Source organism: Talpa europaea, assembly GCF_964194135.1.
Source record: "Talpa europaea genome assembly, chromosome: 11".
NCBI lineage: Eukaryota > Metazoa > Chordata > Mammalia > Eulipotyphla > Talpidae > Talpa > Talpa europaea.
Window position 1 is genome coordinate 10,368,990 of NC_140078.1, and position 134,043 is coordinate 10,503,032.

General features: G+C 51.2%; 3 protein-coding genes across 3 annotated transcripts; 1 reads left to right on the forward strand and 2 right to left on the reverse strand.

The window, feature by feature from the left end:
- Positions 1 to 25,739: 25,739 nt before the first annotated feature.
- RIMS4 (regulating synaptic membrane exocytosis 4) lies at positions 25,740 to 76,379 on the forward strand (the record flags this gene model as incomplete). The annotated part of the gene is made up of 6 exons (XM_084248315.1): positions 25,740 to 25,836; positions 59,340 to 59,478; positions 73,114 to 73,226; positions 73,494 to 73,595; positions 74,200 to 74,339; positions 76,161 to 76,379. 6 exons carry the CDS (start codon positions 25,740 to 25,742, stop codon positions 76,377 to 76,379), a joined length of 810 nt encoding a protein of 269 aa, XP_084104441.1.
- Positions 76,380 to 81,361: 4,982 nt separating this feature from the next.
- Positions 81,362 to 85,328, reverse strand: KCNK15 (potassium two pore domain channel subfamily K member 15; the record flags this gene model as incomplete). Its single annotated transcript, XM_084246626.1, has 2 exons — positions 81,362 to 82,071; positions 85,046 to 85,328. 2 exons carry the CDS (start codon positions 85,326 to 85,328, stop codon positions 81,362 to 81,364), a joined length of 993 nt encoding a protein of 330 aa, XP_084102752.1.
- Positions 85,329 to 96,484: 11,156 nt separating this feature from the next.
- Positions 96,485 to 104,363, reverse strand: CCN5 (cellular communication network factor 5; the record flags this gene model as incomplete). The annotated part of the gene is made up of 4 exons (XM_084248318.1): positions 96,485 to 96,705; positions 98,125 to 98,379; positions 101,785 to 102,001; positions 104,310 to 104,363. The coding sequence occupies 4 exons, from the start codon at positions 104,361 to 104,363 to the stop codon at positions 96,485 to 96,487; spliced, it is 747 nt and encodes a 248-aa protein (XP_084104444.1).
- Between the last annotated feature and the right edge of the window lie 29,680 nt (positions 104,364 to 134,043).

A 134,043-nucleotide genomic window follows, 5' to 3' on the forward strand; every position in this document is an offset into this window, starting at 1 on the left:
GATTTGCCATCTTCTTTGGTGAGGCGTCTGGTACAGTCTTTGGATTGTCTGTTGTCTTATTGCTGAGTTGTAAGAGTTCTTTGCATATTTTGACTAATGGTGCTTCATCAGATGTTTCTTTTGCAAGCATATGAATTCTTTCTTTCCCAGGTCATGCTTTCAGTGTTATATCTAAGGAGTCGGCAACCATACCCAAGATTTTCTCCTGCTATCTTTTTACATGTTGGGGCATGTATAATTTAATCCAAGGCTCTTGACCCATCTGGCTAATTTCTGACAATGCCCTTGGTGTATTGTCCTCTTGTAGGCACGGCAAAGTTAACATTCTATAACCTTCTCTCCCTTATCTTGCTGAGAAGGCAATTTCAGGCCAGCATTTAAAGTCTCTGAGTACTTATATCTGCTAGATTACTTCCCCTTTCTTTACAAGTCGTCTTATCAAACTCAGGTGAGACTTACACAGCCATAACCAAGATTAGTTTGGTTCTACGGGCTTAGGAGCCAAAGTCTTCTCTCAGAGGTGGAATTACATTTACAAGGCTCATGGGACTGATGTGGAAAATTGGAATGTCAATGTCTTCATTGATAAAAGAAATATCATTGTGAAGCAGACTGGAATATTCTCATCAGCATGACCATCACATCCTTTTAAAACAGCAGATCTAAGTGGAAAGTCAAATTATATAAAGAAGGTGGCCTAGGAAGACTGGATCACTCAGTACTATTGATGGGAATTACATATCAAGCATTGTGCTGGTCGCTGGGCAGAGATTAGTGAGTAAGAGATAAGGTTCTATGCCCAAAGATCCTAAAGTGCAGGGAGAAGGTAGTCCCTGCACAGATAACGAGACTTCTGGGTTAAAAAAAAAATACTGTGCACCTTAGCTTCTGCTTCTTCTCTGAACTTACTAAATGAAGACACCGGGCACTAAGACTGAGTTCAGGAAACTATGTTCCACAGGCCACATCTAGCTTGCTGTCTGTTTATATAAAACCTGTCAATGAAGACTAGTTTTATATAGTCTCAATGATTGGGGGGAGGAATCAAAAGAAGATTAACATTGTATGGCCCATGAAAATGATCTGATTCTCCGATCTCAGTGTTCACGCTGCAGGTGTTCCAGAGTGTCTGAGGTTGCTTACATGCTATGGCAGAGCTGAGAAGATGCAAAGGAGGCCATGGCCTGCAAAGCCAAAATATTTACTATCTGGTCATTTACAGAAAAAATTTTCCAACCTCTGCTCTACAGCCGCCTTGTTCTATAGAACTTTCTACAGCTGTGGAAATGTCATGCATTGTCCAACTTAGTAGCAGGACACTAGTACCTCAGCTACTTGCAATGTTGCCAGTGCAACTAAGGAACTGAGAGTATATTTCATCTTGTTTCCATTCATTTCAATGTAAATGGCCACCAGTGGCGGAGGCTGCTGTATTGGATGGCATCGCTGTAGAGGATACCAGAAGGGACTCTGGATTGAGAAAAATCTCACATAGTGGAAGACAGGGAAGCAACCAGAAAGCTCAATGAATGAGAGGAAGGCATGAACAAAGAACTGGAAGGAACCACAGAGACAATGTATGAACAGACTATCAATATTCTATTGAGAGAAATTAGAAATGATAAAAATAAATCGAAATGCTGAAGCTGAAAACTATAATAACTGAAATGAAAAATCTGATGCCTAAGCCTCACCCCAGCCTAATTACATCAGAACCTCTAGGGCGTGGCTCCAATATCAGTGTTTTCCAAAGCTCTGTTGAGATTGAGAACCACTGTCCCAGAGATTCTGTTTTAGCATATCCAGGACTGTGAATGTCAATTATGGAGACATGTTAGCATCACCTGAAGAACTTTAAAAAAATAGTGGTGTCTAGACACCCCCAGATCAACTGAATGAGAATCTCTGAGGGGAGGCTATAGTTATTGGCATTTTGAACAAACTTCCTTTAGAATTCTGATGACCAACCAAGTCTAGAATCCCACCTGGCCCAAAGCCTTTTGTTCAGCTGAAACAGCACCAAGAGCCCAGTATCTAAAAACAGACACGTTTATAACATTTACTTATTTCAATATATTTTTAAGATTTATTTATTTATGCATACAAGAGCTGGGGTATAGGCCAGAGATCCAGGGGTTGAGAGGATTGACCAGAGACAGATTGGAGAGAAGGAAAAGTGGATCTGGATCTACTGAAATACACTGCTGAGGGGAGCAGCGGCAAGACAGGAGAGGTCTGCTGTGCCATGTGGGTCACCTCCCTCGCCAGGGATGAACTCGTGCTGCAATGGCTGTGTATTGTTTCATAGTGCAGATTCTTAATTCCCTTGCATCGCCAGGGAGGCTCCAACATTTACTTATTCCAACATCCATTCATGAAGCTATTTGGATTGGGATCATTCACTCATTCACTTACATTTACTTTTTTTTTTTTTAAAGATTTATCTATGCATACAAGAACTGGGGTACAGGCCAGAGGTGTAAGGAGTGAGAGGATTCACCAGAGACAGAGTGGGGAGCAGAACAGGAGGATCTACTGAAATACACTGCTGAGGGGAGCAGCGGGAGAGACAGGAGAGGTCTGCTGCACCATGTGGGTATCTCCCTGGCGGGGGATCGAACTGGTGCTTCAGTGGCTGCAGACAGCTTCATTGCTGTGTCCTAACCCCTTGCACCATGGGGAGGCCCCCATTCACTTATATTTAATAAAAACATTGAGGGCCTTGCTATGTGCCAGGCCCCAGAGTACAGCAGCCTCTATTCTCATGAAACATTCATTCTAGCACAAAAGTCATAAAGAAGAACTGATTTAATTATGTCAAGTAATAAGAAAATTAAAGTCAGATAGAGGACAGTGGTGTCTGAGAGCTGCTATTCTGGATAAAGCGGTCCTGGTGCCGCTGAGCAGCTGACACTCTGAAATGGCCTGAAGGAAGTTCGAGAGAGAGAGCCTGGTGCTGGGGGTGGCTATCTGGGGAAGGACTGTCCATGCACAACAGTATTTGAAATCTTGGCTGCAGGATGACACATCCGTCAGCTTCTTTCTTTCTGTTGTTTTGGCTGCATCTCTTAGCTGAGTCCTACTAATCTGGCTCCTCTACTTCCACCAGCTGCATGAATTTTGGACAAGTCACATTTTCCCCAAGAGTCATGACGTCATTATCTGTAAAACACACAGGCTAATCATAACCACACCTACCTCACTGTAGGGTTGCTGAGAAGGGGAAATGAAATAAGGAAGTACAGTGTAATGATTCAGCATGTGGGAGCTGGAGCCAGAGATTCTGCATTTGGTCAATGGCTTTGCCATTTTCTACCATACAACTGGGCAAATTGGGGGTGGGGGTTAATTTGAAGGTACTTTGCATCTAGCTTCTCTGATCCTTTGACTTATGTGGGATGACAAAAAATATAAAAAAGCAAGCAAGAGAAATGGAGCCATCCAAATCTGGGTAAAACCAAAACAGAATCTGGAGACTGTCCAGGCCTAGGTACGCCCAGGCACATGCCCACCCTCCTCAGGCCTGCCCGGAGCATCGAATAAAAGCCTTTTCTTTGTTCCTGCTCAAGTAGGGGCCAGGTTCTAGTTCTTTGTTTAACAGGGAGACACAGTGATGGTCCCCACAATGTCCACATCCTAATCTTGAACCTATGAATATGCTAGATTAAATGGCAAGAGGGAATTAAGGTTGATAATTATCTGACTTTAAGATAGGAAAACTAGCCTGAATTTCCAAGTGATTTGCTCAAGGTGACAGAGTTAGTTTTAGGCAGAGCCAGGAGTTAAAACCAGGACTCTTTGACTCCTTTTTTTATGAGCCCTTCTACTTTTCGTGCAGTTTGGAGGCCATCTTTAAAGACCCGTATTTGTTTCCGTGGGTCATAGCGAGGATGATGGAGGCTCCAAAACAGGCTTAACACTATCCTCCTGTCCTGTCAAATGCCCATTAAGGTTCTGGAAAATGTCCATCACTTGTGTTTCTGTAGGGTTTCTGAGAGCCTCTCACTCAGCCCCAAGAGGCTTCCCTCACAATGATTTCAGCTTCTGTAACAGATACTACTGAATAATATCTGTTCTCCCCTTATTATATTTAGTTTGAATAAAATGTGACCAGTTAAAAAACACCTTCCCACACAGCCTTGCATGTGGGGTGGTCTTCTGATCCAGTTCAGATCAATGAGATATAAGTGAAAATTTGGGTGGGGCTGCCTGAGTCTCTCTCATTATACAAGGGGTCAAGGGAACTAAGTAGGCACAAACTTTTTCCTCTTTGTCTTTGCTTTCATCTCTGCCTGGAATGTTGGTGGGATTTCTGGAAGTAGGGCAGCCATTTTGTAACTATGAGGTAAGAGCTACCTGCTAAGCATAGCAGAGTAGGAAGATAGAAGGAACTTCAGTCCTTATATTTCTTTGTGCCTCTAAACCTTCTTATATGAGAAAAAGAAAGCTTTAGTGGGTCAGATTTCCATTCCACACAACTCAATGCAACCTTAAGTTCTTCGAGAAAAGTCATGTCTGCTCAGTAGCCCTGACATGCGGCCTTAATAAGCACCTCTAGTGACTAAAAAATAGGCCTGGGGGGAGAAGGTATTGGCTGTGGTTGTGATTATGAACTTGCTGAGCCATCACCTGTTCTGTCCATGCTCTGAAGAAGAGTACCATTAATTACACTCTCCTGGGCCAGCCAGAGCACAGGAGGCTGCATCTGTGTGTTCTCAGGGAAGTTCAAATATAGCTCCAGCTCCTCCATGGCTTTTGCTGAGTATGCAGTATCTGCATGCCTGGCAATTCCAATGAAGAATGGGGAAACTTCTCCTGGGCCAGTAGGCCCTGAAGATGGAACTAGAAAGCAGGAGGTTGGCAAGGCATGGCTCAAGGGAACCAGAGCTCCTGCCCCCTGCCAGGTGGGCATTATACTGCTAGTTAGTAGATGATAAATTTTGTTTGAGGTCCCAACAGGCTCGAGGGTGAAGTGGCCATGTGTCAGTTTGGGTGGGGGTTGCATACAATGGAGTGGATTCTTTTCTTTTTTTAAAGATTCATTTATTTATGCATACAAGAACTGGGTATAGGCCAGAGGTGCGGGAGGTGAGAGGATTCACCAGCGACAAGAGTGGGGAACAGAAAGGCGGACTGATTGAAATATACTGCTGAGGGGGGCAGTGGGAGAGGAGAGGTCTGCTGCACCATGTGGGTAGCTTCCTGGCCAGATCCTGTGGCAAAGGCTGTGGATATCTTCATATTGCAGTGCTTATGTACCAGTGCTCCCTTGTACCACCAGGGAGGCCCCAACAGAATGGATTCTGTATAACAATAGGAGGTGGCTCACAGAATTATGGGCAAGGCTGAAAACCAGCTTGGACTCAAAGGGAACCTTAGTTCCAGGAAGTCCAGGCAACAGAAAGCAGCAATGGGGGGCAGAAGTGTGGGCCACGCACCTTCTCTGCAGTCGCACGGCGGGTGCTTCGACTAACAGTCTCTCCCGATGGCACTGGGAAGAGGGGTTTTCCTCAAGCAATCCAAGGGTTCTAGGTCTAGACCAGTGGCAAGAGGGAAATGGTGGTAAACGAAAACAAAGTGTAGTGTAGATGGAATCAGCTGAGGACATGGTTTTAAGAGGCTGCTCCCGCTAAAGTCTCCTTCTGTGCCCTTTACTCTCTGTCCTACGCCACATCAATTCTCTGCTTCCTCATCTGTGTGTGATGAGAATGAGACATATCTAAACCCACAAGAATAGAAGTTCTGGAGGGCAGGGGTTTTTGCCTTTTCCTTCCCACCGTCTGGACCATAGCTGACGCTCATTACAGAATTATTAAATGAATGAATGAATGAACTTTGCATTTCCCCAGAATTCTTCTTAGGCAGAAAGCTATTTTGTCAATGATATAGTGTGATAGGTGCTTGGAGTAGAAAGTGACCCCGCTTCATGACCTAACGTGGGGAGGGAGAAGGAAGAGGAAGAAGAGGCCAGGGCAGACTCTGAGAGAACCAGAAAGACGTAAGCTCTATGAACTTTCCTGGCAACTCCCCACCAGTGCACCCATCTGCTCATGTCACACTCTGCCTTGTCATTACAGGCTGGGAACTGTAACTGAAAAAACGTTTCCACGTTGAGGGCAGGATGGATCAGTGCAGCAATCCCAGGCTTTCCTGGCACTATGTTGGTGTGTTAAGCTCATCAAAGGTTTGACAGGTTAAGAAGCCTGCCACCACGCCTCTCCATTTCACAGGGAACTGCGATTTTTAGTGGCAACCAGAATGAATTACAGCCCTGGGAATGTACACATTGTTCCAAAAAAAAAAAAAAAAAAAAAAAACAAAACCAAACCAACAGCAGGACTTCACTGGTGAGTGCATTATGACTCTCACACATGTTTTCATTCACTGATCTTGGCAAAATGAAATTCTAAGTTGTTTCATTCCCCAGGGCCATTTTAGAAATACAAAATATCGAAGACAGAGACAAGCCTTGAAGAAATAGTACTTGGTCTCCTTGGTCCCTCCAAAAACAAGCACTTTTGCCAAATTTATCAACCACATCACCAGTACCACCAGCACCAGGCCCCCAATTAACCACCATCATTATTAGCACACTCACCACCTGTCGCCATTAACCACTACCACCATTATCAGCACCATTACCATGACTATTACCACCATGCCACCAATTAACCACCACGCCACCCATTACCATCACCACCACCATCAGCAACCTAACAAGCCCAATGTGGCAGCAGCAGCAGCAGAACCACCACCACTTTACATCTCCTCCTCCATCCTCTGCCCCGTCAATATTGCCATCAGCATCGTTACCACTGATAGTGATAGTAGAGTCCCGCCTGGATGACCTTTATTGCTGCTGTGAGAGTCTTTCCAGGCCACAGCTGCCCCTTCTCCTGAGAATTCCTCCTGGTCAACAGAACGTCTTTGCAGGAACTGCCTGGGAATCTACACCCTCCCGCTGAAGGCAGCCTGTGCCCACCAACTGTGTAACCTGGATACCTAGGTGTCTGGGCCTAGAGTCATTGATTTAACCTTTTGTTTACCAGCCCTACAAGAACAATGGGGACAGAAAAATTCTGTCATTGAGTCTTATCCTGTCTGTCCTGGGGTCCTTCCTGTCTCGCCAGGATGTCACTGGGCCAGCCACACAATTCCAAACTCTTGTTGGAATTCCAGCACAAAGTTGCCACATAAGGGGTGGAGATAGACTCCTACCTGGGGAGACTTATCCCCAGGCTACCAGTGGCTTATGAATTATATGGCCTGGTAAGAAAAAGGTGGCTCAGTCCAGCAGATACCTCATGGAATTAGAAATCATTACATTGTGGTCAGATGGCAAGGTGAGTTGGAATACGGATAATAATCATAACCATCATTATTGAGTGCTAAGCCACATTCGTGTTGTACTAAACACTTTGCATGCATTATTTGTATCATTCTTATAATGCCCCTTGCAGGAATATTATTATATCCATTTTATTAGACTGAACAAACTTGGGGAGATAGAAACTACATAGCTTGTTGGTGGAGGAACTGGGATCCCCAATTTTTCTGCCTCTAGAATCTGTATTTATTCACTCATGAAGCAGATCTGGGGGCCTAGAAAGGCAAAACCCCAGACAAGGTGACATTATGAGGGAGTTGACACTTGAGTAGGTGAAATGTGCTTGTGAGGATACTTTGGTTTCGAGTTGTGGAAACCAAACTTGAACTAGTTTCGGTGAAAAAGTGCTTCATTGACTCAAATCCATCCTTAGAAGGGGCAACACAAGCTGGTCTTGGAAGAAGAGTCTGGAATCCCAAATCAAACAGTTTCCTTTTCTTTCTCCTCTTCTCTTCTTTCCTTCTAGCTCTTTCTCCATCTCTCTCTGCATGTTGGCATTCTGCCAAGGAAGGGTTAGGGACCCTTGGCTCCATCTGGTTGCAGATGGTAGTTGTCCAGAACATCCACAGGGGGCCAGATCCCAGACCCAAAGGTGGTGCCAGCTGACTGCTCAATGAGGACACAGAGACATTATGAAGAATATGAAAAACCACTTGGATGGGGGAATCATCACAAAACTCATCCTCTTTCTTCACGATTGAAATTCCTGTCCTCACAGTTTGCTCACAGTTCTTCCTGCACAGCAGGTGGTGGGAAGTGGAAGAAACAGGGCAGGCTGATGTCATAAAGATCTAGATTCAAACCACAGCTCCCTGTGCCTGCCTAATACACTGCCTGAGAGATATTTGATGGTTAAAGACAATAGGGCTTTGGGCAAACCAGTTCACTCCTCTGAGCCTCAGTTTCCCCATCTATAAAATGGAGCTGATCTTCTTGGTTAGCTGGTAGAGTTGTGAAGATGAAATGAATGAGGTAAAGCACCTGGAACAGAGATGGCTGTCAGTTCAGCTCCCAGCCCACTTCCTTTCCAGCAACCATCCCCAGGCATGCCATTTCCAACTTGGTGAGGAGGCCTAGGAACAGTGGACTCCATGCTTTCCCTGGGCTATTAGGTAAAGGAAAATTTACTATTTTAAAGATATCTGGATGAGGCCATAATTCTTTGTTCTGCTACCAGTTATATAAATCCCAAAGTCATCTCCCTCTTTCCCTGCCATCCTGGCTAGCCTCCAGACGAATTAAACATTGATGCTGTAGCTATACTTATCTGCTCTTCACTCTTCCAGTCAAGCCTTGGACATCAATTCTGCCTTTCAAATAAAAAATTTAACCCTCATATTGGTGGAGTGCTTTAGTCTCTGAAGCACTTCCAGATTCACTCTTTTCACATACTGTATGTGAAATTAGAGAACAATGGAAAACTACAAAGAAGAAAGTAAAAAAGTCAAGTGATCAAGGTCAACATCACCAATGATAAATCATGTTGATAGCATGTGCCTCTGTTAAGATGTGATGAAAAGAACATATCACTTCTGTGTCTTCTTCCACACAAGCCTATAGCCTCAGTCTAACCATGGAAAACATCATACAAGCCAAAGTTGAGGATATTCTTCAAAATATCTGACCAATAATTTTTGAAACTATCAAGACTCGGAAAGACAGAAGTGACAGCTAAGTGCAATGTGGTCTCCTGGTTTGGAAACGAGTAGAAAAAGGACATCAGTGGAAATATTGGAAAATTCAAATAAAGCCTGTGGGGCCATTAATAGTATCACACCAATTAAGTTAACTTAATTCTGATAAATGTACAATACTTACGTAAGATGCTAACATTAGAAGAATTGGGTGAAGGCCAGCTGGGATTGTCCTTTCTGTACTATTTTTACAATTCCTCTGTAAACCTACACTCATTTCAAAATGAAGCTTAAAAACAAAAACAAAAGTCTGAAATTCACACAATTTAAGTGAAGTAAATGTCATGCCAAACAGCTTCCAATGAGGTTTATAGATAATTAACATTATAATATTCTTCTTAAATTTTCAAAGATATTTTAACAGAATTTTTCAAATGAAAGTAAAGATGTAATAATTTCTGAACTTTGGCTGTTTTTCCACCTAAAGAGATATTAATTGGGGCCTCCACTGGTGCCAAAGCGGTTGAGCGCTGGGCTGAGTAGCTGCCCGCAGCCTCTGCAGCGCCGGTTCGATTCCAGGCCACCAGCGAGGGTCCCACATGGCACGCAGACCTCTCCTGCCACCCGCTGCTCCCCTCAGCAGTGTATTTCGTCAGTCTGCCTGCTCTGCTCTCCACTCTGTCTCTGGTGAATTCTTTCACCCTCCTGCACTTCTGACTGTACCCAGCGCTTGTATAAATAAATAAATAAATCTTAAAAAAAAAGTTTGTTTCTAAAAAAAAAAAAAAAAAAAAAAAGAGATACTAGCTGCTCAAAGAACCCTCTGGAAAACATCAAGTGGTGGTAACCATTATCACTTTAAACCATCTATTTCAATTTTAAATGGCGGCTACCTGCAATGAAATATTGGCACTATTACACTTTTCCCACATTTCTTCTCCCCAAAATTCCTATTTTGTATTAGTTTCAACTTTATGATGTTTATATTGTTGGGTGAATGAGTTAAAGATTGCGTTCAGTCATCCCAGGAAATCTAAGCAGACAGTAGCTTAAATGAACAAGTAGTTAAGAGTTAGGAAGTTACTGTTTCTGGTTTAGTGTCTCAAATATCTCAGTTCTGGGTTGTCTGCAATTGCCCTGGGGTTTTCCTCACTATTGCAAAATAGCTACTGCAGCTCCAGCCATCATTTCTTGTTCCACTAAGGAAGAAGGAAAAAATGACCCCATCAAAAAAGGAAAGCATCCATATATTCCCAGTCTACAACTTACTGGCTATACCTCTATTGCAACAGAGGCTAGAAAATGTAGGTTTGTTTTTTTTTAAGTAGGTACATTTCATGGCCCCCTGTAAAACTGGTATTTCTCAGTAAGGAAGAATTACTAGTGCTCAATTATTTTTTCTTTCCTTATATTTAAGCATGTTTAATACTGACAATGAATCGTATATACCAAAGCATCTTTATCAATTTTAAGTTTTATCAGTCTTTATTTCCAGTCTTTATATTGGTCTACCTCTTGATGGGCAGGATTGCATTGTCATGGGTGAGCTGATATGGGGATCTCAGCACCCCACAAACCTGCCTTGCAGCTCCCTGATTTCTCCACTGCGCGGAATCAGACTCTAAATGCATAGAGTCAAGGTGGCCCAAACCAGCTTCCTGACTGAGGTGGAAGCTGTCCCTTTAAAAGAGAGAGGAGCTGGAGATGGCTCTCTGTCACCAGGAGAGGCTGCTGATTGAGAGCTTAGGTGCTCCCTGGAGGCCTGATGTCATCGCCAGTGAGCAACAAGGCATCTGACTGGCAGGGAAGGAACGATGAGTTGCTCTACAGCATCCACTCACTGTGGCACCAGCCCAGCCCAGCATGATTTTTGAAATTAATTAATTAATTAATTTTAAAAATTATTTTTATTATTTTATCTATTTTTAACAACATTTTTCATTTTTGCACAACGTATGCATTTTCATCTTGGTTATAGTCCCCATACAATTCCCACCATCCTTGTCTTGATCCTACTCCTTCCTACCCCCCCAGCCACTCCCCCCTCCAGTATGTCTCTGGTTTATAGCCCGAGGAATTTGTCTTAAGGCCCAGCCTCCTCCTGTCTCTATCTCTTGGCTTATTTATCAAGCAGGACTGGGACCTGGGCTTCTCTCTTCCATTCTGTCCTTGGAACCCTGGTGCCCTGCCTGCAAGGTCAGATGCAGGTGGGCATCCAGCCCTTGGAGATCCTTGAACAACCCTTCTCTTCCAGTCTGGACTATAAGCATGTTCTTATTCGCTTCTCCCTCCTTCCTGCAGTATGAACTCGGCATTATTTTTCCTAAGGGTAACACAGACGCACTGTTATAAAAAGAGAAGGAAATACAGAAAAGTATAAAGAATAAAAGGAAAATTATATCTAGTAACAATCACTGCTGACACTTTTGTTCTTTTTCCTCCAAGTCTTTTTCTAAGCACTTATGCATTTTTTTCTTTTTAGTAAGCTATAACTTATGTAAAAGATTTTAACTATACAACTGAATTAATTTTTAGATATGAATTTACATATGAATACTAACAGGACCACAACCCAGATTAAGATATAGAATTGACAACACCCACCACCCTCCAGTCTTTATTACCAGTCTACCCTATTTTTGAAATTTGTAAAAATGGCATAGATGCATTTTAAAATGGGACCTAACTTTTATATCATGTTTTTAATTTAATGTAGTATTAATCTTTCCCTGTCTCATTTTGCAGAACTTTTTTTTAATGACTGTACTGGATCATATTATTATATATGATTTGTTTAATTATATTTCCATTCTTGCACCTTTATTTCTGAATTTTTATAATTTTCTTTTAAAAAAAGTTTATTTTTATTTGTGCGTACAAGAACTGGGGTGTAGGCCAGAGGTGCGGGGGGTGGGGGTGAGAGGACCTACCAGAGACAGAGTGGGGAGCAGAACAGACGGATCTACTGAAATACACTGCTGAGGGGGGGCAGTGAGCAAGACAGAAGGAGTCTGCTGCGCCGTGTGGGTTGCTCCCTGGCCGGCCAGGGATCGAACTCATGCTGCAGAGGCTGGCGATAGCTCATTAGCACTGACCTTAACGCGTGCCATCAGGGAGGCCCTGAATTTTTATAATTTTCAACAGTACATCATTTTATAATTTTCAACAGTACATCATTTTTATGCACAGTTTTCCAGAGGATAGGACAACAAGGGGTTTACCCAGAGTGGGGATTTTGGAGTTAAAGAGATTAATCAGGATGTGTACCTCAGCCTGTCACGAGCTGATGGAATTTGTGTGACGGATATCAACTGAGCCTCAGTTTCCTTCCCTGGAAATGGCCATGTTCATACTCACCTGCTTGTATGTTGCTGTAGGATAAACGAGTTAAGTGTATAGTGCTCAGCATATTGCCTGGCACAGACGTAGTACCCAGTAAATGCTAAGCTGCTATTATTCATCTTAGTTCACTTCTAATTATTTCTTTAGGAAAAATTCCTAGAAGTAGAATTGCTGGATCAAAAAGAGTGCTTGTCTTTAGGTTTTTGAATACAGTCTGCCAAATTGCCCTCCAGATAAGCAGTGCCAATTCACAGAGCTACCAGCTGTGCAAGAGAGCGCCCTTTAACCACTCTTTCTCAGTAACGAATATCATCGGAGAGAGAGAAAGCAAGAAGGAAAAAGAAAAAAGAAAGCTTACCAATAAGATGGGGGAAAAATCCCTTCTTGTTTCGATTTCTAGGAAAGGTTGAACATTTCCCCTTTTATATGGCCATTTGTTTGCTTCATTTGAAATTTTTCCTGTTCAGGTCTCTTGCCATTTCTTGTTCTGTTGGGACATGAGTTGGTGTTTCAATAATTGGACCATTAATTTGGTTCAAGAAGTTCCATCCAGTCTGGGTGGGTGACCATTCCTCTAAGAGGATTTTGACCTTGGCCCCTGTTCCCAGGTTCCCACCTGGTTTTCTGGTTTCTCTAAGCTTGGGCTTCTGCTTCATTCTTGCCAGGACTGCCTGCTGATGACCATCCCTCCCCCCCATACTTTCCTAGCCTGCAGTGTGTAGATACCCAGAGCAATTAATAATTCAGTGTCTTTTTCCCCCTTCAAATACATGTTTGCACAACATTTGTTTAGAAGACAGCCAAGGTGATACATGAAGGAAGAACTGGGAGGAAAGACTCCTTGTGGCAACAAGCAATTCAGCTCTGGCCCCAAACTTGCATAGCAGACTGACTGAGGCAAAAACCCTACCATTAAGGGGCCTCCCTGGTGGTTCAGGGGTTAAAGTCTCAGCACTATCAAGCTATCGCCAGCCACTGCAGCATAAGTTGTCCCCTGGCCAGGGAGCTGACCCACATGGTGCAGTAGACCTCTCCTGACTTGCCTGCTGCTCTCTTCAGCAGTGTATTTCAGTGAATCCACCTGTTCTGTTCCCCACTCTGTCTCTGGTGAATCCTCTCACCCCCCACACCTCTGACCTACACCCCAGTTCTTATAAGTACACATAAAAATAAATCTTTTTTTTTTAAAGTCCTACAGTTAAGCAGACCCACTGTTCTTAGAGGGCAGTTTAACAAACCAAATTATACCCATCCTCCTCAATTACCCCAAGCAGTTTTTAAAGTACTACCTTCAAAGAGGTGTAATAGCATCCCTTGAGGGGAATTCAAGTCTACAGAATTCTCTCCATCTCATTTCATCTCTAACATTGTTTTGGATGTTTAGTATTTCCTATATATTTGCAGTCTTGACAATTGCCCATCTGACAATTGCTTTACTCATTCATTTGGGTCCTTGTAGGGACCTGAGTTTCTGAGATCTTTGGGGTCAGCCATTGTCAAAAAGGACATCTATGAGACAGGGTTATGAAAGGAAGTGTATAGAAAATCTGGTAGCCCACCCATTAAATTGTAGAATAATTTAAAAAAGAAGAAAAAGAGAAGGCAAGAAACTGACATATCTAGAAGTTGATTTAGTCAAGCATATCAGAGAAAAACTGCTAAAGGAGATTTTTTCCTCCCTCTCACTCTTTGAGGAACTCAGGCAGTGAATGAACATATGAAGAGAAATTAAATTATTGGTAACCAGAGAAAGAAATAAAACAACATTCAAATACCATGCTACATTCACCAGTCTGGCAAAAAAATAATATCAAGTGTTGGCTAGGCTGTAAGGAAATGGACATCTAGCGAGTCATTTCAAAATATTTAGTGAACCCTAATATATTTTAATCCATTTTTGTTTGAACTGTGGGCTATGGCCCGTTAATATGTCATAAATCAGTTTAGTCAGTTGGGATCCACATTTCAAAAAGGAAGTTGAATTAAATAGAATAAAACACATCAGAATGCTTTATTCACTGTAAGAATAAGTATTATTTGTGTGCATGGAGGGGACAGCTCATGCTGTAAAATGTATTTATTTTCATAGGTCATGGTCAAAAACATTTGAAAGACACTGCTAGCCCTTCCCACCTGCGATCTCATCCGGCATAGATACTCACCACAGCTTTGTTTTTAACAGGCAACCAGTCACATCAGTTTTCAAATGAACTTTAAAAATGAAGACAAATTAAACGGGAGTTAAAATGAATACATTAGGGTTACATAAATCAACACAGATAATTCTCCGAAAAGTACTGCCTGAATAACAATGGGCAAAGAGTCAAGTACACAGCAAGATGGTACTGACGTGGGGTTTCTAAAGTGCCCATCCAAAGCAATATAATATCTGGTTTGTGGACACACACACATGTAAATAAAGGCTTGGAGGGTGGATTGTCTCAGCACACATTTGGCACTTTGGAGTGGGTGTCTGGTGGTGGTGGGGTGTGGGAGTTGTGAAATCATGGAGTTGTGATGGCGAACACAAAAAGAATAGCGAGAGAATAGCTAGTTTTAGAGAATGTGGAATAATGTCATATGCTGCTGGAGAAAGTGAGGGGTGGTACTGCATTGCTGGGGAGTTTCCTCAATACTTGCTAAAGCCTGAAATGCAGGCATCCCTTTGACCCAGCAGTTCCTATTCAAGAGATGTCATCATAATATGGTCAACAATTGAATTGCAAGAGGTTTTTACATGAGAGCAAATAATAACAACAACAAAAAAAGTCATCAACAACAAAACAAAACAAAAATCCAGTAGGGATGAGTTAAGTAATGTGGAATGATATTAAATAATTAAAACTAGTGACCTAGAGGCACATTTATTGCTGTGGGAAAATGTTGATGATAAAAACCAAAGTGGAAAAAAACAAAACACAGCACATGAAACAGCATGACACCATTAAAAATGCACTAATATATGGTCAAAGGAAAAAAAAAGAAAGAAAACATCAGATTTAAAAGTGACCATCACTTATTTAAGGTGATTTTTAATTTTTCCTTTGTGCTTATTTTCATTTTCCCCTGAAACTTCTTAAAATGTGCAAAAAATATTTTGGTAATAAAATTCACATCTTTTGTTTTGAAAATTGAGCAGACTGTCTAGATGATTTATCAAATGGAAGGAACTAGGCTGAGATGAGAGAGCCTGGCGCAAAACTACCAGGAAGGGACAGTAGGACATGGTCAAGAAGGTCAGAAGCAAAGGATGAGAAGAAAGGCTTATAGATCAGAGGGCCCTGGGGTGGTGATTTATAGGCTCTCTGTAGTTTGGGGGCTTGGCAGGAGGGTACAGTTCCAGGTGTGGAGTCTTGTCCTGGCCTTAGCTGCATGCAGCCAGGAAGAGATAGAGCATGGTTCTCTAACGGTCAAATGTAAAAGCCTCAAGTCATCAAACTGTCAGAACATGGAGAAACAGAGGGATGTATTAGTTAAGTATTGCTGAGCATGTAATTACCACAATCAATGGTTTAAACACACGCACATTTATTATCTCACAGTTTCTGTGGGGCAGGAGTTTGCACACAGCTCAGCTGGGCCCTCTGCCTCAGGGTCTCTCACAGGCTGCACGCAAGGTTTGGCTGGGGCTGTGGTCTCATCTGAAGGCTCAACAGAGGTGGAACCTGCTTCTGAGCTCACATAGTTGTTGGCAACATTCAGTTTCCCAAGGGTATTTGAATAGAGGATCTTAATTCCTACCTGCCCTTTGGCCTCCCAAACACAACCACTTGCCCCCTCATAGTCTGCCCCTTTTTTCCTGAATCAGAAATAAAGACACCTGCTATTAAAATATATACTTGGAGTTAGCCTGGAGAAGCTGTGTCCAGAGTCACCTGGTTTTTCAAGAAACAAAACAAGAAGGGGGTTTTATTGAAGGAATAGAGAGGAATGTTTGAGAAAGTCACGGGCAGAAAATATTGTCAAGTGAGTGAACCCAATGGAATGCTTTTGGTGACCAAAAATTCAAAACAAAAACACCAAAGTAAAATGTGTCAAACAGTAATGAGACATATAGGCTAACAATTACACGAAGACTACCAAGCCTACCAAGTAGGCAGCTCCAAGATTGGTAGTATGGTGGCTCAATGACATCATTAAGGATCTGGGTTCTTTCTCTTACTTCCTCTGCCATCCAGTGTTTCAGCTTTGTCTTAATTTACCTTTCCTCCTGGCTGCAATGAGTTCATGTCCAAGCAATGGGAAACACAAGGTTTTTCTCTGTGTCTATGTCTCAAGAGTGGGAAAACCCCTCCAAATAACTGCCCCCCTCTCTCCATTCCTCCCCCATTAACTGACATCACGCTGGTCAGAATTGAGTTATATGCAAAAAGCAAACACTAGCAAGAGGAATGGTTGTGCAGTGGACAGTGAATTACTCAAATGAAAACAGAAGGAAGGGGCTGGAGGGTGGGTTTGGATAGGCAGCCCACTGTGTAGATTTCAGAGGACCTCATAAGAAATGGAGCTGAGAAGCGGGTGCCAGGCTGCCCTCTCGCTATTTCCGCAGCTTCATTTTCTCTGTTCATCTGTACAGAGTGCTTTTCACTCTCCTGCTTTTCTGGGAAGTCTGGTTTTCTTCACCCCATTTGGCCTGTGACCCAGTCAAGGCTCCTTCAACCTCAACTCAGTTTCTCCTCCCAGTTTAAGCACAGATAAATACTCAGAAGCGCATATACTGGCAAGCTAACTCTATAACTGACAACCCTGAAATCTCAACAGCTTAACACAGTAAGAGTTATTTATTGTTTATGTCACAATTCAATTCAGGTCTGTATGTGTGTTTGTGTGTGAGCTCTGCTCTATGTCACTCACTCTAAATCACTCAGTCATCCAGTCACCTTCTATTTCATTGTCTCTACCCACCTCTAGATCTTGGAGACTTCAGCTGGGGGATGGGGAATGTTCCAGGCTTTTAAAGGACCAACCCAAAAGTGAGTGGTATGCACCCCTTCCTTCTATATTCTGTGGTCCAGATCTTGGTCATAAAATTATAGAAATTTTTAGAAATTCTGTGAATCTTTTGAATTCTGAGAAGTCTAGTTACTCTATAAAGTTGATAACTAAAACTGAGAAAGTAAAAAAAAGAGGAGGCAGTCTTGGGAGATCTGGGGGAAGAGGTGCTTTTTGATTTTTCCATGAAATCTTATATACTGGTGGAGGGCATGGTATTTCAGAAGGGTGATTTTAGTAAGTGTGAATATGTAACATGCATATACCCCTTCATCTTACTTTGCCATTTCTAGAAATAAATTCTGAGGAGTTAATATTGTCCAATGAGATATATATGTGGATGTTCTTTGCAGAATTGTTTATAATATTCTAAATTAGATACAGTGTCACTGTCAACAACAAAAGAATGATTCCATTTTAGGGACCTGGAAGCATCCCCAATGATGAACTATGAAGCATATTTCTCATTCTAAAATATGGCCATGTAATAATGAATATTTTACAAAAGGTGACCTTGTTTATTTAAAAGTGAAGGAATTTTTCTGCATGATGAGAGATATAGAAAGAAGTTCATAAAAATGTTAGTTTTCTAAGTCCACAAACATAGCCATTTGGTCCCCTGGTTAATAACAGGCCACAGTGGGAAAAGGATGGTCTTTTCAATCAACGGTGTTAGATCAACTGGATATTTAGGTGGAAAAAATAAATCTTGATCCTTTACCTGGCACCATACACTGAAACAATTTAATATACATTATAAAATGTAAATATGAAACCTGAGATTCAAGGAGCAATACCAGTTCACATTGAACAGAATAGCTAACACTTACAAAGACTAAACACAATTTTTTGTGAGGATATGAAGCAATTGGAATGCTCAGATATTGCTGATGAGAGTATAAACGGGTATAAATACTTTAGAAACTGTCTCAAAGTAACCATTAAAATAAGCATGCTCCTCCCCTGGTGGCGCAGCAGTTAAATGCTGGGGTGTGAGGCTGCCCGCAGCCTCTGCAGCACCAGTTCGATCCCTGGCCACCGGTGAGAGTCTCACACACACACACACACACACACACACACACACAATAAATAAATAAAATAAGCATGCAAAGCCTCCCTGGTGGTGCAAGGGGTTAAGTCTCAGCACTGTGAAGCTATCACCAGTCACTGCAGCATGAGTTCAATTCCTGGCCAGGGAGCTGACCCATGGGGTACAGCAGACCTCTCCTGTCTCGCCCGCTGCTCTCCTCAGCAGGTATTTCAGTAGATCTGCCTATTCTGCTCCCCACTCTGTCTCTGGTGAATCTTCTCACACCCCCATGCTCCCCGCATCTCTGGCCTACACCCCAGCTCTTGTATGCATAAATAAATAAAATAAATCTTTTAAAATATAAATAAGCATACAACTCTAGCACAACTCAGTCATTTGATTGCAGGCATATATTGAAGGGAAATGTGTTTACGTTCACCAAAAAAATACGAAAATGTTTATAATAGTTGTTCATATAATAGTTCATTTATGATAGTCATTAACTGGAAACAACCCACATATCCATTAAATTATAGAATGGATAAGTAAGTTGTGGTATATTCTCATTGTGGGCTGCTGCCCAACAAAGAGTGAATTAGAATTATGTGCCACCATATGGATGACTCACACACATAATTAGGAGAAAAAAATGAGAAACAACATGGGATAATATATGATCCCATTATCATGAATTTAAAGGACCCAGGAAAGGAATCTATAGTGACAGAAGTCAGACTAGGTCACCTCTAGGTGGGAGCATTGACTGAGAAGGTGGCATCTGTGTTGCTACAAATATTCTATATCCTGATCTGGGTGGTGTTTCCACGGGTATACTCATAAGTTAATAATTTCAGGGCGTTTGTTTGATTTTCATTAATGGTATGGACTGAATTGTATCTTCCTGAAATTCATATGTTGATGCCTTAATTTCCAATGTGATTGTGCTTGAAGATAGGGCTTTTAGGAGCTATTTAAGGTTAAATGAGTCCATGAGAGTGGGGTCCTAATTCAAAGAAATTGGTGGCCTTATAAGAAGAAAGAGCATTTTCTCTCTGTCTCTGTCTGTCTCTCTCTACATACCCTGGCACCAGGGAAAGACCACGGGCTCACCAGCAGGAAGGTGGCTGTCTCCAAGCCATGAAGAGAACTCACATGAGGAACCAGTTCAGCCAGCACCTTCAGCTTAAACTTGCCAGCCTCCAGAACTGTAAGAAATAAATTTCAGTTATATAAGTCAACATTTTGAACTCTGTTATAGCTGTCCAACTGACTAGTACATTCTGTATTGCTTGAATTTTCTTCAGTAAGTATGTCAAAATTTTATACTAATTAAAAAAAACTACTTTTAAGTTGGAAATGCGCCTCAACTTTAATCCTCTGTAAACTGCTTCCTCTGGGTTGGGCTGGGAACGCTCTCAACCAAGCTTTGTAGCAAAACAAGTGTGACTTCAGGGCTTACTCACTGTTCTTTGTTTTGGAGCAGACCTCAGTTTCCCAAGGAGTAGTCGTAAAAGCCCCACTGTCTCCAGCCTAAGTGAATGGGCACCAATAAACTAGAAATGGACAAGCAATAGGAAAATATCAGTGAAGGAAAAAGCTATTCCTTTGAAAAGATTAGCAACTGATCAAGTGCAAAAAGAGAGAAGCCCCAAATTATTACTATCAGGAATGAAAAGGGGGAAACAATTAAAGAACACATAGAAATTTAAAGAATGATAAAGGAATACTATTAACAATTTTATGCAACAGATTTAGCTACTTAGATGAAATCGACAAATTCCTTAAAAAACAAGTTATCAAAACAGATGCAAAAAGAAATAGAAAATCTAAATAGCCCTATGTTTATTATTGATAAATGCACTGCTGGGCACATGGATGGGAAAACAGTCTGGAAACTTGCTATTGGGGATGGGTGGGGAGTAAAGCACGCAGTGGAGACAATTACACATGGAGGTGGAGTCAGAGTTTATTCTGTAGCATAATTTGTCACCCCCCAAAATTATTTGGCACCAAAAAATATTCTTTACATATACCCTTTCAGCATCTTTTTTTTTTTCCACATCAAAGTTTCAAATTTATTAATCTTCTCATGAGACCGGACAGTGGAGCATGCTCTGCTCTGAGGGTGCTCCCCAGGGGCTCTGTTTTCAGTCTCTCATCTGTTGGTTATGAGGAACAACTCCATGTTCCTGGAGTCACAGCTAGTGTGTGATCCTGGTCCAGGTGACACATTTCCATTTTAGTCATTCGCTCATCAATGACAGCGAACCCCTTTTAAGGTGAACAAAATGTACTGAAATTATTTTATTCAAATAATGCCCCTTTGCATAAGCACCCATGAAATAACACTTTCAAAGAATTTTGGAACAATTGATTTTTCTGATTCCAGACAACTCAAGAGAAATGAAGGCTTGTACAATTCCATAAGGAGATGGCAGGTGCTAGTTTTGAAGACACCAGAAAGCTGGGGCATCTGGGGGTAGGAGTGAGCAGTCAGGGGGTAGCGGTCACAACAGGATCATCAAAATATGGTCGAGCCACCTGGGATCTAAGAGGAGAGCTGGAATCAGCCACACATTCTAGCAGGGGAAAGCTGTGCAAGATACGGTGGCAGGCCCATCATAATGTGGTAAAGACAAAAAGCCAATTATCATTCTGATTATAGCACAGTCCTTAGGCATTTTCTCTGGCTGCAGTGGCCCAGAGAAAGAACTTCAAATAGAACATAAAAGGACATATTAAGATACAGAGAACGGCACTAGTATTATTTTTAAACCAAAAGGAACATTAGACATCCATCCATACTCTCGTTTCATAAACGAGTAAAAGGGACCCAGAAAAGATAGGCAAGTTATCCATACAAGCCCAGAATCTTATCTGCAAAGGTAGATCAAGAATATTCTTCTCTGATTATTCAGTTGGGTTCTGTTGTTGCTCACTGAAACAAACAAACAAACAAAAAACAAAACAAGAAACCAAAATAGTACATCTTGGGGCTCCCTGGTGGTGAAACAGGTTAAGTGTCAGCACTATGAAGCTATCACCAGCCACTGCAGCACTAGTTCAATCCCCGCCAGGGAGCTACTCACATGGCGCAGCAGACCTCTCCTGTCTCGCCCGCTGCTCCCCTCAGCAGTGGATTTCAGTAGATCCGCCTGGTTTGCTCCCCACTCTGTCTCTGGTGAATCCTCTCACCCCCCACAACTCTGGCCTACACCCCAGCTCTTGTATGCATAAATAAATAAAATAAATCTTTAAAGAAAACAAATTAATATATGCTCATGGTAAAAAAAAAATCACATTATGGAGAAGGGCGTAAAGCTAAAGACATAGACACTCAGCTGGTAGTTTTCTATCTCATTCCCTAGACATCAATCACTTTCTATATATCACTCCTGAAATTTGTGTGGACACAGATGGGCTCCGACTGTTTCCTTCAGAATTTGCTTTTTTATCTTATTTTCTGCCTGGAATACCAGTGCATATGGATCTGTTTAGTTTTCGAATGACTATAGAATTCTCCTGTATGGACATTCTATTGTTTATATCACAGGCATTTAGCTTGTTTTCAATCTCTTGCTATTATAAGCAAGGCTGCAACAAGTATTTATATATATATTCTATATGTGCATATGTGCAAGTTTATCCGTAGGGCAGATTCATAGAATGTTGAGCTAACTGCTGAGTTAAATTGTGAATTGTTAAGTTAAATGATTTGCAGGTTTAAATATTTTGATAGATACTAACAAATTAATCTCCAAAGAGTTTCCATCAATTAATATATACTCCCACCAACAATGTGTGACTGTGTTTATTTCCCCCCTCCCTCTCCCTACAATTTATTGTCAAGCAATTTCTTCTTTGTTAGACTAATGGGTAGAAAATGATGGCTCACGTTTGTTTTAATTGACATTCTCTTAGATGTGAGAGATGCTGAACAATGTCTTGCTATTCATATGTCATGTGTTTTTCTCCCTCTGTGAACTGTCTGTCCATGTCCTTGCTCCATTTCCCATTAGCACCATGGACTCTTTACATATGGAGGGTTTTTTTTTTTAATGTATTAAGGGAGCCACCTCTTTTTAGCTTTTCAACAGCTTAAAATATTTTTCTATCTCAATAGGGTTCATTAGCTCTCATCCATCCCAACTTTCCCCAATTTCACATTTCCTGGTAATTTTTCTTTTTCTTTTTCTTTTTTAAAAGATTTATTTTACTTATTTATGCATACAAGAGCTGGGGTGTAGGCCAGAGGTGGGGGGTGGTGAGAGGACTCACCAGAGACAGAGTGGGGAGCAGAACAGGCAGACTGAGTGAAATGACAGGAGAGGTCTGCTGTGCCATGTGGGTCACCTCCCTGGTTGGGGGTGAGGGGTTAGGGGTGTGGGGGGCTAGCCAGGGAGCTGACCCATATGGTGCAGCAGACCTCTCCTGCCTAGCCCACTGCTCCCCTCAGCAGTGTATTTCAGTAAATCTGCCTGTTCTGCTCTCCAATCTGTCTCTGGTGAATCCTCTCACCTCCCATACCTCTGGCCTGCACCCCAGCACTTGTATGCATAAATAAATAAATATCTTTTTAACTTTTTTTTTTTTAATTTATAAAAGCACTGTGTAGTCAGAAGCACGGGAGGGTGAGAGAATTCACCAGAGCCAGAGCGGGGAGTAGAACAGGCAGACTGAGGAAGAACATTGCTGAGGGGAGCAGCGGGCGCTGCAGGAGAGGTCTGTGCACCATGTGGGACCCTCGCCTGTGGCCGGGGATCAAACTGGTGCTGCAGAGGCTGCTGGCAGCTTCGCAGCCCAGCGCTCAACCACTGCACCACCGGGGAGGCCCAGACAGGTGTTCTTTAAAAGCAGGGTATTGTCCGTTAGTAAAGCAGCAGGGAAGGCACATGCATAGGATGAGACGTGTCTGACACCCTGATGCTGACCTGGTAGGTGCAGAGGCCACGGTCAAAGACCAGAGTGCCGGCTCTAGCAGCTGTGAACAAGCGCACTCAAGGGCCTTGGGCCGACAGCACCACCAACCTGAATGAGGCTGGAAGCAGCTTCTTCTCCAGATAAGGCCCAGGCTGACCCTACGCAAAGGGCCCCTCTGCAACAGTGTGCTCTCCATGGAAAGGGGAGCTTCCAGGCTCACTGCCCCACCTAATGAAGGGAGGAGCTGGTTGTTGGGGAAGGGGCTTGGAGAGAAGACTTGGACAAGAGAGGAGTCTTGGAGGAGGCATGTGGAGCAGAAAGGTGTGAAGAAGTGCTTGCTTTTCAGCTTGGACTTGCACCAGGGACTAGGGGGACATGTGGGTGAGAGACCCATGGGTAGGCTGGCAATGGCCGCCTTTATCTTGACTTGTACTTGGCTTTGCTTCTTTCCTTCCAGACTGGCCTGGTCCCTTCTGCCCCTTACCCATGGCTTCCCACCAGAAGGTGCCTTAGACTTGTGGCAAGTTTTTGGGCCTCAATGACCCTGCTTTGGGTCAACCCCGTTTGGCTGGACCCTTACCCATGAGGGGATGGGTAACTTTAGGTGTTTCACTAAGCTGTTATGCTTTCTTCTCTTCTCTCTCCATGCACACTAATCCTATTAAAGTTCTTTTTTTTTTTTTAAAGGTTTATTTATTTATACAAGAACTGGGGTACAGGTCAGAGGCACGGGAGCGTGAGAAAGTTCACCAGAGAGAGCGGGGAGCAGAACCAGCATAAGGACCGAAGACACTGCTGAGGGGAGCAGCCGGCGAGGCAGCAGAGGTCTAGCACGCCATGTGGGTTTCTCCCTGGCCAGCCAGGGATCGAACTCATGCTACAGAGGCTGCAGACCGCTTCACAGCGCAGCGCTCAACCTACTGCGCCACCGGGGAAGCCCTATTAAAGTTATTTTTTATTAAAGGTCTTACACACTAGGCTTTGGCTTAATGCAGTGGATGGTGGAATTCATTTAGAGCATGCGGCTTGGGGGTACTGGGGTGCCCCTCTGTCTACCCACGAACACCTTGAGCCTGCTCAGGCTTCTCACCTGCAGAACTGCAAACTAGGAAATGGGTGTTGTTTCGCAGCGATAGTAGTGAATGCACGGGTCATCTTGCTTGGTCCTCACAACCATGTCAGATGGAGCGTTCCCATGGTTGTACAGATGAGGAGACAGGTCAGCCAGGCGAGGGGCTTTGCCCAAGGCCCGCAGAGAGATAGTGTCTCAGGGGCACTGAAGCTCTGGGCTCTTGGCATCTCACGCGGTTGTTTCATAAAGAGGGGCTGGGGAGCTGGGAGCTCATTCTGAGGGGACGTCTCGGGTCTGGTGTTGGGTGGACGCTGGGGACCGGAGTCCTGGCTTCCAGGGGCCACTGTGCTGACGGTGGGGGTCTGCGAGTGTGAGCCTCTGGGGGTGTGTGGGAGTGTCTGAGTGTGTGACTCAGGGTTGGTGTAGGGGTCTGAGGGCATCTGTCACCAGGAGTGACCGGTCGGTGCCGCCGCGCCTGGGGTGAGCACTTGTGTGTGAGTCTGAACTTGTCTTAGATCTGCGTGGGATCTGAGGGGCCTCTGCGCGGGTCTCCGAGTGGCCACGGGTGACCTCGTGTGTCACCGGCTGCTTCTGCAGGTCTTTGGCTGTGGTCGTTTCTGGGTGTATCCACCTGGGTGGGTCCCTGGGTGTGGCCCGAGGGGGTAGGTGGGCGCATCTACCTGTGTGAGTTTCTGGCGTCTGAGGGTGTGCGTGGAGCGGTTCCACAAGTGTCTCCAGGTGTGCGCCTGGGTGAGCCCGGGGGGGGGGGTGTGTGTGTGTAAACGCATCCGAGGGTCTCGGGGTGGGAGGCTGAGCGCGGAGGGGCGGCGCCTCTCGCTCCGGGGGTGACTGTGTCCCCGGGGGAGGCCTGTCCGTCGGCGGCCGGCGAGCCCGAGGGCCGGGCGCGGGGCTGGACACGGCGGGCGGGGCCCGGGGCGCGCTCTCCCTCGGGGCGCGCTCCCCGGCGGGGCTGGGGGCGGCGAGGCGGGGCGCCGCCCGCGCCCTCCCGGCCCCCACGCCCCTGCGCGCGTCGCCCCCTCCCCGGGCCGCGCCGATTGGCTGCGGCGGCGGCTCCGAGCCCGCCCTGCGCGGCCGGCGGGGGGCGCCGCGGGCCAGAGCGCGCTGCGCCGCCACAGCCGCCGCCGACGCCGCCGCCGCCGGGAGCCCCGCGCGCCGCCCGCTCCCGGCCCGCCGCCCGCCGCCGGCCCCGCCGCCCGCCCGCCCCGCCGCGGAGCCCCGGCCCGGCCCCGGGCCGCCGCCACCACGCCGCGCGCCGTACTCCGCGTCAAGAATGGGGCGGCCAAGCTGCCCAAGCCGCCCGCCGCCGCCGCCGCGGCCGAGGCGCCCGGCGCGGGCGCGGGCATGGAGCGCTCGCAGAGCCGCCTCAGCCTGTCCGCCTCCTTCGAGGCGCTCGCCATCTACTTCCCGTGCATGAACTCCTTCGACGACGAGGACGCGGGTAAGCGCGCGGCCCGCCCCCCGGCCCCGCGCGGCGGCTCGGGCGCCCGAGGGGAGGCCCCCGCGCCCGACCCGGTGCGCCCCAGAGGCGGCCACTCGCCTCCCCGCCCCCAACCCGCTCGGGGATGCGCCCCAGGGTCGCCATCCCCCTCCGCGGGCCCCCTAGGTCCCAGAGATGCCCTGTCTCCTCGCCTCCTGCCGCCCCCTGGGGACCCCTGGATCCTCTGCATTCACCCCTTTCCCGCAGGTGGGCCCTTGGGGCGCCAGGACCCGGCTCTCGCTACTCACCTGCGCCTCCTAGGTGCCCCCTGGCTTGTCCCTGGATCCGATCTCCCCCCTCCCCCCAGTCTCCCCTGTATGCCCTCTCGGCCAAGGCGAAGCTCTGGCCTCCGCACCCCTGGAGCTCCGGCGCGCCCCCCGCCATTGGAGGTGGCGCGCAGACCTTACCTCTCCATCTTTGTCTTGGCTGCATCCAGACCCCCCGCCCTGCGCCCAAGGCCGTGGACGCCCCCATTTGTGTCCCCTCCCCTCCCCCGAGGAGACGTGGGGGCTCGGACTCTCGGTGCTTCTCCGGCTGGGTGGACCCAGCGTGACGGCCTTTCCTTCGCGCTTGCTGGGGCGGGAGGGAGGCGTGGGGCGGCGGCTCCTCTACACCCGCGCGCCCTCCCGGTGTGCCCCTGCCCGCGGGTGCTCTTGTCCCTGGAGTCACCCTTCTGGGTGGGCCTGACCCTGGCGGCCGTCCCCGCTACCTGCCGGCAGCGCAGCCAGGGCCTGGGGGTGGGGAGATGTAGGAAACCTGCTCTCTGGGGCCCTGGGACAAGGCAGAGGGAACATGAGGGCCCCCATCTAGATCTGGGGTGAGGAGGACCATCCATCAACAGGTGGGGTAGCTGGCGGGCTTGGGTGAGAGTTCCCCAGGATGTGCCCTTGTGGAGTCATAGTCGGGGTTCAGTCCTCTCTACTTCTCATCAGCTGTGACCTTGGGCAAGTTATAAGTTGGGTATCCTGACCCCGATTTCCTCTTCTGTAAAATGGGATGCAATGCCTTAGACACGAGGGTCTATATGGTGTGAGGATTGAGTTAACTGCGTTTTATAAGCTGAAAATCTGGGAGTATTTGGATTCAATGAGGGGACAGAGAAGGGGGCGAATGTCGTGGCATGTCGGGGCACAAAATGGTTTCATGGACACTTTTGACATCCTGATGAAGAAGACATGGACTGTATCTTATGCACCCCCCCACAACATTTTGTCTTCAAGTTTTAGGCAGTTCATGGACCCTGGTTTTAAACTCTCCGCCTGCAGGGACCCCTGTCTGGTCAACCAGTGAGCTGGTAAACCATGACAGAGCAGCCGGTGGTGGGTGCTCAGAATTCCTGCTGGAGCAGGAGGCTGGTGGGGAAAAGGAAGGAAGTCTGTCCAGAAGAACTGGTTGATGTATACGTGGGGGGATGCGAGGCAGACCTGTGGCTGACTTGGACCCGGGAGGGGGCATGGAGGGTGAGGATGGTTGCTGTAGAGCCAGCCATTTTACAGAAAAAATAATGGAGACCCAGAGGCTTCATTGCCCCCTTGGTGGAGCTAAGGGAGCTCGTACTGTTACTCTGGTCAAGGCACAGAGAGGTGGAGTGGGGGCAGCTGTCTCACAAAGTGGCCTATGCTGGGGGCCCCACCAGCTTAGGTGAGCCGACTGCCCCACCTCCCTTCACTGGTGGTCAGGGTCTCTCCTGAAGTTCAACAGGCCCCTGGGGGCTCAAGGGCCAGGTTGGCAGGGGCATGGTTTGTGGCCCACCAGTGGCAGTGAGGTGTTTCTCCAAAGTCAGACTCCGTCATGGGGACACTGCCTTGGTTATTGATGCAGGTGTTGCAGGCTGCTCGCTCTGGTTTCCTTAAGCCAGAGTAGATAACTTCATGCAATATTAGGGATTTTTCTAAATAAAGGTCCACCGGAGGATTTTTTTCCCCAGTGGGATTCTTCATATTCTTGTTTTCCATTTGGCTGAGACCTAGAAATTATCTTGTCCAACCCCTTGTTGCCCCCAAAGTGTGTGTGTGTCTTAGTGTGAATGTAAGTGTGTGAGAGGCTGAGCTCAGTGTGTGTGTGTGTGTGTGTGTGTAACCCAAGGTCACCCAGTGAGGCAGGCACAGTCTAGACTAAAGCCAGGTTTCCTGTTCTCTTTCCAGCAAAGCCGTAGCCCTGTCTTTGAAAGAGGATTCTTTTCAAAAGCCAAAGCTCGCTGTATAGAAAATGGTTCCCAAGTGAGGGGCCCCAGGGAGCCGTTGGCAGCCCTGAGTTTGGTTTGGGTATCTTGCCCTCCCTGTCGGCTCCTCTTGAGGGGTGCATTGAGTTTGGGTGGGGGAGGGAGAAAGTCAAGTTCATTTCCGGAAGACTGATGAGTGTCTGATGAAAATCGGAAGCAGGGAACGTTGTCTTGGTGCTTAATTTCTCTTGTTCTTCTCAAAGTCACTAATTTTCTCCTAAAAAAAACCTTTTGGATTTATTCTTTTAGAACAGCACCGCATTGAACTAATTCCTAAAAGCAGTGTGAATAATCTTTCAGATACTGGACAGAGAGTGGTGGGTAGGAGGGCTGGCTGAACTGGCTCCATGTCCCTTTTCTCCTGCTCCTTATGCCTGCTGTTCCCTGGTAGCTCCTGGGTATAACCCTCTTGGGTCTCTGGCTCGCCTGCTTTGTTGCTGTCTTGACTCCTGTTGAGTGCATCTTCTTCATTACCCTGACCCAGCCAGAAGCATCTTCAGGGCTTCCATGCTACCCTTCAGCTGGTTTCCTGAGAAACGGTGTGAGGAGGAGACTATTTCATTAGCCTTAACTGGGCCAGGGCTCTTTCCTGCCTTGGGCTTGGGAGCCTTGGACATTTTGTGGGCAGAAAAGCTCCCCTTCCCTCCATCCCTATCCAAACATTGGGGGGGGCTCAGCCTGCTGGCCAGCACAGATTCCTAGAATCTTTCTCAAGGAGTATCTTCCTTCCTGCACACTGAACTCATTTCTTGTATTGCTTGTGACAGCTTCACAAAGATGCTGGCACTTGGGGGCATTTTTGTGTCCCTGTCTTCCTGGCCTAGCCTTGCTGGGTTTGCAGTTGGGGCGGGGGGGTGGGGGGTGGGATGAGGTGGGATGAGGTAGGGACAAGTTAGATCCTCCCTCATCTCAGGTTTTCTCATGGATCTGCATAAGAAAGCAACGGCGTGGACCCCATAGGATCAACATTTGAAAAATGATTACCTTTTGCCAGACATCCTCCTAAGCAGTTTAAGTATATCATCTGTATCCTTTCCTCACAACAGTTCTGTGAAATTAACACCCCATTTTCAGATGAGAAAACTGAGGCACCAAGAGAGTACAATGTTCAAGGTCACTCAGCTGAGAGGTGAGGGAGTTAGGATTTGAAGTTCAGCAATCTGACGCAAGCACCTCTGCTTTTAATTGTATCGTATGTGCTTTGTAAAGGGTTTAGTAGAGTACCTGGCCCCAGGTAGACTCTCAGTACCTGTTAATTTATTACCAAGCAGGATGTGTTTTTGAGCATAACTGTAACAGAGATCTTTGGGCTCGGGGAGAGGAAAGCTTGATACTCAAAACGTTGGCTTTTATAATTTTTATAAGCTAATTTTAGTGCATTGTTCTAGCTATTAAGGCAGAGTTGGCCCCTCCTTGTTGCAAGTGGTTTAAGGGTGGGATTTGGGGGGCTTGCATGCTGAATGAGAGGGTGGGGAGCCTTTCAGTTCTCCGTCTCCCTGCTTTTCCTTAATAGCTCATTTGCATTACTTTACAGTCCTAGCCCTGCCACTCTGCATTGGGGCACAGCTGGGAGTAGGGGTGTCTCCAGCTTCTAGCAAATGCCAAAGGGGGTTGTTACATCAGAGTCTGGAACTGAGAATGGTGTTCCTGAGTCTGACCAAGTGGTTTCGGCGTCCAGTTCTCCCCCGCCCAGGAGAGGGGCGGAGAAGCTGGAGCAGCCAGCTCCGATTTGCCCAAAGGATGCTTCGATCCAGTGCAGGGAGGAAGTTGCCATGGCAACACCGGCTGGCTACCCGGCCCTCTTCTAGCAGTTCGGGCCACATCTCTGGGTTGCAAAGTCCTTCTCCGCACCTTCTCTTCCGCTCCAGCCAAATCTGGGGGTGGGATGGCACGGTGGCTGGGCTCCACAAACCAGTACAAAGCCCACTTCCCTTGTTTTTGGATAGAAGGGAATGGGAGGGGGTTGTCTGAGTTTCCTCTCCTAGGTTGCAGGGTGGAGATACCCATATCCTGCCAGCAGATCCCGGCAGGGGGAATCAGAACTCCAATTCCGTCACCACCCCCAGGCACCTGGAATGACCGCACTGGAATTCTTCCCTCGTAACCCCATTTTACTCCATTTGGCTGAGTTTTCTTTCCCAGACAGACGCTAACTCTTGTCCTTGAGATATGACCTGAGCCTTTTCTGGGAAACAAAATGTCCTACTGTCCCACCCGTTCCCCCTGTGATGGTGGGAACAGGGTGCTTCAGCCCTGGGGGTGCGGGTGGGCGGTCTGGGACTGGGTGGAAAAGGAGGATGATGAGAGGGGAGGCCTTAAAATATCCTTTGGGATTGGGGCCTCTTGAGGACGTGAGGTTGAGGTTTTGACTGTCATCCCCAGTGCAGGCCACTTCCTGTCATTCTCCCCCCTCCCCAGTTTACCACCAAGTGGGTGAGCTTGTGGACCCAAACTACTTCATGTTAATCAAATTACCCTGTGAGAAGTCTTTCAGAAAAATTAGGTGTATGAGGATCCGCCCCTCCCCGCTACACAGAGGACTGGCCTCCGGATCTGCTCTGATATTCTTAGAGCTTTTCCCTTCAGTTCCCTTCCCTGCATGCACCCCTCTTTCCTGTCCCCAAGCTGCCAGACTCATACCTCTGATTTCCTTGGTGTTCATAGCTGCCAGAGGCCCACCTGGTGCTGTTCGGGGTGAAGAGGAAGCAGGGGTCCATCTACCTTGTTTCCCCTTGAGGATGATGCTCTGCCGCCCCGCCCCAAGTTCCTCACTCCCACCCCAGGCCCAGAGGCAATGGTAGTTCTTGCTGAAGGCTGTGTGAGGGTGGGCGGTGTGGCGCAGGGGGTGGGGGAGAGCGAGAGCCCAGGAGAAGCTCCCTCAGCAGCTGACCTTCTCTCCTGTCTTCAGGTCTGTTTTTGACTTTGCTCCTCTGGCATCTTTTCATGATGGCCTTAATAACCCTTGCTCCGGCATTTCTTTTAGGAATGGTTGGAGAGATGCCACTTTTGGAGAATGTGCTCTGATAGGTGCAAACGTCTCCCCCACCCTCATCTTTCCAGGGCTACATTTCAATTCCACTGTTTTGCTGTCAGAGCTCCAAGTCTGGCTCCCGCCCCCTAGAATGACCACACTGGAATTCCCTCAGGGACCCACCCAGTGTACCCCCCGGGGCTTGGATTTGACTCCACTTTGGCTCAGGGACCTCAGGCAAGTCCTATATCCTTCCTGGGCCTCAGTTTCCTTATCTAGAAAAAGGGGTTAATTATCCTTGCCTGAGTATCTCTCGGGATTATAAAAATCAATGACGGAGAGGCTTGCTGAGTTGTGCTCAGTGCTTTCCATGATGTCCTGAGTCCCACAGCAACCAGAAGGGCTACTGCTACTGCAGATGAGGAAAAGCCAGGCAGCTTGGAGCAGTTTAATGGTTTCATGATGTTCTTGGATTGCATGGTGGTCATTCAAGCCCAGGTATTCTTGACTTTTGAGGCCACCTTCTGCTCTGGGCAGAAAAATATATCCCAGTGGGAAAGTCTGCCCAAGCCCCAGGGGCTGCACTTGTGCTATCAAAACTGGGGCGCGAGGACCAGTTCAGATTCTGATGTACCCCTCCAGGTTTCGCCACCCTGCTTCGGTCTGGCCTGGCCAGCTCAAGTGCCTTCCCGGCCATCAGTTCCTGGATGATCCCTATCACGGGGCTGCCTGACCTCCTTGAAGAATCCAGTTGTCTGCCCTGGCCCTGGGGGCCGAGCCATCACCTGCCTCTCCAGACTGATGTAGGCCAGCGCTGGATTATATTTAACGCTGCGCTATTTCCACTTGACAGCTCCAGAGTGCCAACCCCCCTCCCCTTTTCTCCTTCCTCCCCCCTCCCCTTCTGATTCACTCAGAAACTGACGAAGCTGATGTCAGCGCCTTATTCTTAGCCCCCGTAATTGTAACTGCATTTAGCAGTGCGCACTTCATTAACAGTTTCTGCAACGGGGGAGTGAGATGACTGCGTGGCTGGGCAGGGACGCTGGTGGAGGTGGGGAGGGGCAGCTGCTGCAGGCGCCCTGACCAGCTGTCTCTTCTGGACAGAGCAACTGGATGAGATCCTGGCCTGGCTTTTCAAAACTGAATGTCTTGGAAGGACCCTTGGGGAACAGATAGTCCATTCTCTTCATGAGGCTAGGAGGGAAACTGAGGCCAAGAGAGGCAAAGTGGCTTGCAAAGAGTCACAGATCAAGGATCAGGACTCTGGTCTCTAACTCTAGGTTTCTTCTTTGACATTCTTCAGTTGACATTTAATTAGCTGCTTAGTGCCAAGCAGTGATCCAGGTGCTGGGGATATATTGGAGAACTAGGTAGACACATGTCTGTTCTCATGGAGTTATGTTCTGGGGTGGGAGAGATAGACAGGAAACATGCAAGCAATTAATAATTTCAGATTGTGTTAGTAGGATAAAGGTAGGACTGGTTGATGAGAAAGGAGATAACCTTAAGTAAGGTAGTCAGGGAAGGCTCCCTGAGTTGGTGACATTCTAGCTGAGATCTAAGCGATAAAGATCTAGCAGTGGAATGATGAGGGGGTAGAGTGATGTTGGTAGGGGGAGCAGCTGGTGAATTGGGGTTCCTGGCCTGACTTTAGGCGTTTAGGGGACTAGTGTGGTTAGAGAGAGCGGGTGAGGAGAGGCTAGGTCAAAGAAGCAGACAAGGGGCAGATCATCCTGGGCATGTACACTGTGATAAGGAGTACCAGGTGGGGAAATTGAGGTCCAGAGTGGGAAGAGAAAATGCCTCCAGCTGGGTAGAGTCAGACAGAAGCTAAGAACTTATGTCTCCCAAGTACCTTGTCTTCATTCCTGACTGTGCCTTGAAACGCATTACATGGCTTCCTTTCACCCTGTAGCTGGAAGGTTCTGTGGAGTCAGATTCTTCTGCCCACCCTTCGTGCCCAGCTTCCTCCTTGAATCTCCTCTGACCCAGCTTTTTGGCATCCCAGGCTGGTACAGGGACAGCTGTCGTTATGAGGCAGGAAGAACATGGCTTCGGAATCGGACACACCTGAATTTCCACCCTGCCTGTGCCACTTCTAAGTTGTGTGACCTTGGGCCATTGGCTTCAACTCTGGGGCTCAGTTTCCTCATTGGCAAAATGAGGCATAATCATAGTAAGTTCTTTCAAGGGTTATTGTGGGGAATGCATGACATCGTGTACAAGATGCACCCCACCCAAAACCAGGCATGTGGGCTTAGGTTTCCTCAGTTGTGAGGACTAATGAGATAGTGTATTTATGCAGGGCACATAGTAGGCCCTCAGTTAGTGGCAGCCACTGCAATTGGCATGTTGCTGCTGTGGGTTTTAGTGAGTAACTCATCTAGGGGCCTGTTAAAACCCAGATTGCTGGCCACCCCCTCTCCCTGAGAGTGTCTCATTCACCCTGGAGCAGGGCTGGAGCTCTCATTTCTAATGAGTTCCCAGGTGATGAACACTGATGCTGCTGACCCACGGGCTCTGCCTTGAGAACCACTGGCTTCGAGAAAAAAGCTGGAGAGCAATGAAGGCCGCTTCTGAATTTGGGCTGGCTCCTGGCTGCCTGTGTCTTAGAGCCTTCAACATTGGGTGCTACATACAGTATCTGGGTACAGTCTTCAGGGGCCCCTGTTTCCATTACCAGAAGTTGGTCTCTGTCTGATGAGCCTTAGCTGCTGCCTTGCTTGGCACCGGTTGTATGCACAGGACCCCGTCAGTCCTTCTGGAAGCTCTCTATGTGGATAAGTGAGTCAGGTCATCCAGTCCTTTTGTGCGCTATTGGGCTCAGACAGCTCTGGGGATATGAGGGGTTTGGGTCTAGCACCTTTTCCAGAGAGAAAGGAACACCACCCATTTATTGCACTGGGAGAGGCAGGGCCTTGTGCTAGAGCCGGGGGGGTTCATTTGAGGACAAGTCTCTGCTGGGAATAAGGACATCAAAGGAATCATTGTTTTAAAGGGGCAAAATGCCATGAAAGGCTCCCAAATGAGGTGACCCGGCCAGTTTATTTAGAATCTCCCAAGAGAGGGGTCGCTGGTCGTTCTCTAGGGAAGATTGAGCTCTAGCTCAAATTGGAGACAGAACTGATGATGTTCTGTCTCACCCAGCCCATGATTTAGAGTCTAAAGGTGACGCTGGTTCCAAATAGTCTCTAGGTGGGATTTGTCCTCAATTGAAATATTCTCCAGAAGGGGTCTGGCGTAGCTTGGAAGCCAGAAACCTGGACTTGAGTCTCTGCCAACTATGGGCTGTGTCTCTTGACTCTGATAGGTGACTGTCCTGGGCCTCAACCTGGACCTTTGCAGAATGGAGCAAATTAACTTCTACCTGTGAGGCTCAGAGACAGCGAGATGGTGTGTAACACACAGCAGGCACAGAAGCGAAGCTGCTGCTTCCCTGCAGATTTGCCGCTGGCAGAGGGCGGAGGAGGTTGGGAGTGCATTGCCTGCTGCTGGGACTTCCGGCTCTGGTTTGGGCAGCTGGTTTTCCTATGTGCCCAGGGGAGCCTGGGAGGCTCGCTGCATTATAAGAGGGATGCCAGCGGCTGCTGAATCTCAGCATCTCCAGCAGCGACTTCCTTGGTCTTTCTAGACCTCAGAATCCCCATCTGCAGAACGAGGGCCGAGTGGGCTTGTTTGAGAAACAACCAGGGTGTCCCAGAAAAGAGAGGACATTTATCCAGACCCCATCTGCTCCTTTGGGTGTCTCCTGTACTCTGCTGTATCCCCTCATGTTTCCCCCCAAGAGTTCCCTCCTGCCTGAGTTTCTCTCTAACTGATCCTTGGCTGATTTGTCCTTGAATAATATTTAGGAGTATTATTTGGCTTAGGTATTAGATGGGGGTGGTACAACTTTTTCAAAGCACAAAAAATATCTAATGCCTGGTGTCCCAGCCACTCCCCTGTCTCCTAACACTCCTGGCCCCTCTCAGGGCAGGTGGCACTGGTCCCAGCTCCCAGAAACCTGATGCTGCTGTGACTGGTGATAACATGTTAAAGTAGCCGAAAGTCACCAGGGACACCTGGGGAGACACCCTCCCACCTCACTGCCAGCCCCTCTCCCACAAAAACCACCATCACGGTCTTCTAGGCAACAGTTTTTTCTTTATTTCCCAGTTATCAGATTCTTTTTAAGCACTGAAAGTGGTGCCCAGCCCGTGCCTCGCATGCGAGGTTGTGAGAGCAGCAAGAGCACAGGGGTGGTGACTACAGGACTCTGGCTGGGGTTTGCTCCCTGGCTTTGTTGCTTTATTAGCTGTGTGACCTTGAGCAAGTTACTTAACCACTCTGAGCCTCAGTTTCCTCAACTGTAAAATGGGCTGTTAATAGTCCCTCCCTGCCTTGTAGGTGCCCTGAGGATGAAATGCGTGAATTTTGGTAAAGTGCTTTGTAGAGAGCCCCCACACGGTGTAGGTGAGTGTATCTGTCACTGTTTTAGAGTCTTTCAGCTGAAAGTCTCTTGCTGGTCACTTATTTTTGTTGAGGTCCAGAGAGGGATTGCCATTTGTCCAAAGCTTCTCAGCAAGTCTGTGGCAAGGCCAGGAGAGGAACTGAGTTTTCTGGCTGCCGTCCCTGGGCCTTTTCCTCTTCCACGAAGTGACCCAAGTCAGCACCTGTGCCCTATCAGCGCCTGAGACTTCCAGTGTCACCCTGTGTTTCCAGCATGCTCCGTCCCTGGGGATTGCCGCCTGGAGTCGCCCTGGGAGTAGGTGGGTGGATGTGTCACTAATTGGGGCCTGTAATGGAAATTAATTAGTTCCTCAGCAAATGTCTTGCAAAACATCTCTCATCTGCTCATCAGCCTTGGCTCAACTCCGGGACTAAAGCAGAGATTTGGGGGCCCAGCCAGGCAGGCCCAGGCCTCACTGCCTCCATCTGGCTCTAGGGAGCTGCCACTTCTGCCCAGCTTCTGTGGGATGTGCTGTCCCCAGAGAGGGACCCCAAACCAGGAAGGTTGACCTTGAGGGGAATCAGGTGGGTGCATCTCTCCAGGGGGAAATGAACGTGTGGAGGAGCATCTGAGACTCCCAAGCCTGCAAGTTGAAAAGCGTATAGGAAATGGGAAACTCTCCCCTCCTCTTCCCATCTTAACGCAGAGTCCAGGTAAGGCCTGTGAGCAAGTGACACAGTAGCAGATTGAGAGGGAAAAGCAGCAGCCAAAGGTGGGCATTCCGCTGCGGCCCGCCCAGCACTCTCTGGAGAGGGCAGTGTTGCTGGGGCCTCGGGGGCTGCTGGAGCTGGGAAATAGCAACCGGCGATGTGCAAATGATGGGTGAGGCTGTGTTCTAATAAAGCTTAATTGAAAAAGAGGCCACAAGCTGGATGTTGTAGCTCAAGGTCTGTAGCTTGCCGGTGCCCCAAGTAGAACAGTGCCCTGAGTTATCTCACGCTGGGGCGTCATTGGTCGAGGGCCACAGGGCTGGGACCTGGAGTCTCATCTGCTGCCACTGGAGGTAGCCCTCCGGTTAGTGGTCACTGAAGTGGTGACGATGAGGGATGTGGGGCAGGGGGCAGCATGGCTCAGGTCTGCCCAGGGATGTGGCTGTTTGGAGAGTGTCCTGAAGACAGGGTAGCCGGTGAAAGGGGCAGATGACTGAACTTCATATTCTAGCCTTTCCAACCATTTGTTACTTCCAGGCAGAAATTGGCTCTTCGAGTCTCCTTCATGTTTTCGGCCTCTGTGCCTCTGCTGGGCGATCCTCTCCCCTGGGATGCCCTCCCCTCCTCCCCTCCCCCTCGGGCCAGTGCCACCTCCAGGAAGCATGCCACCTCCTCCAGGAAGCACGCCACCTCTCTTCAGATCTGGGACAGCTGATCATACCTCCAGGCGGCCCCATGGTGCTTTGCTCTCCTCTCTAACACAGTCTGGCCTCTGTCCCTTTTCTGTGGCCACACTGTGCGCCCCTCCTGGTCGGGAATTATGTGATTCCTATGCATGCCGCCCTTTGGGAAGGTGAAACTGAATCTGAAACTCCTCCCTCCCTCCGTCCCATTCCTGTCCTTTCTTCCTCCAGTAACTACTGGAGTAACTCAGTAACTCACCATCAGACCCGTTCTTGGTGCTGGGGGCCCAGGAAAACTCAGCCTTTGCCCTCATGGAGCTTACAGTCTGGTCATGGTGGTGGGGTCGGCCATTCCTTCACCCAAGGCACAGCTAATACTCTGACCACTGCTGTGAAGTGTGGGGTGCCAGGAAAGGCTGTAGTGGGGAGAACTCACCTGTCTGGATGGGGCAGGGGCAATTAAATTGAGACCAGAGGGTTGAGTGGAGTTGGTCATGGGAAGGCGGGGAGGGGAGTGAGACGGACACCTTAATGCTGAGAGCATGGACTTGGGAGTTAATTATGAGAGTGGGGGGGGGGTTGAGTTCTCTGTGTGGCTGTGTCCCCACCCCGCCTCTTTCTTAATCCCCACTCACAGACACACACACACACACACACACACACACTCACTCACTCACCCGTGCACATGGATAGAATATGACCCACAATTGCATTTACAAGCCAGGATGATGGGTAGTTTTGCTTTCTAGTGTGTGGGGTCTTTTGTATTTTCCAATTTTTTTTTTTAAGATTTATTTATTTATACAAGCACTGTCAGAGGTGCGGGAGGGTGAGAGAATTCACCAGAGCCAGAGCAGGGAGCAGAGCAGGCAGAAGGACCGAAGTACACTGCTGAGGGGAGCAGCGGGCGGCAGGAGAGGTCTGCGCGCCATGTGGGACCCTCCTCCGGTGGCCGGGGAGCAGCCGGGGATCGAACCAGCGCTGCAGAGGCTGCAGGCAGCTTCGCAAGCCAGCGCTCAACTGCTGCGCCACCGGGGAGGCCCCTATTTTCCAAATTTTCTACAATAACTGCGTCAAGGTAAAAATTGAGGACTTCAGAGTCTGGAGACCACATTTGCCTGCTTGATTTAATCGCTCAGCACTTTTCTGCTTCTCACTTTGTAAAGTGCAATGATGATAATTGACAAGTGGCGCCCGCACATTCTGATGCTTCACTTCCATTCACCCACTGAAGCCCCCCAAGTACCCTGGGAGGTGGATAGTCTCCCTATTCCTGTTTGGCAATTGAGGAAACTGATGCAGGGAGGCTTAGCACAATGTCCAAGGTGGCACAGCTAGCCAGGATACGTGGTAGGATTTATGTCCAGCTTTCTGACCTTAGAGTCTGAGCTTCACCACTTGGCCCTACAGTCTGCCTGACAGAGTGAGGATGGGAATTCCCAAGAGGGCACCAGTCAGCCCTTAGCGTAGTGTGTGGCACACAGTCAGTGCTCTGTCAACATTGCTCTTTCATCACTAGCAGCGATGTAAAGGCCCTGTGGTGGGGAAGCGACATGGTGTTTTAAAAGTCCAAGGAGGGCCTTCCTGTGACACAGGAGTTAAAGTCTCAGCGCTATCAAGCTGTCACCAGCCACTGCAGCATGAGTTCAGTCCCCCGCCAGCCAGGAGCTGACCCACATGGTGCAGCAGACCTCTCCTGTCTCGCCCGCTGCTCCCTTCAGCAGTGGATTTCAGTAGATCTGCCTGCTCTGATCCCCACTCTGTCTCTGGTGAATCTTCTCACCCCCCACACCTCTGGCCTATACCCCAGTTCTTGTATGCATAAAGAAATGAAAATAAATCTTTCAAAAAAGGGAGAAGAAAGTTCAGGGAAAGAAGAAGTGGGTCACATTGGGTCTTTAAAGTCAAGAATCTTGGACTTGAGCTTATGCTCAAGTTGGGTTTGTAGTAGGACAGTGACAGATGCAGACGTGGCAGTTGCAAAGACCCTCTGGCTACAGCTGCAGAGAGTGGGGCCCAGTAACCCAGGGGTGGCTCCCTGGGTTCACCATAAGAGAGTTCTTATGGTGACTCTCTCCAAATGTGGGGGGCTGTTCCAACACTGACTCCTCGGACCACTGCGCTGATGCTTTTCTGGTGTTGGGGCTGCTGCGTGGGCCAGGGCACACGGAAGTCAGGAGTCTGTCACCAGGCTGGTCTGGTGATGCTGGGAGGCTGGGAAGTGGCGGTTCGAAGGCAGGAATAAATTACTCTCCTGGAGACGAGGCCGAGCCAATTCCTGCCGTGTTACATTATTAAATTTGTAATCTTCATTCTAATACTCTCCAGCAGTGAATAAGAACCAAATTTAAAATGCCGGCTTTACATTTCTGGAATGAAGCTCTTTGTTAAGAACTCTTGAAACCCATAATTTCTCTCCAGAGGTGAATGTCTACATCTTAAAAAAAATTAAATAAAATAATAAAGGGAAACCACTCTTAGTTAAAGGTGGGGTGGGAGGGCTGCCTTTGACCTCACCCTTGACCAGGACCTGCAGTGGCGTCTGCATGTGTCTCCAGCGCCAGAAAGGGCTCCGAGTAGGGCAGACACTCCGGGCTGCCCGGAAAATCAAAACCCCAAAATCTGGGTGTCACCGGGGAAGAAAGGTGAGCAGTGCCTTATGTTCTCTTCAGCCCCATGGCTGGCAAACCTGTTGATTTGTTCAAGGGTTTGGTAAATGTTGGGCCACAGCCCCCCAGAGACTGGGCCGTGGCAGGGCAGCTTTCGCATACGTGTGGTGCGTGGTGGGCCCAACTGGTGCTTCACCTGGGAAGAAGGGACCTGAGCTGGGGTCACAGCATTACTGGTGCTCCTCATGGGGTGAGGAATCTGTGAAGGGGACCCCTCTTTGCCCGCCAGGCTCTGAGTAGGTGGGTCTTGAATCCCCTGGCCCAGCGCCCCGAGTCAGCTTAGGGTCTCTGCAGACCCTTGCCCCAGGACCTCCCTAGCTGGGCTCTGTCCATCCTGGTGCCCTGATAGGTGGCTCCGAAGTGGCTGTTGGTGGGGGTGTGAGCTCAACACAGAGTGTACCCCTTGATGTGCAGAGGGGGGCACGCAGGGAGGGGTGGCTGTCCCTGAGACCGATCTGTATTTGGCTTTGGAACTGTGAGGATTCTAAATTTGAACTTGTCCTGGCCCTCAAGGTCATTATGAAGGCGTATTTGTCAGAGTGGAAGGAGAGAACATATTTTATTTAATAGCCTAATTTATAACTTTTACATATTTAGACTAAGTATTAGGGCCCCTATGATCCTCTCGCCCCAGGCCCCACAAGATGGGGGAGGGGGGCTTTGCATATCCTTTGAACTGAGAGTGAGAGCACATCCTGGGCCCTGGTGGGCACCCCACCCTCTCTGTGCCATGCAGAGAAACGCTCCTCTCCCCCTCTCTCTCCCTGTGGTTGAACTAGAAATTTCTCTTAGAGGAGGGTCAAGTAGGAAGAGGCTCCCCCTTCTGCCCTGCTAAGAGTGGATGGCCTCCAAGTGAAAGCGGGCCGTGTTGCTGCCCTGTGCCCACCCTCAATGGGGCAACCTGCCCAGTAGTTCACCAGCCTGAACCCAAGAGGAGCCACAGGCAAGACTGGGGGAGACAGCGCTGGCACTCTGGGCCCCAAGATGCACGTGGAGTCATTGTCCAGCTTATAGGGATCCTTATTGTGATAGCTGAGGCTTGTTCTGTGGCTCACATGGGCCAGGTACTCTGAGCACTTTACCAGGATCCTGTTGAAACATCAGCAAAGGAAGTGGGTACAGTGGTCTTACCCATTGTATAGATGAGGAAACTGAGGCTCAGAGAAGCTAGACTTGTCTCCAACCCAGCACCCTTCTGTGGGTCTGTTGGCCACCACCCCACAGGGCCTTTCATTTAAAAGCTTTCGTTGTACAGTGAAATATCCAATGTGCTGGGCTCCAAAGGCCTGGAGCCAGACTGGGTTTTGCCCTCAGCCAAGGATGAAAGATAAGCGGAGCAGATAACTGGGTGACCCCACTGAGCAGAGGGTGCAGAGTCCAGTCTTGAAGGGTGGGAAGCTGTTTACCTGTCTGGACAAGGGGGAAGGTGCCCCAGGTCACTCGGGGACCCTGCGTGGTCAAGGAAGGAGCTTGCTGTGGTTTATTTATGCCTCGTAAGGGAGGTGCATTAGGAAATGAGTGCCGGGAAGAGGTGAGGCCAGGGAACGGGGGGTGAGTTGGCAGAGGCCTGAGTATCCCATCCAGGACTCCCAGGACCCAGCCCTTCTTGAAACCCAGTCCCCTTGTCCCTGTCGAGACCTTAGGACACACCCCTCGACCCCAACCCTATCAAGTCAGGTCGAGAGCGGCAGAAAGGGTCATCAGGTGCATTTTTAGCCAGGGGTCCTCCTGCACCGGAGTTGAGAGCTGCCATTTATTTTTTTTTAAAAATTTAAAACAATATGGTGCTCTCACAAGTTACAAACTCTTGTGCAGTTGTGCGGGTGGCGCTGCCGATCACGGGCTGTGTTCCCAAAGCCGCGTCAGCACGTCCCGTTTGTCCTCTTGTACGGCCCACAGAGCGAGCCCCTGTGGAAGGGCCAGCCGCGCTCCCCATTTCACAGATGCAGAAATGGGGGAGGTTTCCTCAAGTTCACACAACAGCAAGTGGCAGAGCGGTTCCTTGTCACCCCCCCGCCCCCCCCCACCGTCTGCTCTGTACACCCATGGTGGGGGTTTGGGGATCCCCCAGCAGAGAAAGCTCACGGAAAGAAAAGTAAAAGGACACCAATTCTGTCATCCAGGAGTAGAATGTTTAACCCATTGGGGATGATTGCTCACTACTGTGTGTGTGTGTATGTGTGTGTGCGCGTGCGTGCACGTGTTTAAACCAAGACAGCGATACTGTTTTGTGAACTGAAGCCACTATTTAAAAATCACCTTAAAAGGCCCTTCACAGGCTGGGCTCCACAGGGATGCTGGTCTCTAAGGTCAGGTCTGGAAGCGGCTGAGATGTGTCCGTGGACTGCAGGCTGGATGAACGGCCACGATTCATTTCATCCTTGCTCTTTGCTCCTGTTCCTGCAAAAATATAAATAAATAGATTTAAAAACGGACAGACCTACCCAGGATTTCATTCTGTGCCTGGCCCCGCATTTAAATGCAAGAAGCAGAAGGCTTGTGAACTATAAATAGCCCAGGCTGCTTCTGAACAGTGGCATGGAGGATTTGTAGGTTCGGTTTCCTCCCAACCTGGTGACCTGGATTACTTCCTTCCTGCAGCGGCTGCCCTCCTCGCCGCCGCCTCTGCCCAGCCTCCTCTGGGCACAGCAAGTCCCTCTCTCTGATGCTCAGCACTGACAATGGACCTGGCCCTGGTGCTGGGCACACAGCCTTGCGTGAGCCACCAGCCTGTCATCGCGTGGGCTATGGTGGACCGGGGAGACATAGCATGGATGTGAATTTTCCACAAGTGAAAATTTTGTGAGTGGAAGCCCCAAGGGGGGGCCCCTAGCTCTGGAGCTCAGGAAAGACTTCTTGGAGGTGGGGATGCTGGAGTTAGAAAAGGAGAAGGAATCTGTGAGGCCAGGGTGTGATGCTGGGCGAGCTTTTGTTATGATGAAGCCGCTTCTGTGCTTCTGGAAGGCCTGTCCTGGGTTTGTTTGAGATTCCCAGGGCATTGAGACCTGGTGGCCCTGAGCAAGGAGGGCGCTCAGCACTTCATGGGTCCAGTGATTCTCAGCCTCTCCTGCTCTTGCTGGATCATGAGCTCCAATGCAGACAACTCAATTGGAAACCTCAGGTGGAACCTGCGCATCTATTTCTCCCCAAGCTCCCCAGGCGACTCCGATGTTCAGCGCCATGCACAGCGCTGACCCAGTCTCTCATTGGGGGCCAGCCGAGTCCCCAGCCTCCCAGCGGAGGGAGTGACTCAGGTTGGTCCCTTCCATCCAGAGCTCGACTGCACCCTGTGCCCAGAGTCACCTTCATCTTTAATCCTCACGCAGTGATGAGACTGAAAATCAGCCTCATGCAGCCCTCTGCTGTCTGCAGCATGCTTACCTGAGAGGCAAGAACTGCATAGACTTTAATTCAGACTTGCGTTTGAACCACCACCCCTTCTTGTGTCCTGTCCCTGTTAGCTGTACCCTAAACGACTTACACTCCCAGTGTCCTCACGAAGGTGACAACAGTATGTCTCAGGACACCAAAAGGGCTGTGTCCATGTGCGATATGGGCAGACTTCAGGAAAAAGTCACTCATTGGTCATTCTCCGCCTCCTCATTATTACATTATCACTATTATTAGTAGTAAACATACATGTTTACTCTGTAAAACATCTACATGGGAAATTCAACACTCAAAAGGTTTTTGGTGCGTGCTTAAGGTATGCCCAGCTCTTCTGTAGGGAACAGGGCACGCTGTGAAACAGTTCCCATTATCAGTATTATCTGAGCCTTCTGGAGCTACTGGGGTCGCTAGTAAGTCACCTTTTACTAGAAGGTGATGAAGTTCAGAGGGTTTGGGATTTGCTCAAGTCCGCTCAGTTGATTGCAGATGGCAAGGGAATTTAATCTGTGTCTTCCACTAATGTTCTTTTCTCCAGTGGACTTTTGCAATATTCTGAATGTGAAGGAGACAAGGAAGGAAGGTGGGGGTTGTCAAGGGCAAGGGCGAGACCTTCACGCTCAAGGTTAAAGGGCTCCCCAGCTCGGACCCCTACGCTTTTCTCTGTGCGGGGCGGCTGAGGGATAGCGCCATGCTCCTTCCCGCCCTCCCTCCATGATACTCCACCAGAGAAATCTGGTTCCGGTGACTTTGGGTGTCTTGCAGGTGTCTCGGGGAACCCTGTGTGACCGGCTACTCAGCCGCCCTTCCAGCGTAGCTTTGCAGCCTCAGCGTGGTCTGGTCTTCAGATGTGCTCTGGCAGCTTGACAGGTTCAAATGAGATACCGTAGATGTACAGAGTCACTCCCAGGAGGTTCTGACAAATTGTAGAAGTAGTTTCAGCTAACGGAGGATCCCTGTTTCCTTCCTGTCTCTGGACCATTCCTTTTGCTACAAATGTTTATAAAGTGCTTACTTTCAGAACTGGGGCTCATAACCTTGAACTTCTTGCATTTGTATCGTTGTGCATCTGGGTTTTTTTTTTTGTTTGTTTGTTTTTTTGAGAAAACCTGAATTTTCTTTTATGGAGAAAAACAGCTTTCAAAGGATTTTAATTTTTTTAAGATTTATTTTTATTTTATTTATGCATACAAGAGCTGGGGTTTAGACCAGAGATGTGGGAGGTTGAGAGGGTTCACCAGAGACAGAGTGGGGAACAGAACAGGTGGATCTACTGAAATACACTGCTGAGGGGAGCAGCAGGTGAGACAGGAGACGTCAGCTGCGCCATGTGGGTAGCTCCCTGGCTGGGCATCAAACTTAGGCTGAAGTGGCTGGTGATAGCTTAACAGGGCTGAGCCTTTAACCTCTGCGCCACCAAGAAGGCCCTCAAAGGACCTTTAAAGGAGAACAAAAGGCTTAAGTCACTCTGGGAGGGAAAGAAACCAGCTCTCGTGGGCACGTGCTATAGGCTGGTGTGATCAGCCTGGCAGCAGCCCCATATGGCTAGCGTGCCTGGCCCAACCCTGCCACCTCCAAGCTGCATCAACCTGGTTGAACTCCAGCTCCCCCTCTATACACTGGGGGTCACTTAGGACCTATCTCATGGGATGTGGGGATTAAAGAAATGAATCCATGCTGATTGGGTGGCAGTGCACTTGACAGTGGTCAGCGCCCAGTGAATGCTGGCCGATTGGTCATCATCATCATCATCACCATCTTTGTCCTCATTACCGCTGTCCCCACCACTGTGAGCCACATTCCACCAGGGTATGTGTCTCACAATGTCTGTCCTTCCTTCTCTGCCGCCTCATCTCATACTCGTCTTCCTGCCCATCCTGCTCCAGCCGTCTGGCTTTATTTGCTGAACAGACCTAAGTCTGACTCGGGGCCGGTGTGTTTATGTTGGGGTATGTTGAATTGCACTGGAGAGACTGGGCTTTAGCTGAGAGGAAGATATGTCCCCGGCCACATGGTCTGGACCCTCACCTTCAAACAACAGAAGGGAGGTCTCTGTGCAATTTCCAGGTCCCCTTTGGGGGGTGCTCTCTTCAGGACCTGGTGTCCCCAGCTGCCCTTAGACCACCTTGGGGTTTCCCACGCTGCTGAGCATTCCCTTCCTCTCAGGATCGCTTTCATGGCCATCGGGGTCCCTAGGCTGAGGTGACACTATGGAGCTCAGCAGGGGAATAATCTCTGGGGGAGCGCTCGCCCCACACGTCCCGTGCTGGTCTTCCTTCAGGTCTCTGCCCATGGATCACGGTGAGTTTCCCTGACTGTTCTGTTTAAAATAATGCCCACCCCTCCACTCAGCATCTTCTGGCATCCTCTGTCTCTGCATGTTTGTATGGTGCAGAACGTTCTTGTCTTTCCTGGCCTGGTGCTTCGGGAGAGCAGTTGGGGCAGTTGGTGGCTCTTACTTTGTTTTGCCCTGTGCTGAAAACAGAAGTTGACAGGTGGAAGGTGCTCACAGAACACCAGGTGGATGAATGAGTGAATGATTCTCATTTAGTCTGAGATCAGCTCCTGTGGGATCCTCAAACTCCAGGAGCTGTGTCCTACATAATATTACCTATCAAGCAACAAGTATTCCCTGAACCCACCTCTGTGCCAGGTTAGGGCTGAGTTCCTGGGATGGACGCTGGGACTCACAGGCCTGGGGTGACCACAGTGTGACTAACTACAGACAGCCCTGCCCTCCTACTGGTGGTCTGTCTCCCATCTGGACTGGAAAGGCTGGGCGGCCAGCACTCAGTCTGCCCTGCCTGGGATGTGTCTTCAGCACTGGCACCAGGCCTGGCACGGGCTGGTGCACGAATGGCAGATACAGGACGTCAGTGACAGGGACGGCAGTGGGCCAGTGCCTGTCCCATGGAGGGCAGAGCTGGGGAGAGCTCACACGCAGTCCTGTTCCTGGGCAGCCTGCCTTGACTCTCACCTGGGCAGTAAAGGGGGCTTGAGAGCCACGGAGGGGGTGGCTTCCTCTTCCTCACGGGACCGGGTAGCCTGCCGCAGCCCTTCTATATTCTAGCTTCTGCCTGAGTCTCTGTCCTTGGAGCTAAAAATAGCCAAGGATTGGTGCACAAGGACATGCTGTCCTCTGCCATGGAGCGGGGATTCTGCTGCCTCCTCTCATGGGGGGCTGCGGCGGCAGGGCTGAGACACCAGCAGCATAAAGGATGATCCCTCCTGCCCCCTTGAGGACATGCACGGCTCTGTGTCCCAGTCTGGGGCTGACGCTAAATGAACTGCGGAGTGTTACAGATGGAAGGTCTGGGTCTCCGAAGTAGGTCCACGCCTATCAGGGGGCTCGTCCTCCAGGCCTCGGGGCTCGTCCTCCAGGCCTCGGACCTCGGCAGACACCACCCATCAATCACAGCACCCTTTCCTGGGACCATGGCCGGCCGGCCGGCCGCACAAATCAATCATGACACCCTTTCCTGCCAAGTTCAGGCACCGTCTAAGAATCCTTAACATTTTATTTTAGGCAACAGTTTCTAGAGTTGGCGAGAGAGAGAGAGAGAGAGAGAGAGAGAGAGAGAGAGAGAGAGAGCTAGAGAGCGAGAGAGAACGAGAACATCCATTTATCATTATAATCTAGTCCGGTCTCCTCGTAGTGGGGAAACTGAAGACCAGAGAGGGACAGAAATTTGTCAGATGTCACACAGGAAGTCCATAATGGAGTGGGCACTGGCCCCAGAAATCCTAACTCTGAGGCTTTTTATTCCCCCTGTACTCCGCATTGCATCCTCTTTTCCCCTGAGAACTAAAATTTATCCAAAAGAAAGATTTTTAGCCCGCAGACTGCAACCATCAAAAACATACGCGATATGGGTGTGTGTGTGTGTGTGTGTGTGTGTGTGTGTGTGTATGATGGCAGGTACTTTTCCTTTTTTTAAAAGATTTATTTATTTATTTATACAAGCACTGGGTACAGTCAGAAGCGCGGGAGGGTGAGAGAATTCACCAGAGCCAGAGCCGGGAGCAGAACAGGCAGACGGACGAAATACACTGCTGAGGGGAGCAGCAGGCACGGCAGGAGAGGTCTGTGCGCCATGTGGGACCCTTGCCCGGCGGCCGGGGATCGAACCGGCGCTGCAGAGGCTGCGGGCAGCTTCACAGCCCAGTGCTCAACCGCTGCGCCACCGGGGAGGCCCGGCAGCTACTTTTCTAAGGAAAGAAGGGCACAGCTTCACGGGCTTCTCCAGAAGCTCCTTGAACAGTGGTGAAAGGTGAAGAAATCAGAAGAGAGTGAGCAGAATGGGTGAAAATCTTGCCGCTCCAAGTGTGAGCTCCAGACCCACAGCACTGACCTCACCTTGGAGTTGTTAGAAATGAATTAGAATCTGCATTTGAACAAGATCCCTGGGTGATTCGTTTGGGCATTAAAGATTGTGCATGGAGCAAACTTTGGTCTCCCCCAAGTATATGGAAGACACCTGAGAGCCCGGCCTCTTTGCAGGTCTATCAGACAGACGGGGTTCATGCCTTCCTTTGAGGGAGAGGTAAGAAACTGAGGCTCCTTAGCCAACATGGGATCCAGCATCACTGCACCCCTGCTCAGGCCAGTTCAAGTGAGGTGTTATTTAAACTGTTTGAAGATAAAAGGTAGAATTCCTTTCCAAGGAATATGAGACCCCCCAGCATGCATTAAGCAGGTGTGTGGAGTTTCTTGCCTGGAAAACCAGGTTAGCTGCCCTCCTGCAGAGTGCGAGGAGAAGGTCTGTGTATCTGAAGCAGCTGTGGGCTAGGATGAACTGGATGGTGGGGTGTGGGGTCAGGCAACAGGGGATGTGCTGCTCAGACCAGCTTGACCAGTAGCTTCTGGTACCTAGAACAGCACAACTAAGGTGAGTTTGCACAGGTGAGTGCTAGTGCCAGGTGGTTCCCGCTGTCCAGACTGGCCTTAATCTGATCCCAGCTAGTTGCTCTGGATCTGGTAGGCCCTGAAGGAAGCTGACCATGTGTGGCTTGAGGGAGGTGGCAGTGGGGAGCCTGAGGCCCTGACAGAAGGCTTCCCTGGTAGGGCTGGGAGTAAGGAATCCCATCCTCTGTCTCCCATGTGCCCACTGCATGTGCCGTTGTGGAGATGCAAGTATACATGTGTGCTTTGAAGATGGCACACTGCAGTCCAGACTACACATACCAGACCTCGTCTGGCCTTTGCAGCAAGCTTTGCATGTTGGCCTCTTGCTCAGCTGGCGACCTACTGCTCCTGGCAGGTCCAGTGCTGAGTGGAAGCATAACCCTTCCTTCACTCCTACCCAGCTGGCCCCTTAGCCCTCTGGAGTGTTAAGGAACCCCATTGTAGAAAGGGGTTAAGAGCCCGGCCTGCACGATATGCTCGAGATATGCATATAGATGCCTATCTGCCTAGAGGGAGACATGCTTCATGGAGATATAAAGACTTGCCGTACAATCCACCTATTAAAGCTTCCAGTTTGGGGGTTTTAGTATAGTCAATCATGCGGTCATTACCACAGTCATTTGTAGAACATCTTCATCACCCCAAAAAGAAGCCCTGTACCCATAAGCAGTTGCTTTCCAGTCCCCCCTCCTTCTAGCCCATGGCAGTGTGCTTTCTTTATCAAGGAATTTGCCTGTTCTGGACATTTCCCATAAAAAGAATCATAGAGGGCCTTCCTGGTGGTGCAAGGGGTTAAGCACAGCACTATGAAGCTGTTCACAGCCGCTGCAGCACGAGTTCAATCCCCCGGCCAGCCAGGGAACTACCCACATGGTGCAGCAGACCTCTCCTGTCTTGCCCGCTGCTCCCCTCAGCAGTGTATTTCAGTCAATCCACCTGTTCTGCTCCCCACTCTGTCTCTGGTGAATCCTCTCACCTTCCGCGCCTCTGGCCTGTGCCCCAGTTCTTGTATGCTTAAATAAATCTTTAAAAAAAAAAAAAGAATCATGGAGTATGTGGTCTTTGTGACTGGCCTCTTTCATTTTGCATGTTTCCAAAGTTCATTTGTGTGGTCGCATTGATTGTGCTTAATTCCCTTTGCTGACTGAATAACAGCTTAATAGACTCATCAATATTAATGTATTAATTATATAACAATACAGTAATATATAGCAGCTGAAGAATTATACCAGTATGATTAATGATAGATGACAATTACTAATTAGACATCAGTCATCTATAATGTTATATCATACATATTATCATTATCATAATACCAACCAGTCTAGGGATGTGCTACCTTTTATTTATTGCTTCGTCAGTTAGTTGGTGAACATTTAGGTTTTTCCCACTTTTAACTACTTGGGTAATGCTGCTGTGAACATCTGTGTTCAGCTCCTGGAGTGGACAGGGAGGATCAGTTCAGCCTCCTGCCCATGCACCCCCTGCTTGCAGTGGGACCTGGGGACAAGCTGCTTTGGTTCACAGAGCTTCCGTTTCCTGAGAGTTCCTGGGAATTGGGAACTCCGCAGTCTGTCTCCGAGTATTGTTGATTACAGCAACTGTAATTTACTGAGTGCCTTTATCTTACCATGACAGGCACTGTACATGTCGTGCCAGTGAGTTCAGCCCCACGAGGGGCTGAGAGGATTTATTTCACACTAATGTGAACCTGAGCTACAGCGGGCAAACATGCTGCCTTCTCAGAACAAATTATATACAGCTCGATGTGGGAGCAGATCATTCAGTGGCTAATGAGTCCTAACGCGTGTGTCCGTGCCAGAGCTCTCCCCTCTACCGTCGGTCTTTTTGCATTATTAGGAGGCAGACTTCTTTTCTCTTCTTCACTGAAAAAGTTTGAAATATGCATGGAGAACAGTGCTTGGGAGAAGGGGCATCACTCGTGTCTCCCTTTTGCCATGACCACAGTCTGTCCCACGTAGGGTTGGCACCTTCGTCCTGGGTTGCAGAAGAATTCTTGGTATAGAGCCACAGCTGGTTCACAGGGGATGTTCAAGATGATCAAGAACATCTTTGTTCTGTAAACCACTCAGTTCTGGGAATCACTCGTTACTATAGCATAACCTAGTCTGAGTTGACCGATACATTTAATCCATATGGCATCATGTGAGGTGGGAACTGAGCTTTCTTCAGTTTGCTCAGAAAGTGGCAGAGGGAGGTTTCAAGTCCCAAACCCATTTATTCTAACTTCAGAGTCTGCGCTCTTCAGAAGACGGAAGTACGTGGGCTGTGTTTGGTAATGATGAGTAATCCAGTGTGGATGAAACACCTGGCATGTGCATGATGTCACACTTGTAGTACAGGTTTGGGGCAGATCCTGGAAGCCTTGAGTGCTCTGTAGATTGTGAAGCATCCTAGTGCCAGATGGAACCATAGACTTGCTCACCACCCAACTCCTCCCAGAGCTTGCTCCGCCTGTTCCCAGTGCTGGTGGCAATGGCTTTCTGGGGAAGGACAGCCACTTATGGGGACTATAAATGACTACCCAGCTGCCCCTGGTTTAAAAAGTCTTCCCATGCTACTTGGAATAAAGTGAATGAGTAACTTTTCCCTAACCATCCCTACTAAGTATAGGATCCCCACTCATGGCCCCCCACCATACATTCACTCTGCATTCAGAACTCTTTATCCTCAGTTTACATTTTGGTTCCACTTTTTTGCCTTCTCCCTTCATATTTTCCACTTGTTAACACCATCTTCACATGTAAACTCCCAGAAGGTAACTCTTACATCTACAATAAAACCTCATTATGATTTTATTTGCAATCAAATGTAATTCAGCACTGAAATAATTCTACTCACAACCTAGACTCTGCCTCTACTTCCAGTGCTGTATTAATTATTCTTCTCAGCTCCCGTAATACTGTGTAGCTCTGCTCTTGAACTATGCTATGCTGTAATTATAACACCTTGAGTTAAAATTGCCCCCTTCCATGTCTGTCTCCAGCTAAACTGAGTTTCAGGTCTGGGTTTAATTCATCTGTGTAGGAGTCTCCAACACAGCCCCTGGCACTGAATAGGCCTTAATAGGAGTTTGTTGAAAGAATGATAATGACTTATTTATTCATCTCTCCCTCCCCTGCAATTACTCTGGGCTCCTTAAGGACAGGTACTATGTCTTATTCAAATCCTCAAGCCAAGAAAAGCATGGTCTAGGTAATGAGCTCAGTAAATCTATATGTATTGAGAATAATATTTCCTTCCGGGGCAGAGCCCTTTAAAATCATAAAGCACAGTCATATACATTACCCGATTGATCTTCAGCTTCTCTGGGTCTTGTGTTCTCATATCCTTATTATGTGTGTTTATCTCCCTTGTTCCCACTCATTTAATTTCTTTGTATTCATGAATGCTTCCTCTTCCCCTTCAAATAAATCCACTTGGAAAAAGGGCTGAGGAATCTGGACATCACCCCCTCCCCATTTGCCCCCAGCACCCCACCATAGTGTAAAATAGCCTAAAAGGGCATTTGCACTCTAGTCTGCACTGAAACAAGATCATATTCACACTTAAGAGCTTTGACATCTTGGGCAGGTTCATTCATCTCCCTGAGTCAGATTTCTGAAAATGGAGATGAGAGCGGTTGTGAAGAGTAAATGAAATAATGTGTGTTGAGCACCTATCATAAGCTCTGGTAGAGCTCAGTAAGAGAGAGTTCCTGGCTCTTATTGAGATCAACACAGAGAGGGTGGAATTTGTGGCATCAGCAAACCAGAGGGAAGGAATTGTGATGTAAAAACAAACCCTGGTGGTGTTACCTTGTTTTGAGACTTCCCCTTCCTCAGTGCCTGGTCAGTACCATGGACAGGTCACACTGCTGCTAGCAGGGATTAAGTCCATGGCTACTGGATTTTAGCGAGCTATGCAGGATCAGCTGAACAGTTAGACCAACTGGCATCAATTGGCACCAGCACTCACCAAAGTATGCCCACCTTAGTTGAGCTGTTTTCAGCACCAGGAGCCACTGGTAAAGCTGGTCTCCAGCAGCATATCCTCTGTCACTTCTGCTCAGTTCAGCCAAATCTCTGGCCAGTTCTTCTAGGTCTGGTAGACTGAAGGAAGCTGACTATATGTAGATTGAGAAGGTGGTAGTGGGTAACCTGAGTCACAGATAGAAGGTTTGCTCTGTTGGGGTTGGGAAGAAAGGAATTCCAGCCTCTGTCCCCCTGTGCCCACTGTGTGTTTTCACCCATGTGCCTTTGTGGGGATACAAGTGCTCATGCATGCTTCAGTGATGGTGTGCCTGTGGTCCAGACGGCACACTCCAGCCTTTGTCTGGCATTTGCAACAAGCTTCACATGCTTGCTTCTTGCTCAGCTGCAACCTGTGTGTCAGCTTAGTCCTTGATTTTCAGATGAGTTTTAAGACCTGGGCAAGGGAGGCCTGTGAAACTGAAGTCACTGGAAATAGCTCGGTCAGGGAGAGGCTGACTATGGAGAAAGAGGAGGTAGCAGTCTCTGGAATATTTATCTCAGAGAGACAAGAAGGGGAAAACTGGAGCTTCAGAGGCCTTGGTGCTTCTCTCATTCTTGTTTAAAATAACCCACCAACCACTGACCCAGAGCTCTTATGTGTAGGAACTTCACAGGCTTTGATTTGGTATGGTCCTGGAGTGGGCCACACACAGATAGGATTACACGCTGGACAGTAATGTGGTTAGGAATTTTAGGGCCTGGGGGTCTAATGCAAGTCCTGTAACCTCTCTCCACTTTAGATTCCTCATCTAGAAAACAAAGCTCTGAAAAGACCCATCTTCAATAAAATGTGAAAGTGGAGAATGGTGTACTCTCTCTTCCTCTCCCTCACCACATTCCTGGGGTCTCTAATGGCGAAGAATATAAGATCTGTTTTCACATAGACCTCTGAAACCTAGCTCTGTTTTATCTGGCTTAATCTTGGACAAGTTGCTAAACTGCTCTGAGCCTGTTTTCTTTTTGTAAAGTTAGGATACCTTGAATCTCCGAGTTCTGCTTAAATTATGTATGTAAAATATTTATGTATTAGTGTCTGGTTAGAATAAATGCTAATGATAGTGTATGTACTCAAATCATTTATCATTATCATTTTATTATCCTGCTCCTTTGGTAGATTTGCTGTTTGGGAGAAGGTACATTGAATGCATCTGTATTCTGGTATAAACAACTGAGTTAGATGTACTTATTTCTTTGCTGGGGCATTTGCGCTTTTCCTAGAGACATATCCTAAAAAAGAAAAATAATTAAGCATACTGTTAACAGGACTGGGCAGTCGGGTGCTGTCCTAGGTTCTGAAGAAAAGTGCGTGAGGAATGAGTTTACACTGTAGACACAGACATCAGCTCTGTTGACCAAGGACTGTGCTTCAAGATGCAGTGGAAGAGATACCACAGTAGAAGTGATGATAAAAGTGTCCCTAGGGCTCAGAACGTCTGATCAGAAAAGGGATGACATTTGAATTCTATGGTAGAGCAAAGTGAGTTTGGTTTAGTAGTTCATTAAAAGCATGGTTGTTTCAGTCAGAAATTCTAGCTCTTTCACTAGTAGTTGTGTGCATCCTTAGGAAAGAAAGTTAACTTTCTTGATCTTTGTTTTTTTTTTTTTCCCTCTCTAAAGAGGGGTATAAGTGGTTTATTGTGAAAATTACCTGAAACAATGCATGTGTAAAACACATTGTTGGTGTAACATCTGGCATGATAGTAGCAAAATGCTTTTACTAGTCACCTTTATTGAGTTTTACTCAATAAAGTGCCACACCCACCTACATGCCCTGAGGATCAGATGTTGTTATATTGTTACATTACCTTATTAAATTTAATCCTTTGTTATTTAAAGCTAAGGTTTGGAGGATGGTTGGAATTTGCATAGGGAACATGAAGAAGAGAGGAAAGTAAAAGAAAGAAAACCAGTATGAGGAAGTTACTGAGGATATGCATGAGCAGTAAGAGCTGGGTTGGGGTGCGGAGACCACCAGGGAGACCAGTGGCAGATGGTGGGTAATCAAATAACGGAGAGTCTTGAGTACATGGGTGCGAAGGTTGAATCTAATTCAGTAGGCAACCAGGAGCCATTCTAAAGTTTTAAATGGAATCATGACATGACTGAAGTTGTGATTTATTTATGAATTTGTGTCTTACCTTTGTTTACACTATGGAATTACCACATTTGACTACAAAAAGATCACAAGACATAGAAGCATACCAAAGAGAAATAAATCTTCCCAGTGTCCTGGTTGGATTCTAAATTGGTGCAAGTACTTTGGAAACTCATTTGTCAGTATCTGCTGAAGCTGAACAAATGCCTGCTCTATGGCCCAGCAGTTCCATACCTGGGTGTATCTCTGAGAAACGTGGGTACAGATGTTCACCAGAATTCATGTGCTAAAGTAATTATAGTGGCAGGCCTCCCTGGTGGCACAGTGGTTGAGCACTGGGTTGCAAAGCTGCCCGCAGCCTCTGCAGCGCCGGTTCGATCCCTGGCTTCTCTCCTACTCCCGGAGGAGGGTCCCGCATGGTGCGCAGACCTCTCCTGCCGCCCGCTGCTCCCCTCAGCAGTGTACTTCGGTCCTTCTGCCTGCTCTGCTCCCTGCTCTGGCTCTGGTGAATTCTCTCGCCCTCCCGCGCTTCTGACTGTACCCAGTGCGTGTATAAATACATAAATAAATCTTAAAAAGAAAAAAAAAGAAAAAAAATGTCGCCCTTTAAAAAAAAATAAATAAAGTAATTATAGTGGCATTACTTCTGGTATCCCCAAACTGGAAAAAAAATGCCCATCAACAATGTGATGGTTAAACAAAATGTGGTATATTTCATGCAATGAAATGCTATGTAGCTATGATAACAACCAATCTACAATCAGCGTGGATTGCTCCCATACAATCAACATACTATTGAATAGAAAAGGTCAGCCTCCTTAGAAAGACCATGTTCTTTATTATAATTCAAAAAACAGGTGAAATCTGGTGTTAGAGATCAGGATAGTGGTAACCCTTGGGGAATTAAGACATAGGCTGGAAGATTGGACACAAGTGGGCTTTGGGGATCCTGGTGATGCTGTTTCTTCATCTAAGTGCTGGTTCCAAAGGTGTGCTTCATTTTTGAAAATTCATCAAACTATTCACTTAAGGTTTGTGCACTTTTCTATACGCATCTTAAAGTTAGATGACCATCGACACACCTCCTCTAACAGTCTCTCTGCAGTCTATTCTCCATTAACAGCTTGGTTCATATCCTCCCAGATTTTTCTGTGCCTATGCATAAATACAAAGAACACGCACACACACATAATTTTTACAAAAGTAGTAATATGTTTTACGTGCTTTCCTTCAATATGCCAACAGTATGTTGGAGTGACCTTTGCATGTCCCTCCACATGGAGATCGGGATGATTCTTTCTAACAGTTGCACAGTATTTATTGTGGGATGTGTCTTTTAGTAAACTGGTCCCCTGTTGATAGACAGTTAATTCCAGCATTTCACTGGTGTAAATGCTACTGTGGGAAACCTCTCCATGCATATCTTTGTGTACTTTTGTGATGGTAGAATGAATTAGTAAGAGCAGAATATTTTGATCTGAAGTGGTAATTTAAGACAGTTAATCTGTTAATGACTTGTTGGGTGGCTAGGTTGGAAGCAGAGAGACCAGTTAGAAGGCAGTTAAAATAGCCTAGGCTCGAGGCAATTAGGGTGAATGACTGTGAAATTGGACAAGGGAGAAATGTAAGCGGTATTAAGAGCAAAGACTATACTACCTGGCATCTGGTAAGGGTGGGGAAGTCAGAGAGATGCTGGGAGACTCTGCTTCTGGGTGGCTGGGAAGGTTGGGAACACACACCAGGAGTCCGTGCTGGATGTGAGTGGCCAGGTCACATTCTAGAACCCTGCTTATCCAGATGGCAGTGTCCAGAGTACAGTTGGAAGTATTGCTCTGGACAGAGCTAGGGGCTACAAATTGGGGCGTGGGATTCATTTCTGTAGGATCATCCTGAGCTTGTAGGGCAGAAATGAAGGCAGCACAGGGGAGGCTCTAGAGAGAGGTGAGGGCCCGGTGCATGGGAATGGGAGCACTAGTCTGCAAGATAGAAGGGGACCCACTAAAATTTGCCATCAAAAAGGCCCAAGAGGGATCTGAGTGACTATAGTTCAAAGGATGAAGTACTCAGTAGCCAACACTAGTCTTCCTCCACCGGCCCCCTAGAGGGGGTTATCATTACACCTCGTACTTGATCTTTAGAGCACTTAGCACCCCTGTGATCAGTCAGTATGGGCATCTTTTACTGCCTGTCTCCTGCTCTGAACTGAGCACCACGGAGGCAGGGCCACACCTCTCTTGCTTTCGCTCCCACCCCAGCCTCAGGGATGGTGTTTGGCACTCAGTGGTGTTGGTACCCCAAGTTGCTTCTGCCTCCTGGCAGGACTGCAGCTGTCTGCAGACCCACATGTACCCAGCAAGTTGGGGAAGGAGGGGCTTAGGACCCCGCAGAAGAACATTCAAGCTGCTCAGTTGCAGTTTTGGGTGCAGCAAGTGTGAGTGGGTAGCCAAAAATGGCTCATCCGAGCTCCATTTATATGTGTATCACAGAGGCCAGCCACAGTTGGTTCCCCAAGTTTCCAGGACTCAGATGCTAAGCCCGCCCAGTAGAGTGTTGTGATGACCTTGGATGATGCAGGCTCTTGTTTGCTCCCCTTGGCCCTCCCTTGGACAGCACAGCCTCCTGCACGCGTTATGCAACAGTTTCTCATCACCATGTTGCGTTTAGGGAGCAGCGTTTCTGGGGCGGTGCTGGAACCCACCTGTGCAAAAGTTTTGAATTTTCACTTCTTAGGGTGCCAGTCAGGGTAAGTGTCTTAGGTCAGGCTTCTCTAAAGCAGACCTTGAGATGAGGTTCATGTGCAGGTCTCCTGTGAAGGAAATGCCCCCCACCCCCGAGGAGACTGGGGGTGCTAGAAGCAAGCAGGGATGTGCTGTTGTTCTGGTCCCACTGGGCTCCATCTCAACTCCCGCCATGGGTCACTGGGGCCTGGGTTACACTTCAGAGTTGTTCTGCTCTGAGGCAGAGAACTGGGGGCTCATGCTCTTGTTCCACTTAACCTTCGATTAAGAGGGTCAAGGCCATAAATTCCCAGCACCCCTGCCTTTGTGTGGGGCCAGAGTGAGCTCTGTAGCCCAAGGGAAGATCTGACAGCAATGTTGACAGGCAGTGGCTTTCGGGAGCCAGTGTGGAGGGTCCTTGAGGAAGCTGGAAGCAGGGAACTGGGGGGGTTGGATGGGACGTCATCCATGTCCTCTAGCATAGTGTGTGCCCCGATGAGAAGGACGCAGGGGCTGAAATCCCTCTCTGTCTCCCATCAGTAGGATTTTTTTATCAGTGGAGACCAGCATGTAAAGACTGTTTAACATCCCCATGAGGTCATCCAGCAAATGTTTGTTGAATGAAGGTGAGCGCGGCACTGGAGGGCTGAGATAAGGCCCCTGTGCCCTGTCCCAACATTCATCGGAGATGGTCTGGTGGCCATGAGGGTGGCGCGCTGCAGTGGAGGCCGATGACATGGTGGGAGACGCCGTTAGTTGGTTGAAGGGGGTGGTGGAAGAGGTGAAGCCTCAAGCAGGCTTGCAGGAGGTGTGGAGAGAGCTGGAAGATGGAGAGGTGACAGTCAAGACCCAAAGAGCACAGGTGATGGGAGGACCCCAGGAGTGTGGGAGGAGGCGGGGTGGGTAAGCCACGGGACGGATCAGCCTTTGCCAGGAGGAGGGTCAAAGGGGCAGGTGGGGAGGCCTGAAGGTGGGGAAATTAGGAAATGAGAAAGAGCAAGTCAAAAAGAACACATCTTTCTAGCCAAATGGGGAGAAGAGCATCTATTGGGGTGAGTGGGGCTATGGAGTGGGGCGTGGGAAAGCCCTGGGACAGTCACTTTAGGGACTGTGACTGAGTCGGCAAGAGATGACCAAAGGGGGCGTTACGGGTTGGTTGGAACCACCATGGTTCCCACGTTGGGGACTTGAGGTGGGAACGGTGTCATGTCAGGGGAAATGCAAGACAGCTGGGGTGGGCAGTGCTGGGGAGTGTGGCGAGGTCTTTCTCTGCAGCGACAACGGCCGCTTTGTTTAGCACCCCCCGTGTGCCGGGCACCGAGGTAAACGCCATCTGGCCCTCTCCATAGCGCCACGGGGAAGATGCTGCTCGGCTTGCCCAGGCCTCGCCAGTAAAGGCTGCAGAGCTGGTCCTGGGCCTGGGCCATTGAGTGCAGGGCCTGGCGCACAAGTGTGGTCAGCAGGATGTCGTGAGGTCCGGGTGGGAAGGGCTGTGGGGCCGTGGCCTGGCAGCCGGGAGCAAAGCTCACGCCTCAGCCTCACCTTAGCCTGTGGGCTGTGTTCTCGCTCATGCCCGGGGCCGCCTCTTCCACGAGAAATGTGTCAGACCCTGGTGGGTGGCAATGTGGCTGGAGTGGGATCCAGGCCAGGGCTCAGTGGACGGGTGAAGAGCCCAGGTGTCCTGATGTTAACATGTTACTCTTCCATTTTGCTACTGGGGAAGTGGAGGCACAGGGAGGTTGAGCAATTTGCCCACAACCTCACAGACTGGGGAAGAGAGCCAAGGTTTGAACTTGGACACCGGTTTCAGAGCCACTGGTCCATATCAGCTGTCCTTAATCAGGGGTGACTTTTGTCCCCCAGGGGGTATTTGGCAATACCTGGACACATTTATTAGGGCCACCGCTGGACTGGAGGATGCTTCTAGTACCTGGTGAGCCAAGGCCAGGGACGGGGGAGACTCCCACGGAGCACAGGATCAGCACCTGCCACCAAAGTGCTATTTTTTTTTTTTTTAAGATTTATTTATTTATGCATACTGGGTACAGGCCAGAGGTGCGGAGGGTGAGAGGCCCACCAGAGACAGAGTAGGGAACAGAACAGGCAGACTGACCGAAATACACTGCTGAGGGGAGCAGCAGGCAAGACAGGAGAGGTCTGCTGTGCCATGTGGGTTGCTCCCTGGCTGGCCCGGAATCAAACTCATGCTGCAGAGGCTGCGGACAGCTGCGTAGTGCTGTGCTTAACCTCTTGTGCCACCAGGGAGGCCCCAAAGCACTATTTCTTGTGCTGCAATGGAGAAACCCTGGTCTGAATCCATGTAAAGCACTTGACAGTATGGCACATAGTAGGTGCTCACTAAATAGTAGCTGAGGAGGAGGAGTAAAGTCCTGGAGAAGGTGCAGGGGAGAAGTGAGCTCAAGGGGAGGGAAAAGAGTGTCAGTTATGAGAACTTGTGTGTGTGTTGGGTGAGCATGAAGGCAGGTGAGGCCGTGGGGAGGAAGAGGAGGTTGATGGGCTGGGGGTGGGGCCAGAACCGGGCAGCCACCAACCACTGAAACGCTAACCAGATGCTGCCTTTCTGCTCTCTCCCACCCTGTGTCTCTCTCCCCATCTCCCTTGGCCTTTCTGCCCGGAAGGGGACAGCCGGAGACTGAAGGGGGCCATCCAGAGGAGCACTGAGACGGGCCTGGCGGTGGAGATGCCCAGCCGGACGCTGCGCCAGGCCAGCCACGAGTCCATCGAGGACAGCATGAACAGCTACGGCTCGGAGGGCAAGTGAGTGCTAAAGAGCCGTGCCTCGGTGGGCATTGGCTCAGGGCTCCTGGGTTGTTCCCAGCCTCGGAAAAGGGAGGTAACAAGCAAGGACACCCCGAGGGAGAGCTAGCAGCACCCAGACTGGGACCCAGCTGCTAGATTCAAATGGTGGCTCTGCCACTCACCGGCTCTGTGATCTGGAACAAGTGGCCCTTCTGTGACTCCATTTTCTTCCCTGTAAAATGGGGTGCTAAGAGTTCATCATAGTTAATCAATTGGCTAATACTCAGAGACCTTAGGACAGGCTTGGCACGTAAGTTCTGTGTTGGTAAGTGAAGAAGGGGGTCAAGAGGGATTTTATCATGATCATTGTGCTTCCCTCTTCAGTTCCTTAAATCCCCGCTGGCTTTCGAATACATGCAGGACTGTTGTTGGGCAGGGAGTTTTGCTTACATTCAGGCATAACGTGTCAGCCCCTGCTGGCTGGAGTGCCTCTCCCCCCACCCAGCAGCCTCACGGGAGCTTGTTACTAATGCAGATCACAGGGTCCCGTCCAGGCCGCTGAGCCAGCACATCCAGGAGTGGAGACCGGGAACACCATTGTTATTTTATCTTTTTTTTTAAAGATTTATTTATTTATTTATACAATACATAAATTGTATAAATTTATACAAATTTATATTTGTATAAATATACAGTCAGAAGCGTGGGAGGGTGAGCGGATTCACCAGAGCGGGGAACAGGCAGACTGATGAAGTACACTGCTGAGGGGAGCAGTGGGCGCAGCCGGAGAGGTCTGCGCGCCATGTGGGACCCTCGCTGGCGGCCGGGGATCGAACCAGCGCTGTAGAGGCTGCGGGCAGCTTCACAGCCCAGTGCTCAACCACTGCGCCCCAGGGGAGGCCCTGTTATTTTATCTTTAAGTTCACTTTTTATTGAAAACATTTTTTTTAACTGGAGCCACATAGGAGTTTCAGGTGTGTGTCACTTAAATGTATACTCCAGCAAGCTCCCCACTGAAAGTCCAGTTCTGACTGTCACACAACTGACCCCTTGTGCCCAGCTGACCCACTCCATCCCTCTGTACCATTTTAAATTTAGTCTTACAGTCTGAAAGTTTGTCTTTGTTTCACTTTGGAACTCATTTTTAAGACTCCCTGGGAGGGAGACCCCTTGGAGACTTTTGGGAAAGCTTTGGGTCTGCCTTCCCCGGAAAATACCCGCCCTGACATGCACACACTCATGTTCACCTGCACAGTCGTACAAGTACCTCCCGTAACTAGGGGTTCCCAGATTCCCCTAAAAGCCAGGGATCCCTGGCAAGGGACTTTGGTCCAAAGAGACCTGCTGATTGTGCGGATGACCAGGGACCTCAGAGGCAGGGAGCTTGCCCTGGTCACACAGCTTATAGCAGGTCGGGGGCCCAGGAGTCCTCCTCCCAGCCAGGGAGGGCCGAGAACCAGGACCCTCGTCCCGCACCGGAGGAGACGGAGGCCTGGGAAGATAATGAGTGTGGGGCTGTCCAGTAGGGCAGGCACGAGGCCCTTTCCATGTAAATTCATTCAGATGAAGGAAAATCGGGGAATTCTGTCCCCTGTCTCGCCAGCCGTATTTCAGATGCTCAGGGGCCCCCACACTGGACAGTGCAGAGACGTTTTCCCCTTGGCAGAAAGTCAGTGCGGTCAAGTGGCTGCTCCGCCCGGGGCTGGCTCTGGCCCAGCACGGTGGGCCTGGCTGGAGCTTGGCTGCCCCATCTGCTCCCCTCTGGTTTCTGGTCCTGCCTCACAGCTGGGGGCTTCTGCCAGCTGAAGCCTTCCCACCCCCATCCCCTCCTAAACTGGGCATCTCCGGCCTCTGTGAATGGCCGCGCCTTGGCAGATGCTGCTGTTCCACCCACCTCCCAGGGAGACTTTCCGGAGGGCGAGAAGAGGGGGAGGACAGGCGGAAGGGAGAGGAGGAGGAAGGAGGGAACAAATGTTTTCTTTAACCTGCGAAACTTGGCAGCAGAACGTGGAGGCAGATAGTCTAAGTATCTGGGTGGCAGTGGGGCCCTGCTAAATTTTAGGGGTTCAGGAGGCTTGGGTCCTAGTCCTGGCTCTGCCACTGACCCCTGGGGGACCTTGGGCATGTCCTTGGCCTCTCTAAGCTTTGGGGAATTCGGGAAATAGCTCATCGGGGGGCTCATGGGCAGGTGGCAGGACCAGGTCGCTTACCCAGAGGGGGGCTGGTGCAGTGAGCAGCAGGGATCAACCCATTTTACAGAAGAGGAGCGGGAGGCCCAGGGAGGCTGCAGGGAGTAGCAGGGAGGGAGTTGGAGAGAGAAGTGAGGTGATGCCTGCCTGTGACAGGGGCTTGGGAGGGCGCCCTGTGCTCATTGGCTGTAATTTGTTGTCAGGGACCAGGGAGCCTAATTGTATCACAAGGAGCCTCCAAACCAGGGCTCCAGAGTCAGATAACCTGGTTCACGCGCAGCATTTCTGCTTTTTTTGTTGTTGTTGTTGTGGGACCCTCGCCAGCGGCCAGCGAATAAACTGGCACCACAGAGGCTGCGGGCAGCCTCGCAGCCCAGCGCTCAACCGCTGCACCACCAGGGGAAGCCCAGCATTTCTGCTTTTTAATAGCTGTGTGGCTTTGGAAAAGTTACTTTATTTCTCTGGGCCCAGTTACTTGATCTGCAGAAAGGGGGCACTAATAGCATAGACTTTTTTTTTTTTTTTTTTTATAGAGGCATGCTTTATTTATTTGTTTGCTGGTTTGTTTGTTTTGTTTATACATGCACTGGGTACAGTCAGAAGCGCGGGAGGGTGAGAGAACCCACCAGAGCCAGAGCAGGGAGCAGAGCAGGCAGAAGGACTGAAGTACACTGCTGAGGGGAGCAGCGGGCGGCAGGAGAGGTCTGCACGCCATGTGGGACCCTCCTCCGGTGGCCGGGGAGCAGCTGGAGATCGAACCGGCGCCGCAGAGGCCGCGCGCAGTTTCGCAGCCCAGCGCTCAACCGCTGCGCCACCGGGGAGGCCCTAATAGCATAGACTGTTAATAGAGTTGTTGTGAAGAGTCAATGTGTTTATACATGTAAAGGCAGTTAGATTAGGGACAGGCACACAGCAAGCCTGTGATTATTAGCTATTTTTATTGTTATTGGCTCAGGTGTTTTGCTACTGGCAGCCAAGTGCATCCTCCTGGCATAGTCAGCTCTCTGCCCCTCCCCAGTACAGTCACGTCTACTACGAAGTGGTCAGCCCTGAGGAAGCTTCGGTTGAAGCCTGGCTGTGGTAATTGTGATGATTTAAAGGTTTGGGGTGGGTGTCTTGGGCCTTGAGGAAGGATCAGGTGGGTAGAAGAGTGCCTGTCCTTTGGAGGCGAGAATCTTGCCCCCTGCCTCTAAGAGGGCCTGAGTCCTGGTGGATCCCAGCCAGGTGCTGCCCAACACCTGGGTGAGGAAGGAAAGTTAAAGGTGGGGATGTTGAGCTGTGCTTGATTTCTTCCTTGCTCTGGTGGTATTTTGGGCACTGGTGAGACCCAGATGTTGGGCTCTGACACAGGAGGGGGTGTGACCTCCTTCCCCCTGGGCTCCTGCCAGCCCAGCTGAGGCTCACGGGGAGCCAGTGTGCTCAAGTGGCCTCTGAGAGCCTATGGCCCTGATGTTGCAGGGCCTCGTTGTCCGCACGTGGGTCACCGCAGGTATCTCCACAAGTGCATGGCCGCTCCCTTGTGGACTTTTGACTTCAGCATGTTTGATCAAGCCCCACAATGAGCTGCACACCTTGGAGCCCCTGCCTTCTGCCGGCCAGTGTGTGGAGCTGACACACCCAGGCACAGAGAACTTCGGGGACCAGGGCTTGGGGCCAGGATCAATGCAGATCCCTGGGCTCCAGGTTACAAACAGCAGCTCACAATGACCTCAGCCCTTGCAGTTCAAAGTGTGGTGCCCAGTCCAGCACCATCACATCCCTTAGGAGCTTGTCAGAAATGCAGACTCTGACGCTCTCCCCAGACCCCTTGAATCCAGATCTTCAGGTGGTTCAGTCAAGGTCAAGGAGCCCTGGTATTGGTACTAATTTTCTGGAACTAACACAACACTAGCCACGGGAGATGACACTGTGCTAAGTGCTTTTACAGATATTGACTCATTTAATTCTCACAACAACCAGTGACCGTGGAACTGTTCGTAGCCCCGTCTTACAGATGAGGAAATGGGAGAGGCTGAGCAGTTTGCCAAGGTCACACAGCCAGTAATTGACTTCGAATGCCAGGATTCAATCTGGGTATTTGGAGTCTGCCTTAACCATTATGCGCGTCCCCTCATAGAATGGCTGCATCGATGAGGATTTTGGGAGGTGAATGCTTCCAGGGTGGTTTGGTGGCTCATTGGTACCCTTAAGGACCCCAAGCGTCTCCATCTGTCCCCTGCAGGCCTCTGCATGTTGGACCAATCCTGGTTTGTCCCCTGGGACTGGACAAGAGTTTTCGTTCCTTGAAAGCTTCTCTGTTCAAAAATTGGGGTTCTGTGTACTAAGGATGGAAGGTTGAGCAGCTGTGGGTTTGGAAACTAATCAAGCTCTCACCCACCCAGAGCAGGTTCCAGCTCCCCCAAAGGGTAGGGATTCAGACCCCCAGAGAGAAGACTTCAAGAACAGTACCTCTCCTGGTCCTGAGGTATTCCTGAGGACCCTGTGCTTTAATTTGGGCTCCCAGAACCAGATCTGAGATAGGGGATGCAGTAAAAGTAGTTCACTTGGAAGGTAATTCCAGAGAACCGTGAGGATCATGTGAGGGAGACGGTCGAGGGGGGTGTCCCATAACATGTGCTTAAGTTGCCACTTTGGGCAACTGGAGCTAAGTCCTGATGAGGACTCTGGGAGCCAGGAGGAAACCCTCTTGATGATCATCTCCGCGGAGGCCAGGGAGCCGAGGGACTTACACTCTGACTCTTATAAGCTACAGGTTGATGGCCGTTCCCTGTGAACCCTCCTGCCCATCCTGTGGCACAGTGGGTTCTGGAGGCCAGAGAAATACCTCAGGGGCCAGGAAACAGAGGACTGTAGGCACTGGCAGAAGCCGGGGCTGACGTGGTACGCATCAGGAAATCTGGGGGACAGCAGAGCCTGCTACGCTGGCTGAGTGTACAACTCCAGAGCAGAAACCTGGGGTTCTGCCAGATGTCTCTCTCCTCTCTCCATACCCAATTCATAACTGGAATGTACCATTTCATTCCTAATTGTCTTTGACTCTAACCACTTCTCTCCAGCCCCACCCTCCGGGGGAGGCCACTGATGCTAAGATACTCACGAGTCTCCGTTTTGGCCTGAGTTCCATAGTCCAGCACTCAGCACTTAGTCCTCTGCCTGCCACTCTGTCTCCACCACGCACCCCCTCCTGAGACCACCTGAACCTCCCCCATGCCTACCTTACCCCCTCTACCTGCTTTCCCTCCTATTCTGCTCCCTCTTCACCCTCTGATTCATGCCTCCTCCAGATCTCAGCTAAGAACTGGCACATAAGCTTTATCTCATGTGCCAACTCCGGTTAATTGATAGTGACTCCCTGGAGAAGGATTCTGAAGCCCAGTCCAGGTTTGGCAGGAGCGTCCGAGGTTGGTTAGCAACGTCTGCCCTGGGTGTGGGCCGGGGAAGTGGAAGGCCGGGCGGGCTTATCTCCAGCTGCATCAGCTGCGTCTACAGCCTGGTCCTTCCCCCACCGCAGCACCCATCACTCTGTGTCATTGTCACGTGTGTGTCTGTCCCGCTAGACACTGAGTTTGGTGTCTGTCCAGCACAGGGCCTGGCCCGCAAGTGATGCTCTGCAGATTTTTGTGACTAACGAGCAGGCGTGTACGAGCAGAAATGCACACCCCACTCCCTCCACACACACCCCCACCCCGTCTCCTTATCACACAGAATCCAGACCTGCATCCTGCAAGCTGGAAGCTCTCCAAGATGCCTCCCATGTTGCTCCCACTCCTTCCCTCTGCCCCTTGTCCTCAGGTGTCTGGGTCACCATGCCCGGGAAGGCGGCACGAAGGCCGGGTCCCTGCACCTGCGTGGTGCATTCCTGCTGTTGTCCGGGAGGCTCGGCGGGTAGCCAGGATCCGCTTTCCTGTCCCACCCCTGCTGTTTAGCAGTCACTGGCCTGAAGGCCAACCAGGAGCAGGTGTGGCCACGCGCCGGGACACAGATTTGTTGTGCTCCATTTATAAGCACTAGTCTTTGTCAAGCATTTGCGCCACATTCTGTTCTAAGACATTTATCTCATTTGCATGGTGGCGTGTCATGGAGGCTTAGCCTGTTGTCACTGATCCCTGCTTTACTGAAAAGGAGCCAGACCTTGAGAACAAGAGTGCGTCTCCGTAATTGTGGGCGGCGGGCTCAGGATCAGACCCAGATTGGCGTGGACGCCGAATCCCAGTGCTCTGCCCTGGGCTGGGCCAGTGTCCCCCCTGGGTCCAGAGGGCAAGTCCAGCCTGGTCTCTCAGGTGGTAAGAAGATGGGCTCCAGAACCAGAGAGATGCTCGCGGCCCAACTCCAGCTCTGCTCTGCCAGGACCGTGATCTTGGGCAGGTTACTTAACATTCCTGTGCCTGGCTTTCTCTCCTGGGAGATGGATATTCATAATCCTTTCATAACCGCTTCCACAGCCTCATCAGGGAGGATTAAGCGAGTTAGTACTGATGACTTAGTTTATGATAAATAAAAAGGAAATCAAGTCCCATGCTGGTTTCAGGCCCACGAGCCACACTCACGGGTGAGGGCGGGGAAGGTCTGGAAATGTTCTGCACAGTGCGGCCGGAGTCAGGTCGGGTGTGAGGTCGGCTCTGCCGCTCTGCTTGCTCTGAAGACACAAAATGTACACACATAGCAATCGATACACAACACAAATCCCTGGAATGGGCTTCCTCAGCGGCTGCATGTTGGGGACCACCCTGTCCACATCCATTGTCATGCCGTGACCTCCGTCCGCTTTCACGCCTCCTTCACCTCACGCGACCTCACACAGAGCCCCAAAGCCTGCCCGTGTCCACAGGCAAACCTCCAGCCACGCCAGGTGAGGTGCCGCCTTCACTGCAGCGCCACGGCTCTCGTACCCACTTCCCATGCATAAGCCTGTGCCACATTTTTACTGTATTTCTGTCTTTTTTATTCTTTTAATGTGACACCAACATAGTTTGGGGCTATTGTGCTCCTAACCCATTTTCTGCATAAGCCTGTGATTTTTAGTGCAATGTTTTGCCCTGAACTGTAATTTTTAGGCCTGTATGTTTTGCATTACATGGGACTGCCTGTAGTGTGGGCTCCGCAAGTCTGTGGGAAGATGGGTGGACAGTGGCTTGGGGCAGGCGGTAAAGGAGTGAGCAGAGGCGGCGAGCAACAGAAACCTCCTGGAACGGCATCACCTGTAATCACCGCGGGGCCTGTGCTGCCTTTTAATTTCTGATGCAGTTGAGACAGGTGATCCATCTGGGAAAGAAAATAGTCAGGCCCCTCCCCCCCCCCCCCCAATAACCCAATTACCTCTGTAACTATCGAGAACACAGAAAATCCAGGGGCCAAACTGAGCTCAAAGATTAATAATAAAAGATAAATGGGTTTTAGCTCCACAAACAAAACTAACAAGGTTTGAAATGCAGGAAATCTCATTTCACCATTAATGCAAAATAAAAGTGCAGTGGAACCTGGGTTGTAATCCTGTTTCAGGCTTCTGCCCACATGGCATATGTCCCTAAGAGGAACCAGCTCCTGCAGCTGGTGACCGGTGACCTGGGGTGGTCTCGGGCATCCAGATGCTGCACTTCTAACAGGCCTGGAGTTAAAAATGCCATGAACATGCTGCGAAGGAGAAGAGCCTCTTCCAGCTGGTAGCAGGGACCAGCATCACACCTTTTATTCGTTCAGCAGCTGTTGCATGCAGGGCTCTGTGCTAAGCACCTAGCCTGCATGACCTCACTGACACCCCAACAACTCAGCGGGGCAATTGTCATTCATTCCCTCCTCCTACATAAGGAAACTGCAGCTCAGAGAGGTTACAAAAGTTACACCAGGTTGCACAGCACTGGGATCCAAGGTCTGTATTGTGCCCAAGTCCAGCTTTTTTTTTTTTTTTTACTTTATTTTTATTTATTTTTTTTATTTTAAGGAATAGTTTTTATTTATTTTTTATTTATTTATATAAGCACTGGGTACAGTCAGAAGCGCGGGAGGGTAAGAGAATTCACCAGAGGGGAGAGTAGAACAGGCAGACTGACAAAGTGCACTGCTGAGGGGAGCAGTGGGTGGCAGGAGAGGTCTGCGCGCCATGTGGGACCCTTGCCCGGTGGCTGGGGATCAAACTGGCACTGCAGAGGCTGCGGGCAGCTTTGCAACCCAGCGCTCAACCACTACGCCACCGGGGAGGCCCCCAAGTCTAGCTTTAACCACTGTAATTTATTTTCCCAACTTGGGACCAGCTGAAGGGCTTGCCAGTGACTATCTAGTGAGCTCCTACTGCATACAAGGCACAGTTGTAGTAGCAAGTATATGGTACTTAATTCAGTGAGCTCTTGCCTACCTCTTTGCAAGTGGATCCTTGAGCAGAGATTTTTGGAATATGTAAAGCTGGTGCAGCGTAGACACCCGCCTTTGGAGTGACTGCACACTGTCCATGAGGCAGCTGTGGTCTCCTTTGCAGCTAAGATTCAAGTGCAGACACCTGCAGCTTGACACGCAGCAAGTGGTCGGCCAAGTCTAACTCTGACTCCTCGACCTTCCCCCTGCTCCAGGAAGACGCCAAGGCGGAGTGGGGTCTGTGACACAGGTGACCCTTGGTCCAGCAGGGACTTGCACCACTTCAATACCTCCAGCCTGCTGGAGGATGTGCTAACTGTTCAGGGTTTCTGGGGCATCAGCCTGGTTCCTCGGCAGCCAGCGAGGCACCCTGGAATGGGAAATCAGGCAGCCGCCCAGATATTATAAACAATTACTACTAATTACCAGGCCTGCCAGTTCCCCATTGTCTGCTCACAATCCCACCAGGAACTGAGGAGCAGACAATGATGGTGTTGGAGGAAACTTTCAATTTCAGGCTGCAGAAGGCCTGGCTGTGCCTGGGAGGCTGGGCCCCTTCTGTGCCTTGGAACCCATGAGGCACCAACATTTCTATGGCTTTTGGAGCCCAAACCCTCCTTTACAGAACAGAGCCTGGCCCCACCCCCGAGATGCAGGGGTGAGGTAGAAGAGAGATGGGGGCCACATCACAAGCCCTGAGGGAGTGTGGGGCTGAGCCATATACTGTAATTAAAGGTCTTTGGGTTTGCAGGATGAGTGGGTGCACACTTCTCTCCCCTGATATTTAGTCTATTTTTTTGCCTACTTTCTCTGAAACGGTGGTGCACAATTGTGGAGATACTAGAGTTGTAAGCCCAACTGTTTGGGTTCAAATACGCCTCTGTCTCTGTCTTGCTTTGGGGTGATCTTGAGGGCAGCTGGAGCCCATGCTCCTCTGGGCCGTGGAGTTGACACATGGAGCCCCAGAGACTCCCAGGTTCACTCCGAGAGACACCAGGCAACACTTCTGCACAGATTGTGCCCGTTTCTCAGCTCCACCTGATGAGAGGGATGGGCACAGTCCCCCCCTGCTTCTAGACTCCCCAGATGTGCCTGGGGTTTCCTGCCACCCCACAGCTCAACCAGCCCAGCCTGGAGCCCAGACTTTCTTGGGTGGTCCCCCATCTCTGCACTGTCCCCTCCTCGCCTGATTTCTGCTCTCCCGGGGTGTTTGCTAATTTAGAGGCAGCGTAGCCTGGTTTCCCAGCTAGCCTGCTGAGCCTGCATTACCTAGATTTTAAACCCAAGGTCCAGATTCTGATGGTTTTGTCTGGGTCATCCTTTCTCCACGGCAGCGGACCTAGGACACCCTGGCTGCTGCCTGGGTAGGGGACAGCGCAGCAGAGGGGCATAGGAGGGCATAGGAAATCGTAAAAATGAAAAGACCTCAGGCACAAATGTGACATTATTCTCCTGCCACCGACTGCCAGTGGTCTAAGTGGGAAGGATGCTGGGTCATCTCGTGTGGCTGAGAGAAGGACCAAGCAGCCAGGATGGGGAGCTGGGGGAGCCTGGGAAGCCCCAAACTGGGGAACTGGGGGCTCTTTGTGAGGGCAGGCTGTTTTTACCGCTCTATGTGAACTCCAGAAAGTCCATGTGACTTTCTGAATCTGGGATTCTTTTTCTGTCTCCCATAGAGTCTTTGGTTGACGGCGCTTGGGTCAGATGTCTGCTCTGGGTCTGACATCCTGGCCGGGGCGCTGGATCATGTGTTTAAGTAAAGCCAGTCGCTGTGACCAGCCTCTTGAACCTGGGACTTAACATTTATTTCTTGCTCCTGTAGATGCCAGTGGGGGAGGAGGGGCCTTTCTGGTTTCATTTCTGGTCACTGAGCCCCAGCTTTCTGTGGCTGCACCATCCCGGACTCTCAGGAACCTCCGATGGCAGCTGTAATGGGGGAAGAGAGACGAGCACATGTGGGAGGGTTTTTTTTTTTTTTGTTTCAATTGTGATAAAACACTCAACAAAATTTACCATCTTACCCTTGTCTGAGCATACAGCCCGTAACATGAAGTCAAGCCGTGCCCCAGGGAATGCGGCCCTACCGCCATCCAGCTGCAGAACTCACTTCACCTTACAGGTCTTTAGCTCTGTATCCATTGAACAAAAGTCCCCGTCCCCCATTCTGTGCTTTCTGTCTAGGGATTTGACTCCTCTAGGTCTCTCATTTAAGCGGAATCATACAGTGCCCGTCCTTCCTGTCACAGACTTACTTCCTTTAGCATAATGTCTCCAAGGTTCAGGCACGTGGTCACAGGTGTTGGAGTGACTTCCCTTTTTAAGGTGGAATAATATTTCATTGTGCATGTAGACCACACCTGGCTTACCTGTTCATCCAGCGGTGGACACTTGGGTCACTTCCACCTTTTGTCTGCTGCAAATAATGCTTCTAGGAATACAAATAGCATTTTCAATTTTGGTTTTGGTACATACCCAGAAATGGAATTGCTGGATCATATGGTAATTCTATTTTTAATTTTTTGAGGACCTGCCATATTGCTTTACACAGCGGCTGTGCCATTTTACATTCCCACCAGCCGCGCATAAGGGTTCCAGTTTCTCTATTTTGATTTAGTTTTTGATAGTAGCCACTTTAATGGGTGGGAGGATTTTAGAGGGCAGGCTGGGAGGCGGCCCCCATCACTTCAGCTCACACCCGTGGCCACGTTTAGTTGCCGGGCTGGGGAATGAATTGAGCTCCGAGCCCGCGAGGAAGAAGTGAACACAGTGTCACCACGCTCGCTGCACATCAGCCTTGCAGGAGCTGGTGCCTCGCAGGCGCGAGGGAAGTGATCGTGTGCTGGGGCCACCAGCTACCGTGTCTTCATGAGCAGACCTCCGAGCAAGTCCTGCCTGTCACATCTTCTCACTGTGTGACATTCTGCAAGTGGCTTTCCCCTGCTGAATGTCAGCTGAACAAAACCACGCTTGTTCTATAGAACCACTGCAGGGGCCACCCTCGAATGTCCGGTTCCCATCATGTCACTTGAGACCCTTACAATCAGCCTGGCCTTGATTTCTCACCTCCTCACGTGCGCCTCCTTTCCTTCCCTTCTCCTTTGTCTATTGGACCCTGTGATTCCTCTGGTGCCCAGCAAGCTTGCCCATCCTGGGCAATGTGGCCAGCAGTGACCGTTCTTCTGGTGGCCACTGGGCACTGACAGGAGGAGGTTAGCTCGGTGGGGCCTGGCGGGGCCCCCTGCGGCTGTTTCTCTGGGAGAGTTGCATTTGCCTGGCTACATGGTGAGGCCTTTGTGCGCAGTGTCTGCTTTTGTCTCGTCTGCAGTGTGCGGGAGTACGTATGAGCTCAGCGTCCTCCCAGGCAGCCTCAAGCAGGGCCTGCGTCCTCTCACCTGTGGAAAAGGGAGTGCAGAGAATGGGGGGAGACCCTTCTTGAACTCTTGAACTGTTTGCTGAGCAAGTGGATGATGGATGCGTTGCCAGCTGAGATTTTGTGAATTGAACACTAGGTATACCAACAGGGAGAAAGATAGGCTCCGGCCCCAGGGAGCAGGTCTAGACTGTGGAGTTGAAGCAGGAAGAACCACCATGATGAACTTGGGGAAAGACAGAATAGCAGGTGTCTTGGAAGAAGGGGGTGCTCCTCCTGCTTCTTCAAGACTGAGGGTCCCTTCCCTGATAGCGGAGCTCTGGGCAGGGGTGAGTGGGGTGTGGGGCTCTCAGTGCAGGGAACAAAGCCTGCAGTGCCCTGAAGCCCCACGCAGCTTCCTCCTTCTGCTCACAGACCTCCCTGGCTGCCACTGTGAATGCTGGTACACTGTGCTTGGTGAGGTTAGCAGCTGTTCTCAGGATATGGCCAGGTGGAAAGTTACATGGGATTGGCGTTAGAAGTACTGACCTCAAACACTGTTGCAGCCCTGTGAACTCTGTGGCTTTAGGGCAGGCTAAACCTGTTTCCTCACCTGAATGATAATAAAGCCAAAGTCCTGCGGTTGGGGTGAGGAGCAGATGAGAAAATGGGTTTCGAGTGTTTTACTCCTAAAGATATTGGAAGCATATCTGACATTTAATGGTCATGACAGACTAGGACATGGGAATGTTATTATTCCCATTTCAGAGAGGGGAAAAGAAAAGCTAACTAAAGTTGGTGTAAGCAAAATAACAATATGAATTGATAATAGTATAATAATTTGTTTTATTGTTTTTATTGACTTATGTAACAAAAAATGAAGTGACTGCTTCAGGCAAAGCTTGATCCAGGAGCTCATGTAGTGCCACCAGGTGGATGGCTTCATTCATGAGCTCAGATGGTAGCAAGATAGCTCCCAGAGGCTCCATCTTATATCTCAGTTTCAAGTCCAGTGGGAAGAACAAGCTTCTCTCTCCTCACAATTCAAACAAAGATCCTAGCCAGATTTTTGTGGGCTGAATTGGATCACACACTCACTGAGCCTGTCACTGGCCAAGGGGAAGGAAGGTGCTAATTGGCTGGGCTGAGCTCACACCCGCCTCTGGAGCCGGCTCTGCTCTCCTCCATGGAAATCCGTGCTTTGCTGAGGAGGCTCCCCAGAGGGGATTTGAGGTGTCCTTATCAAAGGAAGGGGAGTACACATTGGGTAGTGCAGTAGCAGCAGCAGCAAATTCACACCTTCAAGGCTGAGCCACTAATCCTGTGTACCCTAAATGGTCAGATGCAAAGGAGTGGGCAGCTGGGGATAGAATAGGGTACAATTGTGTGGTTTTAATTAGCTCCCAGACCACACTTTGAATAGTATCATGGCACTCGACCATAGGAGCCAAGCCCTGTGAAGCCTCATCTCCTGCAATGCCATAGCCACCCAAAGAGATGGTATCACCATGTCCATGATCCTTAGTCTTGGCAGGAAGAGGTAAGGCATATGATACAGGACACAAAGCTAAACCCTAGAATTGTGGAGTCTGTGCTGAAATTTTAGGACTAGGAAGAAGAAAGGAGGGAAGAGACAGGACCTGTGTTGGCCTCAGGCTGGGGAATGGATGAGGATGCCCTGAAATGAGGGTATCTGAAACTGGCCACCCAGGTGGTCCATCCTGGGGCAGCCTGGAACATCTGTGTTTGTCTCATCTTGTCCTCTTGCAGCCTCAACTACGGTGGCGTTTGCCTGGCATCGGACGCACAGTTCAGCGACTTTCTGGGCAGCATGGGGCCAGCGCAGTTTGTGGGCCGCCAGACCCTGGCCACCACGCCGATGGGTGAGTGCTCTGATGGGTCCCAAATGGAGGGCCCCACCAGCAGCCCTGCATCTCTCCCTCCTTCCCCTCTGCCTTGGCTCCATTTGCTGAGCACCCAGCTGGGGGCCTCATCTGCTAAGCCCCCAGCAGAGTGGGGTGCGGAGTTGGTTCTAGTCTTTGGAGTGGGGGCAGAAGAAGAGGGGACACAGATTGCAGCCCTGAGCAGAGAGGAGGAGCTGAGTCCCTGATTGAGCCTCTGAGCCACAGCCCGCTCTCATCTTCCTGCAGGGGACGTGGAGATCGGCCTGCAGGAGCGGAATGGACAGCTGGAAGTGGACATCATCCAGGCACGAGGACTGACAGCCAAGCCAGGCTCTAAGTCACTGCCAGGTGGGAGGCTCCCTGCCCTCTGCCAGGTGGGGGTGAGGTGGGGGAAGTCTTGAGGACTGTCCAGGTCTGGAAGAGAGAAAATTGGACCCAACTTGTGGGAGCCCTCTGTCCCAATCCAAGGTGCTCATGTGCAATTGGTGGCTTAGGGTTTGTTCTGTGGACCGTTGGGATTATCCATTGACTTAATTGGTCTCCCCTATTGTACTGAGCTCCTGGAAGGCAGGGACCATTTTTCCTTTAGGGTTATACCCCAGTGCCTGGTAGGGTGTCCGGCACACAGCAGGTGTTCAGCAAACACTTGTAGAGTGAATGTGTCATCGATGAATGTATAAGCCAGGGAATGGGGTGGGTAAGTCAGAGCTGAGAGAGAAACAGGCAAGTACATAGTAAGCAGAGGAAGGAGGAGGCAGGCCGGACCCAAGGGGGTAGAGTGGGCCTCACTGAACCCTGGCTGCACCCCACCATCCATATCCATTCCTGTTCCTCCCCAGATCCCTTGGGGGCACTCTGATCCCCAACAGTGGGTCAGCAGCTGCCTTCCTCTGCACCCTTTGCCCCATATGAGGGCTCGAATGAGACCTTACTTGCTGGCCTCTGTCCCCAGCGGCCTACATCAAGGCCTACCTGCTGGAGAATGGCGTCTGCATTGCCAAGAAGAAGACCAAAGTGGCTCGCAAGTCGCTGGACCCACTGTATAACCAGGTGCTGCTGTTTCCTGAGAGTCCCCAGGGAAAAGTCTTGCAGGTGAGGGGCAATGGGAGTGTGTGTGCGTGCCGTTCCAAGAGAGCAGAGGAGCACCTGTGGGAGGGGGAGGCCTCTGGGGGGCAAAGAGCACAGTAGCTGGTGAGCTCCACAACTAGCTGTGATGTTACCACTTCCTTTCTGGGCTCAGCTTCTTCAGATAGTGCCTCCGATGACACTGCACTCTGAGTAGGTACATCTTACTTGATGTGGCACCTGCTTCAGTTGTGGACCCCCCTGGGGCATTGGGTGATGGTGTACATGTCTGTCTTACTGTGTGTGCATCCCTCTGAAAAAGTTGAGAAACACTCTCTACTGGCTTTCAAGTACAATCCAAAAACAAATCAGGAGGCCATCTGGGGCCACATCTGGCCACTGGACAAAGGTGTGTATGTTCTGTCCTGAGCATCTTAGGAGAAGCCCCCACGCCCATTGTGTCTGGGAGGTCGAGTGTGTGGCAAGAAATCTGAAATGGGACCTTGACCTTGCCCGAGTCTGAGTGAGGTGCACAGCGGCAGCTGTATCAGTTTGCTGGGATTCCATTACAAAGTGCCACGGACGGCTTCAATCCCAGGACTGCATGTCTCACGCCTCTGGAGACCTGTGCAGGTTCAAGGTGCCAGGGGTTTGGCTCCTCCCAAAGCCCCCCCTGCAGCAGCTGCCCCATTGCCACATCCTCACGTGGCCGGTGGTGTGTGCTCACCCAGGTCCCCCTTCGTGTCCAGATCCTTCTTATAACACCAGTCAGCTTAGATGGAGGCCCACCCTAAGGGTGTCCCTTTCACATAACCCCCTCTTTCAAAGCTGTTTCTAAATACAGCCCTATTCTGAGGCACTAGGACTCAGGTCTTCAACTTGAATTTTGGGGGACGCAGTGTAGCCATCACACCAGTGGAAACACATCTGTTCATGCACCAGGCTGGGTTCTGATCAGCTGTCCAGGGAGCACTGAAGGTGACCAGCTGGATGCCCAGGTTTCTCTGAGCTTCAGTAAAACCATCTAGGAAATCAAATCTCTTTTTTTTGGTAGGGTTGTGGGAGACTGACTCTCAGGCTAGGCTAGCCTTTAAGTAGTCCCCAACGTGCAGTGAACAGTGGGCCAGCTCCTGGTCCCATCTTGCCCTGGGTGCTGGACGATAGATATGGAGCTTTTATTTCCGTTATCTGCTTTGATCCTCACCTACATGTTTACAAACAAGAAACAAGACTGGAACTTAAAGGACTTGCCCACAGCTGTCCAGCAAGACTGGATTTGAACTCACAGATGCCTTAATTGCAAAGGTTGTGTGTTAAGTCACAGGGCTCTGCTGAATGGCTGGGCCAGCCCAGCTTTAGAGGCGGGGGCAGAGTTGGAAGTGGAGGCACGGGAGAGTAAATGAGGTCCTGCAGCCATGGAGACCACCCAGCTGGCATCTCCAAGAGAGAGATGATGTTGACCAGGAAATGGGCCTGGCACTGCCAGGATAGGGCTGTTGGGGGAAGGAAAGAAGCTCGCACTCACATGCTCCCAGCCAATTTTTTACATGTTTCATGCAAAAGGGGTTTCTGAGGCTCTGGAAGCTGAGGGCCCATGAGGGAGGCAGCCAGGGGCTCATGATATGGCTTAGGTTAAAGATGGGGCAAGACCAGAGGCAGGAAGTTGGCATCCTGGGTGAGTGATGATGGTGGCGCTGGTGTCAGGAAAATATGGCCCGATTGGAGCCATTTTAAGGTGGTAGAAGCCACAGGACGCGGAGGTGAATTGGGTGTGGGGGTGGCTCCAGGTTTTGGTTCTGCCCTGTGAGTAGCCCTGGCAGAATCAGAACCACTCTCTCTTGCCCGCAGGTGATCGTGTGGGGGAACTACGGACGGATGGAGCGCAAGCAGTTCATGGGAGTGGCCCGCGTGCTGCTGGAGGAGCTGGACTTGACCACCCTGGCCGTGGGCTGGTACAAGCTCTTCCCCACCTCCTCCATGGTGGACCCAGCCACGGGCCCCCTGCTCCGGCAGGCATCCCAGTTGTCCCTCGAGAGCACCGTGGGGCCCTGTGGTGAGCGATCTTAGTGCCAGGGATGGGGAGGGGCTTCCCCAGATGGCCTGGAGACCACCCAGCCCCGACCTGGGACCCCAGGCCCAGGGGCATGTTGAACAGAGGAGGATGGGGTTCTCCCCCACCGCGGGGAAGCAGAACGGGGAGACCTGCCCCCCTTGGGCCCCTCCTCACCCCTTCTTTGCCTCCTACCCCCTGAGACCTTCCCTCTCCCAACGGGATTGGCTGCACTTTTGACTTGGCCGGTTCTTGACTGGTGGATGTGGCTGCGATCGGAGAAAGGAAAGACTGAGGTGGCAGAGCAAACCATTCTCCCGTCCCGGACACCGTCCGACCTCGCCCCCTTTTTGCCTCCTCGGAAGCTCGCTGCCAGGAGCCAAGTCCAGAACCCAGCGGCCATCTCCATGGTGCCAATTACCAGCAAGTGTCTTTCCTGTGGCACCGGGTTCAGGCAGCTACTCCTGCCCCAAAGCCAAGGGGGCAGCTCTGCAAGGATCCGGAGCCAGCTCCGGGGGGGCCCAGAGCCCCCCACTTGAAGAGGAGCTCAGGCCTCCCTCCGCCTCCCGTGGAAGGAGTTTTGCCGCAGCCTGTCTGAGTCCATCTGTCCGTCCCCTCTGCCCGCCCCTCTTCCAGTGGCTCTAGGAATTGGGGTCCAGCAGGGACCAAAGGAAAGGAGGAGGTGCCCCGGGTCTGGTGCAGACCCTCAGGGTGTCTTGCTCCATGGGACAACTAGTTTGGAAACACCTGGTGGACTGCAAAGAACTCTGTCTTCTGTGTTTTGGTGGAGGCGCTGCAGGACCCTGATTTTCCAGAGCCCCAAGCTCAGAGAGCCACCATCTCTGCATTTTGGGGTGTGGGTTGGAGAGGGAGTCTGAGGAAAGCTGGGAGTGGAACTGGTGGTGCCAAGGTGAGGGTTTCCCAAATAGGAGAATCCCTCCTTATTGCATGAGGCCAAAGGTCATCTCATCTACACCCCCCTGGCTCCAGGCTAGGGGCCTGGGGAAGCAGCAGAGCTCCCCAATTTTAGTCTTTTTAAAGAAACCATCCTGTACTAAGGGCAGCGCTTCACTGCCCTGGCCTCAATGACCTTGGCTCCAGGACAGATGATGGTAGGAAAGAGGAGGTCTGAGTGTAAGAAGCAGGAGGCTCCTTCTCAAGCCGGCCCGGGTAGCTGCCTGCCCGGCCCAGCCCTCCCTGGGGCCTACGGAAGCCCTTTGCATGCTGGGGAGGATGCAGGCCGGCCCCTCTTTATAGAAGCACATTTCTGCCACTTCCCTGGGAGGCACCCAGCAGCCCACCACCCTCCTTAGCCAGTCCCTGCTGTGTAGGGCGTAGTCCAGGTTAGCGGGGTAGTTAGTGTTCCAAACCCTGGGGTCTGTTCTTAGCTCACACGTAGTCCCTACAGAGTCCCAGGCGGGGCGCAGAGGAGACACTAGTACATTCCAGAGGGGAGTCTCCTTGCTGGCCTGGACCTGGAGCCTCTCAGCAGCCCCTCCTCCGCCCCTTCTTCCCCTCCCCCGTAGGGTTGTAGCTGGAGCTGCCCATTATACTCAAATGTTCTGATTTATTATCCTGGGTACTGATTTTACTCCTGAAGCTCTCCTGAGGATCGTGGGCCTTGGTGGAGGGGCCCGGGCTTCACTGGGGGGAGGTGGGGTGTTGTCTCTCTAGGCTATTGAGCAGGTGATCCATTTGGAACTCCTTCCCTCCCGTCCACGGCCGCCTGCCCGTTTAAGTCCTGGGTATCCTTTCAAGCTCTGCTTGGGTCCTGTCACCTCCATGAGCTCCTCACACTGCCCCGGGCAGGGGAGACGCGAGGCCCCTTTTATCCGGGAGGTCTGCAGAGCATCCCGAGATGGTGGGTGGGATCCCAGAGCTGGGGCAGGAGGGGCAGGGCCTGAGCGGCCCAGAACCCGCCCCTCCTCCGTTTGTTGTTTTTCCAGTGTGATTTCTCTGCTGTTCGTTTATTACTCACCATTTGACTATTTTGAGCCAGGAGAGCGCCTCCTCTCTCCAGTCATCACTGCTCTGGCTGTTCAGGGTAGCTTTTCAAAGACGGGGCAGAGCCTGGCTGTCCCAAGCAGAGGAAGAAGGGGGCTCGGCGCCCCCCCACCTGAGCCGACCCTCTGTGTCTGCGCTGGCTTTATAAAACGAGGAGAGAGCGCTCCAAAGCAATAACACCCTGGGGGTGGCAGCGAGCCCCCTCATGACTTACTTGTTCGTTCTGTGAAATCTCAGCTCACCTCCTGGAGGGGTGGGGTGAGGTGGGGGCTGGAGCCCTAGTTTCTTTGTCTCATCGTGTGAGCACGTGCCCCACGCAGGGGGCTCTGGCTGTGTGGCGTGGGCGCCGCGGTCTGTCCTCACCAAGGACGGGGCTGGGGCGGGGGCTGTTCCCATCATTTCCTTTGGGAACCCTTCAAGCCCCGCTCGTCCCACTGCCGGCTGCTCCTTTACCAGCTCATGTCCCCGCCTTGGGAGAGGAGCAGAGAAGGTGGAGTTGGGGGGTCACAGTAGGAGGGAACAATGGGGTTTCTAGGGGGCAAGCCTTTTTTTCAATTTCTGGGTCAAAGGGCACCGCAGGAGGGAGTTATCGCCACCTTCTTTCTCCAGAATCTGCTTTGCCTTCTAAAATGGAAGCACCTTTGAGACCATTAGTGAAGGCCATTTCCATTTTATGGACCAGGAGACCGAGGCCACCTCTGGGGTCACCTGTGAATTCCATGACACCCCTCAGCCTGGCCTCTCCCACCCTTGGCTGAGCTGGAGTCAGAACAGGATGAGATGAGGCCACCATTTCCCTTCTCTCCCGGGAGCTTCCCGGTGGCCTGGAGGCAAATTGTGGCCCATCTGAGAGGTGAGGAAACGGAGGTCCAGAAATGGAAAATGACTTGCCCAAGACCCCACAGCAAATGGGGGGACCGAACCAAGGGCTTCATTGTGGTTTGGCTCCTTCCCGGGACAGAGACCGTGGCTCCAGGCCACAGCTACCACGAGGAGTATTTGTGGCCCTTAACCCCTGACCCACCCGGCGCTGTTTGGGTTCCATCTGGGTGGACCAGTACCTTTTCTAGTCCCAGGCTTGGGGGAGAGGGTTGCCACAGAGACAGCCATCTTAGGGACCTGGCCCTACTGGCTAAGGGCGGGTGGGATTTGGGCCAGGCGTCACAGTCTGGGTGGGAACTCCCACCAGGCCATAGCCCCTCCAGGACCAACTTGAGGCAGTTAAGAAGCACCGAGGGCTGTGTGGGAGTGGGGTGTGGCTGTGGAACCCTCAGCTTAAGGAGATCTTCACCAAACCTTCAAATGATATAATCACACCTGATCTTCTTGTAGTGCTTTCCAAGTTTTCGCTTTCAAAGTGCTTTTACGTGGGTGTACCCTCCCAAGAACCCTGGGCAGGAGCTGGGGGTGGGGGGGCCTGTGGCATCAGCCCCATTTTAAAGTGGGTGAAACTGAGGTCCTGGGCGAGACGACATCTGCTAAGTTCCCACTGGGAGGTGAGGGCTGAGATTAGAACTCTGTTCTCCAACAGTCTGGAGCTCTTTCTTCTTGAGGAGGTGAAGCTGGTAGTTCCCCAGTGGTCCAGGCTGATTCAGAACCATGGCACCCCTCAGTGTTCACGAGCAGCACTGCACCCACTCTCTTTGGCGCCCAGCTGTTGCGTCTGGCAAGGCCACCTGCATTTATTTATTGAGCAGCAGCGCTGTGCCAGGCCCCGGGGACCGTGCCCTCCCCAAGTCCCCTGTGATGGCTCCCACGCTCTTTGAAGGGCCCCAGGTCTATATAGCAGCACCTCAGAGTGGACAGGAAGCTTTTGTGTCCATGAGCTTCTCTGACTCACAAGCCCGGTGGGGAGGCCAACCACACTCCTTGTCCTCTGAGCTCCTGTGAGGGCCGAGGGGAGACTTGAACCCGTGGCCTCACATCACATCTGGAGCTTTTCACTCTAGGACTGCTTCCCAGGGGTGGCAGGAGGGCAGGCCGGGGGCCTCTCCATCCCCCCACCTTTTCTTCAATCTCGGGAGCAGGAGCCGCTCGGGCCTTTGGGGAGGGAGGGTTTTGGGGGGAGCCCCAGTTGGAGTGGGTCACGTTGCATTGTGTTCACAGCCATGTAGCTCATGTTGAAAATTAAAGTTTTTGGCTTTTCTAACTGGCTTGCTCGGCTCTGTGTTGAGACAGTTCTATCCGGGAAGCTGAGGGCGGCTGGTCCAATTTCAGGCGTTGAGCGCCCAGTGTGCACACCGGGGCCTTTGTTGATGCCCCTTATGGGGCAGGGGCCCCTCCTGGGAACTCTTCCACACATCTCAGGAGCCAGCAGGATCCTGGGCAATCCTGTCCTTCTACAGATGTGAGCCGCCCGAGGAGGAGGGCATGAGACTCCTGAGGTCAGGCAGCTCGGATGAGAACACCCCACTGCGTCCGGCTGCATCCAGGTGGCCCAGTGACCTGTGGGTGTCAGCAAGGGCCCCTCACCCTGAAGTGGGGCTGGCAAAGCCACCGTCTGAGCCTTGGGGAGGGGAGGGTGTGCTTTTTGCGCAGTACACACTGGACAGACCAGGAGCGAGTTGCGCGCCTGTCCACGCTGGACAGCAGGTGGTGCCCGGCACGCGTCCTCTCCGGGGGCGGCTGGGGTGTGAGCAGTTAGCCTCCCCGCAGCAGCCCAGTGTGGAGAGCCCTGCATTTCCCCCACAACACGCCAAGCCGTCCACTGTCTCCCCCCCCAGCCCCTCGCCAGCCAGCGAAGACCCGCGGAGGCCTCTCCCGGTGCCGACATGGCCACGCCTTCCAGAAACCATTTGGCCCACGGGGATTGCACCTGCAGGGGAATTTTGGAGTCGGGCTTGTACTCAAGATGCAGCTTTAATATAATTCTGGGGCGGAGGGAGGCGCATCGAGGCCACAGCCCCTCGCCCTCTGCAGGCCCGGGGAGGGGAGGGTGCGCGCATGGGAGCTGCGGCCCCCCCCAGCCCACGCCGACGCCGGCCCGCGAGGCCAGTCACACGGACCTCCGCCGCGCCCGGGCCCGGCCCGCCCGGCCGCCAGCCGCAGCCCCCGGGCTCGCGGGGGGCGAGAAGCCCAGATTGTCGCGGGCGCCCGGCTCCCGCCAGCGGACGCGCTGGGAGACGCAGGCGGCGGCCCCGGGGAGCGCGCGGCGGCCGGGCCGGGCGGGGCCGCGGCTCTCGGGCGCCCCCAGGCGGCGCGGGCCGGCGCGGCGGGCGGCGCGCTCGGGCAGGTCGGCGCCCGCGGCCAGGAAGCGCAGGACCACGAGGTTGAGGAAGGCGCCGATGACCGTGAGCCCCACGAGGATGTAGAGGAAGCTGAAGGCCACGTAGGGCGGCTTCCTCTGCAGCGCCTCGTCGCTCTGCAGCGCCACGAAGTCGCCGAAGCCGATGGTGGTGAGGGTGATGAAGCAGTAGTAGTAGGCGTGGAAGAAGGTCCAGCCCTCGAAGTGCGCGAAGGCCACGGCCCCGAGGGCCAGGGTGGCCGCGCACACCAGCAGCCCCGCCACCACCATGTTCTCCGTGGAGACGCGGGGCCGCCGCAGGCCCAGGCAGCGCTTGGCTGCCAGCAGGAGGCTCCGCACCAGGGCGTTCAGCCGCTCGCCCAGGCTCTGGAAGGTGACCAGCGTCAGGGGGATGCCCAGGAGCGCATAGAACATGCAGAAGACCTTGCCGGAGTCCGTGCCGGGCGCAGCGTGGCCGTACCCTGCAGGGAGAGTCGGGGGAGAGCTGCTGAGGGCCGGCTCCTGCTAACACTCCCGGTGTCGCCCTCTCGGCTCCCACAGCCAGCGGGGCATCCCGAGATGCCAGTTCTAAGTAGGTCACACCCTGTCTTTAAAACCCCGCAGACTGTTCCACAGCTGCCCCAAATTGTAAGCAACCCAAATGTCCCTCCGCATCTTTTCTCAGGTCCCCAATCCAGTCCACCGGCCCAGTCCACACCTCTTGCCCAGATCCTGCTCCCAGCCAGCCCTCTCCCAACACCTCTTCAGTTCGGTGTAGCAACTTGTCACTGGGTCCCTCAACTATTGTAGGGGAACGCAACACGAATGGGCGTCCTTGAGTGTTGGGGTGCCATGCCATGGTTGGAGAGTGAACGGGTATGTCTGTAACAAGCCAGAGGAGGGGACGCTTTCACGGTATTCTTAAAGGGGCCTATCACCCAGGAGGAGTCAGGTGGGCTGACCCGAAAAGAATATGCCTCCTTTAGCAAACTGCCTCATTTGTGAAGTGAAATACGCAAACCCTATGTCCTGTGCAGTTCCACAGTTAGGAGGTTGAGCCTCCAGAATATACACACAGGCAAAGGGCTGCATGCATGCGGGGTGTGTCGAAGCAATGCTGGTCACAGTGAAAATTACACAATCTTAAGTGTCCATCCATAGGGGATGGACCATCCATAAACCAGGGTGCTCCTGGAACAGTGGAATTCTGCACAGCAGTGGTTCTAACTGGGGGAGATTTTGCCCCCAAGGGGATATTTAGCAATGCCTGGAGGCCTTTGGGTTGCCACAAATGTGTCCCTATGTGCTGCTAGCACCTGGGTGGGTTGAGGCTAGGGATGCCATTAAACACCCTGAGCTGCACAGGAGAACCCCAGAACAAAGACTTCCCCCAAAATGTCAGCAGTGCTGAGGCTGAGGAGCCCTGCTATACAGCCATGGAAAAGATGACACCGTTCTTTCAGGACTGATAGGAAAACATCATCAAAATACATTTAGTGAAAAAGAGAGAAAACTCTGTATAATATGATGCCTATATAACATGTGTGTGTCTGTTTCAAAGGAACATGTAGGCAGAGAATGTATCTGCAAAGATACACAAGGAACTGGTAATTGTATTTGGTCCTGGGAGGGGAATTTATGGATTGAGACACAGGATAAAAGGGAGACTTGCTTTTCATTCTATACTTTTTTGTGCTCTGTGAAGTGTATATATGTAACTTATTCAAGTATCAACTAAAATTTATATATGTGTGTATAAATTTAACTCCCTTTACACATTTCACTTGCCTGGAATGAAATGAATAATGGTAACAATTAAGTATGCTAGGTACTCTACATGGATTATTTCATTTTACTCTCCCACTGGCTATGTGAATGATGTTAGCATCCCCATTTTACAGATAAGGAAATTAGGCTCAGAGGGAGCAAGCTGCCTGAAGGTCACAGGGTCTAGGTATGAACCACTATCCTCCATTCCTTCTCAGAGCTTCCCTTCTATCCATGCATGCTCAGGTGCCTGGCTCTCCTCAAGGCTGATTTATGCCGCCCTTGAACACAGAACATTAGCTGGCACCCCTAGGTGGCCAGAAAAGGCAAAACACCAGCTGTCCACTCTCCCTTTCCCCAGGCCCCCAGGAGCTTGTCAGAGGGGAACAGCCAGGAGAGGAGGCCAAACCCAATGGGGAGGCCTCCAAAGAATGTGGGGAGGGAAGCAAAGGTGGACAGCGCCCCCACCATCGGGCATGGTGACAGGAAGGGTCCTGGGCTGCGCCCAGATTGGCAAACAAGGGTGCCACATCGATAGGAGTGGGCGAAAGGGCTGAGTGGGACTTGGCTCTGAGACGGAAAGTAGAGTTGCTACTATTACTAATGAATAGTGCCTGCTTTGCTTCAGGCCCTGTACCCATCGTGCGACAAGCTTATCCTCATGTGGCAACCACCCACTGAGGTAGGAACAACTGAGTTTTACAGCCAAGGGAACCAGGGCTCAGAGCAGTACAATCGGTTGCCACTGAAAGCAAGAGGCTGCAGAGATGAGACCAGGACTCTGGTCCATGTGATAGCAGAGCAAGTTCTTAAGCCACAGCTCACATGCAGGATGCATTAGAGCATCATGGAGACTTTCTCCAATGCCCTGGCTTCCAGGTGGTGGTCCAAGCCCAAGGAGGCACCTAGAAATCCATACCTGACCAGAGGGTGGCTGGCACCCAGCTTGGAGCCCTACAGAGCCCACTTCTCTCCTTCCCTGCTTCCCCAGGTTTAGGCTCAGCAGGTACCAGCCAGACGGTAGCCATGGCAACAGCTGGGGATCCAGATGTAGGGGAAACTGCTCTGGATCCTCGAGGGTGAGGTCCGAAGCTGTGGCAATCAATCATTCCTTCCACAAATATTTATTGACTGTCTACTATTCTCTAGACAACTGGCCACATTGCAGTGACTAAGTCCGCTTAGGTCCCTGTTCTCAAGGAGAAACAGAATAATAATCATCACAACACCAAACATCTTTTTAAATGCTTCGTGCGCCAGGTCCTGCATATATTATCTCCTTGATAACACTGGTTTCATCACAGCCCTGAGATAGGGCGGCTAGCACCCCCATTTTACAGAGGAGAAAAATGAGGCTCAGAGAGGTTAAGCAACTTGTCTGAGATCCCCCCGCTAGTGTGATACAGCCAGGCAAGGAAACAACTCTGCCCACTTGGACTTCAGGCCCGCTCCACCTGCCTCCCAGCCCTGGGGCGCTTTCTGGGCGCTTTCTGGGCGCTCCCGCGGGCCAGCTTCACCTACTGACTCCTCCCAGCCCCACTCGGCAGAGGGGGCCAGTGAGGCTCGGCGCATCGAAAGCGCCCAAGATTACCCAGCTGGGCCGGGGCAGGCGCGGGCCGGGAACCCACGGGCGCCGCGGACGGCTCGGGACGGAGCGAGCGCCCAGGGGAGGCGCCCGGGGCCGCTCACCGATGGTGGTGATCACGGTGATGGCGAAGTAGAAGGAGCCGGCGAACTTCCACTGGCGGCCGGCGCGGTGCGGCTCGGCCTGCAGGGCCAGGCGCTCCAGCTCGCGGTAGTCCTCGGCCGAGAAGCCGTACTTCCTGCGGAGCTCGCGCTGCTTCTGGGCCAGCAGCCGCTTGCGGCCGCTCTCCGCTTCGGACTCCAGCGCGTCGAAGACGGCGGCGCCCACCAGCAGGTAGGACAGGATGCACAGGACGAGCGCGGCCGTGCGCACGCTCTGCTTCCTCATCGCGGCGCCCCCGGCCCCGCGCCCCGGCCCCGCGCCCGGCTCGCCCCGGCCCCGTCCATGCGCCCCGACGGCCGCCCGCGCGCTCCGCCCTCCTGCGCCCGCCAGCAACCCGCGCGGGCACCCGGGCGGCGGGGTGGGGAGGCCGCCGGGGCACCCGGAGGCGGGGCCTCGGGGGTGGGGTGGCCGGAGGGCAGAGACGGCCTCGCTCTCCTCTCCAGCTGCAGAGCTGCCGCGCCCCTACCCCCCACCTGCCTTTGTTTACCCTCTGGCGCCCAGGGACTAAAGCGTCTGCAAACAGGGACTTTTGGAGCACAGAGCCCAACGGCCAGGTTCTGCAGGGGCCTGCCTCCATCACCCTCGCCCTCGTGACCTGGCACAAGTCACGCATTCATTCCTTCCCTGTGATTTCAGACCAGGGCGAGAAAGAGGAAACCTGGTTTCTGGGGCGGGCAGGACTGTGCCAGGGGAGGCTCCCTGGGCAGTGACCCGGCCAGGAGCTTCCAGATGGCAAGTGCAAGCGCTTTCAGCAGATAAGCCACCTTGCTGGGAGGGCCCGAGAGGAGGGAGGAGTAGAAAAAAGCCGCAGGGGTGACTTCACATGGGGTCTCCGGCCCTTTATTCTTCAGTAAAATTCAAACCCATTGAAAGGCCGCAAGGGCAAAGCCACCCATGATTGGCTTTTTTAAAAAAAAAGGGCATTCAGCCTCGCTCGCGGCAGAGCAATGGTGGCCAAGAGTGGAAGTCAGGAGACTGGAGCCCAGGTGCGTGCTGAGGGTGCCGGGGCTAGAGGATGCGCTGGAGATGGGGAGAAGCGATGGACCTGAGCTGTGTTAGTTCAGGGGTGCTGGACACCCACAGCTGGCCACATTTCCCAGCCGCCCACAGCGCTTAGGAGCATCCACGCGACTCAGCCACAGCCGATGGCAAGTGGGCAGAGATGGCGCCTGCCGCTTCCAGGCCTGCTTGTGGCACCTCCCCACAAGCCGTGCTCTGCCTCTTTTGCTTAGCCGCAGGCTGAGGGCAGAGAGACCTGATGACTTTAATCCAGGGTAGAGTCACAGGGTGGAAGCAGCGTGGATGCCTGAAGGAGGCGCTGCTAGACTGCTCCAACAGTCAGGAGCCCTGTTTTGAACTTCTGTTGCATGAGGGCCCTGAGATACCGTGTGTGCGTTGCTACAGCTAGGGCTCGCTGGACGTGCAGGGCAACGGGAAGGACTCAAGGTGACTCTTGGTCTTTGGTGTGAACAACTGGATGCCTGGGGGAGTCTTCTATGGACCTCACTCCTGGAGGAATCCACTGCTGCCACCAGCACCGAGGTGACATGCAATTTAGAGCGCCGAGTGCGCCTTCCTTCATGGCAGTTCTGGGCAGAGCCCCAGGCAGCCCCTTCTGCAGCTGTTTGGAGCGTGAGCATTCTAGGTGTGTCTGCTGTAGCCTTGACATGCACCCCTTGGCATGCACCCCTTGACAACATGCGCCCCCTGCCCTCCCATGGCTGCTCCAGCCTCTCCCTGCAGTACCCCCCCTTTTTTTTTTTGCTCTAGTTGCACTGAACTTTCAGCTCCTTGCACACACTCTTGCTTTGCATGAAACAGCCCTCCCTGTCCCACTTGACAGTCAACATGTATCTAACGGCTGCCTGTACTAGCTGCTGGAGAAGCTCTTTACATGTTTGAATGGTTTACTCATCACCACCTCCTCATGCAGGTGTGGCTGGCTGAGGCCGGTTCACTCCTCAGCGCTCAGCTTGGCTGACAGCTCCCTTCCTGGCTCCTCCTGGCAGGCTGTCCTCTGTGCTCCCGAGATCTCCGGGCTCCTGGCATCCTGCGTTGTTCCTGCTACACTATAATGTTCGAATTCCGTATCTGTGTCACCCTGAAGACAGGATCCTCTCTTAGCACCTCTGCCCCAGCACCTAGTGCACACCCAGTGACAGTGAACAAATGTTGGAGATAAGAACGTGGACTCTGCCTGGATTCTCAACCCACTTCTGCTTACCAGCTGTGTGAGTTGGGATACCTCAGTTTCCCACTAGTAAAATGGGGTTAGGAAAGTTTCTACCTCTAAGGTGCTGTGTCAGGCAACACCTTATAAAGTCCCCCAAAGATGCCCATATCCTATCCCAGGGCCTGTAAATACGCTGACTCACATGGCAAACAGCAATGAAGGTTGCAGGTGGAATTGAAGTCAGCTGACCTTGAGGCCGGAGGTTGTGTCCTGAGTTATCTGGTGGGCCCAAGGCAATCACCTGGGTCCTTGCACCTGGGAGAGGAAGGGCCAGAGAGGGGCAGAGCACAAGGATGAAGGGGGAGGAAGGAGGCCATGAGCCAAGGAGAGCAGTAACATCTAGAATTTGGAAAAGGGAAGGAGACAGATTCTTCCCTAGAATTTCCAGAAAGGCCTGCAGTCCTGCCAACGCCTTGATGTTAGCCCCATACCTTCCATGTCTCCCTCTATCCTGCACACCTGGAAAAGAACATGTTCATGTTCACGCTGTGCACAGCAGCAGCCCCAGGGAGCGACCGCATTGCTTGTGAAGATTAAAGAGCCTGTAGAAGCCCCAAGAGCCTGTCTGGCCGCGAGGACTCATCTAGAAGTGTCAGCCATTATTACAAATATCACAAGTGAGTGGAGCTGGGCCCACAGGGACGTGACCCTGGCGCCTGCCTCACTCAGCTCTCAAGTAGAATTGGGCCCTGGGCTGTCTCTCCCTTGAGAAGCCAGTGCCGCCCTGAGGCCCAGAAGCAGGGTGCTGGCGCTGCTGCCTCGGCCTTATTTTTAGCAATGCCATCAGCAAGTTCCATTTCTGATTTCCACCCAGACTTCAGAAGAGCCAGAAACCTGGGCTGACGTCTGTGTGTGTGTGTGAGTTGGGGGTCCACCCAGGACGTACAGCCTGAGAGTCCTGAGCTGAGCTTCTGGGGATGGGCTGGCTGTCCTTAGAAAAAGGTCAGGACCCAGTCTGGGGACAGTTGGTGAGTCCTGGACATGAACACAGGACACCTCCCCGTTTTCTGCACCCAGCTTTCCCCATCTGCGAAGAGGGTGAAAATAAAAATGCCTCACAGGGATTATAACATGTCAGGGATTATAAAAGACAGCGGCATTTCCTGGGTGCCTGGTAGCAGATACCTGCCCTTTCTACCAATGTCTGCACAAATGTCAAGAATTCTTTTTCCAGAAGCAGGAGCAAAGCCAAAACTGCCCCGAGCACCTGTCCACATTGACAGCACTTTTCAGTGCAGGAAGCTGAGGGGAGGGGAGGCCCTGCCCCTAGGAAGTGGCTGAGGCAGGACTTGAACTCAGCTACTTGGACCCCCAAGTGAGGCAATATAGCCCACCCCCCTCCCTTCCCTTCATCAGGCAAGATGCCACGACTTCTTCACCCTCTGTGGCCTCTCTGGACCTCACGTTTTCATCTCTAAGTTGGGGCTGAGGTGGCCTGGCTGGCTGGCTGCCCCCACCCTCGTGAGGACCCCGTGACATGCAGCTGAGAGGTGCTTTGTCAAACATGCCCGTGGGGTGGGTGTTATTGGGGCCATGGGAGCTGTCTGGTCCTGCCAGGCAGGTGACTCTGCCCTGTGCTTGGCATTTTCGGTTAGTGGCTCTATTTTAAGGCAGAGAGGTTAGAGTTTGTATATGTGTGTTTCTCAGCTGGGAAAATCATCTGCTGAGCCGTCACCAAAAACAGCAACACCCCAAGGCACCCTGTCAGCTCCCCCTCCCTCTGCCTCCTCCCTTTCTTTCTCCTTTGGGAGCCTGGGGACCTGGTGATTTTCCTTTGTCCCTTCCTGCCAGAGCCACACCTGTGACCCCTGGATCTTGGTCTTCCAGAAGCCCTGACTATGCTGGAGCACAAGAAGTCCCAGTCCCTGGCTGGGGCCTGGTGCCTTGCAGAGCACCTCACCGCCCTTAGGAGTCTACACCCTCTGACAGCTTTGTGTGCCCGCTGACTCGCCACTCCCTGGCAGAGGGGTGAGGCCACCCAAGCGGAGAGGAAGAAGCCCGTCATGTAAGGTGGCACGTGGCAGGGCAGTGGTGAAGAAGGAACATGAGTTTCTGAGTGAGCCAGTTCATCTTGGGCACATGAGCACACCTTTCTGAGCCTCAGTTTCCTCATCTGTGACACAGGGTTTCAAATATCTGCCCGGCTGTCCTTTGACATCTAAGTAATAGTGTGAGCCCACAGCGGGGATGCCCAGCAAATGTGAGCCCCCCATCTACCCCCTACATCATTTTCTCTTTCCGTTTCCCATACTCCACAATCCTCAGGCTACTGTGACCTTAAGAAACTGATTTTTAGAGTTAGAATATAGTTCAGAATAGTTCAGCACTTTTCCAGAAGTGCAGAGAGCCTGGGTATTTCCCCCGATAAGATCTCTCTCTCTCTCTCTCTCTCTCTCTCTCTCTCTCTCTCTCTCTCTCTCTCTCTCTCTCTCTCTCTCTCTCTCCTCTCTCCTTTAACAATAAGGACTTTAGGGAACAGTGGGCACCGGCCCCTTAGAGCTGCTGTGGCCTTTCTGCAGCCTGAGTATCATTTAGGCATCTGGGTTGCTGGAAATCCAAATCTGCCTCTTGCTAATTTAAAGAATGTTATAGGTAGGCTCTGGGGGATTGCCCAGAATCTTCCAGGCACTGGAAGAAACACTATATAGTTTGGGGGAACTGGGAGAAGGAATCTTGAGTATCACCAAGGGAGGACCATAGCCTGCCACCTGGGGGGGGGGCACCTCATGCCAGGCTGATGAGGATATTATTTGGGGGATAAATAACAACGGCCTGAGCATGATCTTGTTGTCTCTGACTGTCAGGACCTCGCAGGGCTGCTCAGAAGACCCCCCCCCATACACCTCTTGTGGCCATTTCATCGGAGCCACTGAGAATTTGTCCCCCTGCTCAGAGGGTGCTCTCCTGGTTAGTGGGGACATTAAGCCTTGATCCTGGCTAATAATTTAAAAATCTAACCCATAGTAGTTTGGGGGGGGGGTTATTCTCTGCTCATGTTGGAGAGTTTTAAGAAAATGACATTTTTTTTTTAAGATTTATTTTTTATTTATTTATACAAGCATTGGGTACAGTCAGAAGCTCGGGAGGGTGAGAGAATTCACCAGAGCCAGGGTGGGGGGAGGGGCAGAGCAGGCAGAAGGACCGAAGTACACTGCTAAGGGGAGCAGCTGGTGGCAGGAGAGGTCTGTGTGCCACGTGGGATCCTCCTCCGGTGGCTGGGGAGCAGCCGGGGACCGAACTGGTGCTGCAGAGGCTGCGGGTAGCTTTGCAACCCAATGCTCAACCGCTGTGCCACCGGGGAGGCCCAAAAATGACAGTTTTTAAAAGATACTTTCTCTCTCCATCCTCACCCCCATTTTCTCCTGCTGTCCCTTTGGTCTAAGAGGAGGGTCCCCCGAGGGGTGGAATGGGTTGGGATGGTACTGAGCAGTTAGCACTATGCCAGCAGGGCCAGGCACTTGGTGGGTGTCATTTCATTCCATCCTTCCACCCCAGGAGCTCTAGTCCCATGGGACAAAGGGAACCAAGACCCAAATCGGTGCCGTAATTTACTCCATGTCACTGCCAAGGAGGAGCCAGCTGTCCTGTCCAGCTGCCAACCTCTTGCTCCTAAAGTGCCACTTCTCCGCTCCAGGACTTCAGTGGGGGCTGGTAGGGGGGCTGCTGGCCCCTTTCCTCCTCCCGATGCTGCCTCCCTCCTCCCCAGTCTACACAGTGGATTGCAACCAGATTTCTAAACCACGGGGCTTGCATTTCATACATCACCTGGGCTAGAAAGGGCAATGAAATAAAAGAGCCCAAGACACCAAGAAAGGCGTGTGGTAAGGTCAGTGGAGCCCAGAACCAGGCACTCAGAAGCTCTGATTAAGTAGACATTGCTAAAGAGAGCGCCTGTCTCACCAGCCCTGGCAAAGTCTGCAATGTGGAGTTGCTCTGAAAGATACCTGCCTCTCCAGAGACTACATATCCCATCCTCCTTTGCTGCCTCTGACCATGTGATTCATGCCCACCAATGGAATGTGAACAGGCGTGGTGTCAGTTCCAGGTGGGGCCTTTAAGAAGCAGGTAAGTTTCTCCATCCCTGCCTACAATCTAGATGCAGAAAGGCTGAGGCCCAGGGGCATGGTGGGGCTGCATCACGTAAGCCACCTGGCTCTCCACGTGAAGGAAAGCTGCCCTCCAACCAGGAACACCTGCTTTGGAATACCATGTGAGTAAAAAATAAATTTCTATTTTGTTGCGCCATGGAAATTTGGGGTTTGCTTATTATAGTAGCTACCATTACCCTAATTAATAAACTTACCTTATAGGGCTGTTGTGAGATTAAAGTAGATAACGTGTGTAATAGATTCCTAAACTGGACTTTTCCTGTTGTCTCGGATTTTCAATTAAAGGCCCCAAATGAGGGCACAGGTGCTAGAATTATCCCCACCAGGAAGCCACAAGACACTCTTAGAAATGTCATCCCAACCTTTCTTCCTCACCCCCCACCCCCTAGTTTATGTAAGCAGAAGACTAGAATTTGAAAATTAATTTCTGAAATGGGGAGCCATGATACACATTTTTTTCTGTGCGCTCTTAGAGGCAAAGAGAAAGGAGTACTCCCCTTGTCCTGACAGGTCCCACTAGTGAGATTTGGGGTTTGCCCTAGAGGTGGTACATGGTATTTCTTTCTTACCAGGTCGGCTTGCAGATCTACCTCTTTGAGCAGGGAGAACGTGATTAGGGAGACAGACACATCATCTGGCTTTGCAAGAATGGGTGAGCTTCCCATGAGCCATCTGATCAGTATCCCACCCTTTGGGATGAACTTTTTCGCTTTGCAGGAGACAGGACAGTGGCAGAAAGACTGTGAGGTATACTACTGAGGACAGTCTATGATAGGTCAAGGGATCCCAAACCTGCCCCAACAGTCAGGAGATCAGTGTGGGACCCCCGAAGTATCCACTCATGTGGCCCTGTTATGCTGGTCTTTGGACACAGGCCACGGGTAAGGAATCCATCTTCCCAGGAGAACTTGAAAACATTTGTGGAACACGTGGGTACGTGTGGGGTCACACACCAAGAGGCCACAAGAGGGCAGCAGCACACCATGGTTTTCTCCTGAACATCTTCATCCCCCACAGATTTTAATGAGATGGAGGCCTTTCCCGACCCTGTCCTGAGTCTCTGTGAGTCTGGGCCTGGGCACAAGATATTGTAGTTGGAACTTGTTCCCAGGTGATACTGATCCTTCTGTGATCCCACTTTGAGAAATATTGACCCGGCTTAGTTTTAACAGGCCCCCTCTGGCCCACTCTGTAAGGAGCAAGGGTAGAAGCCACGAGAGCTGGCTAGTCATTTGGGCAGAGATGGTGGAGCCACAGGGGAGCAGGAGAGACGCAGAGGCCTTCTAAGAGGTCATAGGCACCAACATACACACTGATTGCCTACTCCTCTCTTCTGCCTTGAACTGAAATCTTGACTGTCCAGACCCTGTCCAGCTGGGTCTAGCCACACCACCCTGGGTGACCACTAACTCCTTGAACTCAAATCACCCTCTCTGCCACTTCTAGGGGCTCACCTGCCCTCTGGTTTCTGTCAAAGACCCTACCTTCCTCCCATCCTCCAACAGAAAGCCCAGGATGTGCCTGGTGTCCTATTTCAAAACCCTGCTCTTCATATTTACCCTTCAAGCAAGATCTCACAATTGTGTTCCTCTTGCCCTCCCTGAGAGAATGCCTGACCCCTGAGTGCTGCAGGGACCAAATTCCTTGCAGTCCATGGCCAACCAAGGTTGTACACTTGGGAACAGGACTCTGATGTGCATCCTGGTTCTGTAGACTTAGAACTGTGTGAACTTGAGCAGTTTCCTTAAATTCTCTGTACCTCTCTTTCTTCATCTGCAAAATGGACACAATTATATTTCCGAGCATATTTGTGAGATCAAAGTGAGTTATAACCAGGAAGATGCTTGGGATAGATCCTGGTCTGTGGTTACTAATAATTGTCAGTTGCTCATGTTTTGTTATTTATGCAATCAGCCTTTATTGCTCACCTGTTGTGTATAGAGACCTGTTACCCTGGGAGATAATCCCACCCAGGAGAAAGCACAGGCCACGACCCAGTGATTCCACATTTGGAGAGATATCCAAATGTTAATCCAAATCCAGAAGATATGTACTGAAATACCCACAGTAGTCCCGAATTGGAGACCACCCAAAGGCCCTGTCAAGAATAGGATGCATCCATACGATGGGGCATAGTCGCTCACTGGAATATTATGCAGCAACAGAAAAGGAGGTGCTATTGTTACTTGCAGCCACTTGATGCCAACTAACAAACACAATGGGGGGTAGCCAGGCTGGGTACCCTGATCTGCAAGCATAGTTAGGGGGAGCCTGATTTTCATCCAGAGATCTTTGTTCCCAACACCACCTCCTTATCTTCATAAAGAAAGGGGTGCTAGTCCTTGTCTTGTCTTTCATCAGTCTCCAACTTGCCAAGAATGGTAGAATGGCAGAGGCAAGATGAAGATAATAGCTGGTATCTAAGCTGACCATAGAGTAACTAGTCTAATTTTCACACTCTGCCAGTGTGGCAGCCACCACTGAGCCTATAGGCGGGGCCCTGCTGTTTACGCCCACTTTACAGGTGAAAAAATGAAAGTACCAAGAGGTCTAATCAAGATAATGGGAGCTAAAATTTTTATCTAATTGACATAATATTCTCAACAACTATCTGTGTTGAATACTGTTATTATCCCCATTTTAAGGGAAAGGAAACTGAGGCACAAAGAAGTTGAGTGCCCCACCTGAGCTCAGGACGGGTAGGTCAGCGGGGCCCATACCTCTCGGCTTGCTCACAGCAGCTCATGGCAGCCGGCCCAGCCCAGAGCCCGGCCCAGAGCCCATGTGCAGCTCTCGCGCTCCCCGGGGTGCCTAACACGGAGCACGGACCTGAGGGATGTCTGAGGGCATCGTAAAGCTCTTGGCAGAGAGAACACACGTCGGAGCAGTCCACGCCAGTTCTTTGTTCTCATCCCTGCACTCACTGTTTCCTGGGGTGTTTTCAGACTTTCCCCTGGCCTTGTGCTCAGAGTTTGCTGGCAGAACCGTCACCCCGGTAAGCTCGGCCTGTGAGAGTGGTGACCGCAGCCACCCTGGAGGGTCAGCTCAGCTCATCTCATCCTGCCCTGAAATCCCAGCCCCGGATTTGGACCCATTGCTATTGCCACGCTGGTGCCAGAGTGGACCAGAGTTAGCGAAACTTCATGAAAGTTAAGTGGCTCAAATGCTGCCTGTGATTCTCAAACTGGGTGTAGGGTAAAGAAAATATCAGGCTTTTCTGCCCTTCTGCCATCAGGATAGATGATGGATCCTTGTCCTGAATGCATGCCTGATGGCAGGCACCTGGAGTAGGGTGTGGGCATAGGTAGATGGGATTCACCTGGGCTAAGACTGTGCTTTTAAGGGCGGCGTCACGGGGACGCCAGCAGCAGCAGTAGAAGCCGAAGCCGAAGCGAAGCCAAGATCACCAGAGAGCCCAGATAGAGTGAAGAATTGCTGGGGGCTGGGAGGCCTGCCAGCCTCCCGGCCCCCCAGCACCCCTGCCTGCCATATGCCTGGTGAACCCCAATAAATAGACCTGCAAAACCACTGAGGACTCTGACTCCTCCTTTACCCGGTCTGCATGGGATCAGAGAACCTGCACTGTGCCCATTCCTGTCCTTACACTGGGGTTCCAGGAAGGCATGGTGCTGGAGTTAAGTGTTGGGGACTCCATTCTGAGGGGCAGGCTGACACGTCCTTGCTCCAGGCCCCCCACCTTCTGCTCTGCTTTGTGTCCCAGGTGTGTGTACCCATTCCCATGCTCCCTGGTCTTTCCCCTCCAGGTTTGAATGAACAGGAGGGGTGCAGGAGAGGGCAGAGCTGGGGCTGTCCTTCCTCCATCAGCCAGGCTGCCTCCGGGGGACTCCAGTGTGTGGCTGTGGTTCCAATTCCACCCTTCTGCCTCCTGTTCCCAAGCTCCTGGTGCTGCCCCCTGCAACCCCTCGCCCCAGCTACACCTGATGGCTGGTGTTGAGCAAGAAAGCATCAGGGAAGAGAACCCACTGAGTGTTTCTACTTTTGTGAGGTGCGAGGACAGGCAACACCCAGCTGCAGCACTGGATGTCAGGAGACCGGTTGCCTCTGGGGGGCAGAGGAGACCCAAAGTGTCAGGGGGACCTTTCTGAGATGATGGGAGTGATTTATCTTGACAGAGGTGGTGCTTGCACAGTGCGCACATTTATCAAAACTCGTTAAAACATAAAATTAGTTTAATAAGAACCCCCTGTCTAAATGCCAAAGGCCTTTACTCATTTCCTGGCTGGATCTTGATGAAAACAATTTTTATTTAAAAAAAATACAGGTAGGCCCCAGAGGAGGGTATAAAATTTATATATAGGGTTTTTTTTTTTTTAACAATAAAACACGAGACATCAAACAGAAATCCAGATGGGATCTGGTTTATTTCAGGCCAAGCCCCCGGGCCTCAGATGGCGTCCTTCTTGTTCTCTCTTTTTCTCTAGCCAAAAATGCTGTGGGGCCTGGGCCCACTGGGGTGCTGAGTCAGTGGCTGGCAGGTGGGTCCAGAGGGTCATTCTTACTAATTCAGCTCTTGCAATCTGCCCCGGATGGGGAGGGCTTTCTCGGCACCAGCCGGGCACACACCTTGTGTGTGTGGACATATTGTCTTCAGGCACAAACGTGTATTCAGGCACGTTTTTACATCTCTCCAGGAAAGGAAGCGGGAAATTCCAAGTATCTGTGTACCCCTCTTCACCACACCCCAGAAAAATTGCCAATGCAGCCAGCACCTGCCTCAGCCTAATGATTAAGGGGGAGATGGTAGCCCTACTTCCTAGAAAGCACGCCTGTGTGCATGATAAAGTCTGCGTGTAGGCTGGGAACAGACAGAAGACCCGGGAAACCTTGGCCAGCCCCTAGGTTGAGTTGGAGGAAGGACATGCGGGCACGCATCTCCACTGTGTCCAGGATGCTGGTGGACCCATGGCCGGTGGACATTCTAGTCCTCCGAGATGTGATGGTGGATCCAACTGGATCATGGCCTGCAGACAAGGTTGCCTGCTGGAGTGGGTGGGCACCAGTCTTCAGCCAGCCAGGCTCTAAAAAGCACCATTCCGGAGGCCGTGGCCCCTGGTGGGGGGACAGGGCCCAGCCAGGCACAGACGGCGCTGGCTCTCCAGGCGGCAGAGGCGGTTCTGGTTGGACACCCGCGTAGACACACCCAGCCCACAGGTAGTGGAGCAAGGGCCCCAGGCCGTGCTCCATTCTGGACAGGGGATGCCAGGGGCTGGGGGAGCGATGAGGCCAGAAAACTGGGGTCCTGGTGGAGGAGAGGGAGACAAAGAGGTCAGCACGACAAGGTCAGAGCTTGGCAGCCAAATCAGCCTGCCTGCCAGCTGTGTGATCCTGGTCATGTGGCCTAACCTCTCTGGGCCTCAGTTTCCTCCTGGGCAAATTCCCCGGAGTTGATAGGATTGAATAAAATAATGGAGGTGCCTAGTTCTTGTAAGCTCCCCATGAATGCTGGTTATCAGGCCGCTGTGACAGTGTCAACGTGCTAGTCCCAAGTAAACAGTGGGCTTTGGTTTACTGTGATAAGCAGCACCTTACAGGAAGGAGCTGAAGGCCTGTGCTGTGATTCCCAGGCCCACCTGGGGCGACCGTCAGGGGCACTGTGTCTAGCTTTTTCTCCTCCTCAAGCCTTATTCTTCTCATATCTTGGTGCTCTTGCTTCAGGTCTCCAGGGGGACAATATTGCCCCCAGAGGACATTTGGTCATGTCTGGAGACATTTTTGGTGATCACGGCTGGAGGTCGGGCTACTGAACTCTAGCAGGATGCTGCTCGCACCCGACTGTGCACAGGACACCCCCACCCCAGCAGGCATCATGGGCCCAAATGTCAGTGGTGCCCAGGCTGGGAAGCCCTGAGTGATAAGCACGTGCTACCCATGCCTGCCACAGGCATGTACACAGCTGGCACAGCTGAAGGCACCACATAATGAAATCAAGTTGCTATGTGGGGTCCTGTGCTGCTAAGAACTCACTGGATTCTCCTGTGTCTTTAAGCAGATGAGTCCCAGGGCTTCTTACACCCACACCAGTGAAGGGCTGTGTGCTTGGCACCATTTAATTGCTTTATTGTGTCATCAGAGTCATGTAATGATAATAGTTATTCCCAGTGACATTACAATACAAATCTCTACTGAAGTGTTTATAGCAGGAGAACTGTTTTTCCTTCCCCTCTGCCCATCCCCAAGCCCGGCTCAGAGACGACCACCTTGCCCAGTTCAGTTTTGAGTTCCTTTTTTGCTCAACTCAATGTGAGTAGATAATATTTAAATGATATAAAAATATTATTAATATGCATCACTGTATCATATTTTATGATAGTATACTTCTGTTATAACTTTGCTATGAAATGTGAGAATTTGGTTCAAATATACTATTAAATATCCTACCCCCTCCCTGTTTCCCTTCCCCACTCTGTGGCCCATTTTTAATTTTTAATTTTTTATACTCTAAAATGATATGCTTGTACCGCTGCTTCCTGTTTGGTCACTTCTGAAGAGGCTGGTATTCTCCACTCCCCTATCTGTCCCCTCGGCCACCGCCCCTCAGCTTGGGTCAGTAAAACCTTTGCTTTGATGTGTCCAGGTAGGCTTGCCCCAAACCCCCCCACCCATCCCCCCCCACTCTAGCCTCCCTGGTCCCCAAGCCTGGGCCAGCCCCAACACTCACCTTGGGCTGGGAGGGACTGGAGCCCCAGCCCCTGTCCCTGATTGCACACCCACTCAGGACAGCACTTGCCAGGGACCTCAACCCTCCTGGGGTATGGGCAGTCCCAGCTGGGCAGCCGGATGTCCTCGCTGCACAGGGGCACACAGGTGAGCCCCCCATCCTCGCAGCGGCAGCGAATCCTGCAGTGGGGCTGAAAGGTCTCCCCGTCCCGGTACAGGCGGCCATTCAGCTCACAGCTTCCATCATCCTCTCCCCCTGTGGAGGGGAACCAGACCCCCCTCAGTGACTCCCAGCTTTCCCCTTGGCCACACCCTCCATGGGTCCTCTCTGCAAAGCTGGCCCAGATCCCACTGGGGAGTCGGTGCCCTTCGAGGATATAAGCACCTCTTTGGCACTCCAGCTCCCCACAAGCACTCTCCCCACTGCCAGCCTGCCTTGCACCTCCAGGGAGACAGATCGCACCATCCTGGCACAGCCTTTGCAGGACACTGGCCTGATCTGAGCCCCTTTATCAACTAGGGAAGTTGGCCAAGTGATTTCATTTCTTGCCTCAGTTTCCTCACCTGCAAAATGGGCTATGATGGTATTTATTTCCCAGGGCTATAGTACTGACTAGATGAAGTGCTATATGCCATGGGTCCAACTTAAAGGAGACCTTCAGTAGACCCTAGCTGTGGTATCGTTCTTGTACAGTCATTAGAAATCAATAATAGATACCTATTGTATACACATGGCAATTTCATTATCCACCTGCGGTACTGTAGTCATCACTGTCAGGTCGGGCCTGATTCCAGCTGGGGGACTTTGGGTAAGTTACTTTGGGTAAGTTACTCAGAGCCACCTTACCAATAGCAGTGATGACAAGTCATCTGTGCCTTCTGGGACATGAGGTGGCATATAGGTGGCATCGAACATGTGCTCAGGAAACACCCTGTGAGTGAAGCCCTCAGGATACAGGTGGCAGCTCAGAATGTGGATACAACACACACTAGCTCAGCAAACGCGCCCTGAATGGATGCCCTGCGTGAGGCTCAGCACGTGAGCTGTCGACACTGGCAAAATAGTTCTGACTCCTTAGAGTCGCAGAGATTTCCCTGGTGCTCCTCTTGTGTGCCAGCCACTGTGCTCCCAGACAGGGCTGGGAGGGACACCATCCAGGGACCCCATGGCCACTGGGGGGACAGATGTGCAAGTCACCATCTCCAAGACACCAGGAAGGGCCCTGGAGAGGTGCGTGCTGGGGAGGCTTGAGGTGGACAGGGCGACATAGCAACAATTCAGCCAGGCCTGGGGCACGGACTCATTGGCAAGCAAGTTTGCCCAGGTCATCTGGGGATAACCTCAAATAGGGCTCCCACAAGACACATGCTGGGATTTTGAAATTGCCCCAGTGCTGCTTGCTAGCTGTGGGGCCCAGGGCGACTTACTGCAGCTTTCTGAGCCTCAGCCCCCTGCCCGAGCACCTGGAGGTTTCCATGAGCTGATGAAACTGAAAGGTTTTGCCCCAAGCCTGGCTCGCTGCAGAGGCTCAGCCAATGGGAGTGACCAAGTCAGCTCTTTCTCTCGTTCCTGTCAGACCACAGTCCTTAGGCTCCAAATCCCTGACCTTTTGGTACAGCCCACGTGGCTGTGGTTTCTTAGAAACCACAGGGCAGCTGCCTCTTGGTCCCCCCCCCCCCCCCCCACATCCTGGCCAAGCCCTGTCTCCCAGCCTGACTGCCTGGGGCCTCCTGGTCACTTGGATGACCTGGTAAACAGCGGGCGTGTTGAGGAGAGCCAGCCCGAGGGGTGATAATTTTAGCTAGGTTTCCTGGTGCCTCTCTTGGGTGCTCCAGCTCAGAGCCAGTGGGGGTGGCAGCGGGGTAAACATGCCTGGACAGCCGCTCCCCGCCCCGGGATCCATGTACACCCCAGTGCATGGTCTTAAACACCCCATTCATGCACACATGTAGTTGCCTAAACCCTACTCCTTCCAGGCCCTCTCCAAGGTCCCCTTTCCAGAAAATTCTCTCAAATCACTTCAGAGCACTGACTTGTCACCTGGTAACTCTAAATCCTTCCTCCCTTTGGAGACGCCCCTCTGAGAGGAACAGTAGGGTTATTTAAAAAAAAAACTTTTTCTTCTGCCACTTACAAACTGTGTGACCTTAGGCAGGAGACTCAACCTCTCTGAGCCCCAGTGCCCTCCCCAGTGAGATGGGGTCATAATAGGCCCTCCCTCGTGTCTAAGGGTTACATGAAATCACATGAGAAGGGCTTGCTCACAGTGCACGGCTCCTGCAAAGGCCCCCCCAGGACGACTGTTCTTTCATTCATTCAACAATTAGGTACTGTGAACCTCCTCCCTGCCAGGCACTGTCCTATGCTCCGGCGCTAGCAATGATGATGGCTGGCACATGGGCTGCTGTGCAGATGTCCACACCTGCCTTGGTCCTTACATGTGACAGGCTAATCCAAATGACAGCCTTGTAAGCTCAATGCCACTTACTGCTTTGTTTAATCTATTTTAATTAGCCATCATCTATATTTTTTATAACCAATCGCCCTTTTTCATGATTGTACTCCCCTGATCAAATAAAGCATTTAACAGTGTTGCTAACTTTCTGCCTATACGTTTTGTTGTTTTTCTTTTTAGCAAGGTTTTCCCTGTAGATAGACTCACTGTCAGTGATTCATGCCCCCCCTCTTTATTTTTGGAAAAGTGTGACATGCACTTACATGAAAGGCAGAAATTGCTTCACAAGGCTGATCTTTTTTTTTTTTTTTTTTTTTTTTGAAGTCCCTCACCTTTTCCTTTTTCTCTAGAGCAGTGGTTCTCAGTTGGGGATGATTTTGCTCCCCAAGGGACATTTGGCAATGTTCACAGAGAGACTGTCACCACTGCTGGCATCTGGTCGGCAGAAGCCAGGGGTGCTGTGAATGTAGGACACTCAGCCCAGGACAGCCCTCCCCCCAGCTATGTGCTACACACACAATGAGTGGGGTCCAAACATCCCTGCACCAAGGTTGGAAACCCTGATCTCAAGCCTTGGAGGGCACCAGGGCCTGGAGGGGTGGAGAAGGCACTGACACCCTCAGGGGCGTGAGCACACGGCCTTCCCGGAGATGGATGAGGACCCAAGGGCTCCCGACAGGGAGGAAGATGGAGTGGAATGTCACTTGGGAGCCTGGCTGACCTGGCCCCTAGCTGTGTGCCATTACGCATGTCAGTATCACCGAACCCCGACTTCCTCATCTATTCAACGGGTCTGAAAGGACCTCCTTCCTAGGGTCGGCATAAGGATGTGACTTACATAGGATGTTGCACCTGACACGTTATGCCCTAAATGAAATGCTGCGAGGGCCCTGGGAAGGAGGTGATGACTTCTGGTTTGAACAATCTAGGGGGGCTCCCCAGGGGAGGTGTGTGCACTTGACTTTACAAGTGGCTATGACTTGGACAGTAGGAATGGGAAGGCTGCACAGGATGTGGCAGTGGGAAAAGGCCAAGAAGGGGCCTAACACTGTGGGGAGCCCTGGTGGCCAGCTTTGGCTGGAATGCAAGGTGTCCCAGGAGGGAGTGTGCAGGGAGGTGGAGTGAGGAGACTTGTCTTTGACTCAAGACCCCCTAGCTTAGACCCTCCCCAATACACCCTCCATCAGTCCCGCAAACCTGCTTACAGAGACACACGGCGCCCCGGCCGCCAGGGCCTGCCCCGGGCTGGCAGACCAGGCCCTGGCTGGGGTCGCAGATGTGGAGATGGTCGCAGGGCTCCCCCAGCCTCCGCGCACATACCCGGCAGCAGCTGCAGCCATCCAGCACCAGGGGCACCCCCGGTGGGCATCGGGGGGGCAGCCAGGGGCAGGCACACGGCGTTGGACACAGCTGGGCACATACCTGCAAGGGGAGAGACCACTCAGCCGTGGGCGTTTGACGGGGATTGTGAATTACTCACTCCAGGCCCCCCTCTGCCAGGCTGGGCTGTGTGGGTCCACATTTTGGTCCCAGAGTCACGTGCTCCGGCCTTGAACCCCGGCAGCCCCACAGCACTCATGAGTAGGCGGCGTGGATTGCGGCCACGAGCAGCGACTCCGTCTAGATTTCCAGGCTTAACCCTGCCCCTCATTAGCTGAGCCTCAGCTTTCAGGCTCTCTGAGCCTCAGTTTCCTCCTGTGTAAAAAGGGGGGCAATAGCGATATCTAACTAGGGAGCATCTGGGGAGTCCATGAAGAAGTGGTGTGTGCTAAGCCCCCGGCACCAGCCTGGCGTGCGGTGGGTGCTCAGGCACTAGCATGAAAGCAGGGGGCCAGGTCATGGGCCCCCTTCACACCTGGGCCCCCACCTGGACTCCTCTCTCCCGGGCAAGCTGGGAGGGACTGGAGCTGCAGTTACGATACCCGGAGGCGCCCCTGACTGTGACACTGACTGACATGTACTGCGGGCGCACCGTGTGCCCGGCGCTGTCTGGTTACCCTGTGCGAGGACCAGCCTCTGCCCATTTTAAAGATTGGGAAACCGAAGCTCAAAGCAGTGTAGGGCCGTGGCCGGCGAGAGGACGGGCTGGCCCTGGGGGCAGTAAGAGGTCTCAGAGCCAGGACCAGCATCCAGGGTCACTGCCTCCACGGCCCAGGCCTTCAACCAGCTTCCTTATCCTCCGGGAGCTCTGATGCCAGCTTAGTCTCTGCCTCAATTTACCCATTTGTTCAAGAGAGATCATGACAAGCTGGGGAGGGTGTTTCAGGATCGCTGAGGAGAGATGGGCCCTCGTGAGTCTCCCTCCCTCTTCACCCCGTCGCACACTCGACTTGCCCTGATCCTTGCTGTGCTCACCAGGGGCCAAGGGCTGGGCCTGGAAGCTTCCTGGCAAAGTGGAAGCTGCTGTTCTGTCACTGGTTTGCTGTGTGACTCTCACGTGTCACTGCTCCACAGGGAGGAAGCTGCTCTCTCCTCTGTAAAATGGGGTGGAGACCACCTACCTTGGAGCCGTGACAGTGATTAAATGAGGTCACAGCCATTCTGTGGACGTGACTGCCTGTTTCCAGGTCTCTGCGCCTGCCCTGTCCATGGTCTGGAGCCCCGGAGGCTGGAGCTGCCGGGAAGACCTGGGCTCCCTCGCTGGGGAGGCTGTGGCTTTGCATGATCTGATGACTAAGCCTGGGCTCCGCGCAGGATGCTGCCTGGCTCCCGGGGACCCGGGGAGAATGGGGGGGGGGACAGTGAGTTTGGGACAGCTGCATTTTTTTGGTCTTTTGCTTAATCCTGGGCTCAGAGCCCCCCGGGCATCATGTCCTGCCCACCATCCCCGCTGGGAGAACAGCAGCAGGACTGGGATGCCAGCTGGGTCTCAGCCGTGCTGGACCCGCCCGGGAGAGACTGCAGAGGAGCAGGACAGCACAGGGAGGTCAGGGCTGTGGCGGGACAAGCCCCTCGGCACCAGAGCTCAGTTTTGCTGAGAATGACAGTGCTCAGCGCCTGTGGTCTTGGTCTAGGTCGATGGTGGGAGGCACAGAGGGAATTCCCTGCCCCCCCACACACACACCTACTCAGGTCTACCCTAGGGTCCACCTTCTCTATAGCTCTGAAGTTTCTTTGCTGTGTGGCTTTGGCAAGTTGCATACCCTCTCTGGGCCTTGCTTGACTGAAAAGGGGGCTGATAATTCCTCACAGGGTTATGCAGCCGTCGGGAGATGGTCATGACCTCATGGAGGTGGCTCCCTGTCCCTTTGGGCCAGGACAGCAGGCCACTCGCTCCTGAGCACCCAGCAGGTTTAGTGCTGTTAAAGTCTGAACTGGCGCATAGTTAGGCAAAGTGGGTCAGGTCTGACGTCTCCCCAGTTATAATGAGACCCCACTTCTGCTTTGCTGTGGGTGGGGGGCTTGGGGTTGATAGTCATCATCCAAGTCCTTCTGGACATTTTCCAGGTCCTGCATTAAACAAGTACGCACTTCAGGCGAATTATCATAAATGATCCTCACAAAGGCCCCCTGAACCCCGGAAGCTGGCAGGCTCACAGCGGAGGGGGAACTTGCCTGCGGTCACACAGCAGGGCTGGCCAGGCTGTGCAGGGGTTTCTGGGAGGGAAGCTGCACCTGCCCAGCAGGGGGGCCCAAAAGAATTTGCCTAGGGGTCCTCGGCAGTGACGTCACACCTTCCCCACCACGCCAAGGGAGTCCACCGTCTTTTTGGGGTCTGGGGCCATCTTACCTCTGAGAGGAGGCAGAAGAAGGCCAGGAGGTGGATCTGCGGTGTCCCCCTCATGTCACCGTGTCCCTCAAGGAGCCAGCTTTGAGTCTGGGAAGCAGGACCTGTAAGTCTTTATGTTCCGGCACAGCTATGAGGTCACCCCCAGGCAAACCAAACACACACTCACACACACACACACACGCATGCACACATGTGTGTGCACACACACGCCTTTGCATTCCTGTTTCTCTTTCCATCCTCATACCTGAAAGTCAGATGATGGCGGCCACCAAGAGGGTGCCTGCCAGTGCAGAGAGTGTGTGTGCGCGTGTGAGCCAGACCCAGTGCCAGCTCCAAGAGCTGTGACAAGCTGGCAGGGGCCTCTCTAGCTCCTCCCCGCTCGAGAGGGCCTTCCCAGCCACTGCTGTAGCTGTGGCAGCCTTGCCCCAGACCCCCTAGCGGACCGCAGGGGCTCTGGATCCAGGAGTGCTCCCCAGACACCCCCTTAGCAGAGCCGACCCGAGTTCTCCTAAGCCCTGTGGTCTGACTCTGGGCAGCTTCAGCGGGGCCTGTGGTTTCTGGCAAGGAGGTTGGCAGCCACCCAGAGGTGGGTGTGACCCAGAGCAAAACTTCCCTGGGAGGCTGTTTGCTTTTGGCAATGAGGTGCCTCCCCTGGGCTGCTTCCAGGCACTGGCAGGTGGCCCGAGCCGGAGTCGCCGTCCGAAGCCCGCGCTTGCTGGGCACTGTGTTTTGATGGGGCGAACGGAATCCGCTTCACCCACTCCAGCCTGCTCAGAGGCCCCTGTGCGGGCACTGGGCACCCAACACTGACCTTGGAACAAAGTTAGAGGCCATGACAGGTGGATTCCTGGGGAGGCTGAGGGGTCCTGGTTCAGGGGCGGAGTGTTCAGTTGGAGGTGTCTTTTCAGAGAGCCAAGAAAGGGGGCTTGGAGAGAGCAGAACGTTCTAGGCAGGGAATAGCACATACCAATGCCCGGAGGAGGTCTTACCTACCTGGGAGCCACAGGGGTGGTAGGACTGGGGCTGACCTGAGGAGCTGCGCCTGCGGGGTGAGACTCACCAGTTTATACCGCCAGAATCTGGGGACATCTATAAAGTTCCAGCCCCTGGAAGTGTGGGGTGTAAAGACATGGGCTTAGGCTGTAGAATTTGACAAAGATAATAATGGAGAGGACATCAGGGGTGGCTGGGGGAGGCTTTGCCCCCAAGAATCTCCATTGATACCCCAAATCTCAAAGTGGGGGAGCTGGAAAGCAGAAGGTACCAGAATGGGTGACTGGTGGGGAAGAAGTGACTCGATGAAGGGGTTTTTCAGCATGGGGGTAATTCCCTCCTGCTACAGAGAGGAGGACAGGGGTGAGGACTGGGGGGCAGGGACAGTGGAGGTTGAGGATGCAAATGTGGGATTTGATCATCTATGGCTGGAGGAAGTGGCTGGAGCAGCGGTGTCCACAGACTTGGAGGGAGGGAGATACGGGGTCCTATATTTATTCATTTGGAAATGCTTATGCTCTAGGGTAGCTCACATCGAGAGAGAGGAACATTTTTTTTGACAGCCCCTTCTTTGAACAACAAATTTACTTTCTGTAATAATCATGAGATGGGACAATGTATTACATGTGGGAACTAAATTTGCACTTACCAAACAAAAACATTACCCTTTGCAGTTTTCAATTTAAAACGTTACCCTGTTGGGCCTCCCCGGTGGCGCAGCGGTTGAGCGCTGGGTTGTGAAGCTGCCCGCAGCCTCTTCAGCGCCGGTTCGATCCCCGGCTGCTCCCCGGCCACCGGAGGAGGGTCCCACATGGCGCGCAGACCTCTCCTGCCGCCCACTGCTCCCCTCAGCAGTGTACTTCGGTCCTTCTGCCTGCTCTGCTCCCCACTCTGGCTCTGGGGAATTCTCTCACCCTCCCGCACTTCTGACTGTACCCAGTGCTTGTATAAATAAATAAATCTTTAAAAAAAAAAAAAAGTATTCCTCAAAAAAAAAAAAAACATTACCCTGTTGTAAACTTTAAACCCAAACCCAAACTCCAAGTCATTATCATCAAAACCCCAGCATGAATTTGTCTCCATTCTACACTCACTGTCCTTGGAACCTGTTGTTTAGATGCACCAATATGTGACAGCACAGGCTGGAGACAGGACCCCCCACAGGAGCAAGCAGGAGAGACTCCAAACTGTTAGGAATTTCTCCAGGAAGGTGTGTCCCTGAGAATGTATGGAGACAACTGCATTTCTAGAAACATCTAAATTAATGTCCCTGCAGTGTTTATTGCAAAATGAAGATGTGCTAATTCAAAGCTGACATCTCCATTTTAAAAATTCAAAAGTTACCACAATTGTTTAGAACGTAGACCAATAAAAGACGTTTTCAGGAGGGGGTATTTTATGACTGACATTTAGATTTGCCAGCGCCCGGTGATGACAGGAGGCTGACTGACTTCTCAAGGACTTGATTTTGTTTTAAACTCCCTACAAGGTGCTCCTCTTAACTACCTGCACCCAGGACAGAGAACTCCAGCTTTCTTTCCTGCCAAGCTCACTGATTTTAATGACAATGGACGTGATTGTGTATTAAGTACTCTGTTGAAATCAACTCTGAGCTAAGCACTTTTCATAAAAAGTGATGTTTCTGATCCTCCCAGTCCTCACCTCAATAAGACAGGTCATGTTCAGAGAGCTCCATTAACTTGCTTATTGTCACACAGCCAGGAAATGGCCTTTTCCAGCACAAGCTCCTAAGACCCCAAAAGCCATGTAGTGGTTTATGTTGTTGTTATTTATTTTATTACTGGTCAGAGAACTCTCTAGCATATGGCGTTCAAAATGTGGGGTACCATAGAGAAGTGCTTAAGGGCATTTGTACTGTATACCACTCCATGCCTCTCACACAGGTATACACCCACACAACCACCACCCGGACCAAGATACATTTCCAGAAGATTCCTCAGGCCCCTTCTCAGATCATACCCTCTGTCCCCCAGCTGCTCCCTATTCTGACCTCTGTCAACATTAATTAGTTTCTCCTGGGAGGAACTGTTTGAACCACTTCTTTCTTTGATGCAGGAGGGAAGACAGTAGAGGAGGCCAAAGGAGGAGATGAGAGATGGTTCAGCCAGAGGAGGTAAGGCGGGCTGTGGGCTCGGAGGCCCACACGAGATGGAAGCAAGTGTTGCTTGGACTTGTTCTGTCTGATAAGAGAGGATGGGGAGCGTGGACAGCGGGAGGCCCTGGGCCTGCCTGGCACAGAATGCCTGAGGGCAGCAGCCTGGGTGGTGAGGAAAGTTTGAGCCAGGGCTCTCCCATCACAGGTGTTAAAAGATTATGCTGACTGATTTCATGCCCCTCAGGCCCCCAAACTGCCCAGCTGGGCACCAGAGAGATGTGGCAGTCCAGGGAACCCATGAGGCTTTTGGCTGCTGCTGCAGCCTCCCAGAGAAGGCCCCCGAATAAGCACAGCTCATTGGTGCCAGGGCTCATTAAATCAAAAGGTCCTGGGTTCCAATCCTGACTCCCCCACTGACCCGGTGACCTTGGGACTAGGGTGTAAAGAGACTGCTAGGTGATTTTGAATTGTATGCATGTTCATTTGTGAAGCACATTCTAGACCAGTGGCCTCCCAGGTGACCGTGCAGAAGAGGGGTGGAGAAAACACACCAGCCCTGCTCTACCTGGGACCAGAAGGGGTGGTCTTGCTGCTGCCCCCATCTTATTAGCCAGAGCCAGTCACATGGCCCCAGCTTACCTGCAAGGGAACCTGGGAAATGCGATCATTCTGTGTCTACCCATGAGGAGGAGCCAGAGAGAGGGACACGTGTCATGTTCTTTGTCACACGTATCTCAGGATCTGGGACACAGACTTTTGGTTCTCTGCCTCTCAGTTTCTCTGTGTTTCTGGTGATTTTGAGGTGGTTTCCATGTTCTTTCAGACGTGGACCAGGTCTGACATTGAGGATTTAGGATATGCATCTGGCGCACGAACTCGGGAAGCACGTCTAGAGCAGAGCACAGCATATGGGAGCCGGGAACAATATTAAACATTAAATGCTAATATCTGCATTGAAAGTATGAAGTTGCAGTGTGTCATCTCCCTGTCTGCTTTCAAGTTCTGTGCTGCCTGTGCCAGGAGGAACCAGTGCATCAGAGAGTGCGGTGAGTAAGATCATAGACATTGGGAAACACACGAGCGTTACATTAGCTAGTGGGGACAGAAATCCTGCGCAGCCTCCGGCCTGGATAGGGCTAGGAGTGAGCAGGATGGAGCTCCTGAGGCTCCTTGCACTCATGGTGTCAGTTTCCTCATTTGGAAGTTGGGGTCTGTGGCAGAGCCTGATGAGCGCATGAGCCACATCCTTTCTCTGGGACTGACCCTTGGCTCTGTCTGGAGTAATAGTGTGCTCAGCTTTGCAGCTAGGCACGGCTGTGTGACTGGGCTCCAGCAACAAAACATGGCAGTGCAAATTCTGGGAAGCTTCCCTACAAGGAAGGGCATCCCTCTGTGCCCCCACCCCTGCTCCTCACTTCCTCAGGCTTCCCTTCAGTAATGCAGATGTGATGGGGAAACTTATGGCCATCTGGGACCATGAAAGTCCCCCAAAGATGGACCTGATATCTGGAGGAGAAGGAATAAAGGAGGAGCCTGGATCGCTGACATAACAGCCTGGGGGCTGCCACGTGTACCCAGGACTCTGCTGTAGATTTCATTTGCATGATTAAAAAAATTCAGTCTATATAGTATATAGAGAAGAACATGGTAAGAATAGAATTATAATATTTTAACATCTTATTCTCTGCAATATAAAAATGTGTGTGTGTGTTTGTGGACTCTCTTGTTTAAGGCACCATTATTTTGAGTTTTTCTGGTTGATTATTGCCGATAATTTGGTGATCACATAGCTGCCAACCTTGCAGAGCTCTCTTACTTGTTCTAGAACTTGGTCAGAGTGGTTGGTTAGCTTGTCAGGGTAGATGATCACGCCACCTACAGTCTCAGCTCTTTGCTCACTGATTTCCTGGCTCTGGACACTGGGTGTTAAGCAATAGCAGCAGTGATGAGTGTTCTCTCCTTGTTCCTGACCCCGACATAAAGTTTCTCCACTGGAAATATTTTCTGTGGGTTTTTAATATTAAAATCTTGACCACATGAAGGAATTTCTCTTCTGTTCCTAGTTTACTAGGCATTTTTTAAAATCCTAAATACCTAAAGATCTTAACAAAAGCGCTTTCTGCATCAAACGGCATAACCATTGGACTTTTTTTCCCTTTGATCTAATACCGTAGTGAATTACATTGGTGGATTTTCTGATGCTGATGTGTCGCTGGGATAAACCCTTCCTGATGGTGAGGTGTTACTGTTTCAACACATTGTTGAATCAGCCTGCTAATATTTAATTTAGTGTTTTTCTATCCTGTGTTCATATGTATAACGGGTTTATAATTTTTGTCATGTTGTCTTACTGGTTTTTGCAATCATGATGACACTTGCCTCATAAAATAAGTGAGGTTTATTTCTTTGGGGTTGGGAGCACGCAAACAGCTGGTATAAAATAGGCTTTATCTGTTTCTTTACAGGTCAGCAGGATGTCTGAGTAATTTGGTGGGTTGGAAGGGCTGTGACTACCATTTCAGTTTCTGTAATATTGGTTGGCCTATTTAATTCTCATATTCCTTCTTGAGCCAATCTTTTGGCATCCTTCTAGAAATGTATCCGTTTTTCCTAAGCTTTCAGATGTTTAAGCCTGTAACTATTCACAGTGGTTTTTAAATTACTTTTAATCTCTAGCAAGTCAATAGTATTCTCTTTTCCTACCATGCATTTATTTTACTTATTTGCAGCATATCTTTTTGGTCTTAATCACTCTTATCAGGAGTCTGTCTCGTATTAATTTGCCCTAGAAGCAACTTTTGGTTCTGTTATTCTTTCACATTCTTCTTTTGTTCTCTAGTTCATTGATTTGTTCCCAGGAATTTTTCCGTTACGTGCAGCTGAATTTTGTTTTGGCCCTTACAAGACAGAACACTAGACCTAACAATATCAGGTCTTCAGCAAGGTCATATCCCTCATGGAAGGTCCTCAGAAGGGGCCCAGCGAATGGCCATGGCTCACTCGGGACCAGGCTGCTGCCCTCCAACTCGAACTGCAGGCTCCATAAGCCTAGCCTGGCTGCCCTCACCCTGCTCCTGCCCCTGGCCTTGGCCACATTGGGTGGGGCTAATGGGAGAGCTGACGCCTGCAGCCTGCTCTGCTGGCCCCTCTGTGGTCTCTTTGTACCATGCATCCCTAGTCTGGGCAGGAGTTCAGAGGCCTGCTTCAGCCCTGATTGCCCAGGTGCCTTGCTGCATGAACCCTCTTCCTTCCCTTCTCCCCCAAGGACAGCTGCGGAGCTTGAATAATTTAACACTTGGCTTCAGTCTGGTTGGCAAGGCTCCACACACAAGATGACAAGGTCCCCAGCAAGAGGAGTGGAGTGCGGAATCCTCAGTACACACACGTGACTACCTCTGTACATACCAGTGGGAGCTCTGGGTGCCTGGCAATGAACGGCTCCTCATGTACCAGCTTGGAGGGTGGGGGAGGCTTGCAGAGGAGCTATGTCAGGGGTACAGCTGGTGAGGCATCATAGATAAGCCTGCTGGGGAGCCTGACGGGATGTGGAGAGGGTTTGGCAGTTGGCATGCAGGTTTGTGTACAGAGTGAATATGCCAGGGAGGAGCCAATGAACCTGGCACATGTTAGGTGCTAGATACATATTTGCTGCATGAATGAATGAATGAATGAATGAATTAGGGAACCCATGCTCCAATCCTCAGCTCTATTGCTGTACCACTTGGGCAAGGTGCTTGTTCTTGCTTGGTCTTAGTTTTCTCTTGTGGAAAATGCGAGTGAGGTGGACTCACTATTGTCTAGGGCCTCTTTGCTCTGAGAATTCACCCCCTAGGCCTGGAAGCATTTTTGGGATGGCATTTCTGACCTGGAGGGAAACATGGAGCAAGGGGCCTCAGGAATGGCAAGCTCCAGAGTGGCAGAGGCAGGGGTTCCTAAGATAGACTCTCTGATATCTGGCTAATTACTAGAGTTCAGGATACCCCATTGAGCTGAAATTAGTTGGGCAGGAGGGACCAGGAACCAGGGCAGAGGTGACTTTGCTCTTGGCTTGGCATCACTTGGAGAAGGCAGGTAACAAGGTGGTCTATTCCTTCCCCACCTAGGAGCCCCTGCATTGATGAGGATGTCTCTAGGGACTGACCTTGCTTGCTGAGTCCCTCCAGGTGCCAGTGCCTGTCGAATCCAGTCGTCTGTGTGTCCAACAGTCCATCTGTCTGTCCACTAACCTGTCCATTCATCCACCTACCCCTCCACCCACCGATCTGTCCATACATCCATGTATTCATTCATGAGACACTGAGTTAGAAGACCGTGCCCTACTGTGAAATAAAGAAGAGAAAATAAGGTCTCCAGCCACAGGGAGGTCCCAGACTGGAGGGGGAGATAGAGACAAGCAAAGAGATAGCAGTACAGTAAGAAGAAGGTACCAGGTACAGAGGGTGACAGGAGAAGAGGGCCCAGCCCAGCCTGGGAGGTAGGAGAGGTGGTTTGGGGGGGTCTTGGGGTGGGTGTGAGGGGGTGATATCTGAGCTGAGTCTTCAAGCGAGAATGGGCATTGTCCAGGGGAAAAGGCAATTAAAACAGAGGGACAGAGAAAGCAAAGGCCTGGCGGCAGCATGAGAGCTAAAGCTGTTTGGGGAGCTGTGAGGAGCTGAGTCTGGATGAAGCCTGCAGAGCCAGGTGGGAGGAGAGGTGAGATGAGGCTGGAGAGGCCTGGCCTGTGTTACCTGGGGAGGACTCCTGTGACTAAGGTAGAAATAGGAACCGAGGACTGGGACATGTCTGGAAATGTAGGAAAACTCTGGGCCAGGCATCAGAATGTCAGGTCCCTTCCTCCCTCTAGCCCTGTGTGAGCTTAGGCATCTCTCTGGGCCTCAGTCCCCCACTGTGGCCTGAGAGTTGCCCCTTATGGCCTCCTGGAGCCCTTCCAGGTCTGAGGGAGCCCCTGAGTCACATGTGTCAGCAAAACCAATACCCACGTGACCATCTGGCCTGGCCTGAGGAGGGAGCTAATTGTTCCCAGTCCCTTTCTGTGTATGTTAGGGGGGCATTGGTTAGGGGGACTCTGGTTAGGGATCGCCCGCGTGGGACTCCCGGTCATGGGATGACAGGATGTGCCAAGCACTATCTCCCCCTCCGGTCTGGGGCCTCACTGTGGCTGGAAACCTTATTTTCTCTTCTTTATTTCACAGTAGGGCACAGTCTGCCAGTCATCTCTTTAGACCCCTGGGTGGGGGTAGGGGAGCCTCATCCCCTGCTCTTTGCTGTTCCAGAGGCCCCTTCTCAAGACAGCAGATCCCTCGTTCAGAACATAATCCCATACAAAAATTTCAATTATTTTAAGAAAGTTGTTTGGGATAAAGCAGAGACTGGGGGGAGGTCTTCTCCCACCCTGTGGCAGCCCCCTGTGTTTCCCCCCAGTGAAAGCCCTCACCCGTCAGGAGAGGAGATTGAAACCCAGAGACAGAGGAACTGGAGCCAGGGTCAGGCAGCACATCCACGGCTCCCGTCTGCTCCTGGGCTCTGGCCTTCCCCAGCCTGGGGGGTGGAGGACAAAACAAGCTCCTTCCCTCTGCAGGGTCTTTCTTCCCCCACAGGAAGCTGAGGGGCCAGTGCCAAGGGGCTCCCCTCAGCTCAAACTCATCACAGCTCCTCACCAGGAGGCATGGGCTCCCCATCCCATGTGAGACTCCAGCAGGTTTGGCCTCCATCTCTGGGCTTGGTTCTCCCACCTCTGTAAGGGGAAGGCTGGGTGAGTGATGAAGTGGCGAGGGTCTGTGGAGGCGGATGGGTGCCTGCACATGCTTCGTCTTCACGGCAACCCTCTAAGGGATACACCGTTATTTCATTTCACAGATGGGGAAACTGAGGCCCCTATGAGTAAAATAGCTTACCCAAGAGGAGGCAGAGCTGGGATCCGAACCCTGGTGACTGTCCCCTGGCCCCCACTGTGACCCACTGTGCAGTATTGTCTCTTAAAAGATTTCTGGAAGCACCGTCCAGTCCCTAGAGTCTGGGATTCAGACAGTACGATAGAAGAGGTTCAGAGGGCAGGGAGAGGCTCCTTACATCCTGGCTGTGTCACTTACTATGTGACCTTGGGTCAGTTGCTTCACCTCTCTGGGCCTTAGCATCCAGGCAGGACTGGAGTGAGAATTAAAAAGCTGGGCATGGCTGCATTCAGGAGCTGGCACTGACCAGGGTTAATCCTCCTGCGTCTCCACCTCTGCCCCAGAGCCCCTGCAGTTCCTCTGGTGTGGAGGAGGTGGTGGAGACTTTTCCTCCCATCTCCAAGCTGCCCGGCTGTCTCCAGGGGAAGCTGTTTCCCTCAGCCCCTGAGCCCTCATGAAGGACTGACAGGATAGGGTCCAGCCACCCTCCCTCTGAGCTCAGAGGCCAGGACCTGCCCCTCAGAGGCCAGTTCATCCTCATACACCTGGGTGGGCATCTGGGCTGCCCAAGCTGCAGTGAAAGGAGCGTGGGCCAGCTTCCAGGAGCCCGATGGGGTAGGAAGGCCCCCAGGCCCCATCCCACTAGCCCAACTGGCCCCGGAGAAAACACTTGGTTCCTGGAAGCCCAGTCAGGCAGAGGGGGTGGAAGTGGCTGTGTTGGAGGAAACCTCACAGGATCTGCCAAGCCTCAGCCTGGAGGCCAGCGGCCCACGGACTAACCACGCGGGGCTGGCTTATGGGGGTGTTTACGGAAATGCTGGCCCTGGGGCTGGCCCAGCTGCTGGGCTGGGATCCCCTGGAGCTCCCACAGGTCTCACAGCACCAGCTTGCCAGGGGACATAAAAAGCTGCAGCTGGGGCCTTGTTTTCCTCTTTGGGCCACCTGGGGAGCAGACAGCTGAGGCGTCAGGCCCTGGGGCAGTGGAGATGGGCAAGGTCTCCAGATCCTTTTTGGACCACCCTGCAAAGTGGCATCAACCTGAGATGGGACCCTGGAGCCAGGGTTCAGTCCCGGCTGTGGGCCTCACTGGCTCTGTAACTCTGGGCAAACTGCTTAACTTTTCTGTGCCTCAGTTTCCCTGTCTCTGGAATGGGGGTGATTGTCATGAAACAGTTTCCTATTTGTAAAGTGCTTAGCACAATTGCTGTTACAATGTAAATGCAGTAAACGTTTTTGAGAGACAAGTTTGCAACTTAAATAGCAGCTAAGTGAAGTTACCCAGATGAATCAGATTTAGATCCTGCGGGAGGAAGCTTCAAGGTCAAGGTGAGGGATGGGGTGCAGGGTTTAGGAGCTGGGGGTGGGGTGAGATAGAACTGAGTATAGTCACAATGGCAACTAACTGGCGCGCATCAGCTTCTCCAGTGGGTTTGTGAGAACAGGGCCCCCAAGGTCTGCGTCCTGCTTGATTCCCGTGCCTGCAGAGACTGGCACCGAGCTGGTGTTCCAACTGGACTTAGAATGACTTGAGCAACACCAGACGCCTTTGAGCCCTGACCATGTGACAGGTAAGAGCCCAGGGCACCCCGTGCAGTGCCTTCTTCCAGGCCCTCGCCCGCCAACAGACTGGGCTGTGTCCTTCTTTCAGGGTTCAGAGAAGCAAACGTGGCACAGATAGGCCAGCCCAAGGTAGGTGGCAGAGCTGGGACTGAACCTATTGCTGCTATATCTAAGTTCAAAGTCTGCCTTTGTAACTTCTGTGCTCCCTGCTGTCTTTCTGAATGCCAATGTCGCATTGAGCTGAACAGCCACAGGAGTTTAGTTGTGCCCAGCCTGAGAAGGATCTCGAGGGAGGGAGGACATTTCAGGCAGAGGGAGCAACCTGAGGAAAAGCAGAGAGGCAGGACAGCCCATGGCTGTAGTCTCGGCACCATGACCTGTTTGTGGAATCCAGACTGTGGGGTTCAGGGCTGAGGTATGTGAATGGAGGAGCAGTAGGCGGCAGGGCTGTGGGTTATCAGCCTGAAATGCCAGGGAATGGCTCCAACTCCCCTGTGGAAGCGGAGTCTCTGGACAGTCCCCAGTAGGGCCTGCATGAGGCTAGACGTGTGACTGCCCTGGTGGCCAGGGCGGAGGATGAATTCCAAGGGGAGGAGGAGAAGCAGGAGGTGCACACCAAAAACAAGCCTCTATCACTGGTGAGGAGCTGTCTCCCCCAAATCAACACTTAACTGTCTGTGCTCCACTTCATCCAAGCAGTGGATGCACAGATTTGGGGCCCAGGGCCTGGGCCCAGAGCAGCCAGGCTTAGAGTCCTTGGAGTCCAGAAACATGCCTCTCCCTCCCCAGCACCTGCCCCCACCCCCCACTCCACCAGCAATAACCTTTTAAAATAACTCCATTTTGGCCACAGAGGCTGCCAGCAGCAGGAGGAGTCGCTGAAGGCAGCAGTGACTGGGGTCAAGGGCACACAAGACCCTCATCAGCCAAGTTGTCCCCCCTCAGCCCACCAGGGACTCAGACAGATGGGAGCTGAGACCCGCAGGACCTGGGGCTGTGAGCTTGGCCACGTGCCTGAGTCTCCTTCATTCACAAAGAGAGACAATAGTAAAGGAGGGTGTGAGGATTAACGGGGAGCTTGCAGGTGAGGCGCTTAGCTGGGTTCACAGCAACTTCTCCATCAGCGAGCTAGGGGAAGTAGGAAGGCAGAAACATCTGTCCGGCCTGGGGAGAGACCTGAAATGGCCTGATGCCTGGAGGGTATCTGGGTTCGACCCCTACCCTCAGCCCTCCTCCAGGAGCCTGGGGCCTGACTTAGCTCAGGAAGGTCAGTCTCTCCCAACAGATGTTAGGGCTCCTGCCTTGAGCCATCTGTCTGCACCTGAGGGTGGAGCTGGTCACAGGTGGGGCTTCTGTGTTTGTAGAATGGGCATGTCGCAGCTCACAGGGTGTCGTGAAGATGAGACAAGACAGCATCACCATACTCAGCACACGCAGTGCTGGCTTGTGGCCCTCAATATTAGTGATTACTATTTTCAAAGATTTTTTATTATGTGTGTATACAAAAACTGGGGTATAGGCCAGAGTTGGGGGGCGGTGAGAGGATTCACCAAAGACAGAGTAGGGAGCAGAACAGGTGGACTGACTGAAATACACTGCTGAGGGGAGCAGCGGGTGAGACAGGAGAGGTCTGCTGCACCCTGTGGGTAGCTTACTGGCTGGGGATTGAACTCATGCTGCCCTAGCTGGTGATAGCTTGATAATGCTGACTTTAATCCCTGCGCCACCAGGGAGGTCTAGTGATTAGTATTTTCATGCCACAACATAGAGCAGAGGCTTTAAGACAAGGAAAGTCATCGAAATTCGTTGTCATTTAATACTGCTGGAAGGAGAGAAATAATAAAAGTTTGCAATATACACAGGTGGAGGAGCCAAGGAAGCCATTGGGAGAGACCAGAGACAAGGCCATGGCTGGAAACAGCTCAGCCCCTCCCGCTGCAGCCAGTAAAAATAATAGTGACAATAATAGCTTTTCCCAGAGCCAAGCACAGTGTGAGTGCTGAGCCTGTGTGTATGTTTGCACAGAATATCTCATTCCCTCCCCAGCATAATGGGATGCGGGGCTGGGGTTTGGGGGCAGTGAGGCAACTAGGGTGCATGTTGAAGGAGGGGTTCACTCTGGCCGAGAAGAGAGTCCCCTCTGAGAGCTAGCACCTTCATAACTATCACCCACACACACCTGCCTGGCCTCTCCCAGTCCCTGCCTTGCCGTGAGCTTAGGAGAAAATGATCCTCATTTAACAGAGGTGGAAACAGAGGCTTGTCAGGTTGGGCCTACGTCTGGGTCACACAGGAAGGAGGGAAGAGGCAGAGGTCAGGCTTCTCTGGTTTTGAAGCTCTTTTTTACCCTGAGAAGCTGCCACCCCACCTGGGTTGGGAGGCCCCAGCCCGTAGCCCTGAAGGCCCAGAGTTGCCTAGTGCCTCCTGCCTCTGGCTGACCCCTGGGGCTGGAAGAGGTGGCTGCAGGGCGGGGGCCTGGAGATTCCTCTCCACATTCCAGAAGGTTAAGTCTGGGGACCCAGGCTCCCGGCTTCAGCCATCACGTTCCCCAGAAGGAATCTCTACTCATAACAAACCCCAAAGGTCACTCGTCTGGGAAGGAGCATTCCGTCTCCACCCCAGGGCAGGAGAGAGGCCCCAGCATCTATGAAGAACACCCAGATACCCAGATAGGGGGACCTGCTTCTGACCAGCCCGTGAGCCCCCGGCCCCCTCTGGGTTCCCTCTGTGATAGCATCTGGATGGGGCAGGTGCACAGAATGAATGGAGGTCCCAGTTGAAGGAGTCCCTGGGGAAGACGAGGGCAGTGACTGCGAGGGCTCGGGCCTCAGCCTCCTGTGCTCAGATCCCCCTTTCACCACCTCCTGGCTGTGTGACTTTGGGCAAGTTACTTTACCTCTCTGTGCCTCAGTTTCCCCTCCTGTAAAACAAGGATGATGACGCCTACTGCATAGTGGAAGGATAGGGATTAAATGAGACCCATTCACTCAACATCTATTTATGGGAGGCCTGCCAGCGTCCAGGCAGAGGGAAATGCAGCACTGAGCGAAAGAAGCTACACGAGCTGGCATGACGGATATTATTTACTTTAGAAAATGCTGGCACCGTAAAAATGAAGCAAATACTATAAAATGTTAACAGGCGTTAGTTCTAGGGGTTAGGTAAATGGTAAATGGGTGCTCTAACTGTCTTCTGTGCTTTTCTGTATGTTGAAATTTTTTATCAATAGGAAAGAATAAGAGAAAAAAGAAAGCTGAAGGAAGGGGAGGCAGGAAGGGAACATGCCTGCCCTGTTGAACTTTACAATCAACAGGGGAATCAGACAATAAACAAGGAGAACCTGCAGAGCGTGGGTTGATGCTAAGTCCTCCGGAGCAAAGCCAAGGGGAGAGCCCCCGGGGGTGTGGCCAGGCAAGGTCTCCGTGGAAGGTGACATTGCAGAGTAGAGCTCAGTTCTCCTGTGCTGCATCCTGTGTCCTGGCGTGACCGTCCACCCAGTGGGAGTCACAGCCACGCCCAGCAGCCAACACTCTTGGGACTTTGGAACCTTAGAATTCTACGTCAAAGCTACAAATCTCAGTTCAAAAGCCATCGGGGTGGGAAATGTCATTTTAATTTCATTTTTATTGTCACACCCTCCTTCCTAGGTGGGCCAAGCATTCGTCTGGATCAATTTTATTTCTGCCGCACCCCACCTCCCAGCACCCACGCATTCCCAGGGGCTGAGTCAAAGTGCGAGGTGTCTCGGGCCTTTGGTGCAAGGCCGTACCGTGTCTCGACTGTCCCCTCTCTACTTTCAGATTCTTCTGGGAGCCCATGGATCCATACAAGCCAAAATATGCCCCCACGTAGCCTTCCCTCTGGCTCTCCCCAGCCTTCCTATTTGGGGGGAAGGAGCTTGTGACCCATCAGTTGGGGCATGAGGGGTTATGTGCAGGAACAACACCCCATTCTGGTCCCAGGTACTGTGCTGTGTCCACTTGGGTCAGCTGCAGCCCCCCCCCCCATGTCCCCACCTCCAGGATCCAGGCTGAGGGAACAGCCTGAATGTTCTATGGTAGAGGGACAGGAAGACACGGGCTCATGGATTTAGGCCACATCCCTTCAGGAATGATTTTTTTGTGGGGAGGGCTTTCAAAAACTTGAAAACTTGTTCTCTGTTTCTGGGCACACGCAAGGCGCTGTTTCCCAGTCTCATTTGCAGGTAGATGTGGCCGTGTGACCGCATCCTGGCCACTGGGGCGTCAGCCACATCACCTGCACCGTTGTCAGATCCAGACTATCATCATCTCCCCGCCATCCTCGTCCCCCTTCCCCGCCTCCCTGCTGAGTGAGGGGATCCCGAGAAGGAGGGAAACAGGGCAGTCAGGGAGTCTGTCCTGAATGGGCCACACGGAGCAGCCCTCCCCACGCCCCATTGTGATGTAAGAGAACCAGCACCACTGGGGTCTGGGGTCCTTTGTGTCAGCAGCTTGCACACCTGAACCCCACCAACATGCATGCCCATCCCTCCAAACCAGCCAAGGGGACGAGAGAACGTGGCATGGCCAAGGCCCGGGGCTGGGGGGGCAGTTTCTCTTTCAGCTCACTGCCCGCCCTATGCCAGGACAAAGGCTCTGTGGAGGAGGAAGAGGCAGGAAGGGGAGAGAACAGGCTCAAGACACAAGTTGGCTAGGGGACGGGATCTGCCGGACAGCCGCCTTCCTCGCATGCCAGGGCTAAGAGGGGTCCAGCAGGGAAGGGATCTGATGGCAGTGGGGTTGCTGTTACTCCTCCATTGCCGCTTGGCCCTTGGGCCCACACGCCAGGTGCCATCCTGCGGAATCAGGCTGCGGCTGAATCATGGCATATGCTCCTCCAGCTGAGGAACTGGGTTTCTTCCAACCACGGGTTGGGGGAGACCCTTAGCACGTGGAATCCCAGGAGCCGAGGGCCCGGGCCTCTGCAGGAGCTGTTTTAGCCCTTGCCTTCCTCTCCCTGGAGGGGAATTTACGGGGTCATTAAGGGGCTAGCTCCAGCATCTCGATTCCACAACTCCCTAGCCAGGCGCAGTGAGCTCAGCTCCCGAACCTGAAATTAATTCCTTCAACATGAGTGGAGATGAAATGAAATCACTGACAGAGGGCTACGCTGGAGTCCTTGAACTTAAGTGCAGACTGATCCTGTTATTGCACCACCCCCTCTCCATCCTGCACCTCCACGAGGATTGGACAGGCCAGTGCCTTCCTGGGGCACCTTCTCTTCCCCAGAGCAGACAATCAGGACAGGCTGCCCTGGCTGCCCTCATCCTGACTCCTCCCCCTGCTGGCACCCCATGGTGCCAGCCCTCAGTCTTCCTGCTTGGATGATGGGCTCATCAGCTCCCTGCCCCTCTAGCGCACAGGGCTGTAATAGGACTCAAGTGAACAAGCAGATCACGGTGCTTCAGGAGACAGATTCCCCCAGCACCCGGTCTTGGGTTCGAATCCCAGTTCTGACTTACTTTCATTTTGTGACCTTGAAAGTGCCCCTGAACGAAGGTGTGGGGCATTCCCCTGGGATAACGCTGCTTCCTAGTTCATAGGGATGAAATGTGATCAGGCACGTAAATGCTCAGCTCTGTGCCCGGATCTAGGGAGGGCTCTGTTGGGAGAAACAATGACAAGCATCATTAGGGTTAGATCATTGCTGGAGATTTTGCGAAGTGTAGAGAGGGCTGCAAGTTGAGTCCCCATAAGAGACAACAGAGGAAAGTTCTACACCACCTTAACACCATTTGGTTCTCCCCGACTCCCCTGACCCAACTGCTCTCTCAGAGTTCACTTCCATTACCCTCTTCCTGGGATTTTGCACCATATGGGAGGCAGCGTAGTGCAGAAATGGAAATCTGGGTTTTCCTGTTCTAGTCCCACTTTTGCTGCTCCCTGGCTGTGTAACCCTGGGCAAGCGCATTCCCTTTCTGAGCCTCTGTAGCAATTGCTTGAGGCAGTGGGACTGCAGGGTCTACCCCAGACCTTCCTCACAGCAGCCAGTGGCCAAGGAGCGAGGGTGTGGCTCTCCGGAGGGCTCAGGGTCGGGGTCACTGGTCTGTGTGGAATTTGGTCTCTGCTGCCAGTACTGCCTCTCCTGATGCCTGGAATTCCATTAGTGACTCATGTCTTTGGGAAATCATGGCCCTCACCCCACTGATTAATGACAATAATAATCCCTCGTGGCATCTCTTTGCTGAGAGTGTTCATACTCTGGTGTCTCTTGGTCTCAACATGCTGCTATGAAGTAATGAGAGTGAGGAAAGCTCAGGTCTGAAGCTATGCAGTAAGGTAGGGGTCAAGTGTGGAGCCCCCATCTCCTGGCTTCTTGGTCAGTGCCTTTCCTCCTATCAACTTTGCTTAAAAATGTTGCCCCTGATATCTGTGCACCCCATGTTTACAACAGCATTATTTACAATAGCCAAAAGGTAGAAACCATCCACATGTCCATCAAGAGATGAATGGGTAAGCAAAATGGGTAAGCAAAATACATACAATGGAATATTACTTAGTCTTGAAAAAGAAGGGCATTCTGACACCTACAACGTGGAAAAACCTGGAGAACATTATGCTAAGTGAAATAATCCATCAGAAACACAAATACTGCATGAACCCACCTATGTGAGGTCTCTAGAGGAGTCAAGTTCATAGAGACAGAAAGCAGGGGGGTGGGGAGTACTGCTTTGTGGCTGCAGAGTTTGTTTTGCAAGAAGAAAGAGTCCTGTGGATGGATGGTAGTGATGGTAGTACAACAACGGGAAGCTGCTTAGTGTCACTGAGGCACACACTTAGAAATGTTAAGATGGCAAATTTTATGTTTGCTTTACCAAACTGGGTTTTCCTTTCTAGTCCCACTTGCCTTGCCAAATTTTGCCTTGCAGAAATTAATTTTTTTAAAAAATGCTGCTCCCAAGAGGAAGATGGTTTAGTGCTAACATTTTTAATGACATAGAATTTAATTGATCATGATCTGTATTGGTCAGGACAGGCCAGGTTTGGCTGCTATAATAACAAACAACCCCCAAACCTGGCTCCTGAGTCAAACACTAAACCACTGCACCATGCTGCCTCTCACACCAAACCTGTCCCCTCCCGGAGCATTTTGCTTTGCTGGGCTGAAACTCTCCCTTCTCTATCTGCAGCCCAGACTCAGGATAAGGCCAGGGAATCAGTCAGATCTACCCTCTACAGGCTGTGTGACCTTTCTGAGTCTCAGTTTATGCATCTGGAAAATGGGGGCAATATCAGCATGTAGCTTGAGAAGAGACATCCAGATACGTAGAAAGCACTTAGCATGGCCTAGGATGTGCTGTCAGGCCGTGGGTATAAGTTAGCTTCAAGCTGAACCTGGCACATGGAGTGGGAAGGGAGGAATCGAGTAGACTTTAATCTCCTGCCAGCTTGGCTTCAGCTTCAACACTCAGGGAGAAACACCTCCCTCCAGCCAGCCTTGAGTCAGGGCTGGGGAATGGGAGGGACAGGAGCCAGAGGCTGCAGAGACGGTTGTCTCGCGCCTAAAATACTTTCTACCCAATAATCTGTTTTCAATCTCATTCTCTTTTATTTCTTTTTCAAGCCCATCCTGCCAAGGAACAAGCATGTACGTGTGCGTCACTCCCAGCCCAGCCAGTGTCCCTCCCTGTGGGAATTTCTAATTTAAGGAGTGGGGTACAGGACCCCTTAATGTACCATGTGTGTCCCGCCTCCACATTCTTCATGTGCTGTTCCCCGCCCTGCCAGGCAGGGTCTCCTCAGTTCGTCCCTTTCTGCTCGTCATCCGTCCAGCTCAGCCACGGGGCTGCACCTGCCCAGCCCCCTCCCTGCTCACCAGGCCCTGCTGTCTCCCATTCTGGGCACTCGTCTTGAATTCTTGTCTCCTCTAGTTAATGCTTGGAGGGCAGGGACACTTCTTTGGCAAATCCACAGTGATCCTGAGTCCAGGTGTGATTTTTCATCACCATATCCACGGGAAGAGGAGGTGATGATCCTGATCCCTATTTTGCCCCTAAGCAATAATTGGAGGTCCTGAGAGCAGAAGTGAGTGGTTGTGCAGTTGCTGAGGGCCTTGCTCTCCTTGGGCTGAGCACACAGTAGGCCCACACCTGGATCTGCATGGCTGGGACTAGGTGAGCTTGGTGGAAGCTGGACACTCTTCTTCCTGGACACCTGGTAGCCACCCCCAGTCTGCAGTTCCTGGCCCCCCATTGCGGTAGATTGATTATAAAACTGGGTCCAAACTCCACCCCTTGCTGCTTCTGATTCTTTTGTCATGAGACTTTACCCTAGTTCCCCATTCAAAAGATGGATTCTAGTTCCCTCCAATATGGGTTGACGTTGGTCAACAGAATGTGCGAAGCAGCCTTTGTCCTAGTTCTGAGCCTGGCCTCAGAGGCCTGGCAGCTTCTCTGTGTCTCTCCCATCTCTGCCTTTCACCCTCTCCCCCATCTTTCCCCCATCCTTCCTCATTCTCCCCTCCCTCTGCGGGATCCTAAATGAAGAGGGGGGGCAAACTATGTGAAGAGCCCAGTTGTCTCAGCCAGTTCTTAGGTAACACAGCTCCACTGTCATTTAAGCCACAAACATGGTCTCCACTCAAACTGAAAATGTCCAGTCAATGTCCTCCTGGAAGCTCTGGTCTTGACTTAGGTTTAGATCTCCCCCCCTTGCCCAGCACAGGTCTGCTTCGGGCTGGAGGCCTCTGCAGTGAGCCGGAGGGAAGAAGCTATTTCTCCATTTCCTCCCCTCCCCCCTGCAGCTAGGCCCTGGTCTGGGTGGTGATGGGGGCAGGAGGATGGCAAGAGTCTCAAGGAGTGCCACCATCCTGGCCAGCTGCCAGCTCTCTAGCCAAGCCCCTTGCTGACTGAGAGGCTGGTCCAGTGCTGTCCAGTGAAACACAACATAATATACAAAAATGAATGGAAAGCAGGGCCTTGAACAGATACGTGGAGACAAATGTGCACAGCAGCATTCTTCACAACAGTCAAGATGTGGAGGCGACACATATGTCCAAGTGATGAATGGACAAACAAATGTGGTCCGTTAATATGGTGAAATAGTATGCAGCCTTGAAAAGGGATGAACATCTGACACCTGCTCCAACATGGAGATACACACAGGACAGTGTGCTAAGGAAGGTGTTCAGAAGGGCTCATCATACACCTAGAGGAGTCACACTCAATGGAGACAGAAAGTAGAAAGGCGGCTCCGGAGTCTGGGAGGAAGATGGGATGGGGAGTGAGTGTTTAATGGATGCAGAGTTTCTATTTGGGATGATGACACATTCTGGAGGTGGGGGGTTGGGGAGGGTGGTGGTTGCCCGGCAATGCGAATGGACTCAACACCACTGAGCTGTAGCTAAACATGGTGAGCCTGGCGCATTGGCTGTTATGTATATTTAACCACAATAACACAATATCATCTGAGCCACAATGGCAAACCACACATGTGATTTAAAATTGTCTAGCAGACACATTTTTAAAAGGAAAGTAAAAGCCCAGATGGAATTAACTTGAAGAAATTATATCTAATCAAAAACATCATCATTTCAACACATCATCCACATAAAGTGTTCAAGGAGTTCTTTTTTCATATAAACAAAAATCCAGAGTGTATTTTCTACTTATGGCACAGTTGAGGTCATGAGCCTCAAAGCTGATGGGTGGTGGCTGCTGTGTCAATTAGAGTGGGTCAAGGGCAAGCCTTTCCGTGAATGGGTGGTGTGTTTCTGTTGGATGCACGGGCATTTTTAATTTTGATGACCAGGTTGCCTTGTCATTCAACCGTGTGAATCCAGGTTGCCTTGCTGGTTGAATCCCACCAGCAAGGTATGGGGGTGTGTTCTCCATACCCCCACAGGTTAACTGACAATTTGACCGCTAAAAAGGGCCAGCTCGGGTGGATTGAACACAGTCACCTGTTGGGAATGAAGCTAAGGCTTTGTCAATATGTGAAAAGCCATTGCATTTCCTTCTCTGTGACCCACTGCTCACCTCCTTTGGGGGCTGTGTTTGTATTTCTCTACACACACACCCAGACCCTTCCCCACCCAGAACCTGGAGCTGACTGGGAGCCGGAGGCTAGATACTTCAGGATTACCTGGTGGCGAGGCTGTTTGCAGCTGGAAGAATTGTGTGAGAGCCAGGAAGCAGGTCATCTTTAAGGGCCCACCGCCCTCTGCTGGCCACACCGTCCCCCCCCCCCCCCCGCCCCCCGCCCGGAGTCTGGCCCCAGGGCAGTTAAGGGCTGGGGCTGCCTCTGGAGTTGGGGTTTGATCTCACTCCCACACTTTCTTCCTGTTGTGTGACCTCAGGGCGGCAACTCCACCTCTCCGGGATGTCCATCTTCTCATCTGTAAAACGGAGATAGTAACCATCCCCCTCCCTCACAGGGCTGCTGGAGGGAAAATCAGGGAAAAGGCATGGAGGTAGAACAAAACAAGTGCTAAATCGATGGTACTTGGGGGCGTAGTGCTGCGGTTCTTTGGCGGCTGGAATTCTTGGGGCAGAGGCTAGTGAAGGAGGTGGCAGGTGCAGCTGGCGCATCCTAGGCCCCTGCTGCCCGACAGGCTGCCAGGCCTCGACTTCTTCCTTGTGCAATGGCCAGCCCACTTCACAGAAGGGGTTCAGACGTGCAGCGACGCTGGCACCCTCACACCTGTAAGCCCCCATGCTTCATCTGGGCACAGCCTCAGCTCTGACCCACACGAGAGTGTCAAGCAAATCCAGGCTGAGCACAGGGAGGCACTTGGACTTTCCTAGCCCAGCCTCCCTCCAGGACCCTGACTGAGCTCCTCTGGGATGCGCTTTCTCCCCATGGAGCCCTAGGAGGGCACTCCCAGGACCACCTCACCTGAGCTCCAGCTGTTTGGTGGTGCCAGCGTGGGCAGTTCCACCTGAGCCAGCCCGGCCTCCCGCCACAGAGCTGCCCTCTTCTGTGACAGCTCTCGCCTAATGGACAATTCGCCCAAGTCCTGCCCCTGCTCTGCAGATCTGTGGCTCCCCACTGCTTGCCAAATAAGTTCAGGTTCCCTACCTGGCATTCAAGGCTACCCACGGCCTGTTTGAGCCGCATGAGAAGCACCCATGAAAATCCAGTCCCTCCCGATTGGAGTAAATTCCTCTTTATCCACCCATTCCTCCAGCATCCATTCATTCAACAGCTTATAGTAATCCTGTACCGATCTGCACCTATCACCTACCCTAAAGATACTAGTCTAGGCACTGGAGCAGGGGAGACAGCAGTGTAACCATGACAGCCAAAATGTTTTAGTTCTGCAAATGTTGTCAAGCACCCCCCACACACACACTGCACACACACACCCCGATTTCGGTTCTGCCATGAACAGTCATGTCCCCCAGTCTCAGATAATTTATATCAGTGGTGATGGCCCCTATTTGAGAGAGTTATTTCAGGATTAATTAGGTTCGGTGTAAAAGTGCCTGCGGGTGGTGAATGCCAGCTGAGAGGCGACCTGCGGCGAGGGGCGGCTGACTTCGGCTCCCAGGTTCCAGGGAGCCGGGGCTTTGCTCTCTCTGTCCACTAGAGAGCACCAGGAATCAGACTTGCTGCCTGGAGCTCCCCGCCCAGATAAGGCTCAAGGCAGGGAAACTGCATGTTCTCTCGGTCCCTGGATCTGGTTGTCGGTGGGGCTCGGGGGGCAGCTTGCATTTGGCCTGTGAGTGCTCGGGCATTTCGATTGGTCATCACGCCCAGTGTCCAGCCCACAGCCCGGGACTGGGAGAGCAAAAAGCCCTGGATTCTGGAGCTGGCTCTTTGCATTTCTGTTCGTGTGGCCTTGGGCGAGTGACTTGACCTCTCTGAGCCTCGATTTCCTTTGCTATACACATGGAATTGTTATTGGTCCCCAAATGGAAAAAGGCTCTTTATGCGGAGGCATGCAGATCGCGATGCTTCCCATCAAGTAAATGGATGCCACAGCGTCATGAGCTGTTTCCCTGCTGATGGGAATTGTGATGTATTAATTAATCCAGATGTTTTATTGTGTGCCTCACCACGAGACAATCCCTCTTTAGCTTATGAGATTGACAAAAATGAAGCTAGCAGAGTTACGTGGCAGGACTCTGGGTAATAGATTTACCCCAATTCAGCACCCCCAGAACCCCCAAAGTCCCTGTAATACCTGTGCATTGCCTGGACACAGAAAAGGAAGAAAGGACTCCAGATGTTTTGGTTTCATCTTTCCCCAGCCTCTGCAGGCTCTGTGCAGGCAGGACTGTCAGGCTGGCTGCCTGGCCTTTGAATTCTCCATCCTGGCACTGTGCCTGGCACACACTACTCTCTACAGACACGTGGTTAATGATCAAGGATGATCTGTGCCAAGTTTACAAATGAGGAACTGAGGTTCAGAGAAGGGGTATGACTTGTCCAAGGGGAACCAGCTAGGGGGACAGGGCTGCGGTCCTGAGGAAGCTCCTTCTACTCTGGGTCTGTCTCAGCTCCCTACACCCCAGCCCCCCTTCGCCAAAACCAGCTGACTTTACAAATATATATTCATGGAGGACTTGTTAGGCCACAGCCTTAAATGGTGTTTGAATTCTCCCCATTTTATGGACGGGAAAACTGAGGCACCTCAGTGCCCTCACTCACCAGGTCCCAAAGCCAGGAAACACTAGAGCAGGACGTTGTCCAGACCATGTCACTGAAATGCTTGCCATTCACCCCTCTGCCAGCTGCCACCCTGAGGGGCTGCTGGGTGTGGGTCTTTTCTTCTCTATCCCCCCACGTCCCTCCCCCCCACACACACCCTGGTCACGCCTTCTTTTGTGCCATCCTGAGCAACCCAGGCCCGGGATGGGGACCCTCGGTTCAGGACTTTGGTAAGGCCGGGGAGGAGGGACTTGTCCAGCAGATGAGGCCCCTTCTTGTTGTGGCCCCATTTGGAAGTTAATGGGTTGTCCTGGGTTTCCAGTGCAAGGTCACCTCTGCCCTTTGAGCCTGGAGCTACCTGTCCACGCCCCACCCCATTCTGTATACACCTGCTGAAGTCGGTGCTTTGAGGGTGCAGGGAGGAGGCAAATATTGCACTTTGGCCCCTTTATCTGTACCCCCTCGGATATGTCCAGAGTGTGTGTCCCGTGTGCCACTGATGTAAGTGTGTGTTCATGCACATGCCTGCGGAAGTCAGCAGTCCCATGCTGAGTGCACTGGGCTCAGCTTGAAGCACTTTCATTGTAATTTTGGCTCAAGGTGGCAACCTAGGAGGATCCGGAACTCAGCTCCTGGCTTGGATCTCCTTGCTAGAGATCAGGTGAAGGAAAACCCCACACTGAAGCAGGCAGGCGAGGCCAAGGCACAATCTTGCCATAAGACCCTCCTGAATGTGACCTGCCATCCAGAGGGAAATCAAAACCCCAGGCTGCTCCCTGAGGAGCAAAGAGTTTGAACCCACATCTGGCACCCCAACTTTTTTAAGACCTGTACCTGAAATGCCTTTGTTGTCTCCTTGAGAGAAATCTGGATAAACACAGCAGACAGGACATGTGGGGCCCAGGGTCTGGGCCCTTTATCTCTCCCTCGAGCTTTTCCCCAGCCTCCCTGTTTAGAGGCCCTGCAGTGGACACCAAGCAAGAGAGATTCTATATAAGATTTTTGAGAGAGTGAAGGCCACAATATTAGCCTTTCCTCTTATCTAATGTAAGCATTTAAAGCTAAAAATTCCCTCTAAGCCCTGCTTTAGATGCATCCCACACATGATGTACTGTATTTTTCATTTTCACTTTGTTTGAAATATTTTCTAATTTTCGTCATGGTTTCCTCTTGGATGCATGGGTTATTTATGTGTAGTCTAATTTTAAAATATGTGGGGTTTTCTTAGGTATCATCTTGTTATTGCTATCTAATTCCACCGCACTGTGATCAGAGAGTAGACTCTGTTAGATTTCCACATTTTGAAATAGAATGAGGGTAGTTTGAAGGCACAGTGTAAGTCTACCCCACCCCCAACCCGGTACCTGGTGTACCTGAGAAGCAGTCACGGAGTGGAGAAATAGCTGAATGTCAGTTAGGTCAAGGTGGCTGCTGGTGTCATTCACACCACAGTGACTTGAGTTTTTGATTAGCTGTCTAACAGTTAATGTGAAGAGGTATTCAAATCTCCATACTCTGATCCTTGCAAAGCCTTGTTCATAGAAGCACTGTCCACAACAGCCAAAGGCTGAAAGCAACCCAGTGTCCACCTCGGGGTGAATGGTGGGCAACTCTGGTCTATACATGCAGTATAACATTACCTAGCCTTGAAAAGAAAGCAAATTCTGGCACCTGCTACAGCATGGATGAGGCTTGAGAACATTATGTCAAGTGAAAGAAGTAGGTCACAAAAAGACAAATACTGTGTGACTCCACATATGTGATGAGATGTCTAGAGAAGTGACATTCATAGAGACCGCAGATAGGGTTGTGATGGCCACGGGCTGAGGAGAGGGGAAATGGAGTGGTGTCTCGTGGGTAGAGTTCCTGTTTTACCAGATGAAAAAGTCTTGGAGTTTGGTTACAACGCGAATACATCACGCTACTGAACCTTACACTTAAAATGGTAATTTTTATGTTATGTGTATTTTACCATAACTAGAAATCCTTACATATTTTTTAAATTTTCGATCATTATTGTGGATTCTATTTTCCCTTCAGTTCTATCAAGTCTCGCTTTGTGTGGTAACATACATCTGAAGAGGTGTGACCGTGACCTCTAAATCCAATGCCACATTGTAAGCCTATGTAAGCACAATTAAAAAGTTTTGCTTTATGTATTTTGAAGCTTTGTTATTAGGCACATATATAATAACTATCATGATTTCCTGCTAAATTGACCTGCGTTGATTATAAAGTCAGGTTTATCCTCATCTATAGATCTGACTGGAATCCCCTAGTTCCAACCATCTAATGTGATTGAAAACAAGAGTTTGAAAGTAACGGAGCCCTTTGTACCACCTCTATGTGAGGTGATCAATACTCAATGGCTTTGAGCTTCAGTTTCCCCTCTGGGGCTTTATACTTGTACCTATGTCCCAGGATTTTCAGAAAGATGAAGCATAAAACAGTACCCAACACAGTACATAGTGAGTACACAGTAAGCATTAATTGTAATCATCATCTTGTTATCATATATGTAAAGATGGTTGGGAAATCTTTGAGATAATGGAAGTCAAGCTATAAAAGGAATCTTTGAGACAAACCAGGTTATCCTGAGCGAAAAACGTCAGCATTATCCTCAAGTATCTCTTGAGCTATAATAAGATGGAAAATACAACCAATTATTTCTGGGGTGCCTAGGGAAAATCAGAACCCAAGAGAGAACAAGAGGCAGTGGTCAGCTTGACAGAAGAACTTCCCACAACCAGAATTTTGAGTATGCAGATTTTGGGGAAGGGATAAACTCTCCATTCCAGGAGGTTTGCAGAGTGGTTGGAGAGAGAGTTGGTGAAATGAAAGAAATGACTTCTGTTGTCTCTACTCTGGCCTCAATGACTCTATTAGGGTCCTGAGATTTCCACCCCCTTCCCCCCGAGTTTGGCCACACAGGCAGCAAGAAGCCAAATCAGGATTATGGGCAACATCTCCCCCGCCTGGCCTCTCTGTGCTCGCATTCCACCAACACAGCCGAGTCTGCACCCCATTACCACTGGACCTTTGCACAAGCCATATCGTCTCCAAAGAGGCGCATGCAGGTCTTGTGGATATGCAACTTTCTAATCGAAGGGAAAACAATGTAAAATCAAATAATAAAATGAAAATAAAACTTACCAGTTTTTTTTTTAAACTGATGCAACATTGTTTATAGCAGGTCAATTTCAGGTATAAAAACTTATAAATCATTATCTGTCTACCCTATATCATGTTGCCACCCCAAGTCTAGTGTCATCCTTCACCATTCAACTGACCCCTTTAACCAAATTTACCCACCCCACTTCCCTGCTTCCTTCTTGGTAGTCACTATTCTTTTAGTCTAAATTTTTGTTTACAACATTAAAAAACCTGATAAACACTATACAATCACTGAAAAATAACAATGTTTACAGTAATACCCTGATACAACTCTATGATACTTTTATCCCTACATTTGGGCTGTACACTTTTAAGATAACCTTTCAGAGAACATCTATTTTATAATATTTTCTTTAGAGGAATGAGAAGATGTTTAGTCTTTAGCACGGTTCATACAAAGTTTTTTTTTTTTGATGGGAGAATTAGGAACTTTTTTTTCGCCTTCACAGCTCATTGGTAGTCATAAATTTTAGGGTTGTTAACAAATTTGGAAAAGCCTCTATCAAATTTCTTCACTTAGGAGCTCAATGATTTCAGGACTTTCCATGTTTCCTTGATTAGTAATTGCAATAGTTCTTTGAATGGATGCCATCTGCCACCCGCTTCATTGCCAATGACATCTTTGTAATGGTGCATTTTGAGTTTTGTCATTTTTATTGACATCAGCATTTCGTGACAACTTCCCCTTAGCTAGATCCCCAAAAATGCCATGGGCCCTCCAGAGATACCCAAAATGAGAGGCATGTGACTGAGGGGGAAGTCAGAGAGCACAGAGGCCGCATTCTTAATTGCAGTTTCTCCAGCAGCTCACTTTGGCACGCTTCACAACAGCACATGACCCCGTGTCCACGCTGCTGGGGCCCCTCCCAGGTCAATGGAAGGTGCTGGCAAGTGAAGGGCTCTAGCTTAAGCTCCAGGAGTTTCGCAGTAAAGAATTAATAATCCCTTTCTGCCTCTGCCCAGAAAGAAATCCCTGCCATGCCCTTGCCTGATCACGGTGACCAGGTCCTCACCTGGCCCGGCTCCACTCAGGCGTTACTTCTTCCAGGAGGCCTCCAGAGCGGGTCAGCGCTCCTGCTCCCTCCCGTGACCTGCTCCCTGGGCTGGAGGTCACGCCTGCCCAGCTCAGCCAGTATCCTCAGTAGGCTGCCTGCTACATTGCAAAACCACAGGCTCTGAAGGCTGGAGGGACCAGCCAGGCTCACCTGGACGGTAATTTGCAGTGGAGGAGTAGGCACCAAAGTCTCACTCCAGTCAGCATCAGGGATTCAAGCTTCCTACTGTGTTGTGGGTGCCAGATTTGTGTGCTAGGGTCCATAGTGATCCTCTCCCCTGGGCCAACTCCTCAGCCTAAATATCTTACATCATCTTGGGCCAACCTCAACCTCTAGGCTATGTTTGAGCACTAGATGTGTGCCGGGTGCAGGCTGTAGCTGCAGCAGGGCCACTAAGTTGTCCTTTGCTTTCCCAGTACAGGGCCTTACCCTGGAGTGCCTGTACTAAAGATCCAGGTGCTTAAACTCTGGTTAATAAAAGTACTTAGCTGTTGTCTAAATTTTGGCCTGGCTAGGGGCAAGGCAGGTGTTTTGCATAGCTTTACTTCAGGTTGCAACTAATAACCTCTACAAGGAGATACAGGTGAGCAGGCCCGGCTCTCCCTGTAGTTTGGGCTTCATCTACAGCAGGAACTTCAGGCTCAAACCATAATAATCACTGTGTCCCTGCTCCCACCGTTCTCCAATGATACACCTTCTGTCCTGAATGCCAACTCCGTGTACCCCCTTATTTAGTGTAGTGCCAGGCTTCCAAAGTCCCCAGTGTGGTATGTGCCCCTGAGTCAACACCTCTAGGGGGCTCCAATCAGCTGCTACCCCTCCCTCTACTATGTTGTGCTGGCCCGGTATTGCTCAAACACGGCCCGGTGACAGTTTTTCCTACCCCTTCCTACCAGACCATTGCTGCTGACGTAGGCTAGAGTTGTCCATTTGTCTTTTGACCTTGCTGCAATTTAGTTGTGAGTATGTGGAGAAGGCAAGCCTGGTGTCTTCATCCTGCCGCCATCTTACCTGACTCCAGTATCCTTTTAACATTTGAATTATTTGCCAGTTTTTCTTAGATGATTTCATAAAAATTCAGCTTTCTAGCTTGTGGCAGAGACTAGCTTTTTCCTAAAATCATATCCTTTCTGTCAAGGTACATGGTCTCCCTTGCAGTTAGCCAGGAGCACGTGAGCACGCTGCAGGCTGCAGCAGAGGGTGGGCCACAGTAACGTACACCTCTCCCTGCCCAGCCCCAAGACTTCCACCCATCCCTCCACACTCCCTATGTCTGCCAGCCAGAAGACCCCAGGGAGGACTCCCACTTCTAAAAGGGGGCAGTCACAAAACTAAAGGGGTGAGGCCTTCTGTGGCTGTGAGGGTCCCCCACTGGCGATGCTGGACTATGGTGGGAACAGAAAACACACCTTTATGGTATTAAGGCATTGAGCTTTGGACACTGTTTGCTGCAGCAGCCTCTCCTGAATAATGCAGCTTCTCAAAATATCAGAAATCTGGTGACTCTGGATTTGCTTTCCTGTCTGGCAATGATGAACTGCAATGTGGGGGCCACTGCCCCCTTCAGCCTGGGAGGCACTTTCTAGCTCACCTGATCCATGACTTGTCTGCCTGGATCCTACAGTTATTTGAGTTGGCAACTTCCAGTCAAATACAATCTCTCTCTCTCTTAAACACATGGGGAAATTGAGGCACGCAGCAAGCCAGGGACTAGCTCAAGGTCATAGTGTAATGGGAACAGAGCTACAATTTGGCCTGAAGACTCCAACTCCTCCTTCAGGGCTTTTTCTCAGACTCTATCTTACTTGAGAGTAGAGGGGGGTTTGAAACCAGAGCCTCGCAGCTTGTGTGGGGCAACACTGGCTCTTTCCTACCACCGCTTAAGTGGTGGGAGACCTTGGAAAAGTGGCAGTTTTATCTCCCATCGCCAGCAGCCACCCTGGGGCTCAGGCTGCAGGCAGAGACCAGCAGCGATGGAGGCTGCAGTGGTCCCCCTGCCATACCACCCCAGGGCGTGCAGCCTGTGGCTCAGGGCTGTAGTGAGGAGCATGGGGTCCCCTGGGTCAGCTCCAGCTGCAGGCTGTTGAGGGGCCCGGCCCACCCTGGGATACAGCTGCAGACCCCACCCCCAAGGTGTGAGCTATGAGCTGATTAGTACTAAAGGGTCCAATCAGCCACAGGACTGAAAATGGTCCAATCAGACTTGTAGGTGGAGGGGCGGGGAGCCCTGAAAGAGGATATAGGGCAGAGCAGGGCCCAGTTTGGGCCCCCACACTCTGCTCCTGGCCTCTGAGGCCCCCTGACAGATGGGCGGGGGACTGAAAAAGGGTG